The sequence below is a fragment of the Populus nigra genome, chromosome 1 (genome assembly GCF_951802175.1).
Source record: "Populus nigra chromosome 1, ddPopNigr1.1, whole genome shotgun sequence".
Lineage (NCBI taxonomy): Eukaryota > Viridiplantae > Streptophyta > Magnoliopsida > Malpighiales > Salicaceae > Populus > Populus nigra.
This window is the reverse complement of record NC_084852.1, coordinates 33789660-33933838: the sequence shown is the minus strand read 5'-3', so window position 1 is coordinate 33933838 and position 144179 is coordinate 33789660. Positions and strand designations below refer to the sequence as shown.

The 144179-nt window shown below is 31.3% G+C and overlaps 8 protein-coding genes and 2 long non-coding RNA genes across 13 annotated transcripts; 4 read left to right on the top strand and 6 right to left on the bottom strand.

Moving 5' to 3' along the window:
* Positions 1-13487: 13487 nt before the first annotated feature.
* Positions 13488-14043, bottom strand: LOC133694185 (ethylene-responsive transcription factor ERF021-like). The gene has a single exon (XM_062115649.1). It carries the CDS (start codon positions 14041-14043, stop codon positions 13501-13503), a length of 543 nt encoding a protein of 180 aa, XP_061971633.1. The 3' UTR covers positions 13488-13500.
* A 33247-nt stretch (positions 14044-47290) lies between these two features.
* Positions 47291-48522, bottom strand: LOC133700846 (uncharacterized). Of its 3 annotated transcripts, none has more exons than XR_009843487.1 (4): positions 48328-48522; positions 48002-48204; positions 47602-47907; positions 47291-47502 (listed from the first exon to the last, which is right to left on the bottom strand). It is a non-coding gene; the product is annotated as an uncharacterized LOC133700846 (long non-coding RNA). The 3 variants fall into 3 exon arrangements; XR_009843486.1 differs by having other exon boundaries at positions 47291-47499; XR_009843485.1 differs by lacking the exon at positions 47291-47502 and having other exon boundaries at positions 47533-47907; positions 48328-48515.
* An 8838-nt stretch (positions 48523-57360) lies between these two features.
* On the top strand, positions 57361-59119 carry LOC133683620 (uncharacterized). The gene is made up of 4 exons (XR_009837161.1): positions 57361-57518; positions 57648-57703; positions 58595-58636; positions 58758-59119. It is a non-coding gene; the product is annotated as an uncharacterized LOC133683620 (long non-coding RNA).
* Positions 59120-71450: 12331 nt separating this feature from the next.
* Positions 71451-73839, top strand: LOC133672732 (mitochondrial arginine transporter BAC2). The gene is made up of 2 exons (XM_062093245.1): positions 71451-72241; positions 73044-73839. The coding sequence occupies exons 1-2, from the start codon at positions 72008-72010 to the stop codon at positions 73740-73742; spliced, it is 933 nt and encodes a 310-aa protein (XP_061949229.1). The 5' UTR covers positions 71451-72007; the 3' UTR covers positions 73743-73839.
* A 1141-nt stretch (positions 73840-74980) lies between these two features.
* LOC133672739 (pyridoxal 5'-phosphate synthase-like subunit PDX1.2) lies at positions 74981-76323 on the bottom strand. The gene has a single exon (XM_062093258.1). It carries the CDS (start codon positions 76102-76104, stop codon positions 75187-75189), a length of 918 nt encoding a protein of 305 aa, XP_061949242.1. The 5' UTR covers positions 76105-76323; the 3' UTR covers positions 74981-75186.
* A 15229-nt stretch (positions 76324-91552) lies between these two features.
* Positions 91553-97789, top strand: LOC133671539 (kinesin-like protein KIN-13B). Of its 2 annotated transcripts, XM_062092320.1 has the most exons (12): positions 91555-92008; positions 92469-92690; positions 93428-93622; positions 93880-93981; positions 94404-94481; positions 94572-94653; positions 95175-95334; positions 95418-95720; positions 96255-96473; positions 96567-96927; positions 97022-97087; positions 97209-97789. In XM_062092320.1, the coding sequence occupies exons 1-12, from the start codon at positions 91823-91825 to the stop codon at positions 97386-97388; spliced, it is 2154 nt and encodes a 717-aa protein (XP_061948304.1). In that variant the 5' UTR covers positions 91555-91822; the 3' UTR covers positions 97389-97789. The 2 variants fall into 2 exon arrangements, with proteins under 2 accessions (XP_061948295.1, XP_061948304.1); XM_062092311.1 differs by having other exon boundaries at positions 91553-92008; positions 96255-96927.
* Positions 97790-98230: 441 nt separating this feature from the next.
* On the top strand, positions 98231-101073 carry LOC133671558 (putative Peroxidase 48). Its single transcript, XM_062092337.1, is given in 5 exon segments — positions 98231-98740; positions 99040-99228; positions 99303-99468; positions 100013-100814; positions 100816-101073. Coding segments are annotated over 5 exon segments (1563 nt in total). The 5' UTR covers positions 98231-98362; the 3' UTR covers positions 100844-101073.
* Positions 101074-101266: 193 nt separating this feature from the next.
* LOC133671550 (uncharacterized) lies at positions 101267-102479 on the bottom strand. Its single transcript, XM_062092329.1, has one exon. The coding sequence runs from the start codon at positions 102120-102122 to the stop codon at positions 101514-101516; it is 609 nt and encodes a 202-aa protein (XP_061948313.1). The 5' UTR covers positions 102123-102479; the 3' UTR covers positions 101267-101513.
* Positions 102480-104677: 2198 nt separating this feature from the next.
* On the bottom strand, positions 104678-110744 carry LOC133671531 (uncharacterized). The gene is made up of 9 exons (XM_062092298.1): positions 110532-110744; positions 109591-110235; positions 109423-109511; positions 108143-108496; positions 107595-107897; positions 107239-107484; positions 106924-107145; positions 106014-106581; positions 104678-105531 (listed from the first exon to the last, which is right to left on the bottom strand). Exons 1-9 carry the CDS (start codon positions 110641-110643, stop codon positions 105317-105319), a joined length of 2754 nt encoding a protein of 917 aa, XP_061948282.1. The 5' UTR covers positions 110644-110744; the 3' UTR covers positions 104678-105316.
* A 4725-nt stretch (positions 110745-115469) lies between these two features.
* Positions 115470-119566, bottom strand: LOC133698395 (sulfite exporter TauE/SafE family protein 3-like). Its single transcript, XM_062121300.1, has 12 exons — positions 118505-119566; positions 118090-118249; positions 117696-117896; positions 117554-117618; positions 117439-117466; positions 117267-117358; positions 117107-117193; positions 116948-116998; positions 116636-116857; positions 116456-116549; positions 116184-116324; positions 115470-116058 (listed from the first exon to the last, which is right to left on the bottom strand). The coding sequence occupies exons 1-12, from the start codon at positions 118712-118714 to the stop codon at positions 115982-115984; spliced, it is 1428 nt and encodes a 475-aa protein (XP_061977284.1). The 5' UTR covers positions 118715-119566; the 3' UTR covers positions 115470-115981.
* Positions 119567-144179: the final 24613 nt, after the last annotated feature.

The following is a 144179-nucleotide window of genomic DNA, read 5'->3' as shown; positions in this document are numbered from 1 at the left end:
AATACTATTCATTACATTAATTTTTTTCTTCCATTTAGTTCTTAAAATTGTGCTTGGTTTGATTTTTTTTCTTTTGAATTTTTTCACTACTTATTCTTTTCTTTTTTAATTTCATTATTAAAATCCCATTTGATTTTATTTTTGTTTGCCACCTCTCATAATACTATTCATTGTAATGTTTTTTTTCCCAATTAATCATTTAGTATTTAAATTTTATTTTTAATTTCATTTTATAACATTTAGTTAATTGCTTTACATAGCACTATTCATTGTAATTGTGTTTTTTTTTCTTTTTAAGTTGTTTTTTTTTCATTTTCATTCTTCAACATTTGTATTTTTTTGCCGATTTAATCCTTCAAAATTAGATTTGTTGATAATTGAGCTTTATTACCAATTTCATCCTTGAACATTGTATTTGTTGCCTCACAAACCATTAGTCATTGCAATAATATTTTTTTAACTCTTTTTTTTATTGATTTTTTTTTCAATTTCATCATTCAATATTAAATTTATTGAGAAAGTTTATTGGAAATTGAGTTTCATTATTTATTTTAGCTTCCTTTTCTATGGTTGAAAAAGATTTTTTTTTCTTTTTAGTTTTTTCTCATTTTTTTTTTATTTTCACCTTTTAATATTGAGTTGGTTTGGAATTAAATTTCATGATTTGTTTTAATTTTTTTTTTCACGATCTCAGAGAAAGTCTCTTCATTGAATTGACACTTGATTTTGCAAGCATCTATTGTTGATGTTTGATTTTACAAATATTTTTTTTCCTTAAAGTATTTTCTATTTTGGTCACTAATATTTTTTTAGTTTCTTATTTATATATCACAATTTCATGGATTTGGGGTTGAAACATATTTTTATTAGTTTTTCATGAGATTTTCACGATTCTAAAAAAAAATACTCCAATGTTACTATGATAATTTTATTGTTTAAAAATAATTGAAACACAAGAAATTAAATTGGGCATTTAATATGCTGTTTAATATTGTGATAATAATTATTTTTTAAGTATTTTTTACTTAGAAATACTTCAAAATAATATATGTTTTTATTTTTTAAAATTTATTTTTAATATTAGCACATCATAACAATTTAAAAATATATTAAAAAATTAATTAAAAATAAAAAAATAAAATAAAATCAAAAATAAAATAAAATAAATAATAAACAATCTAAAAACCATCATTCCTTATCACTCCTCTCTTTAGCATTAGCCTGAATCTCTCTTTAAAAACCATCATTCCTCTCTCTCTCTCTCTCTCTCTCTCAAATCTCTTCCTTATCATTCCTTTTTCACATGGATTTTTTTGTTCTAACTGACACGTCCTCTCTGACAGCTGTAGCTCTTTCTTTGAGATTGGAGCTAGCCATGACTTCCCCTAAAATCAGCCTATGATGAACGACCGCACAACTAAGTCGGCCTCTAGTAAGGGCCCACCCGGTCTCCTTCAATTCAGGTCAAGAAGCTCGAGTTAAATTTCTAGATGTTTTTACAACAATCTAATTTAGAAAAATTCGCTCTACAGTTTAGGCTTATTTTCTTAGAGCATTTATGGATGGAGATGGTATTTAGAAAAATTAAATTGGTAATATAATTTTTTGAATGGAATAAATATGATTTTTTTTTTGTTTTTATGCACTCCAATGATAAAAGATTATTTTGAAGAGTCAATTGTAGTTCAATATATTTTATACATAATTATTTTAATAATCTTATATGACTCAATTGACATGATGAGTTTAAAGACAATTCAAATGATTCTCAATCAACATAATATTAAAAGATAAAATTTAAAAAATTAAAAAAAAAAAACAACCTGAGTCAACTTGGGTAAACTCACCAAACTCATAAAAAAAAATTAGAATAAAAAAAAATGTTGTTATTCGATAATTTGATATATGTATCATATTCAACTCATGTAGAGTTTATATACCCATATAACAAGAAACATAAGGGGATAAAATAAAATAAATAGAAAATATGCTTGATGATCTCTTTTGATTAGATGATTGAAATAATTTCTTAATCGACTAGAGTTGTTCAATTCCTTGATCTTTTTCTTTTATTGATTAGGACATAATCAATAATATTTACCTTGAATATTTACTTAGAATGCCCCCTCAAACTCATGATAATTCTTTATTCATGAGTTTGACATATGCCATTTTTATTGTCATTGTAGTCTCACTTGCTTATCTTCAATAATTGTATTTTTCTAAACATATATTTTCCATTTTATCCATTTTTCTTCTCTTATGGTTGCTATTTCATTTCTTTTTCCAAACATATATTTTCAAGATTTGGCTTTTTAAATGGTCATTCTATTTCGGCTCACTCTTTATTAGACCAATGTCTTTTTCTTATGATAACTCCTTGGCTATTTTCCATCTCATTCTTTAAGAAGAACTTTCTCTTTTTTTTTTTGGGTGTTCTTTTTTGTACTACCTTATCTCTTGCACAAGAACTTATCGACTTACACTAAGTCTCTTTTGTTTTTGTTTTTATGTATTTCTTTTGATGTAAAATCGCAATTCTCTTATAGGGCTTTGTTATCTTACACCTCCATTTTTTTATTCTTTGGATGTTATTTGGCCACCTATATGATCTTGAGATTTCTTCATATCATGAGTTGATTTATCATTACAAAAGGATAGCAAATAAAATATTTGGTACACATTGAAAAGGATTGAAAACAAAGTATTTTAAAGAGGTCGGACAATATAAGCCACCAATCAAAAAAGCAGAAGCTAATATTTAGAGCAATATATGATCGATCTATTTTGATACCAAGAAGAAATTTAGAAAAGAAAATGATATTATTATTCGATAATTTAATATATGGATTACATTCAACTTATGTTATTTTTGGCTTTCCATTTAATACATCTCTTGAAGATGCCCTTATAACAGTGATACTAGATGGTAATTTGCTACACTTGTATTAATGATGAAGTAAGTTCCTTGTATTTTATTTTTTTCACTTTAACCCTCACTTTTTTCAAGATCTTTCTCCTATAAGTAAAATTTTGGAGTTTGAAAAATCATTTGTTTACTTTCAACATCAATTACCTTGATTAACACTCCAGTTCCTTTCCTTTTGTGCTTTCATTTTAAAAATCCATGGTGCTTCAAATGTTGATGCATGGTCAATGACACTTGCTAAACATCTAAGTTAATATTTTACTTGTCTTTATTTCATATATTAATGAGGCTCTCTAGTTATTTTCCATGCTTTTTGGTTATAACTATCAAACAATTATGTTTCACTCAAAGTGACCTTTCTTTTCTCCTTCGTTATAGAACACTTTAGGCTATAACGTTTCACATTTTGTTAATGGTGGCCGCAAAGCAGCATGGCCACTGTAACTAGTTATTGCTAAAATAAGCAACCATCAATCCCTCTTCTCTCTAGAAAATAAAAACAAGCTCAATATTTAGATGATATGTCAATTGATGAAGTCGTGGAAAAACTTCACATAGAAAATGGCTTTCCGTGGGTTGCAATAGTAGGCCAAAAAGTGTAGGTTTAATATGGGCTTTATATTTGGCTTATTGGTTATTGGGTTTGATCGGTGACTAAAAGTTTATTTGTAAAAATAAGTCCTTCGTGAAACGATGGACTCTCTAATGTTTAAGTCAGTAAGTATATAAGAGAAAATATATGAGGAAATTGAGAGAAAATATAAGTGTAGAGAAGCGTTACGTGTGATAAAATTATCACTTGTCTTATTTACCTAGTGACCTAAGGTATTTATATACCTTGTTCATGCTCACCTCGAGATGTAAAAAGTCCCTATATTATATGTGTGAATGGATTGGTGTCAGGTTCTGACACCTCGAGGTTGAAAAACTGTTCAGATGACAACCCACGTGATGAAAAAAAGAGAGGCAAAAGATGTGAAAGAGAAAGGAAAAGAATGAATATGTGAGAGAAAAATTAGGAGTGAGAAGGAGAGAGAAAATGAGGGCTGGCCTTTTAGGTCATTCCAAACAATTAGAAAAAAGTTTCAACCTAAACAACCAACTTTTGTGTTTTTTTTTTCTCCTTGGCGCATGAAATGCACATGATGAGAGAGTGGGAAGCGTGTACAACCCACTAAGATAGCAAAAAGTGATCCTTCAAAGTGCTTTTAAAATCGTCTCACAAATCTATTTTCAGTGATGCTTATGGTGTTGAAAACGAAGCTCTAATGTGTTCTCGGTGATAATTTATTTCCCTATCTTCTTTTATCCTCCCATTTCTCTCCTCTCTAATTCCATGTTAGCATTATAAAAGAAAAAAAACATATAATAATGGGTGAAAAAGTGTATTAAAATGACGCAAAGATGAAGAAATATGCATTCTTTATATATGGAGTGGGGTGAGATATTGGTTTTACTTCTTGTTTTTATTGCACTTCATTTGGTCATGGGCCAAAGGTGTCTTGTTTAAAAAAAAAAAACAAAACATCCACCATCACTAATTATACGAATAAAGATAATTAGAAAACTTAGGATAATAATATAATAAAAAAAAGCTAAAACAAAAGGCAAAAACACTATAGCCATAGACATATTTTACTATTCACCGTAATAGTGTAATTACTGTTTTGCCTTTAAAAAAAATCAATGGCCTTGGTGTTAGGGGTATTTTTGTCTTTTTTGCAAAGTCCATTGATCATTACCAAATTGATCAATAGTAGCATTGTATTTTCTATTTTTAAAAGCACAATGAAATTACAAATTTACCCTTAAAAGAAAAAATTTAAATCTCGGATCTAAGAGTTTTTTGTCTTTTTACATTTTTAAGCATAGTGAAATAACTCAATTACCATTAAAATAAAATTTTTTAAAGATTACATCCAAGTGTTTTTTCTTCTTTACAACCTTTTTTTTTTGTTATCATGAAGTTGGGCGAGGGTAATTTGGTCTTTTAATAAACATAAAATATTATTATAATGGAAAAGTAGCTAGGGCATACAACGTATGTGCCAATATGCTGGAAGCTCCGATAACTATCTGGCGGCTAATATGATGCCTTCTAGTGGCCGAAATGACCCTTTGGAATATCGTTGGAATTGCAGCAAAGTCTTCTTCCTACAGGGGAGGCGTGTGGTGGGATGGATTGTCACTAATGGATGTTTTTTTTTCTTCCTTTCTATCTCATCTCCTCAAAAACCATGTTAGTCATTTCAAATTTTAGAATTTCCTCTTAGTTATTGATATTTCATCTTTGATTCTTATTCTTTTGATTTCTAATTTTTTTTCCTAGTCTATTTGTAAAAGTTTTATTTGTTTTTAATTTTATCTTTCAATCTTAATTTGTGATATATTATTTTTTCTAATTTTGTCTTTATTATTTTGATTTCTATTTTTTCCTTGATCCTTTTGTGGAATTTTTATTTGTTTTCAATTTCACCATTCAATCCAGATTTATGATATGCTATTTTATTTAGATTTGGTTCTCATTTTTTTTATATTTTTGTCCTTTTATTAAAGTGATTTTTCTTTTCAATTTCATCATTTGATCGAAAGCTTTAGTTCTCCTCTAATTTATTTTTTTATTTCAATTTTTATCCTTATTTTTTTAATTGCTATTTTAAGTTTTGAATGCTTTTGTATAATTGAATTTTTTCCTCGATTTCATCTTTTAACATTTGATTGGTTGGAGATTGGGGTTTGAAAAGTTAATGTTGGTTGACATCCTCTCTTTTTGTTTTTTGTTTTACTTTTTTTTATTTCATTGTTCAACATCCTCTCTTTTTGTTTTTTGTTTTACTTTTTTTTATTTCATTGTTCAACATTATTTTTTTTTTGTAAAAATGGATTTTGTGGTTTTCTTCGATTTATTTTCTATTAAGCTATCATAATTTCATGACCTTGACCATGAGTTTGACAAATTGACTTTTGTTGGCTCTCCCTTATTACCCAGGGTACATGTCTGTAATCCTAACTCAGGTTGATTCGGGCCGATTTGTTTTTGTCCCTTGTTTATCCAATTTTTCATTTTATATTTAATTGGCTATAAAATAAACTACATTGTTTTTCCCTTTTGGAAATTTTCTTTTCTTTTCCAAGTTATCATGGTCATTTTTTTAAAAAAAATTGGCTAAAAAAAAACTACATTGTCTATTTACTGTAGTTATCAATTCTTTTTATCATCTATATTAAAATATATTTTTAAAATTTTTGATATAAGTATATCAAAATCATTAGAAAATACTAAAGAAAAAACACTAATTTGATATTTTTTTCACGCTAAATATACTTTTAAAATGCATCTAAATATAATTTTGACTACAAAAACAAACTACCTTATGAATAGAAGAAAAGGAGAACTTTAGAAGTAGCTGAAAGATATAGATTGTGTTGGTGGTGGTTTTGGTTTGCTTCATTATTGAGGTTAGGTTTCTTGTACACTCTACTGGTTGCTTGATGATTAAGCTGTCGTTTGTGAGTGTATTGCTAGCTTTCTTCGGAAAGAAAAAAAAAACAGAAAAGTAAAAAAATAAATTCAATGGGATCTTTAAGTGGGTTGTACTTTATAATGAAACAAAAAACTATAGCCGTTTAAAAATTCATCTAATCTTTCATAGAGAAATAGAAATTAAATCGCTTTTTTTCCCTTCTCCTGGATGATTAAAATATTTGTAACTTGTGAGGGAAAGTGACAGAGTCTTGATTTTAGATAACCTTTAATTACTTTCTTAAAATAGAAGAGATAAATATAGTGAAAAAAATTCATTATATTTTCTGTTTTGAAGATATAAAAATTTATTTTAAAATTATTTGAGATAAATTAATTACAAGTCTCTATCTTTTTCTCTTTAATCCAATAGATTTTTATCTTTTTAATTTTTATTTTTTTGAGTCTTGAAATACTAGTTATACTGAGATAATTGACAATCGGCAATAGGCTATTTCAAAATAGAGAAATTACTAGTTATTTGACGGATAATTGTTTTGGAAATAAATAAATAAATATGTAAGCTTTTTAAATATATTGTTTTTTTAAAAGAAAATCTAATTATAAATAAAAAAAATCCTATGCATGCATTTAATTAAACACACCAAGAATTATTTGTGTCAATAAATACAAAAAATAAAGTGTTAATGTATTTATTCAACTCGCATTGCTCCAGGTTAAATCATTTTTTTCTAATGCAAAGAAATTAATATGATGGTGTTATTAATGTGTTTTTTGACATTGAGTAACATATATAATCGTGAATCAAAAAGTTGATACATGTATATAATAAAATATAATAAAGATCATATGCGTTAATAAAAATATATAAAATCTTAAGTTAATTTTTAACATAGCAGAAAAATAAAATAATGTTGCAAGTGCTATAGTTTGACACCATTTCCTTAGTCTTTGTATAATCATTTTTCAAAAAAATATATAAAAAAATTTAAAAAAAATACAAAAGAATAAAGATAAGATTAAAAAAAATAGTATAAATAAGTCAAATGTAAAGTGATAAATATTCAAAGTGTAAAAAAAAAAAGAATATTTTTTTCCAAAAAAATATAAAGAAAAAAAATAAAAAACTAGAAAAACATTACAAAATAATGAAGATACGAAAAAAAATGTTGATAAATAAGTCAAGTGTAAAATGATAAAACCTCCAGGTGTAAAGAGCAAAAAAATATAAATAAAGAATTTTTTTTTTTAAATTCAATTTTACCATGGCTATAGTAAAAAAAGCAAAATATGTAATTTTTCCATTTCTACAAGAAAACACTATTTTGTTTTAGTATATGTATTAGTCATTTAACTCGCGCTTTACTGCAGGTTATATTTTTTTAAAAAAAAATACCTGGTATACAGGCTGCTTCAATGTATTTTTTTTTTACATAAAAAAATTCAAAGTATAAATTGAAAAACCTATGCAATCATCTAACTAAATAAATCGATAATTATTTATGTAAATAAAAAAAAAATTAACAATAACCAAGAAAGAAACTGTAAAAATTGAGAGTTAAATGTAGTTCAAGATATTTCATATCATAAAATGAGACATTCACCCAATTGTGTTTACTAAACTTATTTATTTAAATATATGAAAGATAAATCCACCTTAAAAAACTCATGACTTAAACGAGAAATATAAATAAAACTAATTGAATAAACCACACCATAAAAAATATTACATAAGGCCGAATACATCAGCAAAATGTAAGGAATTGACATATGTTGATATGATAGAAATATATGAAAAAAAAACATAAAAAAGCCTCGAGTGAACCCGACAGCCAATCCGGGTCAACAAATCAAATACATGACATAGGAAATGAAATTGAGATGATCCAATAAATAAGAAAGCATAAAAAATACCGGTAAAAAATCTATTTGAAAAAAAATTCTTTACAAAAAAATCAAAGTCGACTTGGGCTAATTTTTCAAATTTATGACCCAGGTCATGAGACCGGGGTGACCCTATTAAAAGCAAACAAAAAAAAAACAACCGCCAAGTAAGCATGTGAAGTTTTGCAATAATCAAACCAAGAAGCTGACAATGTGAGAAAGGTACGACTAAAATAGTTATGTTGTGACTTTGAAAAGTCACATATGATTGAATTAGAGAATATTTCAGAATACTTTACAAGAGTATTGGCCATATACAATCAAATGAAGAGATATGAGAAGAAGATCATATACTATGTTGTAGTTGCGATAAAGGAGTAACAAAATATGCATTTTCTTATAATTCAAGGTCTTATGGGAAAATTACAAGCACATGAGGAAAGAATCAATAAAACTCAAGAGGATGTGGGTGCCAAACACTTTTTTTCAAAACAAGATGGCTCTATATATACCCAAGGGTCAGAGAATGTAGACAAAAAAGAGGAGAAAAAGACAAATTTAGAAAAGAAGGTCGTGATAGCATCAACAGGTCAATAGGTCAACTGTATTAAGCAAACTGGTTAATCGGTTCATCTAACAATGGCAATCCAAGACCTAGGTATGAAATAGAGAGTTAAATGTTATAACTTTAAAAAGATGGGTCATTATGCTATGGATTGCTAGAGTCCAACTAGAAGGGTTGAGGAGAATGTCAATATTGTTGTAGAAGAAGAGAAAGAAGCCAATTTATTACTAATCCATGATGAAAGCATGCAAGACAAATATAACATGTGGTATCTAGACAATGAAGCCAACAATCACATGTTTGAAGACAAAGACAAGTTCATGGAGCTTTATGAAGCAATTAGAGGAAATGTCACTTTTAGAGATTTAAAGATTGTTATCAAAGGAAAATGTACAATTTTTATTAAATTGAAAGATGGAAGTCATCAATTTATTGATGATGTATTTTATGTACCAACTGTAAAAAGCAACATATTAAGCTTGATAATTGTTGGAGAAGAGTTATGAGATTAAGATGAAGATTATATTTTGACATTACTTGACACTAAAGGAGTTATAATTGTAAAGGTAGCCATTAAAAAAAATAGAATTTTCTTACCAAACATAAAGATGAATGTGCCTAAATGCATAATGACATGTGTGAAAGATGAGACTTGACTTTAGCATATAAGACTTGATCGTGTAAAATTTGATAGCTTGAAGATGATGGCAAAAAAAAAAAAGGATATTAAAGGGTCTACCATCCATTGAGTATCCAAATCAGTTGTATGAAGGATGTTTGGTGGACAAACAATTTCGCAAGAGCTTTTCGAAAGAGTCTATATCATGAGCAAGTCAACCCCTACAAGAGATACATGTTGATATTTGTGGTCCTATCAAACCATGTTCATTTGATAAAAATCTATATTTTCTACTTTTTATTGATGATTATAGTAGAAAAACTTGGGTATACTTCTTAAAAAAAAAGTCTAATATGTTTGGTTGTTTTAATAAGTTTAAGACATTAGTTGAAAAAGAAAATTTTATTCTATAAAATCATTTAGGATGGATAGGAGGGGTGAATTTTTTTCTAATAATTTTAATAATTTTTGTAAAGATGATGGTATGAAAAGACTCCTAACGATGCCTAGATTCCTATAAAAAAATGGCGTGGTGGAGAGAAAAAATATAAGTATTCTCAACATGGCAAGAGCATGCTCAAAAGCAAGAAAATGCCTAAAGAGTTTTAGGCTGAAGCTATAGATTGTGCTATCTACTTGTCAAATAAGTGTCTTACTAAAGGGTTGAATGACATGACTTCATAAGAGGCATGAAATGAAAGAAAGTCAAATGATACCCACTTGAAAGCATTTGGAAGCATTGACTATATGCATGTAGATGATCAAGTAAGGACCAAGCTGAATGATTTGAGAAAAGGGATGATCTTTGTGGGTTATGATCAAAAGTCCAAAAGATATAAGCTCTATAACCCCAATGAAGGAAATATGATGATTAATAAAGATGTTGAGTTCGATGAAGAAGGAACATAATGGTGAGAAATATAATTTTTTACTGCTTCTTAATGAAAAGGAGGTGAGATATGAAGATTATCAAGAACAAGCTACTCTTCCACAATCACCGATGGCGCCACCTTCACCTTTATCTTTTTCATCTATTAAAAGTTCAAGTAGTGACAATCCATCAAATCCACCAAGAAGGATGAAGAGCCTTGATGAATTATATAAGGTAACTATTCCTATTGATATTGATGTAACACTATATTATCACCTCATTATATGTGATCCTATAGTGTTTGAATAAGCAATAAAGGATGCAAAATGAAGAATTGCTATAGATGAGAAGATTGCATCAATTAAAAAAAAATGATATATGAAAATTGGTTTCTAGACCAAGTAGAAAGAAGCCAATAGGTGTCAAGTGGATCTACAAAGAAAAGAAAAATATCAAATAAGAGGTGGAGAGATACAAGGTAAGGTTAGTGGAAAAAAACTATAGTCAAAAGCATGAGATTGACTATGACAAGGTTTTTGCTTCCATTGTTAGATTGGAAACCATTTGATTAATCATTGTCATGGCTTCCTAGCATAGATTGAGAATCTATTAAATAGATATCAAATTAACTTTTTTAATGGTTTTCTTGAAAAGAAGGTCTACATTAAGCAACTTATGAGTTATGAATTGAAGGGACATGAAGACAAGGTATTAAAGTTGAACAAAGCCTTGTATGAATTGAAGCAAGCTCCAAGGGGTTAATATTGTCACATTGATGACTACTTCTTAAAGAATGAATTTGGTAAATGCCCCCATGAATATACTATCTAATTAAAGATAAAAGAGTGGTGGTACTCTTATTGTTTGTATATTGATAACTTAATATTTACAGGAAATAATTTAAAGATACTTAGAGACTTCAAGCAAGCTACGATTAAAGAGTTTGAGATGATGAATATTGGTCTCATGGCCTACTCTTTAGGGATTGAGATCAAACAAGGAGAACATGAAATCTTTGTAAATAAAAAGAAGTTTGCAAGGGAGGTTCTCAAAAAGTTCAAGATAAAAGATTGTGAAAGAATAAATACTCTGGTTGACTATGGAGTAAAGATGTCAAAGAATAATGAAGGATAAAAGATAAATTCTACAACATTCAAGAGCTTAGTTGAAAGTTTGAGATATTAAACATGCACTCGTCTGGATATTATTTTTGGGGGAGGACTTGCAAATAGATTTATGAAGACACCAACTATGACACATGGCGAAACTTTGAAGAGAATTCTTTGATATATCAAAGGTACCATAGATTTTGGCTTATTCTATGGATATTCAAATAGCTTTGATCTTGTGGGTTATAGTAATACTGATTGGGCTAGTGATATAGATGATAGAAAAAGCATTACGAGATTTGTTTTCTACATAGAAAACATGACATTCACATGGAGTTCAAAAAAACAATTTATAATCACTTTGTCAACATGTGAAGCTGAATATGTGGCTACTATATCATGTGTTTGTCATTCCATATGGCTAAGAAAATTATTGAAGGAATTGTGAATGCTACAAGAGAAACTTACTGAAATTTACATGGATAACTCATCAGCCATTATATTAACAAAGAATTTAGTATTTTATGATAGAAGTAAGTATATTGACACAAAATTTTATTATTTACGAGATTGCATTGCAAACAAGGAAGTTGCAACAAAGATAACAAAGATAACATGCTTTCATCATTGAGAAAACCATGCATTAAGGAACAAGGATGGGATTCTGAACAGGGCTTTAAAAGCTACAAGGGAAAAGAATATAGTCCAACTTCATCTTCACTAGGGTTTTCGTTCTGAGAAACTTCCAGCCTGATTTTGGAATAAGAAAGCATTGTACAGAAACTTCCAGGCTTCTGTTTTGAAACTATAAAAGCTTATGAACCTACTTGGAAGACCAGCCCAAAAAACCATCATAGAATTACCATCATAAAAGCTCATGAACTCTACTCTAAGATCTCCTGTACCCTAACTTCAAGCATATCACGGAAAACAGCGAGGGCTTCTGCTTTTGCCTTGTGATATGGTCCAAAAGAGCAGGACACGCAAAAACACACAACTATAAACTGTTGGAATCAGGCTTCGTTGGATTGGAGTATAGGATTCAATATGTTTCTTTAGATGTGGCCTATAGTCTTAGATGAGATCATAAATAGGCAATTCATATTTGATAGAATCAAATACCAAAGCGAAGGCTTGAAAACTTCTATTATACTGTCAACAAAGAGTGAAACAGACTGCTAAGAGACTCCTGTAATAGAAAATCACAAGGAATGGAACCAAAAGTATCACACTACTGCACTTGCAGTACCGATGCTTTCCTTAAGCCATGATTAGAATCCATATCTACTCATCCTCCATAATCTTTAGGGATCGCTTGTTTGTGTCAACAACCTTAAAAAAGAGAGTGCTTTTCTGAGAAAAGTATCATTTATCAGCATACAAACAAAACTTGTTTGTTTTAAGGTATATTTGAGCAAGTGCTAAAGCATTAGAAAAAAAAAAAAAGGGAAATTGAGAGAGTGTTGCAAAGAAGGGAATTATGAGGGAGGAAGAGGAGATTTAACAGTTTTAAAAGAAAAGAAAAACAGAGGAGATTTAATTACTTTGAAATTAGAATCACCTAAGTGGGAGGTGTAGGTGTTTACGGGTCTCTTTTGTTTATCAGAAAGGATGGATTGAGGGAAGTGGAAGGGAAAAAGGAGGAAGTAGAATTCGACCCTCATTTAGAAAACTGGATCACCTTCCATGGTTCCTTCACTACTGTTTCATGGAACAGTGATATCCCTGAGAAACCTTCCAAAGCCCTTACTCGGTTTGCGCATTCATTTCTTCATAATACATGTAACCAAAAAGGAATCAATAACCTAGCAGAAAAACTACATCTTGTGTTTTCTATAAATCTTTAGTTTATTCTTTTCTTTTGTTTTTATGAGAGAGACTCAAGCTCATAATATTTTCGGTGGAAGGAACATAAATGTAAATTGTGCTTTAAGCATTCACCAGCTAAAAATTTAGAACACATATACGTAACAAAAAAAAATATAACTCTTGCATATACGCCTATTCTATTTAGCGTATTCTCGGACTCGATCCGTTCTCTATGGATCCCAAAGAGAATCTGTTTGGTTGCTATCCCACTCATCCTCTTCAATGTCATCAGAGAACATCATGGAGGACTCCTCTAGCGTTGCTATCTCTGCCATTTGCATCCACATCTTTGGTGAATCCAATGGTGACTCATTGATGGCCTGAATTTGGCTTGGCGATAGCCTCACCGTGAGAGGCCCGACATTGGAGCTAGAGCTACCACCTTGGGACGAGTCAGCGGTAGAGGGCCTAAGGCTAATAGCTGCCTGATGAGCTGCCATGCGAATGTGGTCAGCACTGGAGCTTGCTGGCATTGGTAGCTTACCAGCCAATTCAGGGAAATTAAGTTTTGCTTCACATCCCCTAAAATGTAAAGCTGCAACATCATAAGCAGCTGCTGCCATTTCTGGTGTCTCAAAACTGCCTAGCCAAATTCTAGTTTTCTTCCCAGGTTCACGTATCTCCGACACCCATTTGCCCCATTTTCTCTTTCGTACTCCTGTATAGCTTCTAGCTATACCACCATGGTGAGCAGCACTATTCCTCCCTTCCATGTAACACAGTAATTTAAAGCACTAATAGTTTTAGTAATTTTGTGATGTTTGAGGGAATGTGCTGGCACGAGGTACTTTCATTGTTAACTTATATATAGATGTAGAGATCGTATCTTAGTTGATGAAACGCGTAGTATCACTAGAGAAGTGAACTTCCAAGAAGTTGTCTAGGTGATGAAGATATTGTGCTTCATTTTCTGCATCTGAATTCAAAACCTTTCTTCTGGTTCTCAGGAGAAATTATGAGATTTTTCTTAGAGCAACCACAGACACCACGGAAAGTGTACACAGTACAAGTGTGAATGATATAAGATTGAATTTGTGTTGCAAAAACCGACTTACATTGGATTAAGAAATATTATATATATATATATACTTCCTGTCCAATAACGCGGTTTGAAACTTGAAGGAAGAGATTTGGACCCACTTTTCCAGGAGGTCTTGGCTTGGACCATTTCAGAGGTGCTATTTTTCTTTGTTGTTAGATATAAAATTCAAATAATAGTTAATTTATTTTTTCAAAGATATATAAAACTGGTATTATTTAAATTGAGTTTAATTAATTATTAATTCTAAATATTAAATTATATACTACAAAGAATTAAATAGACATGTATACAAAGCAATATGAATAAATAAACTATCATGCCAACAAAAAGATATTATTTTTTTAAAAAAAATATGAACAAAAAAATCACGCTTGATGGAGTGCATGTTAAATCCATCGGTAAATCCGTCTGTAATATAATATTTAATTTATAACTTAACAAGCGACCCTCCCCCCCCCCCCCCATTTCTTCTTCTTCTTCTTCTTCTTCTTCTTTTATTTTTCTATGCAACAAACAATATCCCCCCTAATTTTATCACAAATCAATTTCCCATTACAAATTTAACCACCACAACACTCAATTCAACATCCATGTTCTGATTCAAATTTTATTTAAGATTCTCCAATTCAAGTAAGCAAAATATTCATTTTTTATTTCAACTTAATTTTAAAATGTTAATTTTTTATTGCATATTTTTGTAGTATATGTATTTTGTTTGGGTGTTTACTTATTTTATAGTTTTTTCTCATAGAAATTTATTGTATGAATGTATGATTTGTACATGTTAGGGTTTATTTGAGATTTTGTATAATTGTATTTGTTTGTAAATCGATGAAATTTAATTTGAATTTAAGACTTAAGAGTTTTGCAATGAAATAAATAATGACTTATTTAACGATTCCGTTTTATATTTTATCAATTTTATTATTGAGTTGAAATTTTTGGTAAATTTATAGACATTTGAATTTATATAGATAATTGATAATGAATTAGTTGTACTATTAAAATAGTTTGAGTTAAACCAATGTTCAATTATTTATTTTGTAATGGGGTTTAGGGTTTTATTAATTACGCACTATCTAATCTAAGAAATATTAGTGGAGGCAGTATTAGATATCCATGTAAGAGGTGTAAATATCAATCCAGAGATTGTAACAATACGTCTTCTATATAAAGGGTTCATGGAAAGATACTCGTGTTGGTGCACACAGAGAACCATATGTTCCTCACGAGACTATAGTAGAAAAGATGGTGGGGTCAACTTCTAGTTCTAGCAACGTGCATGAAGTTGTAGATGACAATAGTAATCCTTATAGAAATGTGGTTATGGATGTGATGAGAATGAATTAGAGTTATGTCGATCAATGTCCAATAGTAGATAAAGAACCTAATGCAAACATGACTAGGATTTTTTTATCTTTTGAAAGACTTCAACAAACCATTATGGGATGGATGCATAAATCTTAGTAAATTATCGACCTTTGCACAAGTGTTCACCATCAAGTCAGATTATGGGTTGAGTGAGTTTGATTATGATATAATTGTTGAATGATCGAAAAGCATTTTACTTGAAAGGAATAAGCTTAAAGAGAACTTTTATGCTGCTAAATCCATGATGAAACCCCTCGGCTTAGGATACCAGAAAATTAACATATGTCCAAACTTTTGCATGTTGTACTACCTTGAAAATTTGACCGAGTGTAGAACATATGTGCATTCTTGTTATAAACCTGGAACTTGTAGGAGAAAGACTCTTGTCACACATAGAAAAATTAGATACTTCCCAGTCATACTTAGACTGTAAAGGTTATTCATGTCATAAAAGATTGTTAAATATATTACATGATATCATTCACATGATGCGGTGGATAGAGTGATGGTGCACCCTTTTGATAGTGAAGTTTGAAAACATTTTAATAGGGTGCATCCTTAGTTTTCAGTGGAATCAAGAAATGTTCATGTTAGGTTATGTACAAACAAATTTAATCCATTTAGGTCATTTGTTGCTCCTTATTTTTGTTGGTTGATGATGCTCAAGGTTTATACCTTTCCATTGGGGATGTGAATGAGGTTGGAGTTCATGTTTTTTTCTACGTTAATATTCGATCCTAATAGTCTGGGTCAAAATATAGATATTTATCTTCATTTGTTGATTGATGAGTTGAAGTAGTTGTGGTCATCCGAGGTTTTGATATATGATGTATCGAAGAAACAAAATTTTTAGATGAAAGCATTTTTTATGTGAACTATTAATGATTTTCCTGCGTATGGGTTTTTGGTTAGAGCACACATGAAAAACTAGCATGTCTATACTGTATGAAGAATAACAAGGCCTTCACGTTAACAAATAACGGTAAAACATCTTTTTTTAATTTCCATAGGTGCTTTTTACCAACAGATCATAAGTACAGAAATAACAGAAAAGACATATTTATTGACAGAGTTGAAAGGGATGTTTCATCGCTATTACTGTCAGGTGAAGAATTGTATGTCATAGTGTTAGAGTACGATAACATTGTGTTTGGTTTTCAATGTCATAAACAGATATTTTCTGGTTTTGGTTTGAACCATAATTAGATAAAGAGGTATTTTCTGGGATCTTCCATATTGGAAGACCAATCTCCTTTACCATAACTTTGATATAATGCACATTGAAAATAACATGTTTGAAAATATTTTCATCATGATTATGGACATGAAAAGAAAGACAAAAGACAACATCAAGGCTAGAATAAATATATCTTTGTTTTTTCACCATAAAAATATGAAGTTGATTTATAATGGATCATGGGTCGTAAAGCCCAAAGCCAATTTCGTCTTAGACAAGAATACACAATTACTTGTCTACCAATGGCTTAAGAGTCTATGTTTTTCTGATTGACATAATTTGAACATATCAAGGTTGATGAATTTAGAGGATTATAGATTGTATAAAATGAAGAGTCACGACTACCACGTGTTTATACAAACACTCATTTCACTAGCTTACCGGGATTTATTTCCAAATAGGATATGGGATTCACTCATGAAGATGAGTTATTTTTTTAGAGATATATGCTCAAACAAATTATAGACACAACACATGAAGAGACTTGAAACGAATATCGTCCAAAGAATCTGCAAATATGCAATGATATTCCCTCTATTATTCTTGGACTCAATGAAGCATTTATCCATATATCTACCATTTGAGGCAAAAGTTAGAGCCCCAATCCAATATAAATGGATATATCCAATCAAGAGATTAAGAATTACACATGCATCATAATTAAAATTCTATTTTAAAAAAAAAATTAAAAATTTATTTAATTTCATATAGATACTTGTTTAACTTTAAGAGAAAAGTAAAAAAGCAAGGTGCATGTTAAGGCTTCGATATGTGAGGTTTATATTGTTGAAGAGATCTCAATATTTATCTCATACTATTTCGAATCTTACTTGAGAACAAGAATCAACTGCGTTCAAAGGCATGACGATGGTAAGGAAGTGCCTTCGAGTAGAAACTTATCAATATCTTCTATCCTGGATGACACATATCAAAAAATATTGTGATGGAAAGATGTTTGATAAAAATAAAATTTTAGCAAGCATATAATTTTGTGTTATTTAACTATGATGAACTAAAACCTTTTATTCAATAAATATAATACATATGTTGTTACTTTAAAACAATTATCTCTTATATTATTATAAATTGATAGATTGTTGAATTTCTTGTAGACAACATCGTTAATTTTTACTGTCCAAAAACTCACAATTGATTGAATCCCAAATATTTCAATTACAAGATGAACAATTTTTCACATGGTTTAAAACACATGGAAGGAATGTTTAATTATTCTTATCTCTTATGATACTTAATTTAAATACACATTTTTTATTAACTGTGATTGAGATGTATTTCATGTACCGGTTTATCAATTGGTAGGGAATGCTAGTGTTACTTTGAATTTACTAAGTCTGAGTCCTGAAAGAAAGATAAAGTGCTATAATGAGTATTTCATCAATGGATATGTATTTCATACCGAAGAGTTTAGTCAAGGTAGAAAGACATCTAACAATGGGGTATGTGTTAAGAGATCGACTTTTAATGAGTTTGAAGTTGACTACTATGAAATGTTCGAAAAGGTTATTGAATTGCAATATCATAGCGACTAGAATAGAGTGTTTTTATAAAAATACTATGATATGATACCACTGACAAAGGAATCATAGTAGATCCTCGTCTGATACGAACCAAATCAGGTATGAATTTGGCCTTAAAATTTCTAGTGATCAATTTTGAGATATCAGACATATCTCTCAAACTATACATTGGAGTTCAGTAACATATTATTTCAAAGGGTCAAAGTTACCAAACAAATCTTGTCAAATCTATTATACTAGACATTAGGACATTTCTGGAGCTACAAGTTGAATTTTGCTATGATTCAATCATTCAAGAAACTAGACTTTTCAAGCTTTCCAACTGTATATGGAAACTAGATATTAATTGATTACTAGTTTAAGCCTATTAGCTTGCAATCCAAAAACAGTCCATTAGGGTTAGTTAGATGAGACTATATTATATTTTTTTTAGCTGCAAATTTCAGTAGCAAGTTGAAAAATAAACGTGAGTTTTTTTTTTTGTTTGTGGCAAAACAACCTTTCATTACATGGACAAAGATAATATACTGACTTATCAAAGATTAATTGGCTTCGTGCCGTCATTCACATACTTAGGGTTCTTAGATACAAGGTTATCTCTAAGTCTAAATCTTTTTCCAATACCGTTAGTTCTTAGGTATAGGGTTGTATAAATGTTATTAGAAAATTTTAAATTTTTCCTGTTATTTAATGATTGTATATAGATTGTTGGAATTGTTTTTAGTTTTTTAACTTTTCAGTAAATTTAATGAATGTATAAATGTTGTTGGAATTTTTTTAAATTTGTTATATTTCTATTATTAATATGGTAAGCTAATTGATTTGTTAGTGTTAACAAACAATTTTGAATTTCATGACAAATAAAAAATAACCAAAAATACTAGCCATCATAAATAAATAAAAATAGCTAAGATAATAGTTTGGATAAATGATTAGTTTTTAATGTAAAATATTGATACCACAAATCCTTTAATATATTTATATTATCCTCCTATGATCATTTTGCAAATGGTCGTAGCAAAGTTAATTGAAATTTTGGTTAAATTAATATAATTGAAATTATCCAATTGACATAGATTGAAATAAAATCAATTGGTTTGTGCCAATCCAATTTAAATTATTGTGTATTTGCATATTTAAAAATTTTAGGTAGTCTCTTGTATAGGGGAAATGCTACCATTTTTTTTAAAATATGAATGATTTACAATATCTTAATCCTTTAATTTGTGTATATGCCTACAAAAAAGTCAATAGCACGTTCTACGAACAGGACCGCTACTAGTTCTTTTAATAATGTTTCTGAATACTATAAGTTGTTAGGTCTCGACCAAGAGTAGACACCTGAGACACAAGCAACCACACTTGACATGGGCTCGCTAAGTGCAATGCCACCATATCAAAGAGGGGTCCCTTCATAGTGGGATACATTTACCCAAAGTACCAGACTTAATGGAAAACCGACCTTTCAATATAAGTTTGTTTTCCTTTCACAATGACATGTTAAAATTTTTTGAAAAATTAATTTCAAGAACCATCGTTAATTTCAGCTTTATAAACATCGAGGCTACCAAATCATAACTTCAACAATGAAATTGTCGATCCAAATTGCATTATTTCAATGGAATCAAGTTTTCAAACATCCTGAATGAAAACATATGATTGATACATGGCTCAGAAGGTTTAAGGTTAGCATTAACTTAAATATTTTTTTTATTATGTTAATTCGGTTAGTTTATTGATATTAATTAAAATTTTCTTGTAAATATTTTAACTATAAGGAAAAATTTGAATGGGATATAGCTCACAACGCTATTGCAAGGAGGGTTTGAGAGAGTGATGCTATAACTAGGTAAGATTGAAATGAAGATAAATTTTTTTAATTTTTTTATTCATTTACTAATAGATAATTCATTTGTTTCATATAGGTTGGATGATTTTCGGTATGAGGTGCAAAAGAGAGCCAAAAAATATATGAAAGAGAAGGAGCTGATTTTATATTAGTGTTTCAACTGTTGGATGCTTATAATCAATTCCGAGCACTCAAACTCTGGAGTTCGATGTGATCTTAAATTAGCAAGTTCAAGCTTAGACAACCAATCTTTCTACTAATTATGAACCACTCAATGATGAGACAACTGAACTTCGTCGATTGGTAATAGAGATGAGATCATAAATGAGTGGTATATATACTCCATTTTATTCACCCCATGGTCAAGGTGAAGATGTTTCTCCTCCAATACCTCTATTCTAGATTAATTGTATTTGAACTTATAAATGTTTAAATTTATAATAAATATTTAAATTTTATATTAATTTCGTTTTTTTTAATTATTTTCTACTTATGTTTAATAGATATTATTTAAAAAATATTTTTAAATTATTACTAACAGGGTTACTAATGGCCTAAGTTTGTCGGTATATTCCAGAGCGTTAAAAAATAATTACTGCATATGTCACTCCCCCTATTTACTTACTGACAAAATAATAGACAGTTTGTTTGACGGTTATATGTCGACTTTAAGGTTTTTTTATCGGTGATATATTATATTTAGCAATGAAAATACTGATGGAATGAAGCAGGTAAATTGTTTTTTGCATGCCTTTTCTGTCTGTGAATTCATCTGTAAAATTATTATCGATGGATTCACTACCAAACCATAGATCACTGACAAGAGTTTTTTCGACGAATTAATTCTGTTCGTGAGTACATCGTTAAATTTTATGCCGACAAACAGTGAGTATAAATATTGACATAAAATTTCATCGGTAAATCTAAAAACTCTGGAAGTGAATTGCCTTTTAGGATATAACAATCTTACTACTTAGTGTTGATACACGTCAATACTAAGTCTAAAAAACCTTAAGAAATCTAATTCACTTTGGTCTACATGAAACTAGAATTACCATAAAAGATGAAACCAGAGGAAAATAACTAAGAAAAAAATACTTTTTTTTTGTTATTTTATTAAACCATAAAAGTCTTTATATATAGGCCCTTGAAAGAGAAGAAGAGTTTGTCATATATATATATATATATATAGACACGGGAGAGAAAAATAGTTTTTATTTTTTTAATGTGAGAAAAAGTTTTATTGTTGGAATTTTGGTATTTTATCAACTCCACTAAGAGTTCTTTAACATCAATTTATCATCGCCTCACAATTAATTTTAGACATTTTAGTATTCCATGTTATAGGATTCATGTTGGAGAACATTTTTCATCAAGTTTTAAACCAAAAAATAGGTATATCTCATTTTTAATTATGCCTCAAATGAGTCTAATAATCATGTCTAGTAGCTAATTTTTACAACAATTCTCCACATATATAGAAATTGGTTGGCCAATATACAACGACAAATGAAATTATAAAGAAATGATGAAATGGTAAGTCGTTATATCAGGATAAATAACTTTTGACTTTGAACCGTCCATGGTGAAGTAATACCAAGTTTACATGGCTAATTGGTGAACATGATGTCATGAACTATTACTAAGACAATAGTTCTCACATAGTTTCTTTTATGGAGTTTTCTTTAGTTCTCACGGTTATGTTCATTTTGGCTTTGAATGACGCATGATTTATGAGAGCTTTGTAAAATTCAGCCTTTAAATTTTTTCATAAAATACTATAGTTCTCACTCATATATGTGATCTCTTATTAAAAGTATTATGTTATACTCCACTTGATAAACCAAAATATTAGAATTATTAAGAGCACAACTTACCCTCGTGACATTGCAGCTAGTACTCCTCTTCATTATAGGAATACACATGAAATTATAACTTCTTAGTGTTACCAAGAGCACCACATGACTTAGTTTTCCCTTTAAGCCTAGATTTTGGGGTCTCCAGTCAACTAGGTAAGGTTATCATTATGACACTCTTTTATTTTTAAAGTTTTTAAGCTTGTTCCATTCAATGAACAATATATGAGATCTCTTCTTAAAACTTTAGTAAGCGGATTCGTAATATTTTTCTTTGACCATACATAGTCAATGAAAATAATTCCATCATTCATAATATCCACAATAAATTCTTAATAGTATTATGTCTACGATGTATATATCTAAACTTACTATATACGACTTTCTGTCATTTCAATTGTTGACTAGTTGTTGTAATGAACACAAATTACTGACACTTGTTTTGGCCAAAATGGATCAACTTCCTCTCTAGTTTTATCAAGACCAATAAACTCTAATTTATAGTGAATCTTGTGGTGCATTTTTATTTGAGATTTTTTAAGACACAATTGCTCCCCTGAGTGTAAAGATATATCTACTAATTGTTTTAAATCTTTACTATTGAATATCCAATTTGCATGACTAAACCCTTATAGTGCTACTATGTAACCAATATAACGTAACTCATAGTTCAAGGTGTACCTCAAATATTTAAGTAATCTATTTATTGTTTTTAAATGATTCATACTTTAATTATTTTATATCTACTCAATTTACTAACCGAGGATGCAATATCTAGTCTTATGTATTTTATAACATACATCAAGGTCCTAATTATCCAAGAATATTCTAATTAGTATATTCCTTCATCTTTATTTTTAGACAAATGTACACTTATATCCATTGATATTTTGGCAGTATTATTATCACCTTTAAAACTTTGTTAAGAATTTTCTCAATATAATAAGATTGGGACAATACAAGTTCATTAAATGCCCTTATAATTTTTGTTTTTATTATGTTATTCACAGCACCCAAATCTTTCATATCAAACTTATTAGTTAACATTTTCTTGGATGATGTAAATGGTTCTAATCAATTAGTTATGGATTTTTTATGATTTGGCTATGTAGATTGTCTTATAGGATTTTTATGGACCAATGAGACTAGGTTAAGCTCAAGAAAAGGCATAGGTTGAGCAAAGTGGTCAACCTTAAAAAAGACCAATAACTTTTTATTTGAACGATGAATTGTATTTAAATTTTGCGAGGAGATTCTACTTGCCTAGTTCTATAATGGTTTAGCTTGCTATAACTAGTCAAGGTTTTGAAGACCTCAAAATTAGGGCAGGAATGTATTGTTCGGGCTAGTTTTCTTATTTTTGCTCTTTATTTTTGGATTTCCTAATTAGTTTATGTCAGATTTTAGGTTTATTTAAATAGTTATAAACCTTTTAGAGAGTCGGACTACTTGAAGAGAAATATGTAGTAATAAAATTTAAATTGAGTTTTTTAGGTAGTAACTCTATTTGGTAGATTTTATTTGTTAGTTGTATTTGTTGTCTTCCTTGTGTTATTTCTATTTTTGTTTTTGATAGACTTGATCCTATAATCATTATCACTCAAAATTAGAAAATTATACACATAGAGACATGTAATTACATAATAGTTTTCTATGTTTTTCACATAAATATCAACTTCGTTGATATCAAACTCATTTGACAATAAAACTTTATTAGATATTTCATGCCATTGTTTAAGTATTTATATCAAACCAAATGAAAACTTGAAAAGCTTGTAGATTTTCATTTCTTATCATTTGACAACAAACCCCTTAAGTTGTTGCATATACACCTCTTTATCAAGGTCACAATTTACAATTTGAGAAAATTGTTTTTACTTCTAATTGATGTATTTCAAGCTTGTTAATAGTTACAATGACTATTAAATAACTTGTATGGAAGTTACTTTTTATATAAGTGAATATGTGTTAAAATAGTCTACATATTCTTGTTATTTTAATCCTTTACTAACTAGTCTTGTTTTGTAATATCAAATGTTTCATTCGTTTTCATCTTTCTCTTTAAGATCTACATATGATTTAATAATTTACTTTCAGGTGGGATAATCATTAGTTCCCATGAATGATTAAACATAATAGATTTATTTTTACTATTTACTACCTCCTTACATTAGAAACCTTTATAACAAGACATTATAGGACCAAATGTTTTGGTCATTTTCGCTTTCTTACTCCTTGGTTGAGCTTCATCATCTTTCAATTAATGATGACTACTTAAGCTTTCTTCAATCATGTTTTTAAGTGAACAAATTTCTTATACTTTCTTAAAACGAAACACTTCTACAAAAAATATAGCATTCCTTGATTCAATTACTATATTATGATAAATATTCTTAATACTTGACTTATGTATATAAAAAATTGATAAGCACTACTATTATATACATATTAGATAAAAATAAAATTCATAGTTTTGTGTCTTATATTGACCTTTTTAGGATTAGGTTTGCCACTTTTGCAATATACCCCACACGTTAAGGTATTTATAGAAAATGCTTTTACCTTTTAACAATTCATATAGTGTCTTCTATGTTTTTTGGAGTACTTTAGTAAGCATATAATTAACAGTCAAAATTTTCTCCCTTCACAAGTTCTAAAGTGTTTCCGAACTTATCAACGTGACATTTATCATTTCTTTTAGAGTTTGGCTATTTCATTCGATAATGCTATTTTGTTAAAGTAAAGAAGGAGTAGTAGTAGTTTAGTGGATATTACTATGTTGGGAACAAAATTCACCAAAAAATATTTTGAACTCACTATTTTCTTTGTTTGTTATTACCTTTATATTCTTATCTTTAATTTTTAGCAAATTGGTATAATAATACCTTGTACAATCATTTATAAAATGATTTGGACAATAGAAAAAATTTAGAGAAGTAAAAGGGAGAGGAAAGCTAAAAATCTGTATTTTTTCTCTTTTCTATTATTATTATTATTATTGACCATGGCACTAAAGAGAGATGTAGTAAAGAGAGATGGAATTTGGTCATTCTTTCTAAAGTCTCCCTCTTTCTTAAACTCTGATTTGCTCCACTACCATGGATGTTCATGTCTGGTTAAATCTGATGCAAATGAAAAGAAAAATGATGGTTTTGTCTGGTTTACTGGTGTGATATGGATGTCTATTTTGTTAGGCTGTCTGGATTGATAAGGTTGATGGGTTGATTTTTTTTTCTTAGAGATGGAGGCTGAAGATGATTATTTTGGTGAAGACTAAAAAGAGTTGTAACTCATCAAATATTATTTTGAAATCATGTTTTTTCGATAATAAAATAGACATTAAATTCTTTCTAATGTCAATAACATGTAGCATATTGTTAAGGGTGAGAAATTTATCGAAAGTTATCTTTAATATGAACTTTTTAATACCTTGTGCTTTTGAGGTTAAAGAGTTTGTCATGTATAATTATTCATCACCTACTTCATGGTAAGTGAAAAACATCCCTCTTTTTAGCAAAAAACTAACTTATAATGTCAATCTATCACTTATTAGGATTATCTTTGCTAAAGCATACTTATGTAATCATTGGTATGATATCCAACTTTGTTACACATAAAATATTTTTCATTAAGTTTCTAGGAAAAACCTATACTTTTTACAATAAACTTATTCTTCTAGTTATTTTTTTTTATAGGACTTTGCCAATTGCTCAACCATATTTACCTTACGACTATTGAGGAGGAGCTTGCTCTCTTTATGGATATCTTATTGTCCTCTTTTATCTTAAACTTTAGAATGAGATTTTTAACTCTTATATCTATTAGCTTATGTTAAAGATAATTCTAGAAATCCTTCTAAGATAATAACAACTTATTAATATCAATAGCCATATAGAAAAATTCATTTAGAATCATCATGAATATCATATATGATAAGTTTAAAATCTTGAACTTAGCTGATAATTATCCTTCATTAACAATTTTAAAGTCATGAAATTTTCCAATTAAATTTTTATTTTTTTTCAAACCAACATCCTCAGCCATGTACTTTTGATTCAAGATTTCTTATAGCGTCATGGCACTATCGATGGAATTATATACATCATATAATGTATTATCCAATCCATTCAAGATGTAGTTTTTATACATGAAATCATTATACTTTAATTCGTCAACAATTTTCATTACAATGATATCAAACTCTTTGTCCAACAGCTCTGGTGTGTTTTTTACCAAGATATTTTCCAAGTTCAAGTGTAATGCCCCAAATTTTAATATCCTATTTCTGAATGCATTAGGAAATTTGTGTGAATTTTTTTTATATAATCTACCAAAATTTCAGTAGTGTCTCCGTTGTATATAGCATATACCAAGTTATCGACTACACTATTATAATATCATTCGGTCATCAGTGCATCTCAATATGTCATCCAATCAATATACTTCTTAATATAAATTCTACTATCAGCAAGCATGTCACTTATTCAATTTATACTTGATATGAATTATGTAAATATAATTTAAATAAATTGAAGGATTTCTAATTAGCATAGTAATATATGAAATTCACAACTTACAATATTTACACAGATTAAGATTCAATACATTACAATTTACACAAAAGGGGCATGTCTTATATGCATGCTACTAATACTATATTTGTTACCTTACATACCCTTAATAAAAGTACTACCCTAAAAGACTACTAAGCAGCTAGAGTGTACGAAGGTCTTGTTACAACATCAAATTCATAAAATGTGTTAAAATATAAGGGAGTATTAATGAAATCCTAGTACAAAGCATATAGTTAACTTATGTCAGATGTCTCATATACTTTTACAATTTCTTTATTGTTTCAATATGACCTCATTAATTTTAACCTTCAATAATCTCTTCAGGTATTCATGACTATCCCAATTTGAATATTATTAGTGTTAATTAACTCATTACTCAATTCTGATCGTCCTATTTGCAGACATCATGACCTTTTCATTGTTTTCCTTTAAAAACTCCTGACTATCCAAAGTTGGATGTCATTAGCCGAAGCTTGTTTTGTCAAATGTTCCTTGCCATCCTGACTTGGATGTCATTAGCCAAAGTTAATCTTATCAAATGTTACCGGCCATCCCTATTTGGACGCCATTAGCCAGAGCTAATCTTATCAAATGTTCCCAGTCATCCTAACTTAGATGTCCCGATCATCTTGACTTGGATGCCATTAGCCGCAGCTAATTCGGCCATCCCTATTTGGCATCGTCAAATGTTTCATGTTTTCAATTTGCTTTCTTAATCATCGATATTTTCATAATGAAGTATCAGCTTCACCTATTTCATAGTCATTAATCTTTCGATGACTAAGTATTATCACTTTAACCTTAGTTTCCCTCCTCCAGAAACTAAACATCAAACCATATCAATCCCTAAGTTACTCATTATAGTAACTAAGTATCAAAACCATGATCATACTTCAACTTCTTTACTACGGTTGCCAAGCCTTATTTGTAATTTTTGTTACGACACTAAGTATCTTCATAACATAGCTTTAGTCATCAACACTATGGTAATTATTGTTACTACTATTACTACTACTACTACTACTACTACTTCTCTTCCCAATTTCTATTTAACAATTCTTTACCATCAACCAATGACTTGTAACTAATCATGCATTCCGTATAATCCATTTTTTTTTTGTACAATATATATCCATATTAAGTATAGAACTTGTTGTAACTAACAATTTATAAGAATATGTAGCCTACCATTAATTGGATGTGAATTTAAAAGAAGAGGTATGATACACCTACCTGCTCTTCCTGCGTCATAGCTTTCTTCGATCAAAGATCCAATCTTCGTCGTTCCTCCTAATTCATAGAGAAGTCTTGGTTATGTTTCTGTCATATCATTGTGTACAATAGATCTATATTTATTTATTATATATCTTTAATGCATGTCTATTTGCCTTATCATAACATACATACATATATTAGGCACATTTCTAAGATTAACATATTAATGCTCAAGCGTCCACACGACTTAGTTTTTCGTTGACGATTTTCAGTGTCTATGTTTCACATAAGCCCTATATATAAGGTCGTTTTAGAATATTAACATATACATCTTCCATGTTTTAGAAGAACTAACTGATGTAAATTATTATCATGTCCAAAGTCACTCATTTCACACGTATACAAATTTGTTGATCGCTTTATGGCATGGACAATCTACGGTTTCTAGTCCCTAACTGAAGTTCTCAATCTTTAATTCAAGGGGGGTCAGTTCCTAGTGAAAGTTAACACCTTCAAGCACAACTTTCAGGAATATGGCTACCAAAAATTTTATCATTCACTAACCTTAAATCCATCTAGAAGTTAATCAACAATTCTATCTTATGGCCTATCTCCTAACCATTCTTTAGCATTTCTTCTATATCTAATGTTCCATAAATCTAAATGGAGGGAACTTGTTTCAATTTAAAGCTAACACATTTGCATATAATTCCCATAAGGAACATGTATCAAAAGTTACCAATATCAAATCTCAAACCCAATTGGAAATCAGACAACAATTATGTCCCATAGTTTCCAACATGACCTTACCTTAGTTTTATAACTCCAAATAAAGCAAACTTTGTTTTTATTGTAAGGTAACACGTTTATACACAATATCCATGAGGAATATTCATCAAAATACATCAATAACAGCTCTTAAACATAATTGAAAGTCAGACAACAATTATGTCCAGTAGTTTTCAACATGACCTTACCTTAGTATTTTGTTCATATTTGAAGTTCCATAACTCCAAATAAAGCAAATTTTGTTTCTATTGTAAGGTAACATATTTATACACAATATCCATAAGGAATATGCATCAAAATACATCAATATTAGCTCTCAAACATAATTGAAATTCAGACAACAATTCTATCCAATAGTTTCCAACATGACCTTACCTTAGTATTTGGTTCATATTTGGAGTTCCATAACTCCAAATAAAGCAAAATTTATTTCTATTATAAAGTAACACATTTATACACAATATCTATAAGGAATATGCATAAAAATACAACAATAGCAGCTCTCAAACATAATTAAAATTCATACAAAAACTATGTCCGGTAGTTTCCAGCATAACCTGACCTTAGTATTTTGTTCATATTTGGAGTTCTATAAGTCCAAATAAAGCAAACTTTGTTTCTATTGTAAGGTGACATGTTTATACACAATACCTATAAGGAATATTTATCAAAATACATCAATAATAGCTCTCAAACATAATTTAAATTCAAACAACAATTCTATTCAAACTTGAATTCATAGGCTTTACAATTAAAGAAGATTTTTTCATGCATTCTTTTAACATCTAAATCAACTATTTCATCAAATATATCTTTTATTTGTTTCATTAGGTTTCCAAAATCAGTATATGTCAAAACCCTAGGGCTCCACATTTGGGGGTTTCATTCCTTCTAACAATATCCATTCAAACAAGGGTGGAAACAAGGAAAATTTTCTTACCTCAATTTTAAACAAGCTAGGGTGTTCTTGCTGATTTTTCTCCTCTTTTTTTCTCCTTAACTTATTCCCCTTCAAGTTTCTTCCTCCTTGATCGAACTTTCCTCTATCTCTATACCTCTAAATGATGGTTTTCATCCTATCACTCACTCATTATTCATCCAAGTATGATTTTCTAAGGACATGCAAGAGTTTTGGTGAAGAAATTTCAAAAAAGATGAGGGTTTTTTGGTTGATTATGGTCGGCCTTAGAGGGAAGCAGAAGAGCCATTCTCCTTTTCAACTCAAAGCATCTATACCTCCTTAATTAAATCTAGGTCGTGTTTGGTTCTATGCCAATTTGTATCCTAGTTTTTTTTTATTGTTGAGGGATTTAATTTATAATTTTTCACCCAAACATTTTGTTACACCTGGACATCACGACACCTGTTAAAAATAAATCACTTGATTGGAAAAAGAATAGATATTTGTCATCTTATTCTTTTATAGGAAAAGGTCTTGTTCAAGGAGTCGCCACCTAGTATAATGGTCACCAGAAACCCTAACTGGTCAACAAAGATTCTATGGTATGGGACTGATTACGCGAAAGGAAAGATACTATCACCCCTTAAGCATCCTATCTGAGGCAAGCTGCATTGCTGGTTTTATCTTAAATTGCTAAAGGTTTTTTTGTGTTCCATTTTTATTGGTCATCCTATAATATTCTCGACTCTGCGTCAATGAATATTTGCCTACGAATATTTCCAACTCTGACATTGGTAAATATTGTGTAACCCAAAAAGTACGATATTCCTGACTGTGGCGCCAGTGAATAAATGCATAAAAATTTGAATTTTCTAAGAAAAGAAAACTATTTTATTTTATTTTATTTTTAGGGGCCAAATCCAGCCCAGCCGGATCAATAGCCCAAACTAGCGACCTGGTTTGGCCATTGTTGCATGCATATGTGAATCACTCACGCATGCATGCAACAGTAACAATGTAATTAAATTGTTACAAGCAATGAAGGAGTACTTAGCCGAGCACAACTGTTGCCAGAGGCAAGGAGGCAGACAGTCGGGCGCTGCTCATGGTTGACGGTTCAGCTTGTTGTTCATGGTAGAGACAACGTTGGTGGCGTGAAGGAGGGTTTCCAAATGTTGCTTTAATGGAGGACGAGAGGAGCACGGTGAAGCTTGCATGTGCTCTTTGTTGTTGCTGCTCTGCGATGCTCGTGTTGCTCCAAGAGCTAGATCGAAAAGAAAGTTGCTGGGGGGCGCAGCGGATGCCCGTGGTCACCGTTTTATGAGAGAAGGAAAGGACAGAAGGGTTCCCTCTGTTGGTGGCTTGTGTTTGATCCTGGTTGCTGGAGCTGTTGATGGCGATGTGATAGTAAGGGAGTTGGCGAGGCTGTTTTCTCCTCTTTTGTTTCTTCTTGTTCTTTTGATTTGGAGCAGATTCTCCATTCTTATGTTTGTCTTCTGGTTCTCTTTGTTTGGAGCAGATTCTCCACTGCTACTTCTGGTGCGAAGGAGATGAAAGGATGATGGTTGACAAGGGAAACCTGTTGGGACTTAACATATACACCTCCAGTGATGTAGGAAGCCTGCTGCAAGAAGGCTAGATTGTGAGCACCAACATGACAAGAATTTATAGGCAATAGAAAGTGTGGTGCAGAGAACGTTGCGTTCGTTACTGCAACATATTGTTCAGGCCCATCCGGAGATCTAGAGGAGCCTGAAAGCAAAGAGGACTTGATCACTCTTTGGTACTGCTCCTCCCCTGGTTTTCCGTCTTTGATCATAAACTCCTGCGACTTCCAGAAGCAAGCACCAACAACTGGATCAGTTTATTTAGCAGCAAAATAGAGTTAAAACAAAAAGGCCAGCATGTGAGAAAGGAATGGGGAGAATGAGAAAGTCCAGACCTCCCCTCGCGCCAGTCTCAGGTGGATAGAGGGGAGATCTTGGGGGGAGGTCTAGTGGCTCTGTTCTTGATCCTCTCTCCTCTTTTTTTTCCTCTCTCTTGTATTTACGGCCAGGTTTTGTTTATCTTTGATGTCACTCAGATTTTTGTGATTTTATCATCTTCTTTGAGGGTTTCTTCTAATTGTCCCCCTCTAGGGTTTTCTCCTCCTTGTGCATACACTGAGATATGTATTTATAATGCAAGAGTTCCTTCGCGTGTGAGAAACAAAGTTTCAATCAAACTCATTCTCTTCTTTAAAGTTTGAATTTGATTAAGAATCAAATTTGAAAGCGGATAATTATCATTATCTTGAAGACAAGGATTATCTTGAAGATAAGGATAGAATGACAAAATCACATTTTAGTCCCTAGTTTTCACGCAAGCGAACAAATCACATTTTTCATCGAAATAAATCTCTGATATTTTAATTTTATAATTTAAACCCTGTAAAATTAAATTAAAAAGCCAATGGGCCAAAATTGGGTTACAACACATTTGGTACAAATATTTATCACCATTATTTTCCAAACTAGAAAGTTTGTAAGGTGGAGTTCTCGGTAAGCAATTCTATTGGCACCACTAGTTTTTAAACCAAGAAACTAGTCATTTCCATCTATTCCTCAATGTTTTTGTACCGTTTTATGGTTCAATATTTAGCATTTCCAAGCTAACTTCTGGTATAAATGTTTTATCATTTATTTTTATTCATTCGATAACCACAAATATTTTTACTTTAATCTTTATAACAAAATCTCTATGCATCAAAATTTTCTTCATGTTTCTTGGTTATCCTCGTTGTAATAGGCCAGGGTTTCACATCAAGTTAGTGAAATAAAAGAGCTTCTTATATTGCCACCTTTTAAAGTTCACACCATTGAACTTCTAGAAGTTTTCCACCATGCATCACATGAAGTGATGGTAAAATTATTCATACTTAAGTAATGTTCTTAGGCTTCTTGTCATGTACCATAAAATATAATGGTGAAATCCTCTCTACTAAAACAATATTTAATTTTATCAAAGTAATATTTCCAAACTAAAAACCAAGCATGTTGATTGATTGGTCTCGCATTAACCATGATGATTTCCCCCTTATTCCTCTTTACATGGGAAGGATAGGAATGGAGTTGAGTTCTTAAGGTGGTGTTATGGTACGTATGGAAGATCATAAATCATAATATTTTTTAGGATGCGGATTTAGTGCGTAACAATCAATTAGTAAAGACGATTAAAGTTATGATTAATACAATTACAGAGAAGGAAATGCAGCCACAGATTGGCTAGCAACTTTTGGGTTAATAAGAGATCCAATTTCTAGAGATGATTGAATTATCAAGGAAGCTCCTCCGGGACTATATCTTTTATTATATTATGACCTTATTGAGTTAGTTTTTTCTCGATTAATTTAATATTGCTCGAGCTTTAAGCCCTCATTTACACAAAAATTTTACTTGTAACCAGGCAGCCATACATACATAACATGAAAACAGCTGGATGTTTTTACCGACACAAAGCAGCTCAATTTTTTATTTTTTTTTATGAGTCAAAGTATTTGAAAACAGCTGGATCTTGGAAAGCCTCAACAAGGTGCTAATATAAGATTCAACTGCACGCCTTGAGATAATGACCTAATTGGATAATATTAAAGCAATCCTCAAGGGAAAACTTTGTCAATTCTTTTAGAATGATGTGAAGAATATTCATTGTATCTAATGCCTTAGTCGGCATTAGGCTTGGAATGTTGAGGCTTGGTACAAATTAACCCCACAAAAGAGGAGTTGGAAGGAAGATTTAGGTTTATATGGTCAAGCTATTGGTTGTTTTCTTCTGTTCGGGGGTGAGATGTTGCCGGAAAAATGTAACTAATTATAGATAAGAAGGAACAATTAAAATGGATAAGAGAAATAATTTTCTAAATAAAAAACCAGGTTAATTAGTTTTTAATATATGCCTGTAGTTTTAATTGTATATATTATATCCTTATGAAGTATTATTCAATTTCTAATTTATGATTTTATCAAAAAAAATTATTCAAATTAATAAATTTGTATTTTTCATTTCAAAATTTCCATGGCGTTATTCATTGATATAATAGTATAATTGCTCAACTATATCCTTTTATAGTTCAAGAGCATTTTTTAAATGAAGGACATAATTATGTCAATTTAAATTAAAAAAAAACTTGATACAAGAATACATTGAAAAAAACAAATATTATACAAGAATATGCTAATCACAATTAAAAACAATTATAGACATATTGAAAACTTATCCAATTATATAAGCACAAATTAAGTTATTTATCATTAAAAAAACATGAATTTACATATAATAGCATTATATGTATGGATGTATTTTAAGATATCATATTTTGTTTTATTTAAAAATGCAAACATGTTGTTTAGTAGGACTTCAAGTCAATTTCTAATATTAAAAAAGTAATAATTACATTATAAATATATTTTCATGTATTATGGTTTTTTTAATTTATAAACAAAAACAAATGTTGTTTATAATTTATAAAATAAACTAAGAAATATATGAATTGATAAATAAATAAAAAGAGTTGTTAATACTAATTAAATATTAAAATGGAAAGTTAATAGTCATAATAGAAATTAAAACTAAATGCACATACCAATATTTTACACTGACTATTCTTTTCATTTTAAATATTTTTTTTATTTTATCTTAGTGGCTAAATATTTTTTCTAATATTAAATGATTTTTATTTTTATAAGAACTTTATACAAATATAGCTGATTTATATAAAATATAAAAGGAAACAAATTCAATATAAATCAAACTAATATCTTTAAGTATCATGCAAGTAAACAATTGTAAAAAGATCAATCATTATTTAAAAAATAATTCAATTTGTTTAATAAATAAGAGAGAGGGCATAAATAAATATTTAAATAGGATAGATTAATGAAAATAGGTATATATAAGAATTTAGCAAAGTTTCTTTTATAGAATTTAACAGAGTTTTTTTTATATTTTTTATTTTTACAACTTTTATATATAACAACTATATCACTTATCAAATAATCACAAATCATGGCAACCTCAAGCATGCCCACATCATCAATACAATAGTCTTTTTTATTTTTATAGCATCTTCTCCACAATTTATGATAACATAAATGCAATTATAATGATAGATTCTAAATAAATAAAATCAAGAAGTAATACTAAGAAAACTTAAAACAAAGTCTAAGTAATAATACTTTTACATCTTTAAAATCCAAAAAGTTAATATTATAATATGATAACATTTATGTTTATTACAAGCCAAGAAAAGGATTTACTTCATATTGATCAACATTACAATTAAAGATTTACTAAAACACATATATGCTAATAATTCCAGAGAAAGAATCAAGAATGTCCTTATGTGAGATGGTCGCATTCAAAATACATCAAGTTTCCTCTAACATTATTAGTTATATTTGCTTATATTTAATATTCATTGGCTCTTCAAAGCTTCTGAAAATTCTAATCTTTTTAATTTCAAAACATTCTTAAAGTTTATTTAATTCATTTACTTTTTATTTTTATATTTTAGTTTTAACCGCATTTTAATTTGGTCATTCAAACCACATTCATACATTAATTTCAACACCATTTAAATCAAAGCTTTCAAACTAATTCTTCTCCTCCCTTAATATTTAAGGTTATTTACTCGTTTAATTTTTTTCTTTATTTATATGCTTATTACATATACAAGTCATGAAAATTCCATAACAATTAAGTCAACTACATAAACATAAATCATTTATATAATCAATTCTTCTCAATCTAATCATTCAAAGTGCACTAACATCCAACTATAACTAAACAAGTTCACTTAAATTCTTCTCAATACCATCATTAATGCATCGAACATACTAGACACATAATTACACAAGCATTTATTTGGTGCTCCTCTTCACTATCTTCCTCTAAAGTGGCCAGCCCTAGTCCCTTAAAGAACACTAATTTTTTTTCTTTAATTATCTATTATTTTGTATCATTTATAACCTATTTCATCACAATTATATCAAACTACAACAATTCCATACTTTCCCCAAATTATCTTCTACGAAACCTAATTCAAAAAATCAAGAATTATGTATTAAATTTGTTTCTTTTCTTTCAAACTTGTTTAAATGAGTTTAAAACTCCTTATTAGACAATAAACAAGTCAAACTACAACAATTCCACACTTTTTCTAAATTGTCTTATAAGAACCCTAATTCAAAAAATCAACGAAATATGCATTAAATTTATTTCTTTACATTCAAACTTGTTGAAATAAGTTTAAAACTCTTTACTGGACAATAAAATAAGCTTTGAATGCTACCCCCCCCCTCCCCTCCTAACTCTTTTCCTCTTTTGGCCTTGACTTCCTCTTTTTTTCACTTGATTTTTCTCATAACTCCTTTCTTAAATGGTTTGCATGGTTTAAAACGCTCTTTTATTTCTTTATCTTGCTCCAATGTTTGCTTTTCTCTCTCTAAATTATATAAATGTAGAAGCGCATAAGGTTTTTCTCTCTTTTCCTTTCTTTATTTTTCTGTTTTGCCATGAGTTAAAAAAAGAAGAAGTTTGAAATTTTCCAGCTCACCCATGTATTTACAAAAATGTTATTAATAATTTATATGTTATTTAAATGTTTGACTGTTGATTTTTTCGTATGACCTTCTTAAACTCTTATTGATTGAATATTTTAACCTAAGATATGATCATATGTTAGGAGATTACCTGTAAAGTTTCAACTCGATCCGACAGTCAGATCAAATATTATACTTGATAGTGCAAAACTAATCAACAAGTGATTTTTCATCAAATTTTAAATTTTTCTTATGCCCTCTTTACATAAACCATATTAGATATCCCACTAAGTTCTTGAAACTATTTTCTTATGCTTAAAACTATTTATTTTACCTTTCTACCATTTTAATTCATTTACGAACTTATTATTGTTTTATAGTAGTATTATAAATCACTAATCGGGTTTAGCCCAATGTTGTTACATGTCATTCTTAACTCTTTTTACTTAATTTAAATTATTTTATATTCATTTTTAAGCGTATATTTTTCCAGTGGTTTACACTACACTACATGTCACCTGTAGTGATGGGTGACTTGTTGCCGACCAATCACTTTTTCAATAACTTTTGGTTATCAAAAAAATTAGGGTCCATGTTTTTCTCTAAAAACCTAATTTTTAACTTGTTTTTACTTGAAAACACCTTCAAAATACCATATAAATCTCAAAACGTTATTTAACAACTTTGAAACACTCCAAAATCACTATAAAAAAATAAAAATCAACCGAGTCACAATAAATCAAACAGAACCTGAACTCTTACTAGGTTTAGAGAGAAAAAAATCATCTTTATTAAACTTCTTTTGAGAAGATAAACTTGTTGACACAAAAAATTTTATTTTTTGTGGTCAGAATATGACCAACCAATAATTTTCTTTCTTTTTTTTTAAATCCAGGGATTAAAAAATAAATAAAATATTTTTTAAACCAAAATAAAAATTCTAAAAACTTTAAAATTGGTCATGCATTTTTTTTATCTCATAAAATTAGGTTACAAAAAAAATTAAAAAAAATTTATAAGAATAAAATATATAAAAAATTAAAAAAAACAAAAGGCTTGTGTTGAAAAAATCCAATCGTTAGCCTTAACTCAGAGATACCTTTTCTTTGCAAAGCTTGCGATAAATTAAAATAATGTAATATTTATTTCTTAAAATCTTTTGTTTGGAACTAATTAAGAAGCATCCGTCGGGAAGTTGAATGAATCTCATTATCTTAATGAAAATGATTTGCCCAATAAAGGAAAACGGCTGCCTCACACTCACAATGATGTTGAAAATCTTGATATTGATTTGCAGGGCACAATTATTTTATTTATTTATTTATTTTTGTTTTTTTCAAACACTAGTAAGGTTAGTGAACAACATCATCATTCTTTTGTCTATGATCAATTGCAAAATGAACGATTACACGTCTGCATTCTGCATTCTCTTGAATTTTGCGGGAAGCCATGCTAGAATGCCGGTGTTCAGTCATATTCTTTTACCCTTCTTTTAACAGAAAATTTAATCCACCAAGTCAATTGACCAAGATTATACCCCATTGACACTTAAGAGAAATTTTAAAAACTATAATAGTTCACGGATATTTAGAAGTGTGGTAACGATTGCTTTTTAAAATATTTTTTTACTTATAAATATATTAAAAAAATATTATTTTTTAAAAAAATTATTTTTAACATTCACAACATCAAAAACAAGAAAAAAAAATTATTTTTAAACAAAAAAAATTAATTTTGATCAACCTCCATATTTAAATCACACTCTCAAACAAAAGCTTCAACTGTGTGTGTGTGTGTGTGTGTGATGTTCAATGGTTAGCAAATCTAGTCCGGCTCAACAAGGCGACTAGGTAACTGACTAATTGAGCTATGTTTGCTTTCGAACTAGGTAAGGAGTTGACCCAATCAAATTCAGGTGAAACTCTATCAAATCAACTTGTAAAATTTCTTTTTATCTTTGTCCAAAATAATGTTATTTAATATTTTTTTTCTAAACTACGCATTTTATTTAAAAACAAATGAAACAACGTTATTATAGAATAGATTTAAGTTGACTTGTTGATCCATGGTTTGACCTAATCAATTTGTAATTTATTTTATGAAAAAAATTGAAATAACATTATTATAGAATATTTATAAGTTGACTTATTAATATATAGTTTGACCTGATTAATTTATGATCAGAGCTTTGAGCCAATTCTAATAATTATGGTTCAATGAACTCTTATTGTTCATTTAGGGGGGTGTTTGACGAGGAGGGTTTAAATTTTACCCTAGTTATAACAAAAGTTAAATGATGTGGAGTTTTCATTGTTCACCCTTTTATTGTTCAGTAAGATATAGGTCACTGTAGATTGAAGCAATGTAATGATGTGGTTGTCCTCACCAAAGAAACTTAATAGGCATACAGTTAGGGGTGGAGTTGTCTTTTCCATAGAATACATTTAGCATTGAAAGAATGGTTGGGGACATAATGATCCATTCAAGTTTTTTGGGGTCTGGTGTTGGGAATGACATGGCTGCCAAACATTTGGCACTTAGATCAAGCATGTATGCCAGACCCGCGCATCTAGGCCTAACATCACATAATATTATAATTAATATTATAAATATTATTTTTTTCATTATTGTTAATATTATTAGTATAATTATTAAAACAAATTGAAGAAAAATATTATTGTTATCGAAAAAAACTATAGATTTGATTTAAAGAATAAAATTAATTATTATTATTACTACTACTACTACTATTACTATTACTATTAAATTTGAAAACAAAATATTATTACTATTGAAGAAAAATCATAAATTTGATTTAAAGGGATTAAAAACTATAAGAGCTTGGGTCGGACAAATTTAATATTATTATGAATATTATAAATATTATTATATTCATTATTATTAATATTATTAAATTTTAAAAAACTATTATTTCTATAAAAAAAACTATAGATTTGATTTGAAGGGTTAAATTAAAAATTGTTATTGTTATTGTTATGATTATTATTATTATTCTTATTATTGTTAATATTATTTATATAATTATTAATAATTTCTTAAAAAAAATATTATTACTATTGAAGAAAAACCGTAAATTTGATTTGAAAGGTAAAATTAAAAATTATACGATCTTAGATCAAGCCTGTTTAATATTATAAATATTATTATTTTTATTATTCTTAATATTATTCATATGATTATGAATAAATTTGAAAAAAACAATTATTTCTATAGAAAAGAAACCATAAATTTGATTTGAAATGTAAAATTAAAAATTACTGTTGTTGTTGTTGTTGTTGTTGTTGTTCTTTGCATTATTGTTAATATTATTTGTATAATTATTAATAAATATGAAAAAAATATTATTGCTATTAAAAAAAATAGTAATAAGATCACACCTAGATTTAACATGGGCACAACCTAGAAAATAGTCTTGCAGAAGCCCCAGACCCAAGTAACTTGGGTCTGGAATGGCCACCAAACCCGAGGCTCTAAGGTCTGCCATTAACCACCAAACCCAACAGACTTGAGTCTGAAATGAACATCGAACCCAAGATTTTTAGGTCTGGCGGCTCTTGAGTCTGGCTTACCCGCCATACCCAAGGCTCTTGGGTTGGTCACCAAACCCAAATCTCTTTTAAAAATATTTTTTTGTATTTTAAAAAAAATGTTATTGAATTGTTGTGAAGCGCGAGCCAATATACTAATATAACATAAATGTGTTCGGTATTTTCTTTAATTCCTTCCAAATAATGTTACCCTCCAAGCAATATTATAATTGTTTTCTCTCTCTGTTTTTTTAATTAAATAAATACATTAAATTAATTTTTAATTATTTCTAATCAGTTATTACTAATAATTTAATTATTTTCTCTATTTTCATTAATATTAAACTCTTTAATTCATGAAAACACCTAATATCTTTTTAAAACTAACTCTTACACCCTTATACATGCCATCCTTTTTCTTCACAAATGATATGAAGGCTCCTCGAGGCTAATTATTTGGCCGTATAAATTCTTTGTTCAACAATTCCTAAAGTTAGATTTTCACTTCAGCTATTTCTATGGGGTTTATTCTATAAAACCTGAAAGGGTTTCAATGAAAACTCCAATCTCCCTAATTGGAGGGGTGTGTGTGTGTGTGTGTAGCCAGTGAGTAATACTTTTATTTTTTGATATGTTTTTTGTTTGCTGCGGGTATGTTTGAGAAGAAGATCAACAATATATAAAAGAATATCATTTGATTTATTAATACATCCTTGCATTTGCAAAGTTTGATAAAAGGCTTAAGAGACGAGTTGAAAAATTGTAATGGTTCATTTTTTAGGCGACTTTGGAAATTAAATAAATAATAATATAAAACCAATAATTTTTGTTGAGTAAGTTCAGGTGTTTTCCAACTTTTTTTTGTAATACCCAAAGTGTTTTTACTTACTATTTTGAAGAAAAAAATTGAATTAATTTTTTAAAAAATAGAGTATTAAGAAAGAAACTCAAAACAAAATGGCTGGAATTAAATAGTGAAATTAATATTGTTGATCTTATAAGAAATAATCATGTCCAATTTTTTATATCCTTCCTCTATTTTTTAATAGTAATCAAGGGAATTCTTGATATAAAATGAGGTTTTTATAATGATTTCTTAAAAAGTTTTTTTTTTATCTTTTTCTCAAAATTTTAGATTGTTACTATAATTTTATAATTTCTCAAGATGATTATTGTAATTTATCCTAAACTATTTTATAGAAGAATTAGTCAATATAAAATATTTTATTATCAACTTTTAAATTTATTTTATTTGTTAAAAATATATTTTCATCTCATAAAACTTTGTAAAATATTTTTTAAAATAGTAATTTATTCATCTTTTAATTATTTCAACCACCACTACAATTTTATGGCTATTAGCACCACCATCACTTCCGCTTTCATCATTACCATCAATCTACAACTATCATTAATTCTTTATCGTTATCATAACCATTACCTCATAACCATCACCTTTGTCGCACCCGACATCGCGGCGGCCCACAAAATAATTCTTGATTAGGGAAAAAGAACAGATTTCTGGCATCTTGTTCTTTTAGGGGAAAATGTCTTGTTTAAGGAGTCGCCACCTAGTATTATGGTCACTAGGAACCCTAACTGGTCAACAGAGATTCTATGGTTCGGGACTGGTTACGTAAAAGGGAAGATATTAGCACCCCTTAAACGTTCTGCCTAAGGCAAACTGCATTGTTGTTTTGTCTTAAATTGCTAATTTTTTATTAGTTTATGCTTTGATAATTTGTTTATAATATTCCTGACTCTGGCGTCAGTGAATATTCGATCGCGAATAATTCCAACTCTGGCGTTGGTAAAAATTCCACCCCGAATAATTCCAACTCTGGCGTTGGTAAAAATTCCACCACAAATAATTCCAACTCTGGCGTTGGTAAAAATTCGTAGCTACCAAAAAAACAGTATATTTTCTTTTCTTTCCCTTTTTATTCTTGATTCTGATATCAGTGAATAAATTGACAAAAATATATTTTTTCTAAGACATGCAAAATTTTTATTTCTATACTTTCTATTTTTTATTTTTTTACTTTTTTGGGGCTGGGCCCAGCTCAGCCCACATGGGCTAGGCTAAGCCCAGCCTGCCCGGCCACTGGCCCAAACCAGTGGCCCGGCAGAGTTAATTAAACTGCACGCGTGAAGCAATTTCACGCGTGCAGCAACTGTGCGAAGGTAATTAAATTACCTTCACACAGTTCTTACATTTGCACAATTCAAAACAAGAATGAAGAGAGAATGAGAACGGCTTACCTGCTTCTGGAGGTCGCGAGGAGGCTTGTAGCACGGTGATCTCGTTCTCGTCTGTGTACGCCTGCCCCTTCTGTTTTCCTTTTGTTTCGGTGATGATGAAGGTCACGGCTTGCTGCTTGGGTTCTTCCTTTTTCTGATTTGCAGGGGGAATTGAGGAGACGGTGATGTTAATGTTGGTTTTTCTAGGTTTCTTTGTTTGCTTTTTCTCTGTTTTTTTTTCTGTGTATTTTCTCTCTCTGTTTTGCTGGGTTTCTTCCCTCTGTCTTGCTCTGTTTTTCTCCTCCCAGTTTTTTCTTTTCCCCTCCTTTTTTTGCGAGGTTGCATTTACCCGGGTTTTTATAGAGCTGGGAGATCGATCGGCGCTGTAACAGCCGGCAGTAATGGCGTGAGGCGTTCCATTCAATGGAGAAACATCCTTGCGTTTAATGGCGGAGCCGCTACAGGGAAAGAAGACGAGCGAACAGTCGCCTCCCAAAACGACTCCGTTTTTACAATTCCAAAGGCTGCTTTCAATTTGGTCCTCGGAATTTTGTAATTTTGCAATCAAGCTGCTGGTTAAAATGTAATTGGATCCTTGCATTTGCGCGACATTTTCAATGTAATCCTTGGATTCTAATTTTCCAATTTTGACCCCAAACTTTAATATTTTTTCAATTAAGTCCCTGAATAAGTTAATTTAATTAAATCCAAAGTCCAATTAAGTCTAAAACTTATCAATTCTCTAATTAAACCCCTGATTGGATTAATAAAATTATATCCAAGCTTAATTAAGTCTCAAAACTTATCAATTCTCCAATTAAACCCTTGATTGGATGAATTAAATTAATTCCAAGCTTAATTAAGTCTCAAAACTTAATCAATTTTCCAATTAAACCCTTGATTGGATTAATTAAATTAAATCCAAAGTTTAATTAAACCCCAAAACTTCCAATCATATTGCCCTTAACCCAAATTTTAATTCATTCTTCATTTATTTCATTTTACTTGTTTTTTCATCATTATTATTTTGTTTTATTATTTTTTTTATCCTTTTCGGTAAATAAAATAATAATAAAATAAAATGGTCAAAAATTGGGTTATAACAACCTTTACCACTATTAGCTATGAAAAAATTATTTTTAGCATCCTATAGTTTGGTTTTTTTTTTTTCACTTTACAATCAATTTTTTTTAAGTATTACACTTTGCAACCTGTGTCAAAACAAATTTTGAAAATGAACAAAATGTTAATAATACTCCTATATATATTAGTCATTACCACCCAACTTATTTTCTTATTTCATGTTAATCCTCTTTCCTCCCTCATGTATTCTTTATCAAACACAATCTAGAAGAAAAACTCAAACATAAATCCATGATTGAAGACAAAATCAAACCAGGACTTAGCAAGGTTTTGGTTGTGTTTTTAGGTATGATTATGGTCCAACCCAACTGGATTCTGGGTTTAAACTAAGGCATGTCAAGGCTGTGAAATTTTCTGGGTTTTGGGTTAGAAAAGGAGTGATTTTTTGTTTGATTCGAGGTTAAATTGCCCGTAAAGAACAAAGGTTTTGGCGGAGATATGGGGCTATCTATGATGCAAATATGTAAATTGATTTTCTAATCTAGAAAACTGAAGAAAGGGGGAAAAAAAGGAATCTAGGCAAGAAGATACAAGCAAATCCTATTAAGATTTGCAGGGAAGGAGTCCAAATGCAGCTAAGGTTGGTTCGTTGGTGCCCAACCATGGAAATAGCATAATTTGATTCCAAGTTCGCAACAGTTCCTTTAATATCCTTTAACGACAATTCTTGGATTGCAAGACTACTCACAAAACACTGAGAAATAGGTGGAATTATGCAATTAAATCAAAGGTATAGATTGTTCATCGATGTTGTATCATGCCATATTGCTCAGCCAATTCTTCACATTAATGAAAAAGTGTTCATTTTGACTACTATGGCTATCTTGTGTTTATTCCCCAATCAACAATTCATTCACTCCATCTTAATGGCAGAATTAATGCAATATTCCCCATGTTTTCATATAGTCTAAATATATATTGTCGTCTAAATAACTCCAGTTGAAATGTTCAAAAACCATCTAATTTAGTTGTTGGGTGGCTTCGATTTTGTAAGGAGATTAAGCTATGTGTTTTTGGTGGCTGGATATTAGAGGATGAAGGTGACAACATCGTTTGTGCAATGATGAAGGGGAGAGGCTATTGTGCAGAGAAAGAAAAGGGAGAGAGATGTGGTAGAAATGGTGGTTCACGGTGAGAAAAAGGTTGAGAAAGAAAGGTTTTTTAGTGGTATTTTTGTTATATTTTAGGTTTAGAGGCTTTTTAATTATTAATTTAATATAATGATAGTTTTATAAATAAATATAAATTTTTTATTAATTTTTTCAAGCATCATTTAAAGTGTTGTTGTTCTTTAAATTTTAGACTGTAAAATGTAATATTTAAAAATTTAATTGTAAATTGAAAAAAGACCAAAAAATAGTATACTTGGAGTAATTTTCTCTTACTCCATCATGATTATATTTTTCAAGTCATTATTTATGAAATGTTATAAGAGATTTATATTAAAATATTTTAAATATAGAATATTTTATATTCATCAAAAATATTTAATGCAAAAGAAGCTAGGACACTGTGAATTTGATTTCACACCCAAAAGTGGCCACACATTCCCAGGTGGGGAGGTCAAAATTCCCCACTTCCTGATTGCCCTAACTCCGGGTCTTGTTTCCCAGGAGCTAACACTCACTTCTCCTCAGGCACCGCCACCATTAGTGCTCCCTCCACTGTGCCACCATCCCTACCTATCCTCACTATCATCATAGCATAACCCCGTTGAAATTTGGGCTGAGGAGATGATAGGAGTTTGACATGCATACAGTAGCAATGAACCATGAAGAAAAATACTAAATTACCCCTAAATCCAAGGGATCTTGTTTTTTAAGGATATAAAAAATAATTTCTCTGTGCTATCCTTTTAGAGCTTTTGTAATAATCTTCATGGTATTAAGTTCAAACCTCGGTGACAAATGAAATCTCATAACCAATCCAATAATAAAAAATAAAAATTTTCTCACTAAAACTAGTATACATGTTTAGATTTATAAATTAAAATTTTTTTATGTATTATTTATTGATTTTGCCTGTTTAAAGTTTGGTAGCGACAACCACGACAAATAAAATATACTAATCTTTATCCACTTTACATATAGGGTAGAATTTCAAATTAATTTCTAACACAAAAGAAGAAACTGATTATGTTATGAATATGTTTTTGGGTATCATAATTTTTTTAACAAAAATAAAAATATATTTATACTTAATAAAAAAATATGAGCCGATAAGTCAAAAAATTGTTAATGCTAAATAAATATTAAAGCGAAAAGTTAATCTTTACAGTAAAAACAAAAAATAAATACAAATGCAAATGTTTCACACTGGTTATCCATTTTATTTTATACATTTTCATTTATTTTATCTTAAAATTTAATTATCATTACTAATAACAAATTATTATTTTATATATAAATACACCATTGCAAATACAACTTGTATATAAAAAATATAAGAGAAAAGGATTTAGACAAATTATAATAATTTCTTTGAAACATTATGAAATTTAAAAAAACAATTTCCATTTAAAAAAGGTTATACTAAGAAATTTAAAAAATAAAAGAGAAAGTATTAATCAATATTTAAATAAAAAAAATTAATGAAAAAGAGAGATGAAAGAAAAGGACTAAATGCTAATGAGACTGATAAGCTAAGCCCATGCACTTGGCCAATTCATCAAAGAGTCCAGGTCCACGTGCTTGGAAAGTATTTTTTAAAAGAATTGATGTAGTCCAATTCTTTTTTCTTTTACTTTTTCAAATAGGTGATAGTTCATCCACTATGGTAGATGACTAGTCGTATGATGGAAAATCTTCTAATTACTACTAATGATTGAAAAATTAACATTCGCATTTTTGGACTCCAAAATCTTATTTCACAAATTGTTTTCACTCGGAAACGGCACAAAGACCTCGGTTGTGTTTATTTCTCGGAAAATTGGTTTCCAGAAAATCACTTTCTAAACTTTTTTATGTTTGTTTGCTATTAGAAAAGTTGGTCAACAGAAAACACTTTCTGGCCAACGGAAAACACTTTTCAGTCAAAGAAAAATTTGGCTTGGTTTCCAGAAAAATGTTTTCCTTTTATTTTGGGTGGAAAATACTTTCCAGAAGTTATGAAAAATTTAGAAATGTCATATTATTTATTGATTATATCAAATTTGGTTCTCAAACTTTTGATTGCTATATATATTTTGTTTTGAATATTTGTTTTTCAATTTCATCCTTTAGAATTTAATTTTTATATTAATTTTGGTCTTATTTTTATAATTGTTATTTGCTTTTTCCTTATCATTTTTTAATTGAAATTTTTTATCTATCAAATTTGATCCTCGTTCTTTTGATTGTTACTTATTTTATTTGAAATAATTTATGAAATGTTAATTATTATTATTTTAATTTCTTCATCTTTTAATTTTTTTTATTTTTAGATTTGATCTCTATTATTTTTATTATTATTTATTTTATTTGAGATAATTTATGAAATTATATTTTTTTCAATACCCTTTAATCTTTCTTACAAACAAGAAATTAAACAAATAAAAAAGAATTATGAACCTTAATCTACTATTTCCAGCATGATTATAAAAAAATACCACCTTAATTGAACTCTTCTTAAAAGGTGAACAAATTGACACAAAGATTAGCCTTGTGGTGGTTACTTAAAATGTTGTCATTCAAGCACTTGCCTTGTCCTCAATATTTTTTTTATGATTTTCTCTCTCATCTCTCATCTTTCATTATCAGGGACCACTAAATGAGTAGAAAAAATAAAACTTTAGGAATTAAATTGAAGTTTTCTGCACTAATATATTGATAAGATATGTTTTGTTGTTCTTTTCGCAAGTTGATCCATCTTATTTTAATTGATATTCTTAATTATAATTAATGTTTGATTTCACAAAATCGATTTCTCATCCATCCTGAAATGATCTCTAGGCTTTGCTTTGTACATGCTTGACAATGCAAATTGAAAGAAATGCAAGCATACAAAACTATGCTAACTTAACTTATAAGAATAAATTATGAGTAAAAGTTCAATGACTAAAAATAAAATAAAATAAAAGATTTATGTAGACAAAAAAAAATAACATAAGAGAATTTTACTTTATAACCATCACAATAACCCTCAAGTAAAAACTTTGATGTCTTTTGACTAATGGCATTATGACGGCACCTAATGAACATAGATTCCGAAAAATCTCACTGCGCCTGGCACAAGATCGAAGGTTGATGATCCACATTGCATTACATGCTAGATTCTCTGTCTTAGACACCAGGCCAGATACACTAATTACTGCTATGGGAAATAGAACAGAGAAGACATTAATTAATGCAAAAATAGCAAATTGCTTTTTTATTTCAATCGGAGAGCCAAGACTACGGTTAAAGCACGTACATATGTGTTATTCCAGTCCCCAAAAAGCTAGTACATGCACAGCATCACAATGTTGCTCCCTAATCATCATGCAGTGCCTCAAATACGTTACATGAACTGGAAAATCCTAATTCTTACAGCAAGAGGAGCACTACTTAACGAAGATAAAAAAAAAAAAAAAAGATTTAATTACCCTGATATTCATCTAGAGGTACAAAATCTTTACCCATGTATTAAGGCTTTTTGATTTCTGACATGTATTCCGATAACAAAATCCAACTCACCAATCCCAGCAAGGTACTGTAGTAAAAGATCGATCCACACACTCTGAAACAGAATCGGAGTAAGAAAAAAAAATTAATCGGTGCTCCTTCAGCATAACAAAATCAATATGGGGTCAAACTTGTGCTATGTTAACTACCATAAACATCTTAAGAAACTGATGAGAAAATGGAACAAATGGTTTTCTTCATCGAGCAATTCACGTCTAACCATTCGCTCTAAATTCAAGTTTCTAGGAAGAAGATTGCTGTAGTACAATAAAGTCGTGACTGAGGCAGTTGGCTGAGACATTAGTGCACTGATCAGCCTCACTAGTGAACGAAACATCAACGGCAGAAGAGACTGCAAGACAGCATAGTAACATCATTCATAAGAACCCTCGAAGTACATTAGCGATCATATTATGAATTTTCTATCAAAGTTTAGAAAAAAACAACACAGGGAGTAACAAGAGAGAGAACATACCATATTGGTTAGTTAAAAGAGAGGACATTTGCTGGAATGAAGAGAAATCTTGTTAGAGATAGAACTGAAGGTGAATCAGTGAGAGAGAGGGGAAAATCGGTTGATAGGGTAATAGAATGAAGCGTGTAGCTGCTTTCTTAGCTGCCAATCTTCAGCTGTTGTTCATACCTACCCTTCTCTCAAGGCCGAGGGGTCAACAGAATCACAAACTGTAAAACGAAAGACATAAAACAGCGACTGTCTGAGAAACCCAAGTTATTAATGGGCTAAAAATCGCCGAACATTGGGCCAATCGACTCACATGCAACCCACCATTGCAACAGACAAAAATAGACATGTCAGAGGATGTAACTTACATTACGAGGCGCAGGCAAAGGTCTCTGTGTCCTTTTCTGTGTGCTATTACTAGGCAATTCCGGAAGTTTAGTCTTGAAAACCTTGGGTGGTAAGAACACCATGAACAAGAGGAACAGGAAAAAGCATTCACTTTACGACATTCACGGCGTAATAAAGTAAGTACCGCTGTTAAATCGATATATACACGCAAAAAAAAAAAAAAAATTACTTGCAAATTAGCAAGAAGTCTAATACTTGTTGTTGAGTAGGGTAGAACCACAAGAAGAAGAAAAAGGCACGCTTGTCCACCAAGAAATATCTATTCATAAATCTAAAACAGTATTACATCCATAATTAAGCAAATTTATTTAGCAAATATAAATTTAAAAATTATATTTTCTTGGGTTTATTGGTTGAAATTGAAGAAATTTTTAACTTGGTTAACTAATTTATATTACAATAAAACTTTTTTTTTTTTCAATACGAGAAAGTAAAATAACTATCTCAAGATAAAAGTTTTTTCAACTTGAAATTTACAAAGATTCATGTAACTTTATACTATTTATTAATTTTAATTAGAAGAGAAATGAAATTGGTGAGGGTTTGGTCATTATAACAATAATATCATATCAAATAACCATCTTAATTTAAAAATTTGAGCTATTAGATGATGTCTTAAGATATTATTTATATCATTCTCTAACACAGAATTGTTTTAAAAAATATTTATTTTTTTAAAATAAATCTTCTCTTTTTATAATAAATAATAAATTTCTATTGGAAAAGAATGGTCTGTGCATGATATTTATATATTGTATAAATTAATTTATGGTGAATGTGAAATTGATTGATCAATCTTTATACCTTATCAGATTCATTGTGAAATTGATTAATCAATCTTTATATCGAGTCAGATTTATTATTTTTATAAATTTAATAAATTATCAAAAATTAATTTTTATTAATCTTGAATTAGTTTTGTTCCATTGAATATTCTCAAATTCATTGTTTTTGCAATTCAGTGAATTTTTAGAAATTAATTATGTTTAAAGTCTTCTCATATCCATTGATTCTGCAAATTCAATGAACTATCAAGAATTAATTCTAATTATTTTTTAATTAATTATGCACCCTTAACCTCCAGTATAAATAGAGGTGGAGGAACTTGATTAAAAAAAAAGTTAAAAGAAGTAAAAATAAATAAATAAATAAATAAATAGAAAACACATGCTTTATCTCTCTACCTTGTTTGCTCTTGTGCTCTTTTTTCTTTAGCTTTAGGTTATGTTATTATAGAGAGAAAGTTCAAGTGATTTTTCTAGTTCATAGACTTTGATTAGATGTACATCCTTTTGAGGTATTATTATTGAAATCATAGGAAATAAGATGCATTATGATCATTTGTACCTATTGATGGACAATTTAACCTTAAGGATAAAAGGTTTGATCTTTGACAACAATGTTTTTTCTTTACTTAGTTTTGATTTGAAATTCTACAATTTTACAAGTACTCTATTCTTATATAATATTTGTATTCATGTTTTTATTATCCTGCAAATATATTTAATTTCTACACCTTTTAAGCCAAAATTTAACCAAAATATATGTTCTCATGGTTTTTAGAAAAAAATAACTATGACTTATACTTAATAGATTATTGCTCCTATAATTATTGCAGTGACAAGTACTACTTCAATAGAAAAGATTCCACCATCACCTTCTATGGTGTATGATGAAAAATTTGAAAAGTTTAATAACTTTAAGAGGTGATGAAATAGATGTTCTTCTATCTGATCACCTTGACTTTGGTGAAGTTATTAAATAAAGATGCACCTAAGATGGATGATGAATTTAATCCCTTTATTTTTATAGTTGTGGGCTCATCGAATCATAGTAATTTTATGTATAAGAACTATAATCTGAATGGTTTGGACTACATATTTGATATTTTTTTAGTTCTATAAAAGTGCAAGGCATTATAAAAAGTTTTGGATTGTAGGTATAAAGTTAAAGATATCAATATGAATAAATTCATAGCTAGAAGGTTTTTTAATTTCAAGATGATCGATTAAAAGACTATTATAATCCAAGTTCAAGAGTTACAATTTATCTTACATGATATATATTCATGATGAAAGGATGGTTCCAAGTGAATCTTTTCAAATGACTAACATTATTAAAAAAATTATCATTATCTAGGAAAACACTTCAATAACTCCCTTAAGCATAAGTATAAGGAGTTGGAAGTTAAAAGCCTCATTCTAAGGTTAAGGATAGAATAGTATAATAAATTTCTCAAGATTAAGGTCAACTATTCTTTAATGACTCCTAAAGCATATATGGTTGAACAAGTGGTGACGCCCGATATTTAAAATTAAAAAAAAAAAGGACTTATTCTGAAGGTAAAATACATTGCTAAGAAATCCAATGGCAAATGTTTTATATATAACTAGACTAGACATCAAACGAAATATTACTTAAATAAGTCTTAGCAAGGCAACCTAAAGGTATATAAAAAAAAGGATTTCGAAAGCCAATGTCATTAAGATTGATAACCTCTTAAATGAAGCGTGAAAAATAAGCTTATATGTGGTTGTCTTAAAAGTCAACTTGATCAACAATCATGAGTAATGATCATGGGTTGATGGTAGTGTTATAAGACGTGTCCATGTTAATTAAAAAGAAAAGAATATCCTTCACTTGCAAAAAAGTAGATGTTGAACATCTAGACATAAGGAATTTGTCAACCTCTAAGGTTATGGGTATTGGAAATGTCACTCTAAAGATGACTTTTGAATAGCTTGTTACCATTAATAATGTGCTCCATGTAGCTGACATTATAAAAAATTTATATTTGACTCATTGTTGAGCAAAAAATGGTTTCAAAGTGATTTTAAGAGTGATAATTTTATAGTCACTAAAAGTGATATGCTTGTAGAAAAAGATTATTTATATGATGGCCTCTTCAAAATAAGTGAAAAGACTATTATAACCAATAATGAAATCAATAATAAACCCATTTCTTCTTACTTAAATTTCTTTTATACAATTAATCTTGAATTATTACCAACTATGTTTTTTTCAGAAAAATTATTAAGTATGAAATTTGTATAGAATCAAAATTTATAAAAACAGTTTTTTCAATTAATTGAAATAAAATATGAATATTTAGATTTAATTTACTCTCATGTAGGTGATTTAAAATTTATGCAAATTAGAGGTGGTAAAAAGTATTATATTATTTTTATAGATGATTGCACAATGTATTGTTATATCTATTTGCTAAGAAGATAAGATTAAGCTCTTAAAATATTTAAACATTATAATAATGAAATTGAAAATTAATTTAACAAAAAAATAAAGATAATAAGAAGCATGGAGGTGGAGAATACAAAGCATTTTTTTTAGGAATTTTGTTCTCAAAATGTTATTATCCATCAAACTACTATTTATTCAACTTAACAAAATAATATTGCTAAATGTAATAACCAAACTTTGAAAAAAATGATAAATATAATTTTGATAAGTTAGATAGCACCTCAAAATTTATAGGGGTGACAATTTTATCTATCAAATGTATACTTAATAAAGTACATCATGAGAAGTTAAAAAGATATCATATGAGTTATGAAAAGGTTGAAGACCTTCCTATAAAAATCTCCAAGTATAGGGTTGTCTTAGGAAAGTTACAACACCTTATCCTAAAAAAGCCAAAATAGGACCTAAAACTATGAATTATGCATATTGGTTTCATATTCACAACTTAAGTACTAAGGATATTCATCCTAATACAATAATGGAATCAATAAATGTTGTATTCTTTGAAGTGTGTTTTCTTTTAAAGAAACACAATAAATTCATTCTCTTAAAAAATAAATAAAGAAATTTTAACTAATCATCATCAAATAGAAGATGCTAAAATTGAGACGAGAAGGAGTAAGAGGGCAAAAACAACAAAAATTATTTTGTCGTGATTTCCTAACTTATTAAAAAATAAACCTTGAAGCTCCTCAATGGAAACGTCATGTCTTAAAGCTTCCTATTAGAAAGGGACACTTAAAAAATCATACATGGAAAATAGTAGATCTTCCACTTGAAAGTTAATCATTAGGTCATAAATAAATCTTAAATAAGAAAATGAAAGTTAATGGAACTATTGATAAATATAAAGTAAGACTTGTTATTAAAGGATTCAAGCAACAAGAAGGTGTGAACTATATTGACACACTCATTAGTGTCAAGAATAACTTTCATATAAATGTTAATAATTATTTCAACAATTAACATGCTTGAAATACATCAAATAAATATAAAAATAAATTTCTTAAATGATGACCTTAAAAAAAAGGTCTACATGAAGCAACCCAAGTGGTTTATTGTTAGAGAGGAGAAAATAAAGTTTGAAATTTTATCAAAACATTATACGATTTGAAACAAGCAATTAAATAATGGCATGAAAGGTTTGACAAGTTATGTTGTCAAATGATTTTAAAGTAAATAAAGTTGATGAATGTGTTTATATGAGAAATATAAATAAAAGTCATGTCATTATATATCTTTCTATGGATGACATGCTAATTTTATACAGCAATAAATATATGATCAAGTCTATTAAGAAGATGTTAACTAATAAGTTTGATATGAAAGAATTAAGTGTAACAAATGACATACTAGAAATTAAAATTTCTAGGATATTCAGTAATAAATATATGATCAAGTCTATAAAGAAGATGTTAACTAATAAGTTTGACATGAAATACATGATTGTAACAAATGACATACTATAAATCAGAATTTCCAAGATATTTAACGGTTTGATATTATCTTAATCTCATTATATTAAGAAAACTCTAAAAACAATTTAAAAAAAATGATAATAGTATTGTCAAAACACCAATAGACATAAATATACATCTATCCAAAAATAAGGTGATGAAATATAACCATTAGAACATTCTTAAATAATTAGAAGCTTCATGTACAAATGAACTACACTAGATTAGATATTGCTTACTTGGTTAGTAAGCTAACTCAGCCAAACTTGACAAGAAAAAAGTAATTACAAAGAAAGTTAAAATTTTACCAAAAAAGGTCTCGACATCTAGAGTAATGATTCATATTTTTATTACTAAATATGTTTCTTTAATGTAGTTTTTCACTTAAAGAAGTTCACAACTCCTTAAATATGTCAATAAACAACCTTTACTACGTAGGAAAAATTAAAATCATAAATGAAATAGGAAAATCAACAATAAATAAATAAATATAACAATATTAGCTCAAACAACATCTTTCAAGTCTAATTTGAAAGTTTCATCAACCTAATTTGGTTACAACTAACTAACTTTTTATAGAATTGGGTTTGTAAAATCTCATAATAGATTTTTAGTTTGATCTAATGGCCGGATAAAACATTATATGCTTTTTTTTTATCTAACTAGTTGTTTAACGCAATTAGGCCTTTTTTTGGACTTAGTTTCATCCCACTGATTTATTAATGAGTTATTTAGCTATCTATATGATCCAAGTATGACAGCTTCACAATTGACTTTCAAAATCATTAAATCCCTTAGACCCACCTATATCACAAGCTTAGTAGATTTACTAATATTCTAAGAATGGGTCATTGAAAAGAAATGAATCAGGTAATCAAAAATTGAAGATATACATTCGACTATGGGTGATACTAAAAGGTTATAGTGATGCAAATTAGATATCAAAAACTAAAGATTCAAAATCCATTAGTTGATATATCTTTACTCTCGGTTGAGTAACTGTGATTTATAAATCTTCTAAGAAAACATACATTATAAGATCCAAAATGGAATTAGAGCTTTATTGTTTTTGATTGATTAGAGAGGAATTAGAATGATGTTTAAAATTTCTTAGAGGATATTTCATGTTAACCAAAGCTAATACCAATAATTTATGTTTATTATGACAATTAGTCGGCATTTGATAAGTTCAAAAGCACCTCAGAACTTGTAAGAGGCAATTCTAGCTATCAATTATATACTTAACAAAGTATCACATAAGAAGATAAAAGAGAACACCATATGAATTGTGAAAATGTATAAGACCTTCCTATAAATACCTCAAAGTGTGGAGGTGTCTTGCAAAGTTAACAGTACTTGATCCTGAAAGGTTAAGATAAGATCTAAAACTATGAATTATAATTTTATCAAATATGCTTACAATAATAGTGCATATGAATTTTTTATACATAAGTCAAGTATTAAATATATGCATCCCAATACCATTATGGAATCAAGAAATGCTATATTATTTAAAGATGTGTTTTCATTTAAGAAATCATAAGAAAATCATATACTTAAGATGAAAAACATATACTTAAGATAATAGTTGAGACTATCTCAAATAATGATAATAATAATAATAATAATAATAATCAATCGAAATATAATGATGATGAAGTTAAGCTTATAATGAGTAAAATGACAAAAATGACCAATATATTTGGTTTTGATTTTCTAACTTGTTGGAGGATGAAACTCATATATATTCTCAGACAATGTCATGTCCTGAAGCTTGTTATTACAATGAAACAATCAATAGTGAAATAAAATCCTTTATGAATAATCATACATAAGAATTAGTAGATCTTTCTTTTCGAAGTAAACCATTAGGTCACAAAAGGATCTTCAAAAGGAAAATGAAAGTTGATGGTACTAATGACAAATATAAAACTAAACTTTGCTTATGAAATGATTTAGACAATAAAAAAGTGTGAATTATTTTAATACATATTCACTTGTATAAAAAAAAATAGCTTATATATGAATGTTATGGATATTGCAGTTATTAACAAGCTTGAAACACATCCAATAGATGTAAGAATATCTTTCTTAAAAGGTGACTTAGACAAAGACATCTATATAGAACAACTAGAGGGGTTTTTTTATTAATGGACAAGAAAATAAATTTTGTAAGCTAGTAAAATCTTTATATGGTTTGAAAGAAGCTCCTAAGCAATGACATGTAAAATTTGAGAAAGTTATGTTGTCAAATGAGTTTAAAATCAACAAAGTTGATAGATAAGTTTATATGAAAAAGATAAATATAGGCTATATCATGTATATTTCTATGTTGATGACATGTTAATTCTAATAAACAATGATCATATGATCAAACTAAGAAAATATTAACTAACAAGTTTAACATAAAAAACCTAGGTGTTGCAGATGTTATACTCATAGTTTTAAAACTCGGCTCGACCTGTTAAGTCAACCCGGGACTAGAACTGGGCCGGATTTAAGAAAAAATAAGGGAAGTCAAAAACTCGGGTGACCTGGCTGACCAGGCGGGTTGACTCGATTACCTTGATGACCCAATCAAAACCTCGGTTCAACCCATTGACTATTTATTTTTTTAACTAAAATGATGTCGTTTGATTTACAAAAAAATTGGGGTTGACCCGAATGACCCAAGACTTGGGTCGGTTCGACCACCGGGCCGAGTTTAAAAACTCTAGTTATACTAGGAATAAAAATTTATTGGACAACTGATGAATTGATATTATTCCAATATCATTATATTGAGAAAAGTTTAGATAATTTTTTTAAAGGTGACAATAGTATTGTCAAAACACTAATTGATATAAGTGTATATCTATCCAAGAATACATGTAAGAGAATAAACCAATTGTAATATTATCAAATAATTAAAAGCATAATGAATTTTATGAAGTGAAGAATGCATGATACTGCTTACTTGGTTAGCAAAATGAATAGATTTATTAGTAATCTAAGTATGGATCATTGGGTAGTAATAAAAAAAGATACTTGAACGTTTAAAGTATACCTTGGACTATGAGCAATATTATACTAGTTACCTAACGATATTAAAAGAGTATAACGATGTCAATTAGATATTCGATACTAAGTATTTAAAATCCACTAGTGGATATGTCTTCATACTTGGTGGAGCAACTGTGCTATGAAAATCCTTTAAGCAAACATATATCACAAGATCCACAATAAAATTAAATTTTATTGCTCTTGATAAAGTTGAAGAAGAAGTCAAGTGGCTTTGATTTTTTAAAAGGATATTTCATATTGACCTAAACCAATGCCAACAATTTGTGTCCATTATGGTAGTCAATCTGTAATTAGAAGGGCATAACGTAGTATAAATAATAGAAAGTCTAGACATATATATAATAGATATAATATTATAAAACACTTGCTCTCAAATTGAATTATTTTCATAGACTATATAAAGTCAAAGAAAGATATTGTAGATCTACTAACTAAAAATTTATCGAGAGAGTCTGTGTATAATTCATTGAAGGTGATAGGCTTAAAACCTTTAAATATGAAAGAGTGAAATGATACTAATCATATATATTTGACTGAAGATCTTGAGATTTAGATTCAAATAAAAAACTAGGTCATAAATTATTTTTAATAGCACTTAAAGATTATAATTTCTTATCTATTCCTATGATGAAAATTATAATTTCATACATATTAAATATGAGTATTTTTTTTTTCTTCTAAACTCCTGTATTTAGAACAAATATTTAGAAGCCCACGAGATATTAACTGATACAGTGGAGTCAACCCACTAAAAAATAAATCTCTATCAGCAATGAAATATTTCATTTAGAGAACTCGAAATTGAGTACTTTAACATTAATAAAATTACGGCCACCAGATAATCACGTGCTACGCACGTCAGACCTTTCAGTCCACATATATATAGGGCTCCAACCCACCAAGCAGCCCCTTATAATTGCTTTGAATTAGGGTTAGGTTTCTCCCAGTTTCGTTCCTCCTTCGAATCATAGAAAATCAAACCCTAACCCAAAGCTTCAATCATGTCTTCCAAGCTAGGTATTTTTCTCATATAATTAGAGCTTTTGGTTTTTTTTTTCGTTGTTTTCTCACAGGGAGGATGCTTTGCTCGATTGGGAGTTTGATCGAATGAAAAATTGAAATTATCATGTGGTTGTTTGTTTTCAGGTGGAAAAGCTAAGCCTTTGAAGGCACCAAAGTCTGAGAAGAAGGATTACGACGAGGTATTGTTTTCAATAATTTCTTTATCAATTTGATTGGAAACTGTGCATTTTTTTAATTTTTTTTCTTTGTTGTGCAAAGAATTGAAAGATTGGAACTTAAATAAATTGATTTTTATTAAATCTTTGAGTTTGGTACTTAGCTTTACGTTCTTGACTGGAAATTATGCTCGATTTTATTTGATTAACTTTGATTCTTATAGTTTATGGGTTTATGATATGGAAATTTATCTGGGTTTTAAGGAAAATCCAAATTGGAATTGAAGTTCGTATGTTTTAAGCTTTTAGGCATCTGATGAAATTGAAAGATCTCTTAATTGGCAATATGTGGTTGAAGCTTGGGTGGGCTTCGCTAATATGCTTTTAGTTTAATTGAGGATGGGTACAGTATCCCAAATTGAAGTCCTTTATGCTGCTTAAGCTTCAAATAAGAGAGTTGGATTTGGTGCTCTGAATTTATTTTCTCCATTTCAAAATCTATTTAGTATAAAATTCCAATTTATTTTAATAGACCATACTATGTTGCTATATTGCTTTTCATTTGGCATCTTTATGCTTGTATGAATTGATTATTTCTATGGGATTGAGATTCCTTTTTATGAGTAGATGACTTGTTTTGGAACTATGGTGCTTGCTATTTACTTGTAACTCTTTGCGTTTATAAACTCCAAACAACTGGCTGGTTATGATTTTAAGCATGCATTGTTGCAATATCCCATGCATATTTTGCTTTTTCTAGAGAAAGAATTACCGCTACATGGAGGACTCTATTTGTATGAAGTGCTTTTTTTTTTTTTTTTACTCTGGCCATCCTATGATGCAATCCAGTTCGTAACTCTGATTTCCTACCATTCCCATTGCTATTGTCCTTAAATTTACTTCACTGATTTGCAGACTGATTTGGCCAACATTCAAAAGAAAAAGGATGAAGAAAAGGTAAGAGACAATGGATATTACTTTAAAAAAAAGGAAAAGAAAAGAAACTGGATGTTTTATCTTGTTTATTACCTTTTCAATCGTGAAAGGTGACTAATTTGATTATTCTTGTGATGATCAGGCACTTAAGGAGCTCAGAGCCAAGGCACAGCAGAAAGGGAGCTTTGGAGGTTCTGGGCTGAAGAAAAGTGGGAAGAAATGAAGATTTCAAACCCAGATAGACATGGTTTCCTTTAGTGTATTCTGAACAATATTATGATGATATCTCGTGTTTAGTGTGATGGTCGCTGATGTCCTATGCTTGATGTGTTGGTCTTCATCTTGAACCAGAATTACGTGAAACTTTATAAATTGTGTGCATCTGTCCTCTATCCATGTGCCAACAATGTATTTGCTGGCATTGTTGGAAACTTTGTTCTATGTAACTCGTTTGCAATTTGTTGATTGCGCTTAGTAATAATGGTCTCCTGGGTAATTGATTTACTAAGGATGTTTTTCCCTTTTAAATTGCATTAATGTGAATATTGCCCTCGCTGAGGATAATGGAAAAGATTGGGATAAATTGTGTTATTAGCACAAAAAACAAAATAAATGGTGAAGTAACAAAAGATGAAAAAGTTTTGGTAAAATAGTATAGTTTAAAGATGTCGTGTGGTTTACAAGTATGATAATTCAATAATATCATGTTTTAGAATCACAATATTTAGTTTAAACTGCGACATTATAATTTTTGTAGTGGGTTGTTTTGTGAAACAATTAGATATTTGAGAAAAATAGTTGGATGTCAGCCGAAATAGTTTGATAGTTTTGAGAAATGTTCATATTATTTTGGCTTCTGTCTAGTCTTGGAATTTTTCAGTTGAGTCTGAAAAAATTTATAAAATTATAGTTTTTATTAATTTAAAATTTAAAATTTTGTAATTTTAAGTAGCCTTACGAATGGGAAAAAAAAATATGTTCTTTTTTTTATTTTTGTTTCTTCTTTTCTTCTCGGTTGGGCCCTTTTGTTCTTGTTGGGTTTGGTTGGATTACCTTCCGGGACTAAATTGAAGAGGAGTTGAAGAATCAGGGATTAAAACGAAGGAGATGTTCTTATTGCAAAGGAGGAGGAGGAGGTGGTGGAGGCAAGTAACCAGAAGATTTAGGAAGCTTACGGTTTCGATCGGAGAAGAAGAAAAGGAGAAGTAGATTTTGGTTCAAAACTATGAAAACTACACCAAATGTCTTAGAGTGAAATTGATAATTCAGCTGATTCAACTGGTAAATAATTATAAGAACAAGTCTAGTTCAAAAATACGAAATCACTTGGCTTAGGAGGAAGCACCTGCTTGTTGGAAGCTAAAAGAGTGAAAAATAAAAATGATGGCGAGCTTCCTGCAACCCGAGAGAAGACAGAGTAGGGGTGAGAGACGATGAGATTGAGAACGACAGACAGGTAAAAGTGAGATCAAAAGACTCTTAGGATATATCAACAAAAGTGAATAACAGGGTGTGATGAACAAGGAGAAGTCTGAGTGCCAAGAAGGAAAAGGCTTTTCTCAAGAAATACATAGATATAAATGTTTAATTTTAATAAGACGAAGCAATAATCACATAGGCTAAGCTTCAAAGAACAATAAAAGGAATGTTCAACAAATCTAAAGTTATTTATTATTCCAAATTTAAATCTGGGCAAACTATACAAATCCATTTAAAATTTAAAACTCAAATTATACAAATCCATTTAAAATTCAAAACCCAAATTCAAATTCTTGGGTTGAGTGTTATTTATTATTCCAAATTGAGCAAGAATATCAACAAATTATTTTCTTTTTAATTCAGTCAATTTTTTATTTGTATCCAACATTTTACATTCAATAAAGTTATTTATTTTCATCCTTTTTTTTTTATCTAGATCAATTTCAATTAGATACAGGTTTATTATATATATATATATATATATAAAGCATGTCTTTTTTTATCAGTATCATGTTTTTTGAATAAAAACTTAAGGTAGTTTAAAAAAATATTTGCAATAACCCTCTTGATTTGAATTAAAGAGAACAAAAATATATTTTTTTAATCAAAGATCTTTTTTCTTGTTGATGTTTTTTATATATATTTTTTTAATGAAAAAATATATTTTTTATCATAAAAATAGTTTTGAAAATTATAATATATAATAAAAATATTTAGTCTTTTACTATGGACTGCACAGTCAAATCCACAGTAAAAAAAACTGAGTTTTTTTTTGTGTTTTGCTTTGTTTTTTTTAAAGTTGTTTTTTTTTTCTTTCTTTTTTTAAAGCTGTTTTTTTTATTTTTCTTTTCTTTGTTTTTTTTAATGAATATTTTTTTGTTTAATTCTTTTTTAATGTTAAATATTTTTCTATTTAGTTATTACACTTTCATGGCACAGCTTTAAGGTTTGACGGGTTAACCTGAATTTTTTTTCAGGTTTTTCTTTTTAATTAATTTTTTTGTTTAATTTAGTTTGTTAATGTTAAATTTTTTTCTATTTAGTTATCGAACTTTCATGACATGAATTCTGGGTTTAACGGATTAACTCGACTAATTCTGGGTTAACCCGTATTTTTTTTTTCCTATTCAGTTATTAAACTTTCATGACACGAATCTCAGGTTTAACAGGTTAACCTGCTTTGAAGGGCTAACTCAGTTAATTCAGATTTTTTTTCTTTTTCTTCATTAGTTTTTTCCCTTATGTAAGCTTTTTTTTCTCTGTTGTTTTCTTTTAAAATAATCTTTTTTTGTTTAATATTTTTTTTTGCTTTTTTCTTTTTAATTAATTTTTTTAAAATTTAGTTCGTTAATATTAATTTTTTTTCTATTTAGTTATCAAACTTTTATAACACGGATCTCAGGTTTAATAGGTTAACCCAGTTAATTCAGATTTTTTTTTCTTCCTGTAGGTTTTTTCCTTTGTTTTTTTTCTTTTTAATTATTCTTTTTTTGTTTAATTTAGTTCATCAATTTTGATTTTTTTATTTAGTTATCACACTCTTATGACACGAATCACAGGTTTGATGGATTAACCTGATTTGGTGGGTTAACCCAGTTGATTCAGATTTTTTTTTTCTTTTTCTTCATTAGTTTTTTTTTTAATTTCAAATTTTAATATTATAATTAAGCCACAGTGAAAAGGCTGGGCAATTTTTTTTCTTTGTTTCTTTTTAATGAATATTTTTTTAAAAAAATTTAGTTTGTTAAAGTTAAATTTTTTATATTTAGTTATCAAACTTTCATGACACCGATTCCGGGTTTGATGGGTTAACTCAGATGTTTTTTTCTGATTTTTCTTTTTAATTAATTTTTTCATTTAATTTAGTTTGTTAATGTTAATTTTTTTTCTATTTAGTTATCAAACTTTCATGACACGGATCCTGGATTTGACGGGTTAACCCGGCTAATTTTTGGTTAACTCGCAAATTTTTTTTTCCTATTCAGTTATTAAACTTTCATGACACGAATCTTAGATTTGATTGGTTAACCTGGTTTAAAGGGTTAACCCAGTTAATTTAGATTTTTTTTTTCTATTTCATCATTAGTTTTTTTCTTCATGTAGGCTTTTTTTTCTTTGTAACCTGATTTGGTGGGTCAACCCAGTTGATTCAGATTTTTTTTCTTTTTCTTCATTGGTTTTTTTCTTTCAATTTCATCTTTAAATATTGTAATTAACTATAACTAAAAGGCATCAACCTTTTTTCTTTCAATTTCATGACACGAATCCCAAGTTTGATGGGTTAAACCAATTGATTTAGATTTTTTTTCTTTTTCTTAAGTAGTTTTTTTCTTTGAATTTCATCTTTTAATAACAATTTGATTAAGAATTAAACTTTATAATTTGTTTTGTTTACTGTTCATTAGATTATTGTGATCTTATGAGGGGATTTTACTGTACCCCTCCTTGCAAAACTCTATTTATCGGAATAGTGCTTTGTTTTATTGTTTTTTTCTTTTCAATTATTTTTTTTAATTTCATTTTTAAATATTAAATTTTTTTCCTTTTTAATTATCACACTTTTATAACATGACCTTGCGGCCAAACCCATATCCAAGGCTTCGGGTTTGATGTTGCAACCAACTCACTTAAACTTAAGTCATGCAGATTTAATATTATTATTAATATTATAAATATAATTTCTAGGTCAGGCGTAGCAGACAAACCCAATTCTCTTAGATATAGTTTTGCAGAAAGACCTAACACTCTTAGATCTTAATTTTTATATATATATTTTTTATATAAAAAAAATTAACCCGCAGCATAGCGCAAGCCGCGTTTCTAGTAAAAACTAACTATAATATGATAAGCAAGCTTAATAAAAACACATATATCTATAATTTTCAGTGTCACTAATATAGGAAAACTATATCAAAAACTAGCAATCAGAATAACAAAATAGATATCTTCTCATCAAATATTCATGAGCAAAGTTTATTAAAAAAAAAAAACTTTACATATAAGATTCATATATAATTATTCATAAAATAATTATTAATATTACTATAAAATATTCAAATCTTATTTGAATAACATGCCATAATGGGATGGTTTTTCGAATATCATTTTAATAATTATATTTAAAAATAATTTCATCATAAAATTAAAAATAATTAAAGAAATAAAGAAAGCAATAGTGTTAAGCATAAAGAATAATGTGTAATAGCGCAAGGCTTATAGTCCAGTTGTGCCCAGCCTGCAAGGGTAGGGGCTAGGTATTGGCCCTTTTAAAAAAAAAATTAATGAATTTTAAGGGGTATAATTTAACTAATTAAATTTACTATCTAGGATTATTAATTTGAGTGTTACAAATTTTAGAACTATTAGAAGTTGTTAACTTTAAAACCTTGAGAGATTAGTCAAGGTATATATAAATTGACTTAAATATTTATAATTATAAAAATAAATAAAAAAAATTAACGGTCTTGGAATTAAAAAGTTAGGCTAGCACGCTTGCTATATTAAAAAAAAAAAAGCCTAGAAGTGTTTAGTTTTTTAAAAAGCTTAGGCAAACAACACATCAACATGTTGTTCTCTGCAACAAATTCCAGTCAAAATGGGATGCGAGTATTTTCTACATAAAATCCAAACTTTAACATCTTTTTCATATAAAAACCCAAAATTTTTTTATGAATTTTAATAACCTCATTTGCAATCTTAAAACAACCTTAAATTAATTTAAAATTTTAAAACAAACTGTGAGAATTGATAAAAAGATTTATCATACAAGTGGGCATGCAACACGCAATCCTAAACTCTCCTCAGGCAGTGGAGCTGGAGCTGATGTCACCCTGCCTAACAAAAGAACACAAACGCCTGAATTGCTTGCAAACTTTCTCCATGGAAAATCTACATGCGGACCCCACCAAGACCAAGGGGAGATCCTTCTTTTTCTGTCTTATCCAAGACATTAACTCCGAGCTTTGGCTATTGCATATCCGCTTGTACTTCCCATACAAAGATGCCCATGTCGTGAATTATTGCTATTAGAAAGTAGCCAAAGTATGTATTCTCACTTCTCACCCCTAAACCATATGCGAAAAATCACTTGGCTTTTTTTATAACATATTGTAAATTATTATAGTGTTTTCTTGAATAATTTTTTTTAATTTGTTGATTTTATTTTTTTAATATTAAACTAGTTGAGAATTTAACTTTATATTTTTTTTTAAAACACCATGGATTGCTACAGTATTTTTCCACATTGTTTTTTTTTTAAATTGTATTTGTTAATTTGTTTTTTAATATTACAATTACAAGTAAGGCTAAATCATGTGGGGAAAGCACTGTAGCTTTCCTCAAAAAACACTGTAGATTGCTACCGTGTTTCCTCACCTGGGTTTTCTTTTATGATTTTTTTTCAAAATTATCTTTGTCAATTGTTTTTTAATATTGAGCTGGTTGAAAATTTAACTTTGTATTTTTTTCTTTTTATTAACAAAAAAGCTAAATCATGTTGCAAAAAGTTAAATCATGTGGGGAAAGTATTGTAACTTTTCTCACAAAAAACTATGGATTGCTACAACTCATTCTATTCAGTTTCTAAGTTTTTTTTTTTTTATCACCAACACAATTTCTTTTTCCTTTATAGAATATTGGCTTCATCACACCTTCAGTTTCTATTACTTATATAGCGCTGGTTCGCAAGTATAACACCATTAAGCACATTTGCTCCATAAGCCCGTGGCAGCACGCGGGCATGCCATCTAGTTAATAATTAAAATAGAACGTGTTTTTAGTAAAATGCAGTGTTCTCTTCTTCACAGATTGTTATGGACGATATTGTTCCTTTTATAGTGTCTTCTTTATATAATTTTTTATTATCTAACTTTATTTTTTTGTAATTTCATTCCCGCAATTGATATTAACATCGTTTTATGCATTGAGATTTACTTGTCTTCGTATATTATCAAGCATCCGAAGTCTATACATATTTTGGTTTTAAATTAAATATCAATTTTATGAAATAGAATTTTAGTTTATAGTTGAAAAGTTGAAAAAGATTTGAAAGAACAAGGACCACAATAAATAAATAAAATCTTTTTCATTTTCATTGTTAAAAAAAAGTGTGAAAACTCTAGTTTGGTCCCTAAAGTTTTAATTTTTGTATATTTAGTCCTTATTATTTTATAATTTTAATTTTGGTTCTAAACTTCATTTGTTTTTTTGTTTTGGTTCTTGGATGTTGGACAGGAGAGAGAAAGTCATTAAAAAATAGGGAGGAGAGAGGATTTGGCCAGCCATATTCCGGCCATAAAAAAACCGATGTTGGTATCACTAAGTTCGTTTTAGAGATGGGAGTTCAACATAGGTGATTTTTCCCTACAAACATACCAGAAAAAATATATAAAGTTCCCTTAAGAATAATTGAGATTCATATGAAATAAATGTTTAGATATTGGGTTGTGCTTGTAATATGTATAGAGAAAAGTAGAGAAATTGTGTACTGTTCGTGTTTTTAATGATGATGTATGTTTAGAAATTAATTGTGAGGTTGTAATTAAATGGTTATCTATATTGAGTTGTGGGTTGGTAATATGAAAAATAAGTAATATATGTTAGGTGCAAAATGATAATAAGAAAAATATGAAATAGTATGTAAATACAAGTTGGTAATGTGGGAAAATCTGAGATTGAATTAAGATACAAACAAGTGGTAAGAAAAGAATAAATGATGTGTTTAAATAATATAAAAGGAATAATCATATGTTGAATAAGTATGAAAAAAATGGGTTAAAGAGAATTGGATACTAATTGGAAATGTTCTCTTGAAAATTAGGAGGGGTTTCTAAGGTTGGACCAACAATTATGGGAGCACATACTATTGGAGTGTAGGTATGTGTCTGTCACCTCACCTTTTTATTTATAGTAATGTCATTGTGAAATTTATGTATACATGTGAAATGATTCCTAGAAAGGAATATAGAGAAACATTTCTGAAAAGAAATAAATCGGCTGTATAAGCGGGGCTATTAGTTTGTGAAAATAATTGAATTGATCGTATGAGTGGGGGCAATTGACTTGTAAAAATAATTAAGCTGACCATATGAGTGAAGGCTAATGATTTTAGAAAAGAATTAAGTTGGTCGTATAAGTGAGGGCTATTGATCTTTAAAAGGAATAATGTTGACCACATAAATGGCGACTATTAAATTAAATCAGTCGCATAAGAATGGAGTTATTTTTTAGAAAGTTAAGTTGGTCGCATGAGCGGAGGATATAATGAGAAAGGTTAAGCCAGTCGCAAGAGCGAGGGATTTTTTGAATAATTAAAATTTGCTGCTTTGGCAAAGACTAGTTATGTAAAGTTAGTAGGCTATCCTGGCAGGAGCTAGTTGTGAGGCAGTGAGCCAGTCGTAATGGTGGATTTATATAGGGAATTTAATTAATTTTAATGATGGATTCTGTAGTTGAAAAAGAGATGTTCTAATAAGAAAAACAAACTATTTTATTGTGTGTTCATTTAAAGTAATAGTATAGTATGTAAGTACAAAGTGTGCTTACATGTATTTAATTTCTATTTATCTAATTATATATATTTCAAGTTCATTTTATCCACCGCCATAATATTGACATCGTAGTTTGAACTTCATAGTTTTGTGTTAAGTAGAATTTTGTAATCTCCATCTCATGATATGCAATTAAACTAATGTATATTTCAAGTTTTAATATTTTTGGGATTGTAAACAAGTTAAATGTTATGTTGTTAATTATTTATAATTTTCATTATGTGTGTGTGTAATTGTATTTATATCATAAAACAATATTATCTATAATTGTGTAGATATGTGGTGGATGAAAATAGTTAATAACTATGGTTTTGAGGGTATGCTTGAGGATGCTAGTAAGAATGAATTACATAAGTAGTTGCATTTAGGATATGGTTGGTTTTTTGCAGGTATTTAAAGCGAGATAAAATTTTGGATAAAGTCTCAGTGCAAAGGAAACTCTGCAAAAATTTTATTAAAATTGGATAAGTTCTTCACTTTAATAAGAAAAAATCTCTCTTGTGTTTGATATTTATGCGATGTATACTCTATATTATGTGTGGTGAATGGAAGTGATTTTATATAAGAAAGAATTAGAAAAAGAAATTACTCTATTTTACATCTATAAGATTATGGTAAATAGATGAAAATACATTAAAAATTACCGAGTGTTACAGTTTTAGGGTAAAAAATAGGTTTATTAAGATTTCTATGATGTTTTGAGGGTTTTTTTAACAGAACATGTTGAAATTTGAGATTTTTTTTTATCCCAAACTAAGATCTTAACTTTTCAATCACCTAAGGTGATTGAAAAAAAAAATGAACATGTCATCTGCCTAGACAAATGATGTGTTGTCTGTTAAATTGAAAAAAATATTTGGTGAACAATGTGTTGTTCACCCATTTTTTAAATAAAAAACAAAAAACTTAACCAAGCATGCGAGCTTTATAGCTAGGCATGTGAGCCTCAAAGTCAGGCACGCGGGCCTTGAAACCAAACTCACTCATCAAGGCTTTTAGCTTTTAGTTTTAGGTGAGACACTTGAGTTTGACATGTTTTTTGAAAAGAGATTTTCAACCCTTTACTTCTATTTTTTTCTTTTAATTATTTTTTTTTAAAATTATCCGATTATGCTATAATTTTTAAATAAGATTATATCTTTTATGGTAATGTTAGCAATTATTATATGAATAATTATTTACAAATCTAATATGCAGAATTTTCTTCAAAATCTGCTAAAGAATATTCACTAAGAATAAAATATCTATTTTGCTGTTTTTTTATTGCTAATTTTTTATATAATTTTCTCAAATTAATCATTTTTTATTTTCTATACAGAAACTATATAAATGTTTAATAAAAAAATTTTTCTCAAAAAGATATATTTTCATTAAAAAATACATGAATAAAACAAAAATTTACATACCTAATGAAAAATAATTTTGACATGAGATCTTAGACAATGATTGTTTTAGTTATAATGATTAGGGAGTTTCTTGGCACAAATTGTGATGAGCATATAAAAAAAACCATTAGTATAGTTAAAATGACTCGGGTCATGAGACCAAATTATCCTCATAGAAATAAAATATAAAAAAATAAAGAAGTTTTATTTTCAATAAATTCAATGTTGAACGATGAAATAAAAATAAATAGTGTAAAAAATAATTAAAAAAGACCAATGCAAGTTAAATGAATTTTGCTTATAAGAGCTATTTAGTAATTTTACTATGTAATGAAAATATGGGATGAGATGCCCAGGTCAATTTGGTAATGGCAAATTGATCCCGTAAAAAAGATCGTATTACTTCTCAAACCAAGTTATTTGGTTTTGTTTTAAAAAGAAAAATTGTTATTTTACTGTGCAAATTCAAAATGACATGTGAGTGTGTGCATGGTAAAAAGCTAAGCTCTTTTAATTTATTTTTTATAATAACCTCAAAAGATTATCTCTAATCAATAATCTTAAAAGTACAAGTAGTCTTCTTTTTTAACATTAACACTATAAATTAAAAGAATATTGGTTCTTAAACAATATTGTTTATTATTCATAAAGGTATATTAGATTGTTCATACAACTATTCAAAGTCAATTTTTTATTCTTTACACTTTGATCATTAAACTTTATTTCTTTGTTTATCATCCTAACAAGTTTTGTTCACATGATTATATATGTTGGGATTTGTTAAGATTCACATGTTCTCGTGTATACGATGTTCTAAAGATTATTCTCGCGTTACATTAAATACCATCGTTATAAAATAGAATTTAGATTATGGTAAAAATAACAAATTAAAAGAACAATGACTTAAATTAACACAAAAAAGAGGAATTTTCCCATATTAATTGTTGAATGGCATGGAAAACTTCATTATAGTCTCTTAAGTTTCAAGTTTTAATTTTACAAAAACTTCACTATAGTCTCTCAAGTTTCAAGTTTTAATTTTACAAATTTGATCCTTATTATTTTAAGTTTTTTAGATTTTGACCCAAAACTTTTTTTTATTATATTTTAGTCCCTGAATGTTGAAAGAAAAAAAATCATTATAAAGGAGGATGAGAGAGAAGGAGTTCGGTCAGAAATATCCCGATCATAAAAAGACAAGCTTTGATGTTGATAAGTTCGTTTTTGTGAGAAGAGTTTAAAATAGTGATGTTGTCATTTAACCATATTGAAAAGGTAGATTGAAACTGTAAACATTTTTTGTTTTAATTTTTGTTTTTTAGAGTGGTAAAATGGTGTTTTGGGGTTTAAAATAAGTTTATTGAGGTTTAAATAATATTTTTAGGTGAAAAAATTTCAAAATTAGGTTCTTAAGGTCTAAAAATTCATACCCTACCTTTTTTATTAGTAAAATTATAATAGTAGATGACATATCGTTTATCTAATTTATTAAAAAAAACAAAAAGAAATTTTTTTATCCATCTATTTTTCCAAAAACAATAAAAAGAGAATAAGATACACGAGCTTAAGCTGTTTTTCTCTTAAACCAAGTGTGTGGGCTTGGATTTCCAAGCCCAACAATGCCTCACCTTTTTAATTTTATTTTTTTTTAATTCTTAATTAATATATTCTCATAATTTTTAAATTATTTAACTTAACTATTATTCGCATAGTAATTAGTTAACTTTTTTTATTAAATTTTAAATAGATTAATTGTATTTGCCTAATGCATTTATAAGAATGGGAATTATTTATATATTTAGTAATAGTTGAGTCTCCAAGATAAATATAAAAACAAAAATAATAATCTATGTAAAGTACTTGCATTTATTTTGTCTTTTACTTTTTGGTGGGGAGATCAACTTCCTCCTTTAATTGTTAATTAACATTCAAAATTTTCTTATTTATAAGTTAATATACTTTTTAATTAATCATATTAATTAAATGCATAAATAATTTTTCTATTCTCCAATTAACAAATTATATAATTTCTAAAAACATATCCATAATGTTAAAGTCTTTCTTTCTGATTGTGTTAAAGATTAGCTTGAATTTTACCCTTAGTGTAGCATGATTACATTTACTAGTTATATACTAAAACTTTTACTGATGAGATTGCTCTCATATTTCAACACAAATTATTCAAGATTTTGGACTATCACGAACATTGGAGTCATGATAATATGCTCCTACTTGACTGTATCTCACCACAATTCGTGGTTTTTTCCCCAAAAAAACTTATTAAAATGCTTTTTAATGTCTTACACCTCCTTTGTTTTTGCAATAAAAATACTATTTTTTAAAAAAATTTAAAATATTTTTATTTTATTTCAAATTATTTTTTAGTATTTTTAGATTGTTTTAATGTGCTGATGTAAAAAAAATATATTATTATAATACATTTCCAAACTAAAAACACTTTGAAAAGTAATTACTACCGCAATATCAAACACATTCTTAATAAAAAGTTGATCAATTTTATCATAAAATCAGTAAAAGAAATTTATTAAACAGCAAAGGTATTTAATTATTAAATTATTTTTTTATCTTATTAATTCTTAAATGATTTTAAAAACATACTTCTCAAGCCAATATAATTTTAAAAAATTAATAAATTCTCTTAAATGCTTATTTTATGCTTTGAAAACAGAAAGTTGAGAAGAAGTCTTTAATAACAATTTTAAATTATAATTAGATATCATAAATATCTACTCAAATTATAAATAAACCATATTTTGAAATATCTATTGTATGTACCTTATCAAAAACATTGTAGAGTATATAGAATATATGAGAATTAATATCTGTTTAGAAAAGTTATGGTTATAATTTTTAATTTTAAAAATAACATATAAAATAGATTGTGATATTAACTTTTAATATATATATATATATATATATATATATATAAAGCATGTTTAGTTTGATATTGTGATAACGATTATTTTTTAAAGTGTTTTTTATTTAAAAATATATTTAAATAATTTATTTTTTATTTTTAAAAATTTATTTTTGACATCAACACATAAAAACGGTTACAAAACACTAAAAACAATAATTTAAAACATAAAAAGTATTAAAATACAAAAATAAACAGATACATCCATAAATTGATGATTCCTAAACAGTCATTTAATATTTCATCGACTAGGGATGAGCTTTATTTGCTGGAGTCACCCCCACCATCACCACCTATAACCACTTCAATTGGGGGCAAATCAATATCAATCAGACAAAAGATGGATCATAAACACAAGGCTCGGAGCACTGAAATGTTACGTCATGAGTTTTTCCACGTGTCATGATACTAATGGTGGTGTGGAAAGTGGTGCTTACGTTGGTCGTTTCCTCCTTCAAGCTACACTCGTAACCCAACAAAATAGCAACCGGTGGCATTTGTCTCGTGTAAAAGAATAAGAAAGCAACAGGCAGAGAGTAACCAATATTTTTGGCATCTCCTCCATTTCTGGTTCTTGGGCTGCTCCTTTGTCCCTTCATTTCTCCTTTCCTCTCTATATTTCTCCTCCCCACTTCCAAAATAGTAGGCAAATGAGTTAAGTCGACGAGTGCAGGCCAGGTGATGATACCACGATATAGAAGGCTGTGAATTCTATTGCTTTGAGAGAAAATCTTCTTGTTTGGTATTTTGTTTTTCAAGATTTCGGTAGACAGAGGGAGAGAAAGTAAATCTGTGAGTGAGTGGTTCTTTCAGAAAGAGAAACAAGAATAACCTGGGGTACTTTTCCTTACACCGTCACATGTATTTAATATCCACCTTAGAAAATCTAGGGAGAGAGAATACAATTACAGTTTCGTGTTCATCCATTTCTACAAGTTTTGTGAGTGTGTGCGTGTTTTTGCATGATAAAGAAAAACAAGAATTGGGTTTGTGTTAATAACTGAAGATATTGAGTTGTTTGGGGGATGAGAGTGAGATCTTAATGGATTTTTGGCCAGAGTTTCTTGCTAGCAGCTGGGGTAGGGAGTTTGTGGCTGGTGGATTTGGTGGAATTGCTGGTATAATTTCTGGTTATCCACTTGATACTCTACGTATTCGGCTACAGCAACCTAATTCTGGCTCCGCCTTCAGTATTCTTCGCCGAGTTATGGCCGGAGAAGGGCCTGCTGCTCTCTACAGAGGCATGGGTGCACCCCTCGCATCCGTCACCTTCCAGGTAGGGCATAACCTTTTTCTGTGCATACAGTATAGGCTATAGTCTTATCTTTCCACGTTTATTTTATGTTTGCATAATTATAATTTGAATACAGTTTTGTTATAATCTTCTGAATATTTTATTGTTGGGATACCTTGGAATTGGATCGCATGGAGGATTAGCACCTTATCATGATTATGTCATGTTTTCAATCTTGTTTGTCCTAAGGATAAGAGAGTTTGGTTTAGATTTTGACTCCGCTTTTTATTTTATTTTATTTGGATATTGAAGTTGATGGTAGGTGAAAAAACTTGGTGAGATTTTGGTGCTCTTATGATGACCAGCGTAGTCTTAGATTGTTTTGTTTTTGGTAATATTTTTCTATTTTTTGGTAGTTTAATGTAAAAACTTGGTGAGATTTTAAAAAAAATATTGTTTTCATTAAAAAATACTTTAAAAAACAAACTATTATGATTTGGAAAGCAACTCCTGTGAACGAACGAATATGCTCTTAGTACTTTAAGATAAGAACAGAAATGTCATTCTCAGGAATTTGGCTGCCAATAACAAGCCCTGCTTACGTGATAATGTTGGTGGTAGCTTATCATACCTCCTCCATACTTGCTCTCGTATAACTCATGGATCTTATTTCCTGATTTTGTTTTCCAACTTGCAAAGCAAGCTTTGTGACTTTTCAGTTCCGGTGCTAAATAAAAATTGTTATAAGAACTCATACCCGACCAACTAGTTAAATAGATGATCATTGTCTTTGCATTGCCTATGCTCGTTCTGGCACACTGACAATGTTGTTCGCGGTTTGCAGAATGCCATGGTTTTCCAGACCTATGCTATCCTCTCGAGAGCATTTGACTCGTCCGTTTCAGCTAGTGATCCTCCTTCTTACAAAGGTGTTGTTCTAGGAGGAGTTGGTACTGGGGCCATACAGAGCATTATGCTTTCTCCTGTAGAACTGGTAAAAATTCGCCTCCAATTGCAGAACGTAAGTCATGCAAATCTCCATGGGGCTGCTAGTTATAAAGGTCCAGTAAGTGTTGCCAAGAGCATACTGAAAACAGAAGGTATAAAAGGAATTTACCGAGGTTTTGTGATCACTGTCCTCAGAGATGCACCTGCTCATGGTGTATACTTTTGGACATATGAGTACATGAGAGAGCAGTTTCACCCTGGCTGCAGAAAGAATGGTCAAGAAAACTTAAGAACCATGCTGACAGCAGGAGGGCTAGCAGGAGTTGCAAGCTGGCTCTGCTGCTATCCATTAGATGTTGTGAAAACCAGATTACAAGCTCAAACACCATCATCATCATCCCCACTTAAGTATAAAGGCATCCTGGATTGCTTTCGCAGGAGTGTTAAAGAAGAAGGTTACTGCGTGCTTTGGAGAGGTTTGGGGACTGCCGTTGCAAGAGCTTTTGTAGTCAATGGAGCTGTATTTGCCGCTTATGAGATTGCATTGCGGTGTCTATTCAACAATGGAAGCATTCAAACAGAGAACACTATCTAGGAAAAATTTATCTTTTGTCAGCAGTAATTGACTTGTATCTGTTGTAATTATTCAATGGCAATTTTATAAAAGAACAAACCAGTCAAAGAATTACGTATGATGCATCAGGACAAATTTGTTTTCATCTGCTTGATTTCTCTGTATCTGTACAGAAGCATCTAAAATAACCAGCCATTAGAGTCTATCATCCTCACTTACAGTATCATCCAGCTCAGCTAATTTCCACCGACTTACACCTGGAATCCTGGATAGCCTGAACTACAACCGTGCACATGGACTACAAAAGTTCTCAATTCAATAAACATCTTGATCAAAACGAGTTGCCTTATCAGCTACATGCATGAGCTTCCCGGAAAAAATTGTCTGCGAGATCACAGAATGCCTCACTTTCTGTGAAAATCTGAAAGCCCCATCTTCATTGGCGTTGGTAGTATCTTCTCTTTTTCAATTTGAATTTAGTTCAAGTTTCTTCATTGTTGACCTTGTGATATTCCTCACTGTCTCAACAATGTTAACCAAACTGGCCAGCACCACTACATAAAGGCTCCTGGATACAATGGGGTGCACTCGATCTTAACAAGTTTTTCATTCTCATCAATGTAAGTTACAAGAACCACTCCCACTATCTTAGCTTCAAGATTTATCTAGTACATGCAAATATCAAACTAATGACATTACGAGAACTGTAATCATTCAATTGCTTTTCATTGTGAAGAAGGATCAGGCATGCAAGATTTACCATGATGAATAACAACACAACACGAATCAGCTTCCTCTGCAATATCTGTATGTTCTCAATCCGCTATGACTCTTCCATGTAGCATTTGGGCAAATACTAACTTGAATAAGAATCGATCCTCTTTGTTAATCATAATGCAGCAGCGGTTACAAACCAATATGGCTCCATTAGCTATTGCCGAATGCCTGTACTTGAATGAAAGGTGATGTAGGAAATTGAAGAAGATATAATAATGCGCGGGCAATGCTTTAATTTGTTGTTCTTTAGGCATCGAGAACATCTAAACCTTGGGAACAGAATGGAGATAGAAGAGTATCTACTTGATGAATTTCAAAAGCTTCAGAGGAAGGTGAAGGTGGATTCAATCAGTTGTATCTTACAGTAAAGTGGCCTCACAGTTTGATTGCTTGTTAATGAGTAGCTATGTGGATTTGATTCTCTACTGTAATTATCATATGAATGCTCAAGTTTTTCAGGAATGCAAGGCTTAGAGCAGGACTGCACAAAAAAAGGATAAGTATGCCGATGAACCAGTTTATTCTAATTCAAATTTGTATTTTCACACACAGAGATGCAACATCCAACATACTGATTTCATGACAAAACAAATAGAACAACAAGAAACATTAACTATGCCTCAGCGATAACCTTGAAAAAAAGACCTCAAAGCATACAAGCAAGATACATCACTAGCAAGTGGATCCGCTACTCTCCACCACGACCAAACTGTTCAATCCTGTCCTCGCTAAGATTAAGTTCTGCCATTGAATCCTCCAATCCACAGCTGCTCTCAACCAAAACATGAGGATCATTATAATGCCTAACGGCCTGCACGATGCCCCTCACTCTCTTGTACGGATCAGCAGAGTTAAAAACCTCGCTTCCCACAAAAATCCCATCACATCCCAATTGCATCATTAGTGCCGCATCAGCAGGCGTCACAATACCTCCTGCAGCAAACTGCACAACAGGCAACCTTCCCATCTGCTTAATCTGCGCCACAAGATCATAAGGCGCAGCAATCTTTTTCGCAAACGCAAAAACCTCGTCCTCATCCATATTGTTCAAAACCCTCACCTCCTTCATAACATTTCTCACATTCTTCACTGTCTCAGCAACATTACCTTGGCCTAATATCTCCCCTTGTGTCCTTATCATCGCCGCGCCTTCTCTCACTCTCCTTAACGCTTCACCCAGATTTCGACACCCACAAATAAATGGGCACCTAAAGTTATGCTTGTTAATAAAATTATCCTCATCTGCTAGGGCAAGCAACTCACTCTCATCAATATAATCAACTCCAATAGCTTCCAGTATCTGTGCCTCAACAAAATGGCCAACACGAGCACGAGCCATTAGAGGAATCGAAACCGCCCGTTTTATCTCCTTGATAAGAGATGGGTCAGGCATTCGCCGAATTCCTTGGCGTAGCCCTGGCTCTGAAACCATGATAGAACAAGCACCAGCTTCTTCTGCAATCTTTGCTTGCTGTACGCTGGAGACCTCGAGAATGGCCCCGCCACGAAGCATTTGAGCTAAACCAGCCTTGATGGAAAAAGGGTTCTTCTTGGCATCTGTAATGGCGCTGTTATTGTAGAGAGTCACGGCTCCATCGTCAGCCATCGTTAATTGTTTGAGAAATAGCCTGAGAGAAGAAAATTACAAGCAATTGAGGAAACAAATGTTGGATTAGTTCAAAGATAGTTATGATGGTCTTGATATAGGAAGAGGAAATGCTCTGGAAGCTTCAATTGGGTTTCCTGGTCGGATTAGTCGGTGGAAAATTAAAAGTGTGGAAAGTTCGATTCCACTCTCTCTCTCTTCTTTGTTTTTTCCGATTTCATTGAATTCAAAGGGTGTTTGGTACTGCCGTCTACCTGCAATTTTATAATTTTTTTATTTTTTTAATTAAATTTTTTTATATTTTCAGATAATTTTTATGTGTTTATATTAAAAATAAAATTTAAAAATAAAAAAATATTATTTAATATATTTTTAAATAAAAAATATTTAAAAAAACAAGTTTTACCACCATCTTAAATACCCTTATAGATTATCATGTTTGCATTATTTATTATTATTATTACTATTATTATTGGTGTTATGTCATAGGTAAAATTTCAAATTAATTTTGAACATAATAAAAAAACATATTAATATTATAAAGACATTTTAAAATATTATATTTTTTTAATTTAGAAATGAAAAGATTTTATTTACTTTACTATTATAATTCTAAGCTATGTAGAAGAGCATGTCAATATTATTGATGTAGCCATGAAAAACTTTAGACAAGAATTGAGTTTTTCATGGTTGTGTCCTTGATCAATGGCTATTCTTGAATATAGATTTTTATCTTTGAGGTGAGTGGTTCTTGCAAAACAAGTTTCGATGAGAAAATGAGACACTATGATACTTAAGTTAATAAATATAAAAGAAGAAAATAATATAAAGGAAAGGAAAATATAATGAGATGGTAGGAAGTGTGTATTTATATGTTGTCTGTTAGCCTATGAACATAAATGACTTATTGTATGGTTGTTTGTGGTTTTTGAAATTGTTGGATGGTTATTTATGGTTCCTAAAATTATTGGGTGATGATACTTTGTGAGCATGTAAGTAATATTAAAGCATTGTATAAAAAGATGTTGTATGGAGACAGAGATTTTAATGGAGATCTCGCCATGAATATTTTTTTTATTTAGAGATATTGGAGAATTGTTTTAGAGACGTAGAGATACATTTAAAAACATGGAGAATTCAATGAAGACATGGAGATTTTATCTTGGAGATTTTCATTACAGATATTGAAGATATGAAAAAAATATTATTACTTTTATTCAAAAGTTCAAAAAGATAGTGGGTATACAATTTATTTTTAAGGGTAATTTAGTTATTTTATTTTTCAAATTAAAATGAAATTCTAAAAGAGGCCCTCAGAGGCAAGTTAAATGAATTTTGCTTATAAGGGTTATTTACTAATTTTACTATGTAGTGAAAATGTGAGATAATTAGATGCCCTGGTCAATTTGGTAATGACAAATTAATCCCGTGAAAAAAATCATATTACTCCTCAAACCAAGTTATTTGGTTTTGTTTTAGAAAGGAAAATGGTCATTTCATTATGTGAATTCAAAATGAAATATGAGTGTATGCACAAATGAAAGGATTGTGTCACACTTTCATTTGAAGGAGCAAATGTTCATCTAATAGATCTTTTAACCTTTGTTTCCCTTACGACTAGGAACAATGTCTACTAATCATCCAAATACTTAATTTATTCATTTATCTTATAAAAGCCTCTATCATTACCGAATCTATCTTGTTTTTCTATAAGATTTTTCACCTTTGATTATGTCACATTTTTTAATGACAGTATGAAGACTTGCAATAAAGGTTAGGAGCAAATAAAAACTTCCTTACACATCCCCTCATATGTTACATTTGATTTAATGTCACTTCACTCGTATTTCACACAATTCAATCGGGCTTTTCACTCTAATAATATCATTATCTTATACATCATTATTCCCTTACTTAGATTCTCAAAGGTAACCTAGAAACTTATCAAATAATTAATAAAAAAAATTTAATGACTTTATAATAATAAAGACTCAAGAATCAAGAATATATATGAAACTTGAGAATAAATGTACAAATAGCAATGTAAATTTGTGTGAAATATAATGACAAAGACAAGACATGAAATAAAAGCAATAGATTTTATGTTAAAGATTCAAAGAAAGCTAACTAATTCAAGAAGTCAAGATTCAACTTCAAGAGTTTCAAGAAAACAATTAAAATAAAGCAAGAAAGATTTATACTACCCAAATTTAAATAAAAACAAGGCAAGATAATCCAAGAAAAATAAGAATTCAATTCGGCAATACCAAGACTTGGTACTTATCTATTCAACAAAATCAAAAAAAAAATATTCAAGAAACTTTCGGTCAACTCTAAAATTCAAGGGCTTGTATTTGGTTATGCCCTAAGTTATCAATTCAACCAATTCTTGCAATTTTTCTTGAACATCCCCTTCTTTTTTTATTCATACAATTCATTAAAAACAAGATTTCTTTTTTTTTTTTTACTCTAGGTTGAAATCAAGAAAATAAAAAATGAAGATCAAGAACACAATTTTTATTTGATGTGTTAGGCAAAATTAAGAAACTAAGTTAGATGAAATTTAATTTTTTTTATAGGGTTTTGGCGTAAACTTTAAAATAATAAGAAAAGAACGCACTTTTTTAAAGAAATAAGACCTTGGCCTAAACTAGAAAGAAAAAAAATCAAGAAATAACACAAACTAAAGATTAAAGGGATATAACCTGATAATAGCACAAGCTTTGATATCAACTTATGCAGACACCTCCCAAAATATGCTAAAGTCATATTTAAATGGTTTGCAACTTGACCCAATAAAAACCTATCTTGGAGAATCAAAGTTATACACAATAATCACCCTTACACTATACGTGTAAAAAGACGCGAACGAGTAGTATAAAATCACGACAAAGTTGATCACTTCTTTGAAGAGTTTGCAAGTCCAATTAAAAACTTAGTATGAGAAACACTCAATCTCGCAAAAGATAGCAAGAATAATAATTTTTTTTTATTAAAAATAGTCTAATAGTCTAACGTCAAAAAGTCTCTACAAAAAAAATATATTTAAACTAGAAAGAATCTTAAATATAATAGGATATCCTTATGGATGTGGAAATCTAATAAATAATAATAATCCAATGACCTCAAATTTAAATAAAGACTATAATATCTCTAAAAGGTCTAATAATTAAAAGATAAATAAAACAATAGCTCAACTAATTTAAATAAGAATAAAGTCTTCTTTATAATTTATTGGTATAATCAAAGCCTAACTTTAAACGCGTGGTTCTCTCTCTTCTTAATGAATTAGAAGGAGTTCCATTTGCCAATGAAAAGTTATGTATGTCCACTTTCCAATGCAACTGGAATCACACTAAATTCTTTTTTTAGCTCCAATTATTACCAAATAAGTAGAGAAAGGTCAAAATTGGCAAATTTAAATTTTTTTTATTCCAATTTTTTTGTAATGTCTAAATGCTCACCAACAAGCCTTTCTTAAACATGAATTAAATTAATCAAGGTATATTCTTTATTATTTAATATCTTTTTAAAGTTCACCTTGTACTATGTATCTTGAAGAAATCCATTAAAAGCCTTTTTGAATTTTTTAGCTAGAACAACTAGAACCTCTAACAGATCTTTTAGTGTTGCTTGGATCACATTAGAAAGGTCATTATAGTTATCCAAGTTGGCCTTGACAAAGACACGACTTTGAAGAGATAAGTGTGTAACACTCGATGACATAATGGAAAGTCTCACTTAGTGGCAGTGATTTTTGTTCTTAGTAGCTCATACAATTATTAATCTCATATCTTGCTTGGGTCTTTTTCAGTGAAAACCAAGCGAGCAAGATTCAGAAGAGACTGATGCAATAGCCATTTTATATGGCTAAGGCTTATTGAGGAGTGCTTTTCATTGTAGCTCCTTTGAAGAGTTAAAGTATGATGCCTCCTTTACATGTTGTTTTGTCTTGTTTCTTTATGAAACTAGAGTTGTCTTTATGCACCTGGTGCATTTAATAAAGTTGTTTTTTTTTCTAATTGATGAAAAGGAAGAGTGTAAAGTTGTTCTTATATAGACATTGTTAAGCACTTGCACTTGATAAGAGAGTTGATGGAGATCGACTATAGTTTCTATGGTAGGGAGATCAAACAATCTCCCCCGTCTTAGAATTTCAGCGGTCATTGAAAGAACTTTTAGTAATGAGTGAAATGAAAATAATCTAGCTTTTAGTTCAAGTTTGTATAGACAACGCCACTAATGATGTGATGAAAAATTTGGCTTTCCATGGTTATGTCTTTAGCTGATGATTGTTCTTAAATATAGGCCTTTACTATAGCCTAAATGGTTCCTGTAAAACAAGTCTCTTATATGAACAAGAGACACTCTAATACTTAGGTTAGTAAATGTAAGAGGAGAAAATAATGTACAAAAAAGTAAAATATAATGGATTGTATAGAATATATATTTGTAAGTTGTGTGTTTTCTCCCATGAACTTTTATGACATGTTGTATGGTTATTTCTAGTTTATGGAATTATTAGGTGGTTAATGATGGCTCTTTGAATTATTGGATGGTTAATGGTGGTTCTGAGAATTTTTAGGTGGTGGTGGTGGTTCATGGAATTGTTGGGTGATTAATGTTCATGTATGAAAATTATCTTATTTGTCTTACTTGTTGACCAATGTATTTATAAATTTTGGTCATGTTTGCATACCTTATTATAATTACAATACCTGAGTGTGTGTAGATAATAGAGTTTTACTATTGGTAAAGAAGTTGGTGGTTATCAGTGTCACAAAATAACCATTAACAAGAAATGTAGTGCCTGTTTGTATATAAAAGTATGGTGTTTGCACTAAGAATCTATATGTTGAACAATATTAGGAACTAAAAACACATAGAGGCAACGATCCTAGAAACTAAAAATATGCATAAATGTGTGTGTCAGGTAGGGATAACCTAGCTTGGTAAGGAAGAAAAACATGGAAAAAGGAAGAAAGAAGAGAGAGAGAGAGAAACACCAACCATTTTGGCTTGTCTTGGTCCAAACAACTAGAAAAGTTATTTTTATGTGCCATCAGTTACATATACATTTTATTGTACCTTTATTTTTTTATTGAGAAACGCAAAAATATTTTTAAAAAACAATCATCATCAAACTCCTCTTATCAAGTGAAACTCATTAAAACTAAGATCAATTATTTTTATTACTATAATATGGTCAATCAAAAACTTTTTCTCTTCTCCATAGTTTTTTATGACTTTCTCTCTCTTCTCTCAAATCTAGAAACTAAAAAATAAACAAAATGAATTTTTGGGCTAAAATAAAAATTCTAAAAACTTCTAGATTGACCATGTATTTTCTTCGTTTTCTACATCATGGTCCTCTGTCTTTTAATTTTGTCTTTCTACTATAATTTAAAATATTATCTCATGAAATTAGGCCACAAAAGGATTAAATAAATAAATAAATAACTCCTAAGATGAGGTTTTTTTTAAAAAAAAATGAAAAACTAGAGGAGATGAGTTTCATAGTGAAATAGTTGGGAAAAACCCTAGTTCTCTTAATATATTTGTTAATTATTAATCCATTTTTATAGTTTCACAAATAATTAAATAGTGTATGTGTATATAAAGGTAAGAAGGCTTAGTCATCTACTATGGACCAAGACTCATTGCATTATGAATTACTACAATATGATGATTGTTTTGCCCTTCATAGTAACAAACTTGAAACTGAGGGCAAAATGATCTTTTCACAAGGTTCATTTGGTATTATCAAATTGATTAGGGGTGCATTGATCTTTTGAAAAACATTTACATAGTGAAATGACAGAATTACTCTTAAAAAAAAATTCTAAAATGGTGTCTAATGGCTTTTACGTCTTTTTAATTTTATCAGCACAGTGAAATGATATAATTACCCTTAAAATAAAATAAAAAATCTTATGCTTGCATACAAGGGTGTTTTCATCTTTTCATTATGGTTTTTGGTAATAAACAATTTCTTTTAGGTGATATTTGGTAATTTAACAAATATAAATATTATTTAAAAAAAAATCAGACACATGCATGTCACGCATCCGTGCCTGAGGTGTGTTCTGGTAATCAAATATTATACATACTAACCCGGGTAGACTCGAGTCGGGTTTTTCTGATCTTTATTGGATTATATTTTAAAAAAATTATGTTCTTTAATATTTTATTTGCTAAAAATTGATATTTGATTTTTTTTCCATTTTACTTAACATGGGGTTATCAAGTTCATATTTAATATTTTTCTTTATTATCATGTAAGATCCTTCAATATTTGATTTTTTTTAATAGATTGATTTTAATATCCTTTGAAATTTGATTGTTTGAGAATTGGTGTTCATGTTTTTTTTTTTACTTTCCTTTCTATAGGGTTATCTCAATTTTATGTCCATAATTGCGATGTTAGTTGGTTAACTTAATTTGACTTGATTTTTTTTTTAAATTTTTGTCAATTATATCATTCAACATTAAGTTATTTGCTAATTGAACTTCAAGATTTTATTTAGTTTGCTTTCGGCGGAGTTACCCCGGTGTCACGACTAAGTTTTATATTTGACATGCTAACTTGGATAAGCTTGGGTCAAATTTTTTTTACCATTTTTCATTGTTATTTATATTCGCTTTATTTATCATCATTTTATTTTTTTTATTCATGTTACTAAATTATTTGAGCTTATTATAATCAGTCAAGTTAATGACCTAAATGTCTTTACAGTAATAGTATTTTCTCATATTAGTCATTCCATCCATCCAATATATGTTGTAAATCACACAATTTTGAATAGAGATTAATGTTTTATTTCAAGAACAACTTTTTTTAACATCAAGGAATTGATTACTATGGAATAAGAGTCGTATGGTATGCTCGCGGTGAATATAATGTTTCTTTTAAACATTTATCATCTCATAATTTAAAGGCTATTACTGAAAAAATTAAATTAAATTTATTATAATTATACAATTTCATAAAAAAAAAACAATTAGAGTTAAATAATTGTTTTAAGGTTACATATGGTTTTAGATTTAGATCCCGTTTGTTTTCGCGTTTCAAAAGCACTTTTAAAAAAAATAAATTTTATTATATTTTTTATTTGCCTCAAATTAATTTTTTGTGCTTTTTAATCGTTTTGATGTGTTAATGTCAAAAATAATTTTTTAAAAAAATATTATTTTAATATATTTTTAAGTAAAATTTATTTTTTAAAAAAATACTATTATATTTCTAAACATCGAATGATTTATCCTTTGGAATAAAAGTTTGGTGCCCCTTTAGTAGGTTATGGTACATTTTTCCTGTTGGTTAGAGATTGAGACTCTTTGATATTTTTGGATGGTAGAAATCTTTTGTCAATTGGACATATGATAGTACAACTCATTCCCTCATTGCTTTATGATGGTTCTTGACATTCCTCCTTGGATAGTCTTAGTACACTTTTGGTAACGTTTATGAAGATATTATTTGCTACTTGCAAAGTCATTATGCACCTTTATTTTAAAAGGGTTCATCCAATTTTTTCAATATAGTAAGTTTTAATTCTCTTCTTAGTTCTTAATATTGGTATACTATAAAGATGGTGATGTATTTGTTTGATTTATATCATCAATAAAATTACTATTTTTTTAATTAAAAATTAATTTATTCACTTTTAAACCTCTTTAATTTTGTTTGGAAACATACTTGAGGTTGAGGAAAATTTAAAGGGATGACATTTAACTCTTAGTATGTATTTAATAATGTAGCGTAAGTGATTTAAAAGTTTATTTATATTAAAATTTTATTTATATTAAAAATATCTAAAAATAATATCAAGTTAAATAACGTCTAAATATACTTTGAAAAGTATTATTAAGCATAATGTAAACATATTGTCATGTTATTAATTGTCCCCACCAATACAATTTATTTAATAATTTTAATTATACTTAACATAAATAAATCTTGATTTGAAATGGTTAAAGTGTATATTATTAAAGAACCAAACACACAAACATAAATAATTGTTTCACTAACCATGAAAATTGATATAAAACAATATTGTTTTTCTTTTATTGTGTATCTACAAAGTCTTCCACAAAAAAAAACCACATGAATTGGTTAATCACCTCGCTATTATAGAAAAGTATCAAATATGGAGAATTCCAATCACCCCACTTCCAAAATTAAAATAAAAAAAATCATAAAAGATAAATAAAAATAACTACTTACAAACAAAAGGAAAATCATGAAATAATAGTAGTTAAACCTAACCTAACTTTGTGAGTTGATTCGAAAAACTCAAGATCTAAAGTCCGACTCGAGTTAGTTTCTAATTAAATCAATTAATAAATTAACTCGGGTTAGTTTCTAGATTTTACTCTTTTTTGATCTCCCTCCAAGAAACTCAATTACACAACTCCATGCTATTTGTTTTTCACCTTTTCAATCTGATCACAACACTTCAAATCTTCACAAATCAATCACTATTAATCTCCCTCAAGAAATTCAATTTAAGATTAATGTAGTTTGAATTTGAAAAGCTGATACATTAAATTTTTTAATTTACTGTGTTTTTGGATTGTGAAAATTAGTCAAGTGGATTTAGCTATAAAAAGCTAAAAAAATCTCATAAGTTTTGCTGGTTTTTGTCTTAAAAAAATCAAATTAAAGTAAATAGTTTGAATTAGTTTTTAATTTGTTACAGTGCTGAATATGTTTTAAAAAATGGTTTAATTAATTTTTTAATTAAAAATCAAAGTGAAAATGAAGCAGAGCAATTCTTTAAAGGTAGAGTCTCAAGTTCAAGGACTGAACTATCTTGGCTTAAAATGTTTAAAAATCAAGATTATTTAATTGAGTGCAATCGCATGATCCAGTTCGTGGGGCTGATCACAAGAGAAGTAGAAGTATGTTTGGGAATGTGGTTTCAGTTATTTTTTAAAGTGTTTTTCATTCAAAAATACATCAAAATAATGTTTTTTATTTTTAAAAAATTATTTTTAATATCAGCGCATCAAAACGATCCAAAAAAATTAAAAAATATTAATTTTAAATAAAAAAAATCAAAAAATTTGCCCACTCACGTTCTCAAACAGGTTCTAAACTGTAATCTTTACACGTGTTGACCTCTTAGTATATCCCTCCAGTCTACTAAATTCAAAACTGAAACTATTGAAACAATAAAGATTTCACATGAAAACATTTAGTGGGCCACCACCATGTGGGATGGTTGGTGACGTTAATTTTGGTCTCCTTCAAAAAACGCAACCCCACTTGAGCCAAACACGCCTTAAAAATATTAATTTGAGATTAGTTGGTTTTGGTGGTCATGAGTAACAATCTTCTTACCCATTATTACGTTAAAAGGATACACGCGCGCGCATATATATATATATATATATATATATATATATATATATATATATATATATATATATATATATATATATATATATATATATATATATATTAGATAATTTAATAAAAAAACATATTAAGCAAATAGAAGAAGAAAGATATATAATAAAGGCTATAGTTTATATACAAAATTTACATTTTGTAAAAATAATACTCCCTTGCTTCTTAAAAACTTTTTTTATTTCCAATTTCCAAGTTAAATATAATTAATTTTATTTTTTCTACATTGTTAATATTATTGTTTATGCAATCATCCATCTTTCATGAAATTAAAATTATTTAGCGTTTGATTATTATTTCGGGACAGAAGAAACGAAGATAGTAAAAATAAAAAAATAAAAGAGAAAAAGAGAACAAATATAAAATTATGTATAGCAGTAGTGTACAAGATAAATTAATTGTCTCTTTATCTTGTTTGGTTATGGTAAACAATAAAAAAAAAATTATTATGCCCTTAGTATATATATTATTGTCAAACTTGCATATTTTAAAAAAAAATTAGATATTATTTTTGTTTTTCTTTAGTTTATATTGAGTGTTGAAATTAATAATTTTATAATAACTCTAGTTATAAAATCGGGATCGGCTCAGTAGGTCGACTTAAGACCTGATCGACTTAAGGTCTAGATCGGCCTGATTTTTAAAAATAGAGGAAAGATTGACCCGAACTGTCCCGGTCAAAACCAGAGTCGACTAGAGATAAAACACAAGTCAAAAACCTATTGAATTTTTTGGAATTTGTTTTTGTTGAAATGAAGTCGCTTTGATTTTTTTGTTAAAATAAAATTTGGGCCAAGCCGAATTGACTCTCCTAACTCGTGACCTAGTCCTTACCCCTGGTCAACTCTCAAGTCAAGGTTTAAAAATATGATAGTAATAACCTTTACTCATTTATTAACTCAAGCCAACCCGAATTAACTCTCCCGGCTTGTAATTCGAGTCTTGCTCTAGATTAATCTCTAAGTTGGGTTTTAAAACTATGATAATAACCACTTATATCCTTATATTAACCCTCTCAGGCCTTGTTCGATTTCAACCTCCAAGTTGAGTTTTTAAATTATAATAATAATCTTTTTTATTTTTATGTTGACTTTCTTAGGCCTTGTCCTGTTTCAACCTCCAAGTTGAGTTTTTTAATTATAATAATAATTATTTTTATCATTATATTGATCTAAGTGAACGTTCAACCCAAGTTGTGAACTAGGTTTTGTTTTGGATCAACTCTCGAGTCAAGATTTTAAAATATGATAGTAATCATGTTTACCCATACATTAACTCAAGTCAACCCGAGTTAATCCTCCCGACCAATAACTCGGGTCTTGCCCCAAATCAATCTTCGAGTCAAATTTTAAAATTATGATAATAATCACTTTTTATCATTATATTAACCCTCACAGGCTTTGTCCTGTGTCAACCTTCAAGTTGGGTTTTTAAAATATAATAATAATTATTATTTTTATGTTGACCTAGGTCAACCTAACCCATGACCTAGACTTTATTCCTAGTTGAGTTTTAAAATTATGATAATAAGTATTTTTATTTTAATACAGGTCTATCTAAGTTGACTCTCTTAACTCGTGACCCGAGTCTTGTTCCAGACCAACCCTCAAATTAGGTTTAAAATCATAATAATAACTATTTTTATCTTTACATGTCTTAGTTATAATAATTTCAGAATTGAGAGTTTCTTATAATATATTTTTAAAAAATATATTGTTTTTTAGACATGTCAACTTTTTATTTTTTAAATTTTTTATTTTTTAAATCAATAAATTCACTCTAAAATTATTCCATAACATATTTAATTTTATATTTGTGTCTATGTCTCTTAAACTAAACATATTTTATATTTACTAGGAGTGTTAATGATCTGTTCAATCTATTTTGAGCTTAAAAATCCAACTAAACTAGGATTTATAATTTATTAAAAATATGACCAAATCAAACTAAAAATAATTCAAATCAATGTGGTTCGGTTCGGTTAAAGTTGGTTTTTTTAACATTAAAAACCACATAAAAATCAGAAATCAAACACTTAGATAAAGCCTGCAAAATGTAAAAGGGATAGTTTGGTGTTAACAGTAAGGATAATCAAAGAAAAAAGAATAAAGCCTACAAGTTTGAATGCTTTTGACATCATATTGTTTTCTCTTGGATTTGTTTTATCTGGGTTGTCCGAGAGCATCTCTAATGGAGTTGTTAAATGGACAACCAAAAATAAAAAAGTAATATTTTGACTTTTTTTTGCTTATTTTTTATACTCCAAGGGAAAAGCCAAACAAAATGCTAAAATGTATTTTCTTTTCCACAAATGCTATTCTTATATATCTCTCAAAAGAGCCAAAACTAACAAAGTGAGGCCAACAAAAGAATAAGCCAATTAAATCTAGCCATGTAAAAAAAAGTAACATCAAAATTATTAAAAAAAATAAAACACTTATTTATTTCACTATAATAGAATTGGCTTTTCAAATGGCTTTTTTTCCATTGGAATATACATGATAAAAAAACTATATTTATATTATTCAAAATAGTATTTTATCAATTTGCCTATTTGAAATAGCATCTCCAAGAAGAGTGGAGAGGGAGCGAGGCTTGTTTTTGGGGCTTTAGCGTATAAGATTATAGAGACAGAGAGGGAGAGTGGCTACAGGAAGAAAGGAAATTAGCGGAATAGGGTTTCAGATAAAAATAAGCTTTTTATATCTGTGTTTGGTTTATAACATCTTTCCGAACTGCGTTACCTTAAATTTTTAATTTTTTTATTAAAATTTAATTTTTTATATTTTTATATTGTTATGATATGTTGAATTTAAAAATAATTTTAAAAAACTAAAAAATTATTATTTTTACGCATTTTAAAGCAAAAGGCACTTTCAACCGTAACCGCTACCACAATCCCAAACAGACAGTTTAAACTGAATCGATATAGTTTGGTTTAGTTCAATCAGTTTTAAACTTTTATAACCGAAATCGAATCAGATTTGATTTTTTTTTGGTTTTTTAATTGGTTGATTTGTTTTTCTTTCTCAATTTAATTTTTCTGGTTAGTTTTTTTTTCTCGGTTTAATTAATTTTTTATTTTTTTCAAACAACTCTAATCTTCATTATCTTCATCATTTTTATCCTAAGACAATAACCAAACACTATTATATATCCTTTTATTACTAGATTTCAAGTAAGCCTCTTTTCTATTTAGAAGGTGTTTGAGAGTGTGGTAATGGTTGCTTTTCAAAGTGTTTTTTACTTGAAAATGTATCAAAATAATATTTTTTTATTTTATTTTAAAAAAATTATTTTTAACACTAACACATTAAAAAAATCTAGAAACATAAAAAAATAAATTTTTTTTTTAAATATCAAACCTTTTAAAAACTTCATTTAAAACGCAATTCCAAACAACATCTATATTAGTATTACCCTTCACGTTTAAAAAATGTGTTTAGTATCTTCATTCCATCACTTGGACATTAACATGCCCAACAAATTGCATATGCAACCCATGTATGTCAATTCTTTCTCAATTTATTTAATCTAAACGTGCCATATGTTAGTTTTCTTTAATTTGGTTATAGGTTGTTATAGATAGATGTATTTCTCGTTGACTATATATAAAATGATGTAGATTATATATCTATACATGAGATTGAGATTGCTTGAGGCGTTAAACAATGTTTGGTTTCAAAGTGTTTTTTAAAGCATATTTAAAGGTGTGTTTGGAAATACGGTTTAAATTGTAGTTTAAAAATTTTATATTATTTATTTAAAATAAATTTTTAAAAATAAAAAAATTTTATTTTGATGCATTTCTAAGTGAAAAACACTTTGGACCGTCACCGGTACCACAATCTCAAACAGACCCTTAAAAGATAAAAACCACAATTATGATATTCATCCTAGTTGACAAGTTAATCCAGGACCTAAACAACTAAAGGCCTTGGTCGAGTCTCAAACCATAAAAACACAAAGGTGCGATTGGTTTGGTCAAACTTGGATGACCTGTCGGGTCAACTCAAAACTTTTGTGACTTGGTGTAACTCGGGTGAGACTTTACTTTCTTTTTAAATTTTCTTTTAATAAATCTAAAAAATATAAAATTAATTTATGAATACTTAGCCTTATATTTTTTTATAGTCCATATCCACTTGGACTGTTTCTTAAATTTTCAACGTGGAATATAACTATATTATATTTCATGCCTCATATTTTTTTATAGCTAGCATTCACATAGATTGTTTCTTAATTTTTCGATGTGGGGTAACTATATATAACTTACATCTTTATGAATTGATTTTTAAGTTTTAAATATAGGATAACTATACTACACTTTATATTTTTTTTCTATGGTTTACATAATTGTTTCTTAACCTTTTGATTTGAAAAAACCATATTATATTTCATACCTTATAATTTATATCCATATGTATTATTTCAAAACTTTAAATATGCTTCTATAAAAGCATATATTCTGTGTTACCAAATATATATTTAAATAATAAGGTAGATAAAATAAGATCCATGTTAAGCAAACAAAAGAAGAAATATATATAATAAAAGCTTCAATTTTTATAAAAAATTCACATTTTGTAAAATAATATTCCCTTGCTTCTTAAAATCTTCTTTTTTACTCCTAAGTTAAATATAATTAATTTTATTTTTTTCTACATAGTTTATGTAGTTGTTGTAAGATCGCACATATGCAAATCATCCATCTTCCTACTTACTTTATCATATTACCCTTCACGTTTAAATAAATGTGTTTGTTATCTTCCTTCTATCACTTGGACATTAAATTGCATATGCAACCCATGCATGTCTATTCTTTCTCGGTTTCTTTAATTTAGTTATTGGAAGTGCCAAATAAATGCATTTCTTGTTGATTATATATAAAATGATGAATACAATGCTTGACATTGTGTTTGAAAGTATTTTGTTTTTTCAGTTTGGTTTATTTTTAATTAAACCAGTTTGGTTCGGTTGAGGTTTTTTTATTTTAAGTTTATGAAACCGAAACCGAATCGAACCAAATATTTTTTTAAATATTCTAATCGGTTTAATCGGTTTTTTTTCATGATTCAGTTTTTTTAATTATTTTTTTAAAGTTTTCTCGGTTTAATCGATTTAATGGTTTTTTGCTCACCTCTAAATATGACAATGATTGTTTTTCAAAGTGTTTTTTACTTGAAAAACATCAAAATAATATATTTTTTATTTTTTAAAATTTATTTTTTTTACCAGCACATCAAAACGATTCAAGAACATCAAAAAAATTAATTTAAATTAATTTTTTTGATTTTTAACAATTTTTTTTTTATTTTAAATTAATTTTTTTGAACTGAAAAGTTTGGAAAACAAGATCCTTTCTCATTACATCATTTATACCTATTATTCAACCTAAATTACGTTATAGATGAGTTTGAAGTTGTTATTCTAAGTTAGTATTCTATAAATTCATCTAAATATTAAATTTAAGATGTGTCAAATTTAGGGAGTGTTCGGAAGTATAATAACAATTATTTTTTAAAATGTTTTTTGTTTAAAAATATATTAAAACAAAATATATTTTTTTATTTTTAAAAATTATTTTTGATATTAACAAATTAAAACAATAAAAAATAATTTTAAATCAAATAAATCAAATTTTAATTAAACATGATTTGAAGCACAATTCCGAACTACAACTTAGTTATTATTAACTAAACCATTAAAGCCCAAGTGAAAAAAAGAAAAAAGAAAAATGGAGTGTAATTGATACACATGAGTTTTATGTGTGATTTTAACCGAGCAAATTTAACATCAAAGCGAGGAGGAAGAGATGAGCACCGGCACAGAGCAATGGTTAGGAGAATGACCTAATTGAAATATACCCAATAGTTAGAGGGCGTAATTGTAGTTTTTCCCTAATCAATTTTTTTTAAATAGACAAACCCTATCTACAGTAAGAATCACACGTGCGCCACACGTGCTGGAGGCGCTGGTCCCCTCTTTGTCTTCAAAAATTCAAAATCTCCTACACAACATGAAGTCCTTCATATTTACTCAACTCTAACTCTTGTCTCTCTGTCTCCTCCACTTCACTCTCTCTCTCTATCCTTTTTTTTTTTTTTTTTGTAACATTACAAAAAGTGATTTGGTTCTAATAATCTTCTGAATTGCTTCCGTTTCTCGCTCTAATCCAAAACGTTTCAATTTGAATTTCTTTTTCTTATTTCGCCCAGAGAAAGCAAAAAGGGGGCAAATAAATCAAGAATCTCTCTCTTTATAGAAATACAGAAACGGAGAGAGGGAGAGGGAGTGTGTGATATGAACAACGGAATGGGAAGGCAGAGATCTCATCATCAAAGACAGTACTCATCTTCTGATAACAACAGCAACGGCAACGGAATGTTTCTGGAAAATGGGAGATGGCTTCAATCTGCTGGTCTTCAGCACCTTCAAAATAACAACTCTTCCTCCTCCTCTTCCTCTTCTTTAATTCCTCCTCTTCAGGTTTTATTCCTTTCCCCTGATCTTTTAATTTCTTCTTCTTCTTTTTATACTTTTCCCATTTTGCTTTGAGTCTACTCTCTTTGTTTGCTTCCTCATAAAACAACGGGGCTGGTACAAATTTTGAATCTTGGAGTGTTGCTTCCTCATAAAACAACGGGGCTAGTACAAATTTTGAATCTTGGAGTGTTTCGTGAAATGTTATTGGTTTCTTAAGGATTTTCTTTTTTCTTTTTCTATATATATATATATTTGCTTTAGATCGGGAGTTGACTATAATGGGTGTTCGATGGAATGGAAACTACAGATCTGGTCCTTTTGATTCCCTTGATAATGCAAGTAAAGTAAAGAGAACATGAGTAAAACTGAAAAGAACTTCTTTTTTCTTTTTATTTTTTGACAAAATGGTGATTTTCCTTTATTGGGTGTTGCTGTGTCTCAACAATGGTGGAACTGGATGCAGGACTATAATCTCTATGGTGGTGGAGGAGGAGGGCAGGCATTGAGAATGTATGGGAATGCGCAAAGCAGTTTTAGTAGGGGAAATGAGTTTTATTCGGAGCCAACAACACCTCCTGTTAGTTCAAGAGCTTCGAGCCAGAGGAAGAACGGGGAGGACTCACCAAATGAGTTCAGTCCTGGGCTCTTAGATCTGCATTCTCTTGACACCGAGTTGCTTCCCGAGGTGGGTAACCTGTCATTTTCTAGTGATTCAGTAATGCGGTTTTGGATGTTTGAGTGAGTGTACGTTAATGGGGCACCCAACAATTGCATCTAACCATCTTCCAATCAATTAAACTTCTACTTTTTCCATTTTTTTTATATTTTCTTTTTTACCAACATGGAATGAATTTGAGCTTGAATATTTGCACTAGTATCGAACTCTTCTGTTTCAAGAATCGATGTTCTAGCTACTTTCAAATTTATAAGTGCTTCTAAACGATATTCTGATTTTTGGGCTCGGTTGCTAATGAAGAACATCTTATCTTGCATCTAATAAAAGATTTTTAAATCCCAAGCCCTTATGACTCTTTTGTGCATATTTGGATTTCGAAAACATTTCTTGAAAAATAGAGAAGAGCTTTACGTTTTTGAAACCAGTTCCATTCATAACCAAACACTTGCATTACATGGATTTTGTGATTTTCCAAAAATTGAAAATACAATTAAAGAATGAAAAGGTGAATCTTCTTTATTTTGTTGACATGCGCAAGAATTTTTCAAAAGAAGTTGAAGGTAGTATACATGTCGTTGCATCAAGAAACAATGATAATATAGTGCCGGCTCTTTAGCACTCCATCACATTCACACAATACGCTTTGCTCCTTAGTCTTGAATAAATGATTTGGGATTTCACAATGCAGTTTGGTGCTATGACTTTTTGTCCATTTTTATGCTAAGCTTTCTGTATTTCATGGTTAGTTGCAAGTTCCAGGCTTGTATGATGGTTCTTCTCCTTTTCATCCTGTTCGAGGAAGAAGCTTTGATGATTCTTACCCTTACATTTCAAACAATAAACAAACTGGCAGAGCTCCTGGCTTGCCTGATAACAACCTCCTGAAAAGCTTTGTTGCAGACAAAGAGAAGACAAGTTCTGTTGCAAAGATCAAAGTAGTGGTATGTTTCTTTTTTTGTGTTGTTTCGTTTACCTGTATTTGTTGACATCTCCCCTCTGTCTTAAATACAATGCTTACCAGGTTAGCCATTGTTGGCAGCTTTGTGAACCTTGATAATTCTCTCCGCATTTCATTTATAGAGGAACTTGATTTCCTGGCAATGTTAATAATGTTTCTTCTTAATGCAGCATCTGACTTGCTTGTAAGAATGTCTTTAAACATTAATATTGTTATGACAAGTGATGTTTTCTAATGCAGGTGCGCAAGAGACCATTGAATAAAAAGGAACTGGCAAAAAATGAAGAAGATATTATAGACACACACTCCAATTCTCTGACAGTTCACGAGACTAAACTTAAGGTAACTGTTATAACACTTTTGAAGAAGTCAGATAAATAATTAGGTCAAATCACTGACAGCTGATCAAGGATCTTTGTCTCCCAATTGGTCCTTGACAATATAAAATGAATTAACACAGGATGAAGTTCATCAAACAAAATAGTTGGGCCAAATTCATCAATGAAGACATTTAGGAGTAGATATTAGATACATAAAACAACAAGAAAAGAGGTTCAAATGCAATCTTAATGGCCACAGTTCTTCTAATGATTATTTTAGCCTTATCTATAAGAAGCTTGATTTGTCCATTTTTTGTTCAATTTGATGCTTTGCTCTCCCCTGTTATTTATTGATATTTCAATTAATAATTCTTCTATAGATTTGTAGAGTTTTTTCCTATGATAAGTGTCTTTGTAGTAATTCTGGATATCAATATTCAACAGGTTGACCTAACAGAATACGTTGAGAAGCATGAATTTGTCTTTGATGCAGTGCTCAATGAGGAGGTCTCGAATGATGAAGTGAGGAAAATGCTCTTCATAATGACTAATGAATTTCATAATAATGCTAGTGTTCTCATAGCTTATGCGGGATTTACTTAATCTCTTTAGGTTTATCATGAGACAGTGGAGCCCATAGTTCCAATAATTTTTCAACGGACCAAAGCAACTTGCTTTGCATATGGGCAAACAGGTGAATTGCTGTCTCTGAAATATAAGATGGATGCTTTTACACGCTTGCTTTTGGACACATCTTTTTTTTGTTGTTGTTGAATCTAGCGAATTCTAATATAATAATTCTTTGTTGTTGTGTTCTTTTTCTACATTTTTATAACTTTTCTTGGCAAGTTTATTCCATAATCCTGTGATTTTGTACTGAGGATTAATGTTTTTTGTATTTGCTCTTGAATTACCTAACTTTGATATGTTTTGTGCCTTCTCTTTATCACAATGCTTGATGACTTGATGGATAAACAATTTGGACTTTATCATTAGGTATTTTCTTTTGTTGCTTTATGCATTTTTCATTTTGTATGGCCTGCTCACATCACAGTGATTTGCTCTAAAATTATTAAAATCAAAATTCACAAATTTTGTTTGCACCTGCTAGTTTATAACGTCTTCCACCCATGTTGGTGAGAACCTCATATCATTTAACACAACTAGATTGTTGCTGTAAAACCAGCTTACTTGTTTTTTTTCCCTTTCATTCAGGGAGCGGAAAAACCTATACTATGAAGCCTTTGCCCCTTAAAGCATCTCGAGATATCTTGAGGTTGATGCATCATACTTACAGGAACCAAGGGTTTCAGCTATTTGTGAGCTTCTTTGAAATTTACGGAGGAAAACTATATGATCTTCTAAGTGATCGGAAGTTAGTTGACCTGCCCTTTCCTTCTCTTTTACATACTTTTCACTTTCTGAATTTGCTTAAATTTGAGACGTCTCTTTGTGCAGAAAACTTTGCATGAGAGAGGATGGTAAGCAGCAGGTTTGTATTGTGGGTTTGCAAGAGTACAAAGTATCAGATGTAGAGATCATTAAGGACCGCATTGAGAAGGGAAGTGCCACAAGAAGTACTGGCACAACTGGTGCAAATGAAGAATCCTCCCGTTCACATGCCATACTACAGCTTGCTATCAAGAGATCAGTTGATGGCAATGAGTCAAAGCCTCCACGCCCTGTTGGCAAGCTCTCCTTCATAGATCTTGCAGGAAGTGAGCGTGGTGCAGATACCACAGATAATGATAAACAAACAAGGTATGTCCACTCCCTTATCTTTGTGGTATTTTTTGCCACTGTTGACCATACAAGTTGGGCAATTGGTTTCTGTTTCATATTATGATAGTGAGGAGCACTCAGGAATATAATGCATATGGAGCTCAGTGTACCATTCAGAAATAGTGTTTGGCATGAGATATTTTTCCATGTGCAGCCTTGCATTATCTTAGGGAAGTAGAAATTGATATTTTCACTGATCATACTGGATTGAACAACCGGCCAATAAAAAAGGGATTGTTTAATCAATTGCTTGATAATAAAATTATCCTTAGGGAATATAGTTACAAGGCAATAAGAAATGTAGATATTTCAATGTTTTCTATTGTGTTTTATTTATGTAATCTGTCCCTTTCACCACTTAATGACTTGTAAAGTTGATTTCTATTTCGTAGTGTTTTCATCTCTAGTGTTCAGTTCATAGTTTACTGACCTTTCTTTATATGCTTTACTGACCTTTCTTTAATTTGGGTGGGTGGGTTTGTTTAATTTGGTTGTTTCATATATATGATGCAGGATGGAAGGTGCAGAGATTAACAAGAGTTTACTTGCATTAAAGGAGTGCATAAGGGCACTTGACAATGACAAGAGTCATATTCCTTTCAGAGGCAGTAAATTAACTGAGGTTCTAAGGGATTCTTTTGTTGGCAATTCACGCACTGTTATGATATCATGCATTTCACCAAGCTCAGGATCATGTGAGCACACTCTTAACACCTTGAGATACGCTGACAGGTACATGAAAATGATTTCAGTTGCAAAATATTTATGGTATGATTTAATCTGTTGCGAATCTTTCATACTGAATTTGCCAAGTTTTCACTCCAGGGTGAAGAGCCTTTCAAAAGGGAACGCTTCTAAGAAGGATGTATTACCCTCAACTTTAAACCTAAAGGAATCAACTACTGTTCCCTTGTCCTCAGTTTTACCTGTTGCATCCACATTTGAGGACGATGCAAATGATGCATGGCCAGAACAAGATGAAAGAGATGATTTTGAAGCATCAGAAGAAGATTCTTATGAACAGGAGAAACCAATATGGAAGGAGAATGGGAAGCTAGAGCCATACAATCTTTCCATTTCAGAGGATAAAATACAGAAACCCAATGGTCAGACAAAATGGAGGGATATGCCAAAATCTAATGTCAAGAACTCCCATTCAGATAATGATTTGAATGTGTTGCTACAGGTGATTTAGAAAAGAATAATTACTTAATGCATAAATTCTTTGAATGTGCTGAAACTGAAATTTGTTAACATTATTTTCTGTTGCATGTTCTCAGGAAGAGGAGGATCTTGTAAATGCTCATAGAAAACAAGTGGAAGAGACTATGAACATCGTGAGAGAGGTCTGTGATCTGGCCAGAGCATTCTTCATTCATTTTTTATTAGTATTGGTTTTGAAGGAAAAAAAATGTCCAAGGGCTTGTTACGAGTGAATATAAATGTTATTTATTTTCAATCTCGCAGGAGATGAACCTGTTGGTTGAAGCAGACCAACCAGGAAATCAGCTCGATGACTACGTTGCTAAACTGAATGCCATTCTTTCTCAGAAGGCTGCAGGTATACTGCAGTTACAGAATCGTCTGGCACACTTCCAGAAGCATTTGAAGGAGCATAATGTTTTAGTATCTTCTTCTGGCAACTAGATTCATGTGGAAGTGCATGCAGTTATTACCAATGGATGCTTCTTTTATTAGCTATTGCAATATTACTGGCCTGGTTGTGGATTTGGTCACGCAGTGCTTGAAATCTGGCACCTCATGCAGCAGTTTGTTGGATGATTCACTGGCCATTATGCTCTATGTGGTTTTAGGGGTTGGAGATTGAGAGATCAAAAGGATACCGTTAATCCTTCACATGATACTGTCTACAATTTTTCGTCCTCATTCTCTCCAACAAGTTATAAGTAAGCTATAGGGTTTGCATGCCCATCTGGCATGCTTTTGTAAAGCTATGGAGCAGTGTAATTAGATTCATTAATTAAATTAAATACTTCCTGCCTTCTATTCATTAATGTAAAATTGCTTCTCACTCTAGTTTGCTACTATACCAAGTTATGTTTGAGTGTTTTGGAATTACAGCAATTTTTGTTTTTTTGGATATGGTTTACTTGATAAAATATTAAATTAATGTTTTTTTTTAGTATTTTCTTTTTTTATATAATTTTGATGTCTTGATGAAAAGATAAAAAGCAATCTAAACCTTATATAAAAGTCCTAACCAATCCAAGGGCATTCTTTGCCCATCGCCAGTGGCGGAGGCTGGCAGGGATCCCAGTTCTTCCAAGGATTTTTTTTTTAAATTTTTTCCAGCTTCTTCTTTATATAAAATAACTGAAATTTTAACTTTTTTAAAATAATTTTTTTAATTTGACATTCTTTAATTTTTTTTTCTTGCTCCGTCGCTGCCCATCGCAAATTCCTGCTCAAACAGTCTTAACTAACTCTCAGGCAAAAAAGGTCATTATAGTCATATCGGACTCCCTTTCCCGCCACTTCCCATCCTTTTCTGTTAATAGAATTCGGCAGCCCACTCTTCACTTCTGCTCTCAAAAACGAAGGAAAACCACATTGAAGGGAGGTAAGAAAGAGAGGGAGACTGAAGGAAAGAGCTAGAGAAGATGTTGACATCGATCATTGGAATAGGAAACATGAGGAAACTGAGCCTTCTTGTATTAATTCTTTGCATTTTGATCTCTGTCAATAACCAAAATGCAGAGATCAAGAAGACCTCGTCATCATCAAAAACTGCAGTGAAATGGCCATATTCATCTTGGGATTCCTTTCCTTCCGTATTCTTGTCTCCTTTGACATCTATGGAAGACGATGATGAAGAAGTATCATGGCATTCAAATCGGTCTCTTGAGTATGATTTCTATCGTGATTCGTGCCCACAGGCAGAAAGAATCATTCGCAGGGTGGTTCATGAGCTATACGAAGTCAACTCCAGTGTAGCTCCTGCTCTTTTAAGGCTCGTGTTTCATGATTGTTTTATTGAGGTAGATGATTTCGATCTTTCTTTTTGTTGATTCCTAGGGGGTTAGTCACTGCTTAATTATTCATCATTTAGTACGACGAAGGTTTTAATTTTTCACCTTTGGTTGGCAATTCTTTCATGGTATCTTTTGCTTACAAATCTTGATCGAAGACTATTTTGATGTTAAGTTCTTTCTTGTGGATTTTTGTTTCGGAAGCTTTCAGATTTGAAGTGATTCTGATTAATTAAAATTTCGTCTATGTTTCAGTGATCTTCGTTTTTATTACAAGTAGACCTGAGTTCTTTTGTGAATCTTTTCAGGAGTGTGATGCATCTATTTTGTTGGATGCTGCTACAGGCATTGATTCCGAGAAAGACTCTCCTCCCAATAAAAACTTGAAGGGATTTGATATAATTGACAAAATCAAATCAGAGATTGAAATGGTGTGCCCAGGAGTTGTTTCTTGTGCTGATATCGTTGCTTTATCAGCCAGAGATGGTGTTGTTCAGGTATAAACACCATTCTGTTCCCTATTTCTCCTTCACTGCTTTCATAATCTTACTATTGAATTTTTGAATTTCAGGCTGGTGGTCCATTCTATCCACTGTAAATTGGCAGGAGGGATGCTATCCATTCTTTCCGAGATGTGGCAACGTCTGAGCTTCCTTCACCCAATGCTGATCTATCTGAAACCCTAGCATCTTTCGCATCTAGGGGTTTTGATGAAAGAGAAACTGTCAGTCTCCTGGGTACCAATCTTTCCTTACCATACAAAGGAACACAGAAATCTTTTTATAAATCTCTGTTGCTATATTGCTCTTATCAGAATCTATGCTTTCCTCTTCTCTCCTGCTATCATCTGATGTGTTTCTTATTTCTATGCTTTAATTTTAACATCTGTGAATAAAATGACATTAATTCAACTGATGCTTCTGCAAAAGCAGGGCTCAGTTGAGGTGATTTTTCATGCTCTAGTAGAAAACTGGAAGAAAGGCTAGGGCTAAACATTTCAGAAGTATAACTGTGCTGTTCCATTAATCTTCCCTATTGATTGGAATGCTTTTTTTGAAATTAATACATGCGAAATCAAAGCCTCCCTCTAAGAACTGGTTGTGGTTTGTGTTTCTATGAATAGCTTTCCGCCTACTTTTCTGCTGGTGGTGCCGGTAATTTATCATCTCCAACTTCTGCTCCTTGAATAGTTTGGTTATTTCTCACTCTCGCATTCTTGCTGCAAAAATACAACGGCTTAAGATTGGAATGCTTCTAACTGCAACATTGCCCTGCTTGCAGGTGGTCACAGCATAGGAGTAATCCACTGCAAATTCTTCCAAAACCGTCTCTACAACTTCGGTAGGACTAAAAAGCCCGATCCTTCTCTGGATACAGGGTTTCTTAACCTACTGAGATCTAGATGCAATGACAGTAACTCATCGATGGCAGCATCGCCTTCGCCTTCCTTTAAAGCCACACCACCAGCACCGTCGACTTCCTGTGATGGCACCAACTCACCAGCACCGTCGACTTCCTGTGATGGCACCAAGTCACCAGCACCAGCACCGTCGACTTCCTTTGATGCCACCAAGTCACCAGCACCAGCACCGTCGACTTCCTTTGATGCCACCAAGTCACCAGCACCAGCACCGTCGACTTCCTTTGATGGCACCATGTCACCATCAACAGCACCTTCGCTTTCTTGTAGTGGATCACCATCTTCATCGTCCAGGGCAGCAGAAATGAGGGGCTCCCCATCATTATTGTCAGCACCATCACCTTCCTTGAAAGGTTCAATTTCTTCCCCACCGTCATCATCAACACCTCCATCAGCTTCCTTCGAAGATTCACTGCTTTCCTCACTGGAGGAGCCAGGAATGAATATGGCCTATGAGGGCCCAGGAGTAGATTTTGGCACGTTGTACTACCGCAGTCTTTTGCAAGGTAAAGGAATCCTTTATTCCGATCAGCAGCTAATGGCTGGGATAGATACCGGTATTTGGGTACGAGCATATGCTTCAGACATCTCCTTGTTCCCACGAGACTTTGCCCTAGCAATGATGAAGCTCTCGAATCTCAGAGTCTTGACAGGATCAAAAGGTCCGGCTCCATTGTTCAAAGGTGGCATGAGAGAATAGTAAGATGTGAAGGAGACTGTACAGGTTGTCCTACTTTATGCTGTTTTTTCTTTGGCTTTGGCGCTCTTTTGAATTCGGCCTCTGAAGTAGCTTCAAATGTTCAAAAAACCTGGATAGATTTGTGCTGTTACCTTTTAAATTCAGTACCCAAATTATGAGCAACCTGCTGTTCTTTACTTGTTGAACAAAGGCTGCAAATGGAAGTGATTCTTTTCTAGATAACTGATGGTTTAATACATTAATAGACTCAAAAGGCCTTCAATTTCGGCCATTATAGCCACATGGCGTGTGATATCCTATTTGATTAAACCTAAGCCTTTTACGCGGAGATAAAAGTGAAGGTGTCTGTCAGGACCATAAAAAAACGCCTATGATGCTTGAAGAAGAATATGTTAAAAACATTCATGGCTAGATATTTAAATTAACAATGCACAGCCCTTAAATATCTGAAACATGTTTGGTGTCCTTGAGTAAAAAGACAGGCTCAAGCATGGCAATCCAGGTAAACAACATTCTACAGAGATGAATATCAAAAATCATTGTGTAAATTAGACACACTCGGAAGAATACAGAACAGGAAAATTAATATGGAAAATAATCCATATGCAAAAGAAACAACCCACGAAGATTGGAATTTATAACCTAATTGATCCGAGACTTCGCTATGAACTGTTGGTGCTGGCAGAGGCCTTTGGAGCAGAAAATTCTGTATACATGTTGGTGAAAAACTTGTCGACAATGTCAAGGTACACAGGGCTTTTGAGACGAGAATAGTAGTGGAGTGCCTCTTCAACATCCAAAACATGTTCTACATCACTCACGTCCATTATTTCCAATTCCTTCATCTTCTGTGCTAATACACAAGCGCTTTCATTCATGTTCTTTGAGCTTTTTTCTTCCGCTTTTTGTACTTGGGAAATCTTCTTACTCTTCTCTTCCTTTCCTCCTTCATTCTTCCTCGACGGACTGTTTGCAAGCTTCATCTCACTTTCATCACTCACATCTTCATCTCTCTTTGGCTCTTTTGACCCCATGAAATCATTGCTCTTTCCTTTCATTGCCTTTTCCAGATCACACTCCCATTCCTTGCAAAAATCAGCATAGTACTGATCTATCCGGTAATTCTTCACATTGCTGCTGCCGCGTGAGAAGGGCTTGAAAGAAGTAGGCTTGGTCAGCTTTTGGTAGCCACCAAAGAAGATGGACTTGAGGTTTTGGAGAGCATTGTGAAAGAACTTCTTGGTCTTATGAATGGATTCTCTTAGCTGCATTTGCTGTTCTAGTATTGTATTGTACAGAGAAAAGACTCGTTTAGCTCTTGGTGGCTCTGACTGAAAGAACAGACACAGCTCTATTCTATTTGGCTTCTTTTCTTCTCTGAAGGTCGTTTCACATGTACAGATAGGAAAGATAAAGACAGCTGAAGGTTCTCAAGGTTACCAAGAGATAAAAGCTATGGGGTTAAAGGCAAGGTTTCACTCGGTACCTTTTTCTTTTTATCCTCACCCTTCCATCTCTCTCTTCAAGAAGGGAGACACTGAACCATTGGATCTTAAGATGATAGATCAGAAGGCCATTTTGAAGCATCAGGGCTTACTAATCAGTAGTAGATAGTTGGTGTGAACAGAAATCCAAATTATGCCTTTACCATAAACAAAAAGATGTCTGTGCTACTTGAGCAGCAAAAGCTGTTTAATAAATAAAGAGCAAGAGAATAGAAGACTAAGGAATCCTTCACAGTGATCATGAATGCTTTATATAATTTGACTCTTTGTAGTCTAAAGTGCAGCTGTATTGATTAAGATGCAAAGCTAAAGGTAGTGGGTTGGTGTAAAAGGTTTATTCCTATAATCCATGCATTCAAGTACCAAATAATAGCAGCTAGCCCTTTTTTTTGTTTTTTTTGAATTTTGGACTCCTTGCTGCTCCCTCCTTCAGAAAGCCTGTGGTGCACATCTGAAAAGGGATATCTTATCCTCTGGCCACAAATTCTTACCATGCCTCAGATCAGAAATCAGCCTTGACATTATTTGAAATTTGAGATTGTTTGAATTTCAATTTGGATAAGGATTTATAGCTTATGCTGATGTTGTATTGGTTACCATTTCAGGCCGGATTTTAGATGTGAAAATATATGAAGTTATAATTTTTATTATTATTAATATGAATGTTCGAGTCAGTTTACGCATATTTTAATTAATTTTATATACTTTAAAATTAAAGATTATAAGTACTCGAACTTATAATTATTAAAAAATAAATTAAATACCTGACCGAAATTATGAAATAAACCTTGTTTGGACATTGAAAGAGATGATATTCTCGTGATGCAATTAACTCCCATGCTATGGAACCATCTCTCATTGCATTTATATGCAAGAGATGCGTGGACCCGAAGGTGTTGTGACATTGGTGCCTGCGGGCGAACACCCAGTTAATATCAAGACAAGGTGCATTTATATTTTTGTGCCAGAGGAGTCATTTTCTCACAGCTGCCACAGTTAAAAGGATTGTTATGAAAAAATTAAGAAATAATTTTTGTGAATATAAGGTATATATATTGTAAATAATAAAATTTAAAAAATATTTTAATTTTTTTATTTTATATTAAAAAATATAATTATTTTTTTATGAATATAGAATATATATATATATACTAAAAGATTTCAAATTCTATATTGAAAAAATAATTTTTTTTTCTTGTGAACATAGAATATATATATTAAAGGTTTTAAATTCTTCAAATCTCACATTAAAAAGATATTATATTATCTTTTTAAGTTGAAATATTTAAATCAAATTTTTTTTTATCTCATATTAAAAAAACATAATTTTTTTCTCGTTAACATAAAATATATATACTAAAAGGCTTCAAATCCCACATTGAAAAAATAATTTTTTTCTTGAGAGCATAAAATATATATACTAAAAGGTTTCAAATCTCACATTAAAAAATAAAACATTATTCTAGTAATTATATAATAAACTTTGAAAATGATTAATAACTAACTAAAAAAATATGAAAAAAAAGTTTAGGAGAAAAACCACATTTGAAAAAAAAGGGTCTTGTCCGGGTTCGCCGAGATCACGAGTCGACCTGTTGGGCCGATCGGGTTTGGCTGAGTTTTTACACTAGCCGGTCTTCTGTCTTACTCGGATCGGTTTAGCACCGGGTCGACCTAGGCCAGTCCTGGTATAATAACTAGGATTAAAATCTTGCCACCATCCTACTTTGAACAGCTTGAGCCCTTGTTAATTGCTCTTGTGCATGAAATTGGTAATTAGATCAAAATTTATTGTGGGATGTAAATTTTGATTGAGCAGCCTTGAAGGAATGAAAGTTTGAGCCTTGTTCTGAAGCAACATTGTTTAGCCTCCCCGCGTTAGCTTCTTTAAGAATAGCAAAAGTCATCATTCAGCAACTTCTAAATTGGTTGGCTCAACCCTCATTCATAAATCTGAAGCTGAAACTTCACTCCATGTATGATGAGTCAAAGCAACCCTGTATAGTTCAGGCTATAATTTAGCTCATTTACTACTCTGTAATGGTTCAGTTAAACTGCATTTACCTTGAGTGTCCAAGCAACTCGGTACTGAAGAGTAGAGCAGCAATGGCATCCCGACTCCAAACCTGCAGTGTTTGATCGATGGTTGTCCTGCAGCCTACTTAAGATTTTGAAGAAGCCCATGAAACGCAGTTGAATAAACTACAGAAGTAAATAGTTCCTTTGTTCATTAACTCACATCATTACATCTCATACAGCACACTGTCACAAAAGCAAGCCTTTTCATTCACTCATACATAACTGTCATAAAAACAAGAAGCTTGGGAACAAAGAGACTCTCATATTTCAACCACAGGGCAGGACACAAGTCAAGAGAGCGATAAAAATGAAATCAGATTGAGGATTGAGGCATAAGAAACCAATGATTCTGATCCAAATTGAAATCAGCAGCTGATCTATCTGAAGAGTCCGAAAAAGAATTTGTAACTTCTTTAGATTACTCTATATGTTTCATGATATTCACATAACCGGATAAAATTATAGAACTAGAAGTCCACTCTACATAACACAACAAAGACATGTTCCTTGACAGAACCCATACTTGTGTGCATTAGCTCATTCTTCAGAATCTTATGGTTTAATCATGGATCCAAGTCACTGAAACCTGAACATGATTGTCATTATCATGCCAGCGTTATCTCCAGTTTATTGTGCCGCGCCTAATCAGCTTCAAATAGTATTCAATAAAGGTGAATACGCTACTTCTCTAATTATCCTCGTACAATATCCTTCTTCGAAGAAGTTTTCTTGGCCGGGGATTCATTATGCAAAACTGACCCTAGATCAGCACCTGTTTCATACTCAACTCTCCCAGGATCTTGCTTTGGCAGCACCAACCTTGCAAAATTTCTTTTCCACTATTGCTTCTTCAATGCTGGTAGATCTTTCTCCAGCACATTCTATTGACACTCTCTCTTCTTATTGTATTTGAAGAATTGATGCAGTAGCCTATGAACTTCACCATAATTGTTGGTTGCAGAAACAAGACGATCTTTTATCCACAGAGGAAGCTTGTTTGTTGGATGAGAGAAGCTTCTTTTCGAGGAGTCGGATGTGTATCGCATGTCAACCAACAATATTGCTGCATAGTCATTTATGTGCCGTATTGCTCTTCCTAAAGTAGACAAGTCATGGAACAAAAAAAACAGATGTCAGAACAGGCAAAAGATTCCTCTTCCAAATAAATATATAAAGCCAATTTTATGCATGGCATACTGAGCAGGGGAAACAAAGGCGTTTTAGTTTACTGAAAAGTACTTTGTTGACATCCATCAGTGTCTTCTTAGTGAGCTCATAATTTAACCGTTAAAATTGGCCAGAATCCGAACTAAATTAATGGCCCTAGAGATTTCTATTCTCTTGCTCAGAAAACAGAACAATGGTTACAAAACCTAGATACAAATGTATGATACTGATTTTAGATAATTTTCTAAAACAGCAGATTTAGGGGAAAGTTAGCCCAGGTTTCACCCTGGAGCATATGCACAATATGGGATGATTTATCTGATAAACCATGCTCTTAATTTCCAACTTTATATATCTGGTTGTTCGAAAAAAAAAACTTTATATATCTGCAGATAACAATGCGCTACTCACCAATTGATTGATTTACAGCTTTCATGCAGAGATTTTCATAATATTCTTTTCCTCTGCGCCTGCAACTTCTTAGGATACTGAAAGCTGTCTGAACATCCCCATTGTAATAGTGCTCACCAACAGAAATTTCAGGACGCTTACCACAGCTTGGCTCTCCCAAACTTTCAATATACTTCACCCTCTCCATCAACTCCATGTCAGATGGACTTGGGTAGGGCAGCCCAACCATTACTATGCATCGGCCCATCCCATCACTGAAGTTTATGCCTTCTGATATCTTTCCACCAACTACAGCTAGGAGTACTGCACCATTATGACGTACTCCTTCTTTTGTGCCACTAGACAATCCATCGATTGTTTCCTTGTATTCCTTGAGGATGAGTTCCACGTCAGAGTTACTTCTCGGCTCTCTGAATATACGCTTTTTCCTCATAATCCTTTCAAGAATGCCTGACTTCTTCCACACATCATAGACCTGTCCTTCATATTCAAATGAGGAGAAGAACACAACAATCCCTTCAGGAACAAATGCCACCAAATTGCAAAGCAAGAGCCCTAACTCCTCTATCTGTTCAGAAAAATGTTGTTAGCCATAGTTTCTGCAAAAAGACCTTTGAGAATAAGAAGGAAACATCAGATAAATAGAAAACAAGATTTCTAAACACAATGCATTTTTCACATTCAAGACTGCAAAACTAGACAATGTATCGCTAAATTAGGACTAGAATGCAAAGCATGCCGCTTCAAATTCATATGATTGAAGACATGATTAATTACAGTCCCATAAGCCTCCCCTCACCCCTCAAAAACATGAGATGAATGCATCAATTAGAGTGCACATTGCGAGAACATCATAGAGCAATTTCTGTCAGAGAAGTACATGTGAGGTTGCAATACATGCAGCACTCACCATAACCAATGAGCTTCTCGAGCTGTAGCTAAAATCAAAAGATTGACCAGAAGGGCCACGTGAAACTGCAATTGGTAAAATACTCTCAGGAGGGACAATATGACTACATGAAAAGAAATGCAGCTGATTTGGCGGTAACCATGGGAACAGCCGCTCCCTTGTCTCTTCTATGGGTTGCAGGGTCCCACCTGCCAGTATGACAGCATGTGCTTCATCCACAATCTGGATGAAGTTTCTTTCCGTGAGTACCCAAGTTTTTTATTGTAATTTTTGAAATCCAAATAAAGCAAAATAAATAACAAGTTCTTAGCAAACCTCGGAGAAAATCTTTTCCCCTGTGAGCATTACATATTTTAAGAAACCTCCTTGTAGCCCAGAGCATGTTGATCTCATTTTTGAGATTATCATCCGTCCATCACCATCATTATTTGTCAGTGATATCAACATGTCCACTAATGCCCGGAAACTGGAAAGAGTGCTTCCTTCCTCACCACATTCTCCATTACGATTGAGAGCCAAACCTTCCTGCAAGCTAGCGACCTTTTCACCATACCCACTGACCTGTGAAACCAAATCACAGCAACCTTAAAACAGGAAGGCGAATAATTAACACTATGGGTAGAGAGTAAAACTAGTTTGCAAAGATTAAAAAAGGGGTAACCATCATTTACCTTGTGCACCAAATTGCTTTCCTTTATATACTGTAGCAATTTAACCAGATTAATGTTGTCTATATTAAGAGAAAATAGAAAATCATTAATGGCTATAGAAGTGTCGCAGACAGCTTTCATGCCAGCAGCTATTTCTTCAGCTTGGCAATTATTTACATTACTCAAATCCTTCTTGTTATCTAGAGTTTGCAGGAAAGCTCGAGTGAGGACCATCAAAGTTTGAATATATCTTCGATTGCCAGGTCCCAAGAGATTGCGAAATCTTGTGAAGTACTTCTCTATGTGGGAGTGCACACTCTCCAACTGAGTAAAGACAGAAAATTTGTTATCAATACCTAATTGAATTCCAATTTTATTATATGCTTTTAAACTCTCTAATAAAGACAGAAAATTTTATTCCAACTGAGTCAATTGCTTAAACTTGTTAGTGGAGGTAGGATTCCAACTCAAGTTATCCAGGGAAAGGATCTTTTCTATCCACATGGAGGTTATGCAATGAACAACCAATATGTTACATCCAAATTTTTTAGAGATGACAGTTTGTGCACCTGTGATGAAGTAATTTTCGCATCATACATGCTGATGAGGGAGTCAGCTAGATTGTGAGCCTCATCTATTACTATGATACTATTCTTTAAATTGAGGCCAAGCGATTCACGAGATGATTTTGATAGAAGAGACTGATAGGGGAGAACAACAAGATCAGCTGTTGGGACCATGCTTCGGGAGCCATAATATGGACAAGTTCCAATACTTCTTCCAATGCGAACAAGATCTTCAATATCCAATGCTCCATGTTGAGATGTCTCATTCCTAAATTCCTTCTGTAGTTTATGTTTTCTAAGCATTGGACAGCCAGAAGAAGCCTTGGTTCGACGTGTTCTTCCCTCAGCGCTGAAATTCTGCATACAAACACTGTAATCAGTCAAAAATCAAGAAAAACTCTCTAATCCAAGCAAAGTAGATGCTGTTTACAATGTTCTGAATAGACTGAGGAAGGAATAGTTCTAAGAGGTGTTTGTGTGGCTGGATTGGAACCTCTAAACCAATAAGATAAGATTCCATTTCAGAAACAAGCTCAGCAAGAAAAGTCCCCGATACCTTGTCAAGATATTTCTAAGTTTTTGTTTTCAAACTTTCATACAAAAAACCATACCGTGAAAAGGATCTCTGGTTGGTCAGGTCAAATGCTCTCTATTCTATATACTGAAAAATATGCACAAGAAGCACACCTAAAATATGATAGCTTCTTATAAACTGAATGCATATAGGATGCCTTCCATGTCCATGTATACTGAAACACATGCACCAGAAGCACCTGATATAGGATAGCTTATTACAAACTGAATGCATATAACTGCTGTACAAGAAAATTTGACCTTAAAACATCTACAGTTGCATGTAATTGTTGCAATCTCTAATAGATTTTATTGTCTCACATGGGGATCATCTGTATATGCATCAGAACCTACCAGTCCCTCATATCATCCACAAAGCACTTTCCATTTGATGACGTCATTGTGACTAAATCTTGTTACTTCAGCTGCACAACCCAGGCCCAATTGTCCCCAGACAAAAATGGATCATTCGATACTTAGGGGGCAGGGGGAGTAAGCTCTCATGTTCATTGCCTTTGGAATTTCATTTTCACAAACAGAAAATATTGACTCCATTCAAGTTATCGTACCTTAACTCTATTACCCTCCAACACTACTATCCCAAATACCAAGAAGTTCAAGTACTCTGTTGTCCTCCAGCTATACGACAAGAGCTTACAGCACCAAAATCAATGCATTCATCATATTCCATTTTATAGATTGACATATACCTTGATTTTGGAGACTTCATTTTTCTTGTTCTTCTGAAGCTCCAAGCACCTTTCATTAACACGCACAGAGCTCCCAAGTTTCAAAACCTCTGAATGCAAGCCAGAAAAAAAATGAAGTCAGGAATGCACATGCAGTGATTCAATGAAGAAAGTACAAGATACATGTACCTTCGTTAATGCAGAAATTCTTCCTGGAGCCCAAACACACAACATTTATTTCATTAGAAAAAAGAGTTTTCCTTAACTCTTTGATAAACTGTGAGAGTTGTGAATGCGTCCGACTACAAAAGTAAATCTTGAACGCCTTCTCCTCCTCTTCCTCCTCACCATCAGAGCCATCCTTTTCTCCTTCCTCATCACTTGATGAGCTAATACAAACCCCACCAGCCTTCCTCTTTGATTTCCCACCTCCATGAGCTCCTTCCTCTTCACTTTCATACTCATCTAACAAAAACTCATCATCACTCAATTCCACTCCATCATTTTTCTTCCGCGAACTCTTATTCTCACCCCTCTTATTACAATCCTCCTCCTCCAAATCACGTGAAAACAGGTCTTTGCAACTTTCCTTGCGATTTCTCCTCCTATCACATCCTCCAAAACCGAATTTCTTGTTGATTTTCTTCTCCTGCGTAAGATTGTCTTTGTTGGGGACAAAGTTTCTGAGCCAGTCAGGTTCATCATCAGAGCCAATATGAGTATCATCTGTTGAATGATGAGGAGATTGATCTTGTACTTTGGACTTGTCTTGTTGCCTCCTATCATACACCCATTGCAAAGCACTGCATATTATACTTAGAGTCTTGCCGGTCCCTATATATTATAATGACAAAAAAAAAAAGAGATGTAAAATTTATTGCAAAAAGATCAAATTTTAACTTGGTACTCATCATCTGAGCTTAATATAATCACACTCCTAATTAAAACCAAACCCCATTTCTTAGTAAACATTAAGAAATAGTAGCATCTAATGAAGTAGCCCTGATTTGGTCTCTGAGCTTGAATAGTCAACATGAAAATTTATCCACATTATTTGCGAAAACTCACAAACATCTCTTCCGCCACTTCATTTACATATATATAGAGGAGGGAGAGGGAGAGGGACCGACCGGTGGGGCTCTCGAGGATGGAGACGCCGCCTTGATTCAAGGAGTGATAAAGAGCTTTCATGAAATCAATCTGTATGGAGTAAGGCTTGTAAGGAAATCCTCTAAATTCCATCTCTCTCTTCTCTTTCTTAGCAGATTGAACGAAAATGAAAGTGTTGCCTTTAATTGTTTTATTTTATGCTCCCTCGGCGCTAGATTTTCCCGCCATTACCAGAGGGACAGTGAAAGGGTTTTCTTGTGGGGCTGTTTGGCTGCTGCTTTGACACTGTTCTGGAATCAGGTTTTTGAGTTTATCTCATTTTATTTATTGAAGCTGTTTGTTTATTCTTTGGTACTGTAAAATAAATTTGGTTATTATTTAAGATAAAATAGATAGAGAAAATAAGAGTATATAAAACACGTTTCTATGTAATTACTAATTTAAAAATATTAAAATTCACTATAAAATTATTTTATATTTCTTTATTTTTATCTTTTATTAATGGCTCTTTTATCATGAAACACTAATTAAATACAATTTATATATTTAGTTATTCTCTCGAGAAAAAAATAAAATAAAATAAAATACAGAAATAAATAAAACAAAAACACATTTATCAATGTAAATATAAAAAATATAGATTTTTTTTTTAATTTTTTAAGTGAATTTTCTATCCTCATGCAAAGAGAAGGTTCAAAGAGTTAAATCTTGTTTTCCAAAAATGTTTCTTTAAATATTTCATAAATCCAATCTTTATTTTTACATTCAGATATAAATTATTAATTTTAACTAACTTAATTTTCACAATTAGATTGAAAACTAGAAAAATATAAAATCATGAAAAGTATAACAAGAGAGAGGAAAGAGATATTTGTAATATTATTAAAAGAAAATTATTATTATTATTAAAACATTAATATAATAACTAAAACATATATAATGTAGAAAAAAGAGAATTGATCATGTTCTTGGACAAATTTAATTTAGTTGTGAAGAGGTAGGTATTGAGTGATAAAAAAAATACAATTGTGATGAAAATATTGGGAGAAAGTTATGATTTAATTAGGTACTATTTGAAATATTGGATAATATTTATTGAACTGGATTCAATAAATAATTATTTTGTCTTGTGTTTGTGTGTTTTGAAATGGTTTGAACAATTTGCTTTGTTTTGTGTTTGGTGAAAACTAGACGAGATTCAGTTGACTCGAGGTCTGGATCGGTTTGGATTTAAAAAAAAATATAGAAAGGATTGACCCGATCTAGCCCTGTTAAAAAATTTAGGTCGACTTGTGACCCAATCAACTCAAGATAAAACATTGGTAAAAAAATCCATTGATTATATATTGTCAAAACAAGATTGTTTAGATCTTTGATTTTTAATTTGGGTCAATTTAGGTTAACCCTCATGACTCGAGCCTTACTTTTGAGTCGATCTCTGACTCAGTTTTTTAAAATTATGATAATAACCGTTTTTATTTTTACATTACTCTAGGTCAACTGGGTTGACCATCTCAACCTATAACTTGGACTTTGCCCCAGATCAATTTCTTATTATTTTAAAACTATAATAATAATTATTTTTATCCTTATGTTAACCCGGATCAATAAAAATCTCATCCTATGACTTGAGCTTGACTCTGGGTCGACCTCTAAATAAGGTTTTAAAACCATGATAATAACTATTTTTATACTTATATTGACTCGGGTAAATGATCAACTTGACTCATGACTTGACCTGACCCTAGCTCTAAGTTGATCCTCAAGTCAGGTTTTAAAATTATAATAACAACCATTTTTATCATTACATTAACCCAGGTCAATGGTCACCTAGACTCGCGACTCGAATTGATTCTCGAGTCAACTTTTAAAACTATGATAATAATTATTTTTATTGTAATGTTTATCGGGGTCAATGATCATCCCGACCCTTGACCTGAATACTGCCCCAGTTGACTTCTAGTTAGGTTTTAAAACTATAGTAATAATTATTTGTATTTTTACGTTAACCCAATTCAACTAAATAAACCTTTGTACATAGAATTGGATAAGCTTGTCCTACCTGTTTCAACGAGAAAAAAAATTCTTTATTATAACAATCTTGAACATGAAAAAAATAATTTTTGTGCTGCTTAAAGATGCACCTAACAACTTCACAAAAAAAATTGTCATATTTCATCCATCATTTTCTAGAACATCAAACATTATTTTATATTATCTTTTTATAAATGAATTTTTTTTACTATGATTACAAATTATTTTTTAACATGATTTTATTTAGTGGAGAAGTTATTAGTCGAAGCTAGTTAAGCAAAATTAATATTCATTATAGACTAAAGTAAAAATAATAAGTTATTATTTAGTGTTTCAAATATTGCAAATTTAATGATATTGTGTATTAATAATAAAACAATTTTTTTATATTTTATTTTATTTTATTTCTTATAATCCAAACAAATTATAAAAATATTTATTTTATCTTATATACCACTCTCAATTATATTTCATCTATTTCTTTTTATACCAACTATCTTCGATTTCTGTCACTATTACAATAATCAAAATGCTACTACTTAAATAACGTGGATATCAGGCCCATTCATTACTTCGATTGGGCTCAAAACTTATACTGTATTGGACCAGCCCATTTACAGTACAATAAAATAAAATGTTGGATTTTTTTTAAGAGGTAAAATGTTACTAATACATGATACTTTCATACTATCAGTCAATATACAATGCACATTAATCATCTAGTGGGTGGCCTATTAGTAAGAGCTTGGAATGAAGCAGTTTGTTTCCTTTATGATCTCAAATTAGAGCCCTATAATTGTTAATATGATGACCACTGTAGGCTTACATAATCATTAACTTCAAGGCTCGTGAAATTAGTTGAGGTGCACGGAAGCTGGTTCTGACATTCATATTAGTTAATACACACAAAATATGCAATGATAAAACAAATATATTGGTGAGATATATAAATTATTTACGTATCAATATATTTAAATCTTAACCAATAATACTTTATAAACTATTATAAAATTAACACATACACTATATCCACACATATGCACATAAATTTTTTTAGTTTAACACTTTCTAGCATAAGTTATTTTAAGTTATTTTTAATTAAACCAACAGAGAACTCATATCATAAGTTTTAGTTTAAGATACATATTGAATATTTTTTGGTGAAATATATATATATATATAAATTAAATAAATCATTTTTTATTCTAGACCAACTCATGTCAAGATTCTTCAAGTTGTTCAAAGGCTTATGAAAGTAGTGGAATTCAATTATGTTTTATTTGAACTCTTACTACCTTTTCAATCAAACTTTTCTTTTAATAAAATAACAAAATCAAGTGATATAATAAAATTCTTTGTTTTACAAAAAAAATTGAGTGTAATTAAAAATTTAAACTTGATATGTATTAAATATATATATTTTTTAAATCTTTCATTACTCTTTTATTTTTGTTTTAGTATATAAATTTTTCAAACTCAATTTCAATCAACAAAATAAATTAACAAGTCATAAAAACAAAAGATAAAAATAATATAAAAATTTATACAAAACTTGAATTAGGCATTTTTCATACATTTTATTGTCTAAAATGGTATATATGAGCTCGGGAAGTTTTTTTTGTTTCAAGTTGATTATGAGTTTATAAACCAGTTTTTGGGTTATTTGAGGCTATATATGAATTTATCAAGATATATAATATATTTTATGTTTTTTCTCAAAATAAATAAGTGCGAATAACAGGATATCAATCCCTAAAAAAAACTAGTTAGCTCGGGTGGAAAAGCCCACGATCCTCGACTTTTTAAGCCAAACACATGGGTCTCTGTTTTGTGGTTTGTTTTGTCCTTTTTTCCATTCCAATCACTTCCTTCATTAGGCCTTTTGGTTTTGTCTTTTTTTAAATATATTTTAATGTGATATAATCTAAGTTTTACTTGATTTACAAATAAGATTTTAACTTTTTTTTTCTTGATATCAGGAGACAATATACCGTGTTGCCCCACTTTAAGTTTTTCTTTAATTTTATTTAATCACTTTCTTATGTATTTTTTATTATAGTTTTATTAAATAAAACATTAGTTCCAATTATTAATTGCACTTCTATAATTCATGTTTTTAGATCAGATATTTACATCCATATCTATCTCTCAACTTTTCAATATATTATTTGGTTAAATATCATTTAATTTTTACATGATTTTCATATAAAATGATAATATTCTTTTCCTAATTCTTTCAACCTTATATAATATTTTTTTCTTTTAATTTTATTCAATCAGTATATTTATTTATATTATTATTTGATTAAATAAAAAAATTAATTTTAATAAACAAAGTTGTTAAATACAACCGGGAATATGACTCGTATTGTAATATCAAATATCTTAAACTACTTTTATTTTTTTATTTTCTGATTTAGTTTTTTGTTATCATTAACAATTTTTTTTGTTATATTTATTGATACAAATAATTCTCAATTAATTTAATTAAATGCATGCATCAACTCTTCAATTTACTATTAGAATGTAAAAAAAAAACATGGTAAAAGAGGTTGCATATTTATTTTTATTTTGTTGGAAGAAAATTATGTAACAAACCGCGAATCATGAGTCATATAATATTTTTTTGACATTGTGTTTTGGAAGCGTTTTTGAAAAAAATTAATTTTTTAATTTTTTTTATTTTAAATTAATATTTTTTAATGTTTTCAGATCATTTTGATATGCTGATGTCAAAAATATTTTTTTTAAAATAAAAAAATATTATTTTAATATATTTTAAAATAAAAATATTTTAAAAAAAAACCACTACCACATTTTTAAATACAATTATAGGTTGAATAATATATTAGAAGGAAATAGAACTGATAGAACAATTTATAGACACTCTCCAGCTTATCACACATTTATTATGGCTGGTTCAATAAAGAACTTGTCTCTCATCATTTGTGAATATAAACAAAATCCAGACAGCTATTGCTTCGTCAGAAGAATTGAAAATCACAGCTGATTATATGCAGTCATAAAACTTACATGCCTCTTGCTCAGAGAGATAGGAATGTCATATAGAAGAGTCAGGAGAAGAGAGCAAGCAACTAGATACGAAGTAATCTACAAAAAGGCAAAGCACTGTACTACAAACCTGGGAATCAAACTTGAAAAACGCAGACCTTCATCGACATGGTAGAAAATACTGTAAAGAATCAATATGCAGATTTCTTCGAAGAGCATCGTGTCCAATGGGGGTGGACAGAGGAAAAACAGGGGGCTTGCAGTTTTTTGTTGAGTTTTATTGACAATTTATAAAATTATAAAGCAAAATGGAATTGAGATTTAGTGTTAGTGCACAAGGGCACTGCCAATTGCTCGTCCTACAGGGGATAAAAGAAGCTAAGTTCAGCTAGAAAATAATGGTAAGCTTTGGAGACGAAGGTCCCTAGGAACAAATGTTTTCAAATCCCATGAACTCCTTCCTCTCAATCCTTTTGACCATGCGAGCTATGCCAACACCACCTGTTCGGAAAGAAGTATTCCTTCAGCAATGACGAATCTTCACGTACAAGATTCTTGTGTGAATCTTAATTTGGAAGAATTTGTAACCTATATATGAATTTGCATCTGTTCAAAATGACACATACCTAGTAATATTGCGCTCACAAAGATAGTGAAGGCCAGAGTGAAAATGATCAGCGATGCTCTTCCCAATATGCTGATCAGCTTTCTTATCACGTGTTGCCCGACCAAGGCAGCAACAGTAGCGACAGCAAAGAAGTAAAGAGCTGTATGCCATCAGACAATGATTTAGTCAAGTGTTGTTTTTTCTATAAAAAAGATGGATAATCACTCGGTGCTCATTTTAAATTTGATAGCTTTTTGATTAGCAGAGAACTTGGCTAGCGAAGCAAGTTACCATAAGGAACTGGGAAACGCTTGAGAAGGTAATATTCCACGACAGACATGGACGCAGAAAACATCATGGCAAAGGTGGCTGTGGCACTCGACACCTATGTAGATGAATTTTCAATATTTCTGTTTGGGAATAAGCTCGTATTTTACTTCTACAAATTGATACGAAGGTAGGAAATTTCACCTGAGGGGGGATTCCCATCTCCAGGAAAAGAGGGCCCAAAATGAATCCTCCACCAAGTCCAAGCATCCCACCAACTACACCAGCCAACAGGCCTACGATACAATAAAGAACAAGCTGGCGTATCTTCCAGTTTGTGACTGCATCTCCCTTGGATGCAATCTTTCTTCTCCCTTTGTACAGGTTAAATGCCTCATATGAACTTACACCAAAAGCTACTGGGATCTTAAAGCCAAGAACAAAACATGACACTGTTTTCATGAATATCAGGATTAATTACAATTGTTTACTTTCTAATTATCGTGGTGAAGGTACCTGCAATATATTCAATAACCAATATGCCATTGAACAGGTTGTCGAGTAATTCTGTGTCAACCAGACAGGTGCGTTCTCTTCAGTCCAGCTCGTGAACACGCAAAAGCAAAGAGAAACAGTCTATTAAATGAAAGGAAAAGCCCGAGGACTAGATAATACCTTGCCAATCTGCAATGCAAGGATGATCAACCAGACAGCAACAAGGAGTGAAAGTTCCCACCAGTAAACATTTTTAATAATGGAGACCTGAGAATGTTACACAAGTCAGGCTTGAAAAACCATAAGAGTATATCAAAGAAATACAGACAAGTACTCTCACCTGCTCCTTTTTATATTCCTTGGTTTCTGTTTGAGCACCAACTGTGGGGCCAACAGGAGGAGGTTCACCCTCAACCTCTTCATTTCTGTCATCTGATTGAAGAGAAATTAGTCATGCAAGGGAAAAAAAGAAGAAGTTTTGAGCATCCAAAAGTTGAATTTCATACACCAACCATTAGATTCCAAGCTTCTAGTAGCCTCCTGAAAATATAAATAACAAGTGAGACTAGCAACCTACGAGATTTAGAATGTATGTAAATTAGCATAGACAGAGAGAATTTAGACTACCTTTTTAGTTTTGGTTTCTTTTTTCCATGTTTCAACACCTTTGAAGAATGCCTTAGTCGACGTCACTGCAGCTCACCAAGTATAATCAAGAAAGTTGTCCATGATTATGGCAGATAAAATTGCAACTTTTATTTATAAATACCTATGAAGAGAACAATCAGCAAAATTGTGATCATCCAGTTAGCAAAAATCACATTGAGAGCGACTCCAATACTAATTCCAAGCACCAACATTGGTTGAAACAAAAGCGCCAGGTTATAGTCAATGACGGGCAGTTCAAGGGTAGGATGTCTCAGCTTCAAGTTGTAGTAAACGGTCGCAGCTGCTCCTCCTGTGATCATACCTGACAGCGTAAAATCCAAAACAGTTTGAGAAACGGTAATGTAAAACTGAGAGTTAATTCTTATTGTGAAACTTTGAGAAAAACTTGTGGTTTGCTTTTGACCTCAATATGTAGTCCTAATAGCTCAGTAAATCTAGAAAATCCTGTAAGTTGTCAAGTGTTTTAGAACCTGGAAAGATAAATTTCAACTTACATTTTGACATCGCTGTGGCTGATTTGGTATCAAACCCAATGATCAGGGAAAGCATTGGAACAAAAATACCACCACCACCAACACCTCCCACACTCCCACATGCTGCTCCAAAGAATCCAATTATGCTACCCAACACAATTTTCCAGCCAAATCTCATTTCCTGTGACTCCAAATCTCACGAATTATATAAAAAAAGAAAAAAAGTTCATGCAGAAAGATAATAAACAAATGAATGAATCTATCAGAAATCACTTCGTCAGTCCCAGTTGACTGAGAGTTTGTCTGCAAATCTCAAGAAACTATTTTAAGGTGGTCCGAACTTCCAAACAGAACATGCTGATAGACCCAAATAAAAACGGCATAAAACCCCATAATGTTTTATGCAAATCACAAGCTAATGAAAAACTGGATTTACCGGCCAAACATGCGTATACCCTACTCGGCCTTTTTCTCGTACAAGACTCAACATTCTCATTGCACGATGAGACTCGGTTCCACCAGTCCTTGAACCTTCTTGTGTCAAACTTGGTTCCGCCAATACCAAAATTAAAATCGCCACAAGAGAACCACTCAGGATTGCTCCCAGAAGTTTCAAAACCCAGTGTTTTGCCTGAATCCTAGCCATCGGGTTCCTTATTTCCTGTTTTTATATTTCTATCAGAAAATGTCTACCTTCTTTGAATATTAATTCTCAATCCAAAAAATTCAGTCCAAGTTTCTGTAACGATTCCTATTTACATATTTTTTAGGCATGCCAAGAGCTACCCTCACTAACTTGCTTAGCTAAAATAGAATCAGTAACCTAAGACTGGTCTAACTGAAAACGACTCGGGAACACCTGCCTTCTAGTGAACACTATCCTATGCTGCACAATTTTTCGAGATTTGAATTCAACCTGTACCCCTTTCCCTGGTATCTTTCTTCTTCAACTTCTCTCCCTTCTTCCTAGCTGGTTCTGGTACAATCAAATAGCAAGGAATAAAGGTGAGATAGAAAGAAAGAGACAAACCCGAGGAAAGGGTCTCCTTGAAGCTTTTGACTATTGTGAAAGAGTTTCCATTAAGCTTTAGAATATCCTATTCCATGCACTATTTTCTTTTTCCATGGCTAGCGATATTTTTCATTGAAAGATCATCAAAAAAAGTACAATAATAATATCTTTCCATGAACAGTTTCTAGCGTTGGGGGATGCTGTTAGTCATGCAATCACATATGGGCAACAATTGCAAATAGGCCTCGGCCTACAAACCAGAGATGCATTCACACACAAATTGTATTAAAGTGTATTCTACAATCACAGGAAGTCACATGTCGGAAACGGAGATGCCTCCTGCTGTTAACACGCTCTCTTAATTCTGCCTTGGTACATCTCACAAGTCACTGTCAACACATAGGGCATGCAGCTCATATTATGCTATCATTGTAATGTGTTCATGAAGAATTGCTCCATATACAAACATAACATATAGGAATCTAGTATCATCATCTCTCTATGTAATAGCTGTACAAGAAGTCTTCTAAAAGCTGACTATATATAAATCAATATTAATATTAATATTAATTATTAGTGTTAATCCTATCAATATTAATGTCATGTACTGATGTAGAGTCACCTTTTATAGATAAATGATATTTCTATTAATATTAATACCGTATAATAAGATACTTACATCAACATTAATATTGATGTAAGGGACTCTCTCTCCATTTGGATGTAAAAAAAAAAAAAAGAAAAACTTTTGACCCCTTGAAGGAAAATAAAAGAGTTCAAGGTACAAAATTTATAAATACTTTTTGAATGACACAAGGGGTTCACAATCTTAACTCTCTCACAACATATTCTCAGCATTGATCATATACAAACTAAGAATAAACATTTTTGTTTTCAAAATTTAATGCTCATTTACTACAACTCCTCATTATAAAGTCACCGACTTAATTATTGGAAGGTCCCTAAATCCCACCAAAAGAGATTGTTTTGCAGGAAAACAAGCCTCTTTCACCAACCCTCTAGGCCCTTAGTTCTGGAGAATAAAAGATTGACATGAATATGTGATCATTCATTATCTAAACGCTAAAAAATCAAAGTTCCGTAGCATATTGGATTCTAGAGCATCATCAATTGGCGCCGTCTGTGGGAAACGATTGAAAAAGCCATCAATTGTTTCTTCTAGAGCGAGATTTAGACATTTCTAATTGCTATAAATGGTCGATAATTAAGAAACTCCTGGGTTAATGGCATATTACAGATCTCCCTACAAAAGCTTACACATTTTCCCAACTAGCTCCCTTGAGTTTTCAATAACTTATTAATCAGGTGCAAGCCCTTACTCAAGTCGTCTTGGAATCTCGAAGGCAACACCAAACCTCACCATCCCAGTAGGTCTTGACCAAGGTGATACCTCTCTAGGAGGCAACACCTTCTGTCCCAGCCCCACAACAACAAGTCCCCCTATCAAAAGATAATTATCTTACTCAGAAGAGGCAAGACAGAACAATATGGAGAACATTTCACCCAAATGATCTATCAGCCCTTTGAGGGGTCACTCTCATCAACATGATACCTTCCTAAGAAGCTTTCACTCTAAGCGTGATCCCTTTAGCCGTCACGAGAAAGAACTCAATTATCGATCTCGCTTTTCCACCCTAGAGTCTTCTAGCTCCCCCAAGCCAACTAGGCAGAAGTTAGGGAGAAACATGACTGAGAGATATTTCCATGATAAGTCCTTCATCCTTAAATGGATAAAAAAAGTCCCCCTTATCTAAACAGGTCTTGTGCACTCATGCCCCTAAAGATTATATCTCCACAAAGATGACCCTGACAATTATGATAGATTGACAGATCCTCGATATCACATCCAAAACATTCGAGCAACCTTGAGCTGGTCATCCAAGACAGCGATGCCATATACAAGATACTACCAACGACCTTCAAGGGGTTTGCTAGATCCTGGTACAAAAATTTAGACCCGGGCTCTATCACGGGTTTCAGAGATCTCTGTACGAAACTCATGTTATGGTTCAACACTAATATACTCGCTAATATAAGCTCCACAAAGCTCTTTGGCATAATCCAAGCAGGGGAAATCCACTCGAGCATATCTGAAGAGTTTAACCAAGAGATGCTCAAGGTAAAAGAATTGATTGAGCTAGTAGCCTCAGAGGCTTTGATAAGTGGAGTTAGAGAATGCTTCTTATGGATAAATATTTATACACCTTGCCCGATAGAAGCCTGACAAGGGTAAAACAAGTAATGGAAAACCACATTCGGGTATAGGCAGCCAGTATTCTACGATATGGACCTCCCCATTTCTACTAGGAGGCTTAGGAGAAAAAGCCCTCTAAGTGGAGTCATTCCCCTCCCAGCAGGGAGAATAACTCTAAGCAGAATCATAAGAGACCCATGAGGGAATGTGTTCATTACCCTAAAAGGAGGCATTCTCTTCCCCTGAATGCTACTTTCATCAAAGTGTTCACAACCACCAAAGGGAAGGATTACATTTAATATCCACCCCTTATGATGTAACCTCTACATACCCGCACCTTTAGGAAATCTTATCTTTTCTATAAAGATAAAGGGCATAACATTGAAGATTACTTCATGTAATAATCTCAAATTACCAGGACAAAAACACATATTTATGCTTATTCACATTGAAATTGTTTTATATATATAATCTATCAAAATTTTGGCGGTCTCCCCTATACTAAGAGGTCCCAAGTTATCAACCGTGTCCTGTTACATTTCTATACACAATTTCCATTCCTGATCCAATCATCCTTGATCTCAAAACACAACAAAGTACTTATCATTTCACCCAAATATTCATGAACATGCTCACAAATAGTTATACAATTTAAAGAGGGATAAATATAACATATGTATACAAGTCATAAGAACATCATAATAGTAAAATTTGTTCATATTTATGCATAAAAATTAGAGTTCTAACATCGTTATTACATAATTAAATAGATTATAATCAATCCCAAAATAATACTCATTTCTTTTATTATATAATAATAAAAAAAAGCAAAATAAGCAAAGGACTACTCCTGACGAGAATGAGAAGGCCCTGAAAACAACAATATAATTATTATGAAAATGAAGCAACTATAACAATATTTAATATTTTGAAATAATAACTCTACATCCCTTGTTTTTTTTTGTACCTAATACTACAATTTTTGCTTATAATGGCAATTTCTTTTCTTTTTTTTCCTTTACATCTCACCTTAATAACTTGTATCATCCATTTTCTCCTAAAATTAGAATATGAATCATGACTTCATTGTAACTCATTAATGAGTAAGGTCTTCTTTCATTTCCAGGATAATTTATTAAGAATATAAAATTACTAAATCACTAATATTATTGGTTATCCTTTCTTTGAAATCTAATCCAATTCCTGGAAATCCACGATATCAAGGTATTCCCTTGATGCTATTAGTCTCCTCAATTCTCAAAACTAGTTAATTCAAGTTCCCTTTGTTTTCCCAATCCGTAGAGTTTTGTCAATGCTGGAAATCTTACCAGCATCATTAGTCTCCCTCACCCGGAATCGACCAATCAGAGTCAACAAATAATGTCGATATCAATATGACTCATTCATATCATTAGTTATCATGGTCTCGAATAACTAATCAATCCCTTTACGGGTACCTTAATTCGTCATCTAAAAATGTTGATGTTAAGAAACCTCTTGACATCATTAGCCTCTAATTAGGAATAGCTAATCAAGTTCCATGTAAATGTTGATGTCAATGTAACCTATTGATATCATTAGCTATCTAAACCCGAAATAGCTAATTAAGTTTTTCATTCATTCATTTCCTTTCCTTTTACTATTAATTTATTTACTTGCTTTCCACAATAATACCAAAAACAAGATAATAAATTTCAACAATATTAATAATAAAATAACTTAACAATTTATAGGTGATAGGTACCTACCTGCTATGTTTGAAGTCCCTCTTTTAGCTCGAGTTAGTGGCCCAACCGCCAAAGTTTTCCCTGCGAATCAATTCACCCATTGATCAACACTACCTTTAATAAACTCAAAATACATTTTTGTGGTTATATCTTATTTTCCCATTCTCAATGTTCCATTTCAATCCCCAACAAAATTAACTATATTAGCCATATAACTTTATCGTTAGATTTCTTATTAAACTTTTCTCATGAAGGTCATGAAATCATGTATAATCATTCTATTAAGCTTTCATCTTTTTATCCATATTTATTTATATTCTAATTACATCATACATCATATCTTGATATAATTTCTATACCAATTTAAAACATGACCAACTCAACCCTCTCTTCACCATTGTTGGCCAGTCCCATAAGAAGAAAAAAACACATGAACTTGCTAACTTCCATAGTTTTTCTTAATTAAGAACTATTTTCCTTATTCTTATATCTAGCATTTTCATGATAATTTCCTAGAAAATTCAAATAAATCCCATTTTCCTTCTTTTATGGTACTTGACCAAACCTAGAGGAGGCCATGAAAATCCCTTTTAATTCTTTTCTTTCATTTACACCGTTAAATCATCAAAATCTTTCATTAACAAATTTCTAAAAACACACCTTTATTCAAAGCATGCCATGCACATAATAAAACCAATTCTTACTTTTTAGCCAACAATTTCTCCAATTGAACTAAATTCTCAATTCATTAAAAATTTATCACCATTATATAAAATAACACCAATCATCCAAAATCATTATTCACATCATTAATAACATAATTATAACACAATTTATGAGAGTTATCATGAATACATCATTATTCATCCTCTCTACTTATGGTTGGCCACCTAGGGCTTCTTTAGCCCCCCTAATTTCCTCATCATTTTATTATAAATGCATTCATTCTATAATCTATAATGATCTTAGAAACCTAATTTCAAAAAAATCTATCTTTTCCCCAAATTCATATTAAGAACCCTAAATCAATTTGCTAGAGTTTTAATGAAGATTAAGCAACTTTCATTCAAATTGACATAAACAAGTTCTAAACATCCTACCGAGTTGTAATTTGAGTTTTGAACACTATTCAGTTTAAGTTTTCCCCAAGTCTCCTTCATCCTCCTCTCATTTCTTCACTTTCCCTTCTAAATCTCTCCTTCTCTTAAATCTTCTTTATTTTTAGTGTTTTTGTGTTTAACTCTTCTTCAAAACCCATTCTATCACTTAATTTCACTCTTCTTTAAGCATTTAACATGAGAAAATTGAAATAACTCAAACTCCCCCCCTTTCTATCTCATAGTTGTCCTGTTAGCCTTAAAGGATTTAAAAAAGAGTGAAAGTTTAGGTTAATTGCAATTTTACAAATCCTCTAAATTGTCATTTTGGTTATTTTATTAAACTTCCTCAAACATTTAATACTCTTCTTTGTACTAACTTGGTCCAAATTCACTTTTTCATTTTTAAAACAATCCCTCTAATTATTATTTATTTTTATCAAAATAAAGTCCTCTTAATGTCTTATTTATCCATTCATCATCGTCGTTTTCATCGTCATCATCTTTGAGAAAGGATATTGAAAGGTTGATAGCTAGAGGGGTACTTAAAATAGTTTATCAAGGGGCATGCTCACATGAACCAAGATAAGGAAGAGCCTAATCAACCTAACCAAACTCTCCTAAAGATCAACGTGATCTTAGGATGGATCTCAGCAGGTGGAGACATCACTAATAACAAGAGGAAATATAGGAAATATGTCTTCATAACAGCTCGATAACAAAGTCCTTGGAATAAGTCCTTTATTTCCACTCTAGAAGATGAAGAGGGGTGACTTATCCCCATAAAGATGCCTTGATCATCTCCATGGTCCTAATTAACCATAGGGTCCACATGATATTAATGGACGGTGACAGCTCTGTCAATATCCTCTTAAAGGATGTGATGCCCCAGATGGGGATAGATCCCTCAAGGATGACCCTAGTAAAGAGTCCATTGATTAGGATTGAAAGGTTAGGGATACTGGTAAGGGGTGCCTTAAAGCTTTCGGTCATGATAGGTATATACCCTAGATGCATCACCCTCTAGCAACCTTTTATGATGATAGATATGGCCTTAGCCTACAACGTTATAATATGAAAACCTCTTATTCATAAGATCAACACCATCATCAACACACGATACTTGGTCTTGAAATCCCCTTACCCAAGAAAAGGTGGCCATTGTGAGGGGAAACCAAGGGACTTCCAGACATTGTGCCTCATCATGCTTAAAAGGCAAGAAAACTCCATTTACAAGCCAACAAAGGTCTTTAAAAGAGAGGGTAGAGGTCAGAACATAGGCTATAAAAAAGTTGAATGAGGTGCCATTAGGATAAAAAGGGGAAATCATCAATGTGGATAATCCTGGAGTCACTAGTCTTCTTTTTGCCTAAAAAATGGATTTTACTTTTAACATGATAGATATACTGAGGATATATCCAAACATAGCCACTCATAGACCTCATGTTAATCCAAACTATCCATTTGTTCCATAGAATAAGAGAAATTCTAGGGGAGAAAGACAATACACAATAACCATATAAATGGATAAATTAAGGGTTGGCGGGTTCATACTTGAGGTTATGCATCCAGATTATCTAGCTAATGTGGTTATGGTAAAAAAAAGCATAGAAAAGTTAAGAATGTGTGTGGACTTCACCAACTTGAACCAAACCTGTCTGGAGGATAGTTTCCCCTCCCAAATATTAACAGATTAATGGACTCCACGATTGGATTCGAGTTCTTAAGCTCTTTAAATGCCAGTTATAGGTACCATCAAATCCTAATACACCAGGAAGATGAGGAAAAAAATTTCTTCATCACAAAGAAACCTTTTGTTATCATGCCATGCCTTTTGACTTGAAAAATATAGGTGCTATGTACTAGCGGATGATTAAAAAAGGTTTAAAGCATTAGACTGGGAAGAATATAGAAGCTTATATGGATGACATGTTAGTGAAGAACATGACTTTTGAATAAAACCTAAAAGACCTAAAATAGGTTTTTTCGGTGTTGAGCAGTTGTTAGATGAATTTGAATCTAACCAAATATGTATCATCAAAAGGGGGAAATTTATGGGTTTCCTGGTAAACAGTAAAGGAATAAAGCCCAACATTGAGAAGATTCAGGTGATTTTTAATATGACTTTGCTCTAGAGGATCAAAGATGTTTAACATCTTATGGAAATGTTGGCTGCCCTAAATAGATTCATATCTAGATTGGGGGAACATAACCTATTTTTCTTCAAAACCTTAAAGAACATCACTGATTTTGAATGGACGCCACGAAGCTTTTGAAGAGCTTAAAACACATCTCTCATCACCTAAAACTTTATCATAACCTAGAGAATATGAAAGCCTATTCCTTTACCTTGAGGTCTCCGACCAGACGATCAGTTCAATGTTGGTCAGAGATGAAGAAAGCGTACATTATCTTGTTTACTACTCCAATCAAACCCTTCTTGAAGCTAAGACCATATATTTAAAAAATAGAAAAGGTAGTTTTATCTTTGATAAGTGCCTCTAAGAAGTTAAAACCTTATTTCCAAGCTCACCAAATCATAGTACTGATGGATCAACCTCTACAACAAATACTCTTCAAGCTAGACATGTCTAGATAACTAGTGAGATAAGCAATTGAATTAGAAGAGTATGAACTCCTTTACCAGCCTAGACTTGCCATTAAAAGACAAGACCTAGACAATCCTACGCCAGTATTTGAGTCAATGGTCCCTTATAAATTCATGCCATCAACCTCATATTAGGAACAATATGTTAATGAGTCTTTTAATTTTGAAGAATATGGCATTAGAAGTGTATTCGTGAGCCCTCATGAGCACATTTTTTAGAATAACATTCGTTTTAAGTTCTCAACTACCAACATTGTGTTAGAATATAAAGATCTCCTAGCAAGCTTAAGTATGGCAGAAGCCTTTCCCCTCCATATCTACAGTGAATCCTAGTTGATATTAGGATAATGCCTATAGACTTTTAAAGCCAGATACCTTACCTTGATAAAATATCTTAAGAAAATCCAAACACATCTCTCAAGAAAAGATGGGGGTAAAGAAGTTTTACTTAACCAAATTCCTAGAGAAAAGAACATGAGGGAAAATCTCTTGTTCAAGTTGGTAAACTCTAACTTAGATAACCTTCTTCTAGAGGTATGGATTGAAATCCTGGAGAAATTAAGCATAGAAAAAGGGTCGATAATTGTCTTTGTTGACATAAAGGATGATTGGAGAACTGTTATAAAAAGTTATATGCACACATGATAATTGTCCTCGGATAGAAACAAAGCCATTTGTCTAACTTGATGGATAATCGAGTACTATGTAATTGATGAGATCTTGTATAGACGGTCTATCTAAGTTTTTTTGTTGAAATGTTTATATCTAGTGAAAAGTGCTTATGTTCTGCGGGAAATTCATAGGGGAATCTGCGGTCTACACACCGACTTTAAGGCTTTTGCAACCCAAGTCACCAAAGTAGGGTTTTTTTGGTCAACAATCCTTAGTTATGCTACTACCTTGACAAAACGATGTGATCAATATAAAAAAATTTGCATTGATCTCTAGACAACCCTCTACTGAGCTGACCACCATATCTTTTTCATGGCTATTCGCTTAATGAGGGATGAAAATATTAGGCCTTTTCCCAAAAGCTATGAGAAATAAATAGTTCATCCTAATGGTTATTGACTACTTCACCAAATAAATCGAAGTGGGGGATCTAGTAGATATCACCACCAACAAGGTCTTTTTTATATATATAGAAGAACATCATTTGCAGATTTAGAATTGCAAGTGTTTTGATCACAAATAATAGGAGACAATTTGATAACCATAAGATAAAGAAACAGTGGTAAAGACTTCTTATCGACCATCGATTATTCTTAATGTCTCACCCCCAGACAAACAGCCAGGCCAAACTTACCAATTAGATTATGCTAAATGGACTAAAAAAAGATAACAGAGGCCAAGTCGGAATTTACAGAGCTGTTAAATGAAATTTCATTCACCTACAGAATCACCCAGAAGATATCTATTGGGGAAACTGCTTTTCTCCTCACCTATGAAATTGAGGCCATGATCCTAACTAAAATTGGATGCCCAAGTTATCGAGTAGTCTACTACACATCGAAAGGCAACCACTTATGCCTAAAAAACAACTTGGATCTCCTAGAAGAAACTAGTCTGATTGTAGCAATCAGAAATGGGGCCTGCTAACACAGAATTGCCTGCTATCATAATGTTAGGGTTAAGAACTTGGTGCTAAGAAAGTGGGAAGCAACTAGCAATAAAGAAACTAGAGGCAAACTAGCCTTAAAATGGGATGGTCCTTTCAAAATCATAATGATATTAAAGGCCAATACCTATCATCTCTAAGATACGAAGGGAAAAATTCTTCCTCACATGTGACACTCATATGATTTGAAATTATATCTTAATTAATAAAGTATAAATTATTTATTGATCTAATATGATTTTTGTCTCCTTCAAAGAATGCCTAAAGGCTACACTAATTCAGAAGAAGGAATTAAAGTAGCCATCAACCTTACAACCTTTCAAGGATAAGATGGACTCGGTCTCTCTAATATGATTGCATAATTTACCTTGGAAGTAATCAACTGTCTCCCTAATATAATTACACAACTTACCTAGGAAGGGATATATATGGTCTTTCTAGTGCGATTGCATAACCTCCAATGATGGGAAGGACAACACCATTAGCAAAGGGGATTAATACCATCTTTTTAGGGTAATCATCCTACAACCTTTCAAGGACGAGATGAATTCAGCCTCCTTAATGCAATTACACAATTTTACTTAGAAGAGATCAATTGTCTCCTTAGTACGAATGTACAACTTGCCTTAAAAAAGATTGATATATCTTTCTAGGGTGATTATACAACTTTCCAAGGATAGGATAGACTCGGTCTCCATCAACAAATCTATGAGACAACTTTCATCTCTATAAAACATTCGCACATAATCCTAAGGGCATCTTAAAGGTTTAGTAGGCACACAAAGACATACATACAACCAAGGTCTCTTTTCTATTCCAATCAGGGGGCAAATCCTACCAAGGTTTGACAAATATATTGTTAAGTATGGGCATTGAACACATAAACATGTGGCTAAGATAAGGCGTTGGATCCAGGTAAAAACTCAACACTTTTCTAGGGACTCTAGACCTATACAACCTAAATTAATAGAGAATTCTTTATGAAAAGAATTTTTTTAAGTAAAGAATGTTACAATGAGCAACCCCAAATGACAGGGGTAAAAACAATGATGATAAAAATATAGAGGCTTAGATATGCAGCCCAGGCTCCTTAGCCAAATACTCCCCTCAATGGGCAGTAACAACCCTGATAAGGAATACATCCTCAAAATCAGACACATAAACATGATGGAAAGAGTGTTGGAATCCACATGCACCCTAAACCCTAAAATAAATTTTAAAAAATAAAAAAATATTTTAATATATTTTTAAATAAAAAATACTTTAAAACATAATTTTTACAATACACATTGACACCTAAAGAGATGCATTTTGAAATATTTAGATAAATTTTGGTGCTGAAATCTCCGAAGTGGAAAAAACCTATGCATGTTTTCATTTTTCCGTAGATCTTGGCGGTACCCCCTAAAACGGTTAAAGAAGTACAAATTGGACAAAGTCAAGAAGATCTTGTTCCCAACCACCTTAGATAAGACTATTTGCCTCAAAGGGTTTACTTTATGTAGAGCCTTTAAAAGTCGTTGCTTAGTAGAGCCTAGATAAAGGGAAACACCTTGCATCATATCTTTCAAGAATGCATATGTCATTTTGAGATCCCTCAGCTTAGCTTCCATGACTGTTTTCTCCTCTCAATGCATGTGCAAGGTAATATGATTTGCCCTATGTCTAGAGATGGCATCCCTTATATGGTTCCTCTCAACCACCCATTGCCTCTTAAAATGGGCGCATATAATAAAAGTCTATCGAGAACAAATGCTAGGAAGAATAACCACAAAGCCAGACAAGAAGGTGGAAAATAAAACTGCTTACATTAAAGGTTATTTGATTAGTCAAGAACAAATGATGGTTTGTAGCTCTCGTTAGACATCTATAGACATTTCAAAGGAATGGTGAGGTTCCTCTTCAACTCTTTCACCGCTCCAAAGCTAGTCTTACCAAGCCCAAACCTCCCATTAACAACAGCCTCTATGGCCCACCTTTCCTTCTCATTTAAAGCAAGGAAAGCAAAAAGAGCGTGACTAAGGGCAATATGGGAAAAAACATAGTCAAACTCTTTACCCTTAGTAGAGGACTTAAGAACTATAGCCTCTATAGTTTTAGTGGGAGAAAAAGGATAGACATCTTTGAAGAGGCCTTCATTACCAAAACTAAAATGCTAATGTCCACTGTTGTAACCCAATTTTGGCCCATTGACTTTTAATTTAATTTTTATAGGGTTTAAAATGTAAAATTAAAAGATCAGAGATTTATTTCGATGAAAAGTGTGATTTGTCAACTTGCGTGAAAATTAAGGACTACAATGTGCTTTTGTCATTCTATCTTTATCTTCAAGATAATCTCTATCTTCCAGATAATCCTTATCTTCAAGATAATCCTTGTCTTCAACATAATGATAGTTATATGCTTTGAAATTTGATTATTAATCAAATTCAAACTTCAAAGAAGAGAATGAGTTTGATTGAAACTTGGTTTCTCAAAAGCGAAGGGACTCTTGCACTATAAATACTGATCTCAGTGTAGGCAGAAGAGAGGATGATTGGAGAGAAAAAACCCTAAAAGAAGAGACCCCAAAGGAGGCCATTACCAGAAACCCTAAAAGAGAGAAACATAAAAAAAAGGAGCGGCGAACCCTATTCTAGCCGCCACCCCCCTCAACCCTTCTATTTTAGCCCAGTCTCCCTCGACTTCGCCTCCAGCAGCCACACGTCTAGGTGAGTTTCCTTCCTTCTTTGCTAAAATAATTAACTAGTTACTGTTACATGCATGCGTGAGCTTTTCATGCATGGCTGGGCTAGATCCAACCCAAAAAAAAGAGTGGGCTGGTTCTGAGCTTTAGGCCTAACCGACCCAAATTGTGTTTGCTAAGGGTGTGCTTGGCAAAACACACCCTTATGCCTTGGCTGTAATTTTTATGCCCATTCTAATTTGATATTTGACCAAACGAACCCCTATTCGATAACAGAAAATTCCAAAAATATTTGGGGCCTTCGTTGATTTATTTGTGGGCACCTCGCACTTTGTTTTATTTTTTTTCTGTGTTTTTATTTTTTATAGATGTACTCAATATGTGGACTATTACTGTTAAATGCAAATATGTCATGCAATGTTTTTTTTTTTTTACTTCCATCTAGAAAGGGCAAATAATAATAAAGGATAAACAAGAAAAAATGACATAGAAAATTTCTTCTTCAAATTCATTTTTTGCAAAAATATTCACTGACGCCAGAGTCAGGAGTGTCGTATTTTTTGGATTTGTGCGATATTTACCAACGCCAGTGTTGGAAATATTCGTAGGAATTGTTCATCGACGCTAGAGTCAGGAACATAAAAGGAAGAATAAAAAAAGAGAAAAAGGAGAACAAATTCTTAGCAATTTTAGACAAAACCAGCAATGCAGCCTGCCTTAGGTAGGACGCTTAAGGGGTGATAGCATCTTCCCTTTTGCGTAACCAGTCCCGTACCATAGAATCTCTGTTGACCAGTTAAGGTTCCTAGTGACCATAATATTAGGTGGTGACTTCTTGAATAAGACCTTTTTCCCTAAAAGAACAAGATGTCAGATATCTGTTCCTTTTCCAATCGAGAGATTAATTTTTAATTGGTCGCCGCGATGTCCGGATGTGACAGAATGACGACTCCACTGGGGACTTTAGGACTAAGCTTTGCTATTTGTCTTTTTTTTTTGCTAAACTATATTTGTCGTACTATTTTTTTTTCTCTCCTTGTTGTGGCTATGTTGAGTTTATCAAGTTTTATTTCTTTATTTATTCATTTTTGCTCTTTTTACTATTTTAGCATGCATTGTTTTTCATGCATGTATATTGGATATGGATCTCAGGTCTTCACGCATCACTTATCTCATTTTTTAAATACGTGTGGTATCAACTTTAAGATGAGTGGAGGAGTAACGACACCCCAATGTCTTTAGCCTAGGTAAGGCTCGCGAAACTATCCAACTCTCGCATGATTGTTTGCTCGACAGTGGTCGATATACCGAACTGATATTACTCAGGGCTTCTATCTTCATGCTGCTTGTAAACCTCATATCAACCTTTCGAGGACGATCACTGAGCATGCGAAAGACCTTTGAGACTAGATAGCAAAATTACCCTGATGCATTTAAATGACTAGAACCTATCATTTAGGTTGATCCCTGTGTAATTTCACTGAGATAAGCTTAAAAGTGTAAGCATTCTTCTTAAAGGGCTTTTGGGTGACATAATGGTCGTTATTCCTAAGATAACAATTGTTGAGTATAGACTCAAGTCTGAATCCTTGCAAATGATTGAGGGAGACTACCCTAGACTAGATGTCGATGAGATACCGCTACTCAAAGACATTAGATGCATAATAAAAGGCACCAAGAATGTGGCTGAAAGTTTAGATGATAAAAGGCTAAACAAATCTCATCTCGGCATTGCAATGAATATCGGTTCGGATCTAACCACACATCCAAAGAATAGCGATCATTATGTCATCCAAAAAAAAAACAAAAAACAAAAAAAAAAAACAAATCCATATCCAATATGTTGCGTTTATCTTCATGCATGTTTGAACATACACTTATGAACTGTCATGATACTACACTACGGGTGAAATACGGGTCCCCCATTGAAACACACCTATGGCACTCGACTGCGAAAAAGACAAATGGAAAACAAAGAAAGAGCCTAGTTGGAAGCCCAACACCGAAAAGAGATGAAAAGTGTTAGAGAAGAAGTCGTCAAGCTTACTAGCCTACTCGAACAGGCCTTGAGATCTAAACCTAAAGAAGCAAAAATTTACAGCTCAGTCTGAACCTATGCTCGTAAATCCACATAATCTGGGGGCAAATGAGGTGTCTCAACAGGCTATGTATTCCCAATTTTCTCAACCAGCATATTCCATAAGAATGTCATCTACCATTGACCTTACAATAAAGGAATCTCAAAAGAACAAGATGGTAAAAGAAGATGACCTGAACAAATGGGTTGTCCTGGAACAAAGGCTGAGAGCATTCGAGGGAACTAACCTACATGACCATATAAAAGCTGTCGAGATATGTTTGGTACCTAACGTAGTCATTCCTAAGAAATTTAGGGTGCCAAAATTCATCAAATATACAGGAACTCAATGCCATGTAACTCATCTCAAGGCATACTGTAACAACATGGCTAAGGTGGTCTATGACGAGAAACTGTTGATTCACTTCTTTCAAGACAGTTTGAGTGATGTTGCCTTTACTTGGTATATGCGGTTGGACAATACCAAGATAAAAAAGTGGAAAGACGTAGTTGATGCCTTTATTAGGTAATATAAGTTCGATATGGATGTGGGCTCTGATAGGTCAAGCTTGCAAGCTATGAAAAAGGACATCAAGGAGTCCATAAGAGAATACACTTAAAGGTGGCGTGAGACTACTGCACGGGTTGATCCTCTTTTATTGGAAAAAGGAGATGATCAATTTGTTTATCAACACTTTTAAGGCCCTGTACTTTGAATGCCTTGTTGGAAGCTCTACACAACATTTTTTTTGACTTGTTTGCTATAGCCGAGAGGATTGAACAAGCCATCCGTTTAGGAAAGATTGTTGACTTGATCGAGGAGAAAAGTTTCACTTGAGAAAGGAAAGAAATCAAGGTTCACAATATCGAAGGTGATTACAAAGGTGAGAGAAAGAGCTACCAAAACAAAGACATATAAAGGTCACTTGTCCTGAATACGAAGCCACAGTGTCATTAGGCCAAGACTGGTTTATGTGTAACCTTAACTGACTATTGGAAAGGTGCCCCTATCAAGGAATTCAAAGGAGAGGGATGGTTGCAAGATTCCAGAAATTCCAAACAATGATTACGAAGTGTTTAACCCTTTTTATGTGTCACCTTACTAGTATAAGGTCTTTGTTTTTGTCCCTCAATTGTGTCTCTTCTTTTGATTTACAATCAAAATATCCTGAAAGGGATTCCCTTTAAGAACTCACAAATACACTTTTGAAGCCTCTCGTGATCTCATAGACTCAATTCATCTCTTTTACCAAAATCAGTTTCCCCATTGGAATTTTGAAAACTGAACTTGCATTTTGATTTCAAAAATAATTTGATGTTTATTAAAACAATATTTTTGACATTCTACTTGTAAAATGACACATGAATTAAGCAACTCCTTCATTGAGGTGACTAAACTCCGAATGCATGAATAGAAAATGAACTGTCATCCTCATACCATGACTCTTGAGACATGTTGATTTAAATGTATGAATAATGGTATGTAGTGAACTCATTGCTCATAGACTTAGGAAATTCATCTCTTTACAAAGACCAAACCATCACATTGGATGAGGCCAAAGTTTATTGATCTTAACTGCTTGCGTTTGAAATGAGGAAAGGTTATCTTTGTATTCCTTTCACATTCTAAAAAGTATATCCCTTGCGATCCCTTTTTGAGCCTGAATAATTTTTCTTTCATGGAAAATCCCGACTAGGATCACACCCCATACTGGGAGCAAGTGAAAATTTCAATGAGAAAAGATGAAAACACCGTGAGAAAGCCGAAAAGGCAAAAGAGCCCAAGAAACTCATTGACTAGGGGGCATGCCCAAATCACAAGAAAGAGTGATAACCAAGATAAAGTGAGTATGCCCTAAAAAAGTAATGAAAAAGAAAAAGGGTGAATCAAAGAAAAGCAAAGAAAAAAAGAAAAAGAAAAATAAAAATAAAGAAAAAAGAGGAACGACATAAAGAGTCAAACTGTTAATAGTGATCCTCAGTCTTTGAAACCCTGAAACACTCTTTGAGCCTTATGATCTTTTCTTTCATAACCAAAAACCTCAGCATACATTACGTGCCTGTAGAAATCCTTTCTAATCAAGCAAGCAAGCAAACTAGATTAATAAACAATGCTCTCAAAATGCAAAGAGTACTTCTTTATTAGAGTCATGACATTGAGAACAAGCTATTCATTATTATTCATGTTGATAAAATAAGTGTTCAAAAAGAGAGAAGTTTTTCTCAAACACAACCTCGAGCCCTTCACTTTGGAAACCCATAAGAAACAGAAGGTCACTTTATGATGTACTTTCACCAAATACAATATCGTCAAATCCAAAAAAAAACCAAGGAGTTGCAAGATTTCAAAAGCAAATGTTTTTAAACTTACATCAAAATAATTTTTGTTTTCAAAATGCAAGATCAAGATTTCAAGATTCATTCTGGACAAATATTCCTTCACCAAACTGAAATGGGAGAAATGAGAAAATGGTCGCTTAAAAAAACCATTATTTGGCAGAGTTGTTGACAAAGCACACCTAAGAACAATGACCAATACAAGGGGGCAACATTATGTTTAGAAGGAAAAATCGATCCCTTCTAGAAAAATAGATGAACATTTCCTATGACAAGACAGGGGGCATCTTGGTTTATAAAAGGCAGCTTGATCCCTTCAGCAAGTGACAACAAATGTTTTTAACAGTGAGACGAAGATTAATGAATGATCCTCTCAAATTATTTGACGTGATGAAAAATCTCTAGCAAACGGGCCATGATGGGCACCATAAAGGCTAAGTTGTGTAAACAAATCTGGAAAGAGACATACATGGGCCAACTCGAGTAGGCTAGAAGCTAAACGACGAAAGTGACCCAAATCAGAGATAGCAAGTCTTCATCAATCAAGCAAACAAGAAGATTAAGAAGATATGGGGGTCTATATTTCAAATCAGGTAAAGATGCATGCATATCATCTAAACTTTAAGACATTGGACAACGAGTTTTGCAAACTTCGCAAGAGAAATCTCTGATGAGATCCATCAAATGGAAGGCCACTTTGAAAGGGCCAAGTTTGAAATCGCTTTTGGAAATTTTTCACCTTTGAGAAATTTTAACCTAGGCAAGCCGCCCATGAGAATTAGGCCGCAAAAAAAAAAGAAAAAAGAAGAAAAAAATCGCTTTGTATTTTCCCACCACCTTTTCTCAACCATCCAAGGTAGTGCGTTTCCTAACCCTACCTCTTTTCGAGCGCGCCTTTGAGCCCTCGCTTCCTTTCGAGCGTGCCTTTGAGCCCTCGCCCCTTTTTTAGAGCGCCTTTAAGCCCTCGCCTCTTTTTCAAGCATGTCTTTGAGCATTTGCTTCCTTTTTTAGCGCACCTTTGAGCCCTTGCTTCCTTTCGAGTGCGCCTTTGAGCCCTCGCCTCCTTTCGAGCGCGCCTTTGAGCCCTCACTTCCTTTTTTAGGGCGCCTTCGAGCCCTTGACCATCCTTTCGAGCGCGCCTTTGAGCCCTCGCCTCCTTTCGAGCACGCCTTTGAGCCCTCGCTTCTTTTTTGAGTGCGCCTTCGAGCCCTCGACCATCCTTTTGAGTGCGTCTTTGAGCCCTTATTTTACTTTCTCTTTTTACATAAGTAGGTCACCCATTACAATGAGACCCTTCTAAAAAAAACCAAAAAACAAAAAAAAACAAAAAACAAAAAAGGGGGGAAGGGTTTTCACAATTATTCTTCTTTACAAAACTTACTATACAAAGTCAAAAGAAAATAAATTTTCTAATGCATTTGCACCGTAAGTATTGTAAAGAGGGGGCAACTGTTGTAACCCCATTTTGGCCCTTTGGCTTTTAATTTAATTTTTATAGGGTTTAAAATATAAAATTAAAAGATCAAAGATTTGTTTCGATGAAAAGTGTGATTTTTCAACTTGCATGAAAATTAAGAACTACAATGTGCGTTTGTCATTCTATCTTTATCTTCAAGATAATCCCTATCTTCCAGATAATCCTTATCTTCAAAATAATCCTTGTCTTCAAGATAATGATAGTTATCTGCTTTCAAATTTGATTATTAATCAAATTCAAACTTCAAAGAAGAGAATGAGTTTGATTGAAACTTGGTTTCTATTTTAGCCCAGTCTCCCTCGACTTCGCCTCCAGCAGCCACACGTCTAGGTAAGTTTTCTTTCTTCTTTGCTAAAATAATTAACTAGTTACTGTTGCATGCATGCATGAGCCTTTCATGCATAGTTGGGCTAGATCCAACCCAAAAAAAAAGAGTGGGCCGGGTCTGAGCTTTAGGCCTAGCCGACCCAAATTATGTTTGTTAAGGGTGTGCTTGACAAAACACACCCTTATGCCTTGGCCGTAATTTTTATGCCCATTATAATTTGATATTTGACCAAACGAACCCCTTTTCGATAACAGAAAATTCCAAAAATATTTAGGGCCTTCGTTGATTTATTTGTGGGCACCTCGCACTTTGTTTTATTTTTTTCTATGTTTGTATTTTTTATAGATGTGCTCAATGTGTGGACTATTACTGTTAAATGCAAATATGTCATGCAATGTTTTTTTTTTTTACTTCCATCTAGAAAGGGCAAATAATAATAAAGGATAAACAAGAAAAAATGACATAGAAAATTTCTTCTTCAAATTCATTTTTTGCAAAAATATTCACTGACGCCAGAGTCAGGAGTGTCGTATTTTTTGGATTTGTGCGATATTTACCAACGCCGGTGTTGGAAATATTCGTAGGAATTGTTCACCGACGCTAGAGTCAGGAACATAAAAGGAATAATAAAAAAAAAGAGAAAAGGGAGAACAAATTCTTAGCAATTTTAGACAAAACCTGCAATGCAGTCTGCCTTAGGTAGAATCTTCCCTTTTGCGTAACCAGTCTCGTACCATTGAATTTCTGTTGACCAGTTAGGGTTCCTAGTGACCATAATACTAGGTGGCGACTCATTGAACAAGACCTTTTTCCCTAAAAGAACAAGATGCCAGATATTTGTTGCGTTTCCAATCGAGAGATTAATTTTTAATTGGTCGCCGCAATGTCTGGGTGTGACATCCACAATGGTGAAGACTTTCTTTCTTTTAAAATGGGCTGCGACATTTGCTATTACTTTAGGGGGAGTTTGATTTACAAGAATCTCAACTAGAAGAGTACAACCCCCCCCTAACCTTTATTATACCAGGAACTCTGGTCCCCACCATTGTTTCCTCATAAATAAGGCCTTTATGAATGGGGAGCTCATTCACAATAATAGGATTTTTCTTTATTTCTTCTTCAGTGGTTGTTCCACTCACTTTAAGAGATAATGAATCCCTCCTTGTTGAAGATAAGCTTCCTACTAGAGATCTAGCTGAAGTCTTTTTTCCTCCCTCGGTTGTCAACCCTGCACATAAACAAAATTAGAAATGAACTTTAAATGAACAAAAACAAAAGGTAAAGAGATTGTATACTTGGTAACATGGCTTGATATTCCCCTTTGACCATCTTGTTGAGTTCATACTTAATTGAGGTAGAAGCCAATAGAGCATGAGCTTTCTCCTTTTAGAACTCAGATGAGGCTTACTATTTGCCTTATGAAAAGGTACCTTTCAATAGTAGGAACAACCCCGAATTCAGTGCATGCCTTTTTCTTAATGCTAATTGTCCTAGTATATCTCATGATCAACCATCTTCTCCTTATTTTTTTTATACAAGGGCTTGCCTTAAAAAGCCTTTCTAATGGCTTCAATAAGTTTGTTGGCAAAAGTGAAAAACCACCAGATGTCGTTACCACTATTAGTACCAGCGACAAACTAGTAACAAACCCTAACAAGGTTTATGGTGCGTTCGATGCCAACAAGCCTAAGAAACTTGTCAAAAGTTGACAAGATCACCTATTCACTAAGGTGCAGTTGTCTTGGGCCTAACTTATAATACCCAAAGATGTTACTCACAAACCCTCAAAAAAGGAAGGAGTACCCTAAGTTTTACATACATATAGGGGATGTAATCTCAAATCACCCCCGAGCAGAGGTTAAAATCTCCTCGCTAACCATTTCTCTCCTAGAAAGTAACTAAAACACATAAGCTCCAGGCTGCCAACCATTAGTAAAAGCCACCACCTTAATACTCAAGGTGTCGAGAGCATCAACCTTGGGGGTTTGAGGTAACCTTTCCTCCTCCAAATGATTTCTCACAACACTAGAAGAAGAGCTTTCTTGATAAAGAGACCTATGTCCTCCCTTACAAGGAAAGGGCACTAAAGGTCTACCTTCAGACCTAGGGCCTAATCTAATGGACCCCTGTCCTCTATTACTCCCTCTAGTTTCTTATCAGGATTGAAACTTATCACCAAAAAGAGCAATACCTTCACTCATAAGACTAGACTTGCTCCTGCAAGAGTCTATTTTTTCTAAGAAGAAAAGGAAGAAGAATGTGTAAGATGAAAATACAGGAGTTACTTACTCAAAGAAATCTTTTAATCAATCTTACAAAGATTGCAAAAAGTAAAAGAAAGAAGGAGATGAATGGTTAGGGTTATAAAGAAAGCAATTTATCACCCCTAATGTTGGATTAATGACATATCATGTCATCTTGGATCTCTAGAAGTCCACTCAATTATTGTAATAAAGTCAAGTCATCATTTGGATCCTCAAGAAGACCTCTTTTAATGAGGATATGACATTTACCCACAAGGATCCCAACAATTCTATATTGGACAGACCAAACTCATGAGGAAGGTAAAAGGTCTTGCATTAAATGAAAGAGATATTTTCAAAGTCTTTGTGTAATAAATACATAAAGACTTAGAAAACTATTAATGGATCAAAGTATTTTATACTAAAATCCATTTACTCAAAAAGCTCGTGGATAGAGAGGCCAAGAGAAGGATGACATATCTTAAAAGCTCAACAAAAGTCAAAACTCATGGTGAAAAGTTCTAGAAAAATGCTAAACCCAACTTTTTTTGGCTCATCCACATGCTAGGTCCAAACGCATGTGGGTCTAGCAAGGTGCTAGACCCAAACACATGTGGACCTGACGAGATGCCAGACTCAACTTTCTTGGGCTTAACTGTGCACTCAGCCCTGATGCTTTTGGACTTAGAATGACACTATACTTAACACCCTTAGGTCTAGGATCACTCTAGATCCAAACATATCATATGAGAATCTAGGATCATCAACATTATACTCAACACCTTTGGGTTTAAGATCACTCCAAATCCAAACATACTATATGGAAATTTAGGATCGTCACCCCTTACACACCAACTGTGCAAAAAGTCCTTTAAAAGCTGGCTACATATCAATCAATATTAATGTTGATTATAAAGGTTGATCTCATCGATATTAATGTCATGTACAAAATGATGTAGGGTCGCCTCTTAAAGGCGCATGGTATTCCTATTAATATTAATATCATGTAAGAAGACAATGTTGATGTAAAGGACTCCCTCCATATATGGATGTAAAATATTTTTAAAAAAAAACTTTCGACCCTTTGAAGGAAAATAAGAAAGTTTAAGGTACAAAGGTTATAAATACTCTTTAAACAATCTAAGTATGAGGTTCATAATCTTGAATCTCTTATAATATATTCTTAACATTGATCATACACAAACTAAGAACAAACATTCTTGTTCTTAGAATTTAATGTTCATTCATTAAAGTAATCATCGAAGGGTCCTTGAATCACACCAAAATGGATTGTTTTGTAGAAAATCAGGTTTACGTCACTAACCCTTTGAGCCCTCAATTCTAGAGAATAGGAGATTGATTTGAACATGTGATCATCCATTATCAAAACGCTTAGAAACCCAAGTTTGCTAGCATTCTGGATTCTAGAGCATCATCACTAAAAGATGCCTTTAGATAAGTAAAATTTTCTATTCAAATAAAAAAATTACAAGCATTGAGGTTTTATGATGAATTTGCAGAAACCTTTGCACACCTCCATTACTTTGTAGGAGACCCATACCCTATAAAAATTGTATATCCGAGATTGTTCCTTGGTACATAGGTCTTGACACAAAATTATAATTCTAGCTCCTTCTAAATGATATCTTATTGGTGGCTTAGACCCTTTGGAAGGGGTCTTCTTCACCTTCCACTTTAGCTGCGGAGGAAAGGCCCAAAGCCAATCCCAAGGAACAATGAAATCTTATAGAGTCTTTCTATCTATGTGTAGATAGTTCATATCTTCATGTCAATCAAATAGATAGAGAACCATATATTTTCTCTCCTCTATTTTTATTTGTATAAATATTTCATATTTCTGATTAAATTTTAGAAAAATAACTTGTATTTTATTATTATGTACAAATGAGTCCTTCATTTCATAGTTTTTAAACCCGGCCCGGTCCAAGGCCCGGGTTCCGGGTTTTGACCGGGTCACCGTGTCAATCCCTATTTTAAAAAAAATCAAAACGGCATCGTTTTAGTAAAAATACAAAAGTCAATGGATTATAACCGGGTTTTGCTAGGTCAACCCGACGGGTCGGCCGGGTCACACCGGGTCATGACATTTCCTATTTTTTCATCAACCCGGCCCGGTTCCAGCCCTGGGTCGGTTGGGTCCCGAGTCGACCCACCAGGCCGGGCCGGGTTTCAAAACTATGCTTCATTTAATTTATTAATTTTGGAATGATACTGACTTTTTGTATTTGAAAAAGGCTTAAGAGCTAGGTTAAGGGTTGAAATAAGATAAACCATTGAAATGATAAAATCAAGGTGGGAAGCATAAAAAATCTCATGATGAATAAGTCATATCTTTAAATCTTCAAACATATTTTGAGCCTCATTTATATCTCATTTCTTAACAAACATGAACTTTAGCCTACATTAAATAGTCACCCATTTTTTGAACACACACACACACACACACACACACATATATATATATATATAGTCACCCATTTTTTGAACACACACACACACACACACACACATATATATATATATATAGTCACCCATTTTTTGAACACACACACACACACACACACACATATATATATATATATAGTCACCCATTTTTTGAACACACACACACACACACACACACATATATATATATATATAGTCACCCATTTTTTGAACACACACACACACACACACACACATATATATATATATATATATATATATAATAAAAAATAAAAAAATACGAGAGTATATACATAAAGAAAGCCTAGAAGATTGCCCAAGATTGGTAGTAGAGGACTAAGATCACAAGTGGAAAAGTTAGAGGATCAAAATATTAAGATTGGAAAAGTTAACATCCCAATTCTGACTAACAAAAGGATTCATTGGTGAAAATATTTTTATTTTGGGTAAAGAAATACAAATTTGGATGGTTAAGGACTCAATGAGGATTTTGGAAGGCTTAATTAATTTTATTGAGAACTTATTTGCACGGAATATAAGATTTTAGAGTCAATTTAGGTGTTAATTGGAAGAAATTGAAGTTTGGGGATTGAAATTAAACTTTGAAAGGTTTAATTGGTCAAATTAAGGGTTTAATGGTGAAAACAAATTAAAGTTTTGAGGCCAATTAAGGACTTGATTGCAGATTCCCAAAACCATGGACAATCTGTATGTGATGCACAATTTTGGAGGTAAAAATTGGTCAAATCAAGGGGCCAAATTGAGAGGAATTAAAATTTTAGTGGTCAATTAAGGATGAAATTGAACAAATTGAAAACCAAGGATTTGTTTGTAAAAGATGCTGAACGCTGAGGCTGATATTTGAATTAGGCAGGGGTGCATTTGCATGCAATTAAAAGTTGGGAGACAATTATGAATGCAAATAAAAGAAATTGAAAGAGTAAGGACCAAATTGAAATTGGTCAAATCCCAAATTAAAAAACCCTAATATCTAGGTTTTAACCTCGACAACGTGTTGTTCACCCACTATTCATCTCTTTCCTTGGAAATTTTGGATGATCGAGTAAGCATGTTCAGGCAAATAAATGTGGCATTTTCGACCACCTCAGGGGCTGTAAACGACTAATAAACACCTTATCTACAACCTCATGCCCATAAAATTAGACGTTTACGCCCTAATTCTTCCACAAAAGTATCCAACATCTTGTCCTTGATCAGCTTTCCCTACAATTTTAGTTATGGGCTAATCGAGTTAGCACTTTTGAACAAAAGGTGCACACCTCCTCTAACAACTTCAGGTGGTTTTCGATTATGTTTATATAGGAGTTGTTATTGTGAAGCTTTGAAAGTGGTCAACCTAGTCAACCTTGACTGTGACACCTATTTATCAAAAACCACCATTTTTTTCATGTGTTCACACTTAAAGCTTCTCAAATGGTTCTTATCAATGACTTTAAAACCACCCTCTCAAGATCAAAAGGAAAGAAATAGTTCATTGCCCTTCAAGTCTAGCAAAATCACCAAGTACCCTTAAAACCAAAACCATAATTGCAAAACTATCCTAGTACAAGAGCTTCCAGCTATTAGCTTTTGTCCAGAACCTTCTCACTTTGATCAAAGGGCTAAGATTTGATCAATATTTGAGGGAGTCCATCAAAAAACCTAAAACAAAACCTATAAATATCCCTTGAAATCAGAGGAGAAAAAAAAGAAAAAAGATAAAGGAAAAACATGGGGAAATACTCTATTAATAAACCCTTTTATGAAGGTTAAAGAGTCTAACATAAAAGGTCTAACAAGATTTGGAAAGAAAAGGAGTGAAAGGAAAAGAAGGAACGAAAAGAGAAGAAAAAACAACATCCTATAGTCAACAAGTTTGGAGAAGGTATAACCATGTAACAACTCAATGGTAGAGTCTATATGATATGTCTATTCATTCTTTCTTAATGTTTAAATCTCTTTTAATGTTTTTTTTTAACTTGTTTTAGTGTTATGATTTTTTTTTGTTTTTCTTTTATTAATATGTAAAAATATTATTTTTATTATTTAAATCTTGTTTGGAGTTGTTATTGATGTTACTGAGTGTTAGGACAATATGTTTGTGATTGATTTTGATAAAATATGATAGTTTTGGATTCTTCCAAAAGATGGTTGTGGGTGTTTGATGTATTTTTTATTTTGTTAGTGTATGTTCTTGGTTTCTAAGCATGGTTTGGGTTT

What these genes read in the sequence shown, in the direction of transcription:
- LOC133694185 (XM_062115649.1), bottom strand. Translation starts at nt 14,043, where the DNA reads ATGGAAGGGAGGAATAGTGCTGCTCACCATGGTGGTATAGCTAGAAGC.
- LOC133672732 (XM_062093245.1), top strand. Translation starts at nt 72,008, where the DNA reads ATGGATTTTTGGCCAGAGTTTCTTGCTAGCAGCTGGGGTAGGGAGTTT. An exon ending in TCGCATCCGTCACCTTCCAG is followed by an intron (nt 72,242 to 73,043) that starts GTAGGGCATAAC and finishes CGCGGTTTGCAG; the next exon opens with AATGCCATGGTTTTCCAGAC.
- LOC133672739 (XM_062093258.1), bottom strand. Translation starts at nt 76,104, where the DNA reads ATGGCTGACGATGGAGCCGTGACTCTCTACAATAACAGCGCCATTACA.
- LOC133671539 (XM_062092311.1), top strand. Translation starts at nt 91,823, where the DNA reads ATGAACAACGGAATGGGAAGGCAGAGATCTCATCATCAAAGACAGTAC. An exon ending in ACACCGAGTTGCTTCCCGAG is followed by an intron (nt 92,691 to 93,427) that starts GTGGGTAACCTG and finishes TTTCATGGTTAG; the next exon opens with TTGCAAGTTCCAGGCTTGTA. An exon ending in CTATGAACATCGTGAGAGAG is followed by an intron (nt 97,088 to 97,208) that starts GTCTGTGATCTG and finishes TCAATCTCGCAG; the next exon opens with GAGATGAACCTGTTGGTTGA.
- LOC133671550 (XM_062092329.1), bottom strand. Translation starts at nt 102,122, where the DNA reads ATGCAGCTAAGAGAATCCATTCATAAGACCAAGAAGTTCTTTCACAAT.
- LOC133671531 (XM_062092298.1), bottom strand. Translation starts at nt 110,643, where the DNA reads ATGGAATTTAGAGGATTTCCTTACAAGCCTTACTCCATACAGATTGAT. An exon ending in CATCCTCGAGAGCCCCACCG is followed by an intron (nt 110,236 to 110,531) that starts GTCGGTCCCTCT and finishes TATAATATATAG; the next exon opens with GGACCGGCAAGACTCTAAGT. An exon ending in AGCTGTAAATCAATCAATTG is followed by an intron (nt 105,532 to 106,013) that starts GTGAGTAGCGCA and finishes TGTCTACTTTAG; the next exon opens with GAAGAGCAATACGGCACATA.
- LOC133698395 (XM_062121300.1), bottom strand. Translation starts at nt 118,714, where the DNA reads ATGGCTAGGATTCAGGCAAAACACTGGGTTTTGAAACTTCTGGGAGCA. An exon ending in GGTATACGCATGTTTGGCCG is followed by an intron (nt 118,250 to 118,504) that starts GTAAATCCAGTT and finishes TTGGAGTCACAG; the next exon opens with GAAATGAGATTTGGCTGGAA. An exon ending in AGGAATATAAAAAGGAGCAG is followed by an intron (nt 117,194 to 117,266) that starts GTGAGAGTACTT and finishes TAACATTCTCAG; the next exon opens with GTCTCCATTATTAAAAATGT.